Source organism: Metopolophium dirhodum, chromosome 4, assembly GCF_019925205.1.
Source record: "Metopolophium dirhodum isolate CAU chromosome 4, ASM1992520v1, whole genome shotgun sequence".
NCBI lineage: Eukaryota > Metazoa > Arthropoda > Insecta > Hemiptera > Aphididae > Metopolophium > Metopolophium dirhodum.
The window spans coordinates 16,191,542-16,293,500 of NC_083563.1; the positions used below are offsets into that span (position 1 = coordinate 16,191,542).

The window sequence follows — 101,959 nt, forward strand, 5'->3', positions numbered from 1 at the left end:
ACCTAATACTCATCTGCATGATTGTATTGTGATTTGAAATGTTGATATTATAATGGAATAATTTTCTTCTAATAAAAAATAAGAATCGGCTTCAAAATTACAATTTCGTATCAAATAATAAATTAGGTACATGAAAATAATATAAGTAATAATTCTATGAAAGTTTAAAAAAGATCTTAAAATATTGATGCGAATACTATAAATACTATTATAATATATTATATTTTTTTATATAATATATTAATATATAGACGCGTAAAAGTAGGTACGTGCAAAATAAGTACGTACATGTAGGATATAACAGAAATTGAAACATGACAATCATTGCCATTGGTGACATATTTTGTTCTCCTGGGACGGACAGTCAGTCAAACTGGCTGACGGTAACAGTGGAAAGATAACTGCAGGCGAGCGGCAAAGATGGGTGATTATCATAGGCGCAATTTGGGGGGTCTGGGGGGGCTTAGCCCCCTAATTTTATTTAAGCACCCCTAAGTATTTAAATATATTCATTCTTAAACCCACCTAATAAAAAAATTATGCGGGTCTGTATTGATTTTATACATTTAGCCCCACCCAAATCAGTTGTCCAAATTGCGCCTATGGTGATTATTATGATGATTGGACGCGCTACAAAATAGTCTAAGAGGTAATTTATTGTTTTTTTTAAACATACATAGCAAAAACAAATTTTAAATGCGCTTGTGGTACGTGAGCTTACGTTTTCTTCGAGGGGGTAATAATCTTATATCATAGTTATACATCCTAAGACCAATGAAATAGTGGTATTTTTAGAAGAAATAGTCGTTTGTCCCATAGACCATCCCGTTGAAATGTCAACTTCAATCAGGTTAGTTAATTGTATAAAATGATACAAGGCATTATCCCTCACCTTGGCGAATTTTCGAATAATCCCTTAATAGGATGCCACACCCTCATGTATTGTCTCAGTCTTACAATCGTACAACATATTAAATTGTACGTTCACGCAATAATCCATTTTACTCTGTTATTTTTAAAACTAGAGTGAACCGACCTGATATAAAATGTAAAAACTAAAAGTATAATAGATTATTATCTAGAATAATATCTCGAAGGCTTGCATTGATATCTTAATTACCATGCAAGATAATATGAGAATTTAAACTGTACGTTTTTGGCAAATGTTGAATTTTTGGTAATTTATCATAACTTGTTTAAAACATCAATTCTCTAGATAATAATCTTACCTTTAAATTGTATAATAGATTGTTCACTCTAAATAAAAAAAAACTGAGTAAAATTATTTTATTTTTTTATTGATTAACCTATGGCAGCTCAGGCCATTGGGAGGTTTTTCAACAGTGGGGGAGGGTGCTGTAGGTTTAGTAAACACGTATGTTTTTAGTTTTGGCAAAATTTTGAATTGGCCACCCGTAGGTAAGTAAAATTATTGTGAACGTAAAATTTGCCATGTCAGATGCATATAACAGCAAGGTAGGTACTAATGAGTAATGACAAATGTAATAGCCAGTAATAAGATATGTCTATGATTAAAATATAATATTAGTAAGTTAAAGTTATCTATTTGTATATTATGCCACTATTGACATGGAAGTAATTTTCATGAAATTATGTATTTTTGTGCCTGGGGAGTGGAGGAATGTTTTATAATGTTTTTATTAGAAATTTCTAAAAGAAAGTATCCTAACTATAGCGTTTACAGGCTTATAAATGGCTTAAACCTTTAATATATTCGTTGTAATCTTGAAGGTAGGTATATACAATTTTGTTTTCGAAATTTTAAGTTAGTACCAAGGTGCCTAACCTAGCCTTATAAAACCAATAGTATAACATATTTGAATATTTCCATGCAATTTTTTATGCAATGTTTATAATAAAATCCAAGACAAAATATAGGAGGGAAGTGTAGAATACAATACAGCCACAAACTACTTGATTAGGTCCAAAATGAATTAAAAATTATGGAATTATGGACATTTCGTCCATAATTATGGATTTATCAACTGAGTGAAGAATATTTGAGTAACACGAGTATTTTTCAACTCTGATTAACGCATCCATACTGCAGTAGCATGTAAATTATTTGATTAAAACTATGTAAGGTTGTTAGCTGTTAGGCTTAATAAACCTATTATTGGACTTTCTACAAATATATTTTAAAACGAAGAAGGCTTAATATTGCGTATTATAATAACTTTTCCCTTTTACTACATTATAGGTAGGTCTACCTAATGTACATATTATATTTTATTTTAAGTATTTTTTACTGTCCATCCGCAATTAAAAATATTATAAATTATAATATATTATTATTCTATATTATAATTTTATAATTACATTAAATTGAAAACTGAGGAGGTTAAGAGTCACTTTACACGTCTATATACAATCGCATGTATACCTACAACACTCCACTATAAATATTTGTTGAAAATACGCAACTGCAAACAAACACGACTGAGAACAGCCTTTATCCAGTACAAAGCAGCTGTTTCGCGAAAAACCACTTAACGCCTCCATTGAATTATATTCCACAAACATTTAATATGAAAGAAAGCCATGCTATAGCTGAAGAACACAATCTTTAGTATTGTTATTATTATTATTATTTTAATAAGTATCACGTTCTAAAATCAATTTATACACAACGTAGTTTGCGCGATCGTTCCAGACGTACGTGTTATTATTGTGTACAGCCAATATGGAACATGTGCGATAGATATAATAATAATAATAATAATAAAATGATAACTATTACACAACATCATCATCGTTTCCATCGCGTTAAGTCCATTTAATAAAAACGAAGATAATTACACGCTTAATATTATACTACTGCGTTTTACTGTTGTCGTTTGTTTATTTTTTTTATTGTATTATAACAATATATATAATTATTATTATGTTACTATAAATTATCATTATTATTACCAAAAACGATCTCCCAGCATCCGTTCGACCGCGATCACGCTCGTAGTTAGATTATAATATTATGTGTTAGTGTTACGATCAGTTCATCCGCGATGTACGGGTACATACTTCATTATAATAATATTATTATATTGTAATAATAATTATTAATAATCTATAATCCATCCCGCATGTAGATTATGACCGTTTATAAGCAATATGGAATTCCAGATTAGTTTTTACTCGATGTTTTTATGGTGACACCGACCATTATAATATGTACAATCGTATACATCTGGGTCTCCAGCGTTCGTTTTCGGCCGCCGGCGTGATACCCAATATCATTATTATATCGATTACACCGAACCCGTGTAATTCTGTGGACAGACATTTTTATTTAATTTTTTTTTTATCGTACTTCTATAGTTATTGTCATACCATTTATCACAATGTTAATACTTAATACAATATTATTCACGGATACAATTGGGCATTAAATATTATAGTTAAAAAATGCCAAACGTAATCCCGAAATCAGTAACATGACTAGTGTCTATAATAACCATAATGGGCACATATTTCTATAGAGTGAATATCATTGCCTACGAAAAGGGATTTAAACAATGTGATATACGATTTATTCAAAAATGATTAAGGTTAAAGTGTATACCTTTACGCTTTTTTGTGGTTTTCGTGATTTCCTCCAATATATAAGTATATTGTATATAACTGGTAAATTCCAAAATTAATCTCTCTACAGTTATACGCTGTATGGACGACTGGCGTATGACAGGATACTTAACTTGTAAATTGTTTTTCGTGATATTTTTAAAATACCTATTATTTATATCAATAAGTGTTTGAACTTGCAGTCTACCTGCAATACCTTTTGATTTTGCCATTCTACATTTATGATGTGAAGTTATATAGACTTATACTTAATACCAATACTTAATCTACGAAGTAGTAATTACTATAGGTACGTTATATACATATTATAGATATAGATAATATTATTATGATATTTCAAACTGAAATAACAAATAAGTATGCGTATAAGGTTAACACGTTGTATAAGTGTATATTTTATGACATTCAGGAAACTAATCTTATTTTAATAACTGCAGGTCAGCGCATTGGCATTATATCATATAGATTAATTATAGGTAATAAGTAATAACTATAACTTATTTTTTATTAATAATAAGTTACTAATAATTAATAATATAATAAATCTACAAAGGCCGATTTCTAATTGATCACTTGTTTATCACAAAATATTGTGTCAGGATCAATGGCGTACGCCAGTGAAAAAGATGGATACAGATGTACCTTCCCCAAATGTTTTCATACCAAGTGTCAAAAAATACGTTGATAAAAAAATTAGTTCAAATTTCATTTGAGTAAAGTGGCCATTTGGATTTGTTCCATAATTTTACAAATCAATATAATTATATAATTTTGACCTAGTTGTGAGTACTATTACAATAATATTAAACTATTGATTTTATGACGAAAAAATTAATCCAGTAAACTATAAATGTATCATAAAGAGATTCGTTTGTATTGAAAAAAATGAGCAGCAATATTGACTAAACTTACAAGGAATTCAGGATAAAAAGTCACATACCAAAAAGACAACCCAAACGTTCTTTAACTAAAGGACCAATAATGTACGAACTTTAGTACTTATATTTAACTCACCAACCGTCTAACTCGTTCGACATAGGCGTCTCTATTTTATGACTCGACACACACCTATAACAAAAAAACTTAAAACTTTTTTCGCGCAATAGCAATACAATGTACATTCATATTATATATTTATATCTATAACAACGACCGGTTGGGCGTGTATTGCGTGTCCAAACATACCATAATAATAATTAATATCAACACCAAGACAAGTAAACTGCAGTTTTATTGCATGGGCTTGTATTATATTAGGTATTCCAACTTCCAAAAAGTTCATTTACTTACAAAATCAAAGGGTCTAATAGTCTTACATTGACATAATATAATTAATAGGTACTAAAAAAAAATTCTAAGTATAGGTAATCGCTCTGCTGTTACAGTTGCGTGTCGAGTGTACTTTGTCATACAGTAAGTCATCGTTATATGGATGTGTTCAATTTAAATTAACTGATAAATCATTGCATACGAAAAACAATTCTGAGCGAAGACAATCTTCTAAAAAATATGTATGCGAGCCCCTTCAACTTATATCCTAATCAATAAGACATTTGATTATCCTGCAGGAACGCACATTTTTTTTTACACATTTGAATCATCTTACTAATTTTTTCCCAAAGCAAGCACTGTCTATATATTATCAAGTTTATTTTATGATATATTTAGGTATATTATTGCTGTTATATTAATTTATTTTACTACCTATATTGGTAATACAGTTGTTTAAAATATTAATGATGGTTGCCGAAAGCATTGAATTTATTATATTTAATTAGGTATTAAAATAGGTAATCTATATTTTTATAAGGAATTGTTTAATGTTTTTAACGTTTCAGTCAATACGGAGTAGTTGTAGAACAGTAAGAATAAGTTCGTGGTATAAACAGGAAATAGCATAAAATGAATCTAAATGTTTTTAAAATGTATTCGTGTACACGAAATATAATAATATATTATAGGTAGGTATGTAAAAGTCCCCAGGAATAATATTTTTTAATTACAACAAAATTATTAAAAATTAAAATCGTTATATTTTTCGTAATTTATTAACGTATATTTGTAAAAATATTTTGTATTAGATACCGAAAAATTAGAACCAAATAGCGGTAACAACGCACCCATACGAAAATTAGGATGGAACATCGAAGGCCTGAATTGAGTATTGGCCCCATTAGCGCAACTAGGGTTTAGCCCCCCCCCCCAAAAAAAAATATACTTTATTGATTTAGATATAAGCTTTCTATAGGTTATTTTTAATAAATAGTTTTGCTAGCCCCCCCAGAATTTTAACCCTAGTTGCGCCTATGATTGGCCCTAGGGGTATATCCAATAATTAATTATGTAATGGTATCTTACATAAAGGCTTACACTGTAGAAGTCACCAACACAAAATCAGAATATAACTAATTATATTTCTACCTACCTACAGGACAGTATTAAACTTATACCTAGTAATTATAAAACGCTTGGGTTTTCCTTCTCCTATTATCATGATGCATTATTGTTAAATTAATACAATTGCAAGAAGTCATTATGTTGGTAATTTTAATTTGTGGGAGTGGGTGAGGCTACACAACTTTTGTTTTGCCTACTGCCTACGGCCTAGCTATAAGATCCTAAATACGCCAATGGCTGGAATCAGTGACCACTGCCCAGTGGAAAACTATACAATATATGTACCTAATAATTAATAGTGTCATCGTAAACCGATTACGCAGGCGCACGATTAAAGATAATATTATTATACTTGATGGATAACAATATTACTCAGTACTCTATTCAAGTCACTACAAATTACAACTCAGTACTCACTATAGGTAGGTCGAAGCCCGTAGGCAGGTAGGTACCTACTAAAGACTATGTTTATTTAAATATTAAATAAAAATCGTATATAACAGCGCAATCTAGCAACGAAAGCGTGGTAGGTGCGATATTAATAGGTAAAGTTAAAAGTACGATTCACCACACGTGTCACCTCCAGTGTCGGTCTGCACAATAATATTCAACGGGCCCCTTTCAAAAAAAAAAAAGGTGGATAAGTGGATGTCGCTCTGCTGTACAGTAGGTTACAAGTGGGTCACTGTAATGGATGGTGTTAAATTTGAATTCAATGATATAATATCATTGTATAAGAAAAACGATTCTGAGCGAAAACGGTCAGTCAGCCTATGATATTACGAAGTATATTTGATGATATTATTGTGAATAAAGTAATTTATATATAATCTATTTACGTGGAGCCTTGTTTTAAAATTTCAATCCTTAGCCATAAAAATTAAACATTTTATACATTTTTAACTACAAAATAATTAATAAATTATAAATTTGATAAATGTTGTCAAAATTTGAACTGTAAATGCTTATAAAAAAAATTGTGCCTATGTATTTTTAATATTTTTCAACTGCTATTAGAACGATATATCAGGAGCCTTATATTAAATTTTCACGCTTTTTTACCCAACAAATAAAATTTTATTGATTTTTATAGAAAAAAAAACTAAAAAAATTGAAAACTGAAGAGTCAAAAAGAGTCAAAATATTTTCAAAATTTTATGGTGTATAGAAAATGCTAATATAAACATAAAACGCTTAAAATTGGTTCAATTTTAAATGAACAAAAGCATGTAAGCAACTTATATTTTGAAAAATAGTGCATAATATAAATAAAATCGTACAATTGTATGGTTTCGACACTTATCTAATGCTTATCCAATAGGTAGGTAATAATTAATAAAGAACACACAACGACTCGTTGAAATTTTACATAATATTGTTTTTTTATTTTTATAATATTGTTCAATACATTTATCCACTAATAACTGCACAAGCAAATGTTATAGGATCATGATTTTTGTAATGAAATTAACGTGTCGCTGGAATAACTCGCTAATTTTTTTTATTATATTGCTCTTTACTTAATTTTGTTACAAAGTTTATGCCACCACGGGTCTATAGGTACAGTTGACTTATATATAGCAGCTGATGATGGATATATATTGTCATATATTGAACAATATAACATTAGGGAATTCGTGAGAATCGAGAGTAAACTTAAATTTTTCTCTCTCTGATCGCTGGGCAGCTGCGGGGGCCAGACCGACACTAGTTACCTCCATAGACATAATAGAAATTTTAACCTAATTGGCTAACTCTATGGGTTACCTCTTTCATATTACCACTGCCAACGTTTTAGCGGAACCATGAACCTCACCTCTTAAATAATTTACAGTAGATTTAATATAAACACAAATCCCTACCTACCAGTTGTTTCTTGAAGTTTTGTAGGATTGTACAACTAATGATAATTAGGTAGTATAATACCATAAAATAAGTTTACCTATAACATTAACTAGTCAAAAAGTTAAATTAGTTAAATTCAAAAATTTGTTATCGAGGTAATTGAGAGGAGGCGCCCTGTGAGTTTTTAAGGAGTGGTGGGTGGCTAATAAGTAATACTTCATTTAGTATTGACTAATATTTTAGTTAACACTATGAATACTATGAAACGTAATACAACACATGACAGTTAAAGCCTTTATTAGATTTTTAGGTGAGAGAATTAATAGACTAGCTTCTGGCCTCTTGCCATGCCACTGGTAACTAGTATAAAACTATAAGAAATTTAAAAAGATAAAAATATAGCCTGGAGTATTATTTCAACCACACAAAGTGGATGTAATCAATTACCAGTTTCAACTACAAATAATTATCAGGTTGTGGACTTATATTTATTTATTTATTTCAACGGATCAATGATCCAATTACAATAATTTAAAATAATATAGTTCAAAACTGAACGTTAGAATACAATAATAACACAGTAATAATACAATAATAATAAAATGATAAAACAATACAACATATTTGAATACAAAACATTTTGTTTACATAGTTATTAAATAATTCAATGGAATTAAAATTAAATAAATCAATTTTTAAATCATTTGCTATTGACATTATCCTATTCATAGAAGCAGAAACATAATTTGTTTTATGGGTAAAAACATAAAACATAGTGGTTGATCTAGTTCTACATTGAGGGACATAAATATTGAGAAAACCAAAAAGTTCAGGGCAATTGATGTAACCTATGACGAGCTCAAATAAAAATGTCATATCTCATTTCATATTTTTGTTCGGATAAACTACCAATATCAAAATAATGTAATAGTGGTTCATAAGGAGAATGACGCAAACGAGTTAAATTACATTTGAATGCCATAAATCGAAGGAAACAGTTTTGAATATTATCTTAACATTGAATTTGATAATTTAAGTAACAATCTACTAACAATTTATTTAAATCTGTGGCCCAGTGGGTGGTTATAGGGAATAGGTTTATTCGGTTTAATAATAATCATATATAATTGTATAATATTGTATAAAATTCTCTATTATTTTATATATTTAAGCAACAGTGATGTATAATTTAAAAATAGTTTCAACATAAATCTAAATAAGTTGACATATGCAACAAACAAGCAAGTAACTCAACCAAATGATAGATTGAAGTATTGCTTTATGTTTTAGATAATAAAAATTTAATTGAGAATAAGAATATTCTAATTGAAACTGCAATTTGCATCTACCGATAAGTTGTTAGTTATACTACTGGAATATTTGTCGAGTATGTCAAAGTATAAAATTTAGTAATTTACTATAATATGTAATTAGTTATAGACAACCAAAGTTTCATACAAAAAAATTACAATGCATAAATAAAAAAAAATATTAACACATAGGTATAAATCTTCCAACATAAAATATATAGGTACAACATAAATACAAAATTTGAAAAATTGTAATTTGAAAAATAGTAAATACAAAATAAACACAATACAATATTTATAAAGATAGATTGTAGAATTAGGTATAAATTAGGTATAATAAATTTATATTCTTATAACTTGCAAATATAAATATACAGTTTTCTTAAGAGATATTAGTCGTGTTTGAATTTATTAAATCAAGCCAAACAAGACTTAACATAATAATCAAAAATAATAAAATAATGTATGTTCTATTATTATGACTTTGCAAAGAAATTTCCAAAATAAATAAATAAAAAAATATAAAGATCTATCAAACCATTACATTTCATTTATTATTATCAGATGTTTAATTTAACCAAAGAATATGAATATTGAAAAATTGACCATTGTATGTACATTTAAACAACCGATATGTATAGCACAACATATTAAGAGTATAGCAATGGACCTTTTCTAAGGAGTGACACTGATGTTCAAGTATTTGATTTTAACATAAATAATTTTTTTATAAGAATCAGAGAAATATAGTGCATGCTTTTAATGCTAATTTAAGGTAATAGTGTTACATCTCATATTTTTATTCTATAGTTGAATAAACCCTAACTCTGTTTGATTTTTAGGTTGACAGAAGTCAAAAGTTTTAATTTTTCTTACCAATTATTAGGTACATAATCTTGATTTGAATTTTTTTATATTTAATCTTAAGTTAGTTGTATTATTTTTATATATAAATATATTATTTTTTTTTTGTCGAAATAGGACGAGTCAATTTTAAAAAAGCAATTTTACCGTGGAAAATGTATGTTGAACTTATTAGGAAGTTCCCCAAATAGCACAGATAGCTAATTGGAGAACCATATTAAATTAATTACAAGATCCAGTTGTAAAATATCTATATTAATTTCAGACACGAGAGAAACGACATTTAAAATCATATGTAAGACGTAAGTAGAACAAACATCACTGATTTAATTTAATTTTGATATTTCCAAAGGAAAATTTAATCTGTTTTAAGTACACATGTAATATAATTCATAGAAGTTGGATTATGAAATGTTTAAAACACAATGAGTAGAAAAAAGGAAAAAAATAAAACATTTAAGAAATAAATTATATATTTAAAATATAACCATCATCTCAATTATTGCAAAAAGCTCACCAGATCGCATGTAATTGAAACAACTTTAAAAGGTATAAAAACGGCAGAACTGGTCATAAAGACACATTGAAACGGGAGTTGCAATGACTATAAGATCTAGCTTTAAATATCTATTTGACATACAACATCATAATATGTAAGTTGAACAAGTGTCACTGATTACTCCCAAAGGAAAGTCAGGCTGATGCAAGCACGCATGTATGATGAGAAACTTATTTATAGTAGTTGGATCGTGAAATGTTATGTTTGAAATGCAATGAGAAAAAAAATAGAACATTTAATTAGTAATATTATTTAAAATGTACTATATCTTGTAATTTTGATCTTAACTATATTCTGTCTCTATGATGTTAGAAAAATTGAGTTTTAATGTCAGCACACACAATAATCCAAAAGCTATCCGATTTACATGAATTAAGTTGCATTAGTATTTGTACTGCCCGCTGAAAAAAATTACAAACTGGCAATGAACAAATATATAAAAATGGATATTGATAAATTACATCAAATTTTAAAAAGTCAAAATGCATAAATAATTAATATTTATTATTATGTGTATTCCTCCAAAACAGACTGTTAGTTGAAAAGAAAAATTGTAAATTTAATGCATTAGATTTTGTTATTAAAAGAAATGAAAAGTTATAAGCAAAACAAAGATCAGAAAAAATATGGAATTCCACTAAATACAGTTGTTATTATTTACATTTATTTCATACAATAAAGATGAGTTTTTAAGTGAAAAAAACAAAATTTCTTCATAACAAATAGTATTCAAGAAACCATAAAATGTATTGAATAGAGTAATATACCTAACCATACATTAGGTATAGTAAAAACTATTATTCCTTATTAAACGTTTAATAAGTTAAATAAGTTTAAATAACTATTATATGAGTAAACTGAGCTGTAAATTCCTTGTAAAATGCAGTATTTAAAAAAAAAATTAACTTAACTAGGTATAAAATATAAATGATTATGGTTGAAACTATACTCTATTCAGAATAAGCTTGCCCACTTTCAACTGAGGCGCTGGAAGGGTCCGACCTCATCCACCCTCCCTGACGAGAGAGACAGATGCACTGTGATTGATCGTCAGTAGTCGACCGCTGCTGTTACCCGTCGCTGACTTTCACCAGGGGGGGTCAGACCCTTCCAGAAGCTTAGTTGAAAGCTGCGAAAGTGGGTAAGCTTATTCTGAGTAGAGTATATATAGATACATTTTATAGGATCTGTTTACTAGTTTGATTAATAATATATTTTAAATTATGAGTATAAATATATAATATATATGAGTTCAACTAACCTCGTCTAAGTTGGTTGAAATAAGTAAGCATTCGCACTATTAAAGACGGGGACACTGTAACTGTATCTTTTGATTGTTCCATCATTAATTTATTCCTTTCAACTAACTGAAATTAAAATATTAATTTAAGAATTAACAAAATTAATATGTATTTTAAATTTTAATCAACATTACAATTTATACAATTACAATTAGCTGATAGTATAACTTAAGTTTTTGAATTTTGTAAAACACCTGGAATATAAATTTAGTTAAGCTCTAAAATGTATCTTACCCAAACAGCAGCTAATTTATTTTTATAGAAACCAGTTTGTTTTAAACATTGATTATTCACTTACACTTGGTGGAAGCATACTTTCCTCTTTATCACTAATATGATTCTAAAAATATTGTAAATTATTTTCAATAACTAACATTTGAGTATACAAAATAATTGACATTAATAATATTAAAATTTCTATAAATATCTTGAATTATGTTTATTTTTTTGTGATTATGTGATTATTTATTTGGTTTAACAACTATGAAGCTGATAGTTTTTAAGGTGGACTACCATTCTGCTTAGATAATACTATATAATAAATACATTATAATTAATGATCAATCCTTTCGGAAATCATTAAAATCACATATTTATACTACATAATAAGAGCATTGATTATAAATACTATAGATCGCTCACTGGCCAATATTTACGCGGTGCAAAAAATTGACAAAATATGGATGTGGCCGTTATGAAGCGCTGTCTTAAGTTACTAATGGGCGACAACAGGGCTTCATAACGGCCACATCCATATTTTGTCAATTTTTTGCACCGCGTAAATATGGGCCAATGAGCGATCTATAGTATTTATAATCAATGATATAAGGTATATAATTCATTAATTACATAATTTAAATAGTTTTTAATCTCCGCCACAATATTATAAAACAGCAATATTATACTATATATAGCTAGATATATATAATATATATAATAGCTTGATGTAGAGAAGATCTTCTCTACATCTTGTTCAACAGTATATGGAAAAAAATAAAAATGATAAGTTAGGTTAGGGGTTATCATATAAAATAAATAATAAAATACATAATTTTATATATTTTATATCCAGTCCTCTCAATTTCTCAAATTCAACTACAGTGAAACTTTCATAAATCAAAGTCTCACGGGGAACAAAAATTGTATTACAGAGGAATTTGTCAAGTATAATTTACACATGATTAACAATGAGGGTCATGGTTCTCAAAAATAATTTGTTAAACAGAAAATGTTGTTAAATGGATATTCGTTATTTGGAAGTTTTACTGTATTTATAATGAGAGAGAACTCATAACTTGGTAATTATTACCACCATATTATATAAAAACAATATATTGAACAGATTTAAATGTTTCTTTTTTTTTTTTTAGCACCTATCTAATAAATTGAAAAAATAAATAAATGAATAACTTAATAATATTTTAATCTCTCATTAATTTTTTATTATAGTAAAAGTATTTTTGGTTTAATTTTACATATTATTTTTAGGGACTTTTATCCGGAATACCATTGAACATAATATGTAGAAGTTAAAACCAACAAATTGTGGCCATATGTATCACAACTCATAAGTGATAAAATGCCTTCTAGTAATATAATAAAAACCTACTAATTTATTTATTAAGTATAAAATGTTTAAATAATATTTGAGTTTTACCTCTGTTGCAAATGATTGGAAAAACATTTTATCAACACTTATTGGACTCCAAAGTTTAACATTATGATCAACACCAGAAGTTGCAAGTAAAAGCCTACTAGGGTGTGGTTGAATACAATTAACCACATGAGCATCTGCCTTTAGCAACATCACTATTTCACATGTATAACGATCCCATACAAACACATGTCCACAATCACTGCCTGACATAATGAAGTCATTGCCCCAGAATGTTGCCTCTTTGATCAAAGTTCTGGAAAGGTTAACAATACATTTTATTTACTGGTTATTATTAAAATGTTGTGAATAAATTACAAGTGATGTTAAGTGGTAACACTTGACTTTACCTAGCATTTCTATGACCTTTATACTGTGCTTTGATTGGTTGAAGTGCAACAAAATCATCAAATACCGGAGGTTTTTTATTAGTTTTTGATTTATTTTCAACGTTTTGAAAATATCTATTTGAAGTGGATTGTTCAATATTATCATCATTTGAGTTGGTGCTGTAATTATATACAAACATTGTTGTTAAATGTGGTTGTAGATAAAAAAAAGCCTATACTATTGGAATCATTAAAGACTCAATATTATAAAAATTTTAACTAACTTAAAAATTCTCTTTATACTAATTTTCTATTATCAATAATTTCAAATTTAATATTTTCCTTTATTACAAATGTATTAATTATTTCTAAATATTGTTAAACTAACACAACTTTTAATCGGCATCCATAATCGTGTACTAATTATCATTTTTATAAAATTGTAATAGACGAAACAACTATAAAAAAGCTTTGAAATGGGATTAAAAAATAAATATTTTATCTTACTATTCACGAGCTAAACGATCAATATCATTGATAGGAACATCCACTTCGTCTAATTCACCTTGTGGTTCAATTGAACTTGTAGTACGTCTCAAAGATTCTGGAGGAACTGGTGAAGAATAATTCGGACTCCCTAAAATATTATCAACATATTATATCTAATTCTATAAATCAATATAAATTATGGGCGTTTTAAATATATTCACTCACAATTTTGCATAAAGGCATTATTTATTGTTGGTGTATTAAACACATTAATCAACAATGCACTCATTCGAGCCATAATTTGAGACTGTAATCTTGATGTTGTAAGATTATCTATGCGGCATAAATAATAAAACATTTGTTTAAACACATTAAGTGTGAGCGTATGGAACTGAGGCCTAAACTTAAATGTAAGCATGGAGTCAAAGTAAAAAATTTTCATTTTTTTATTCATACACTCTAAATTTATTAAATTAAACTACGAACAGTATAGATGAAAATATATTTACAACTATGGGATTGTGTACCTTATAGTATAAGAGGTTATTAAATTTAGTTTCTTGATAATATTATATTTAATTATATAATTAAATCTTATCACCAAGTAACTAACAATTTTCTTTTGTGCTGTAACAACAACCCTTGAATTAAATTAAACTATTCAATTTTTCTTTCATATTGGTTCACTTCCTACTTATAAAATATATTAATTACTATGTCTAGAGTTTCAAACACTTGGATGTATTATTATGGGCGCCTGAAGACAAGGTTGAGTATCATGTGCTGGCTGGGCCACACTGTTCAGAGGCATAGAGCTGGGGACTATGAATTATGAATACAGTAGACAGTAGTTTTAAAGTTTAATCTTTCCTGTTAATTTAAATCTTAAGTATATCCTAATAACTAACAAATTAATTATAAGAAATATTTTATAACAATTTATAATTATTTACAAATATAACACAAATATTGAGTATAGAATAATTCAATAAATAAGGAGGGCAAGTGAGCACTGCTCTACCGTGCAATAGGCATCATATGGGCCACTGTAATGGATGTGTTAAATTTGAATTCAATGATATACATATAATCACTGTGCACAGAAAATGATTCTGAGCGAAGACTGTCGCTAGCCTTTATTACCAATCATTAATTAATGTTAACTATCAATTTTTTTTTTTTTATTATTGCACTAATAAAAACTTATAACCTTGTATTCAATTTTCAAGTATTTTTACTGAGCAAAATATTAATTATCAACAATAATTTAAAAAAAAAAATCAAAAATTTTTCCTTCACCATATCTAAAAAAAAAGAGTGAAAATTCTATCTTTTATGACAAAATGTATAAAATATTTCTTATAATTAATTTATTAGTATTATTAAGACTTACATTTTAACTACTTATTCTGACTACTCAATAATTTGTATACATGACTCATAGCGCAAGCTCTGTAGCCCTGAACAATGTGGCAGGGCACCCAGTACTTAACTTTTTCACCAGGCGCCCGGTATTTAACCGCAACTGAACTAAATTTAATTCATTAGACTGGGCACAAGGCGCCAATTATAGATATGAGTGCCGGATGTTCTAGACCAAGGGTGGCCAACCTGCAGCACACTTGTTGTTATTCAATGGCACACATATAACTACTACTACTAGCGTCAAATAAAATAACATCAAATTTTTAAATATTTCTAAAATTATGTTTATAAATATTAATATAATATAACACGACAATTATTGTATCAAAATAAAATTAATAATGTTATGTAATGTAACATATTATCTGATTAGAATATATAATAATAATCCGCCGCATTGTTAATTTTTATTTCTATTTGGCACAATATGGTAAAAGGTTGGTCACCTCTGCTCTAGACACAACATATATTACTTCATAGTTTCATACCAGTAGATGGTCGAGATAAAGGGCCAGTATCTGCCCAGTCACCTCTTAATCTTATCCGTCTGTATGGTGGTGGAATTGGCGCATTTTCTAGAAAGTCATTTGCAACTGCTGTCGTACAAGAATCTTTACTGAGGCTAAATAGATATATTTCTTCATAGGAATAACTGGCTAGCATGTCTCTGCCATCAGGTGAGTATGATAGTGATGTTATACGATAAGCACGATGATCAAGATGAGGAACAGTAAAGGAAAATTCAGGAACAATATTTTGAACTAAATCTAAAAAACAGATTGAAAATTAAAATAGTTTTATTCTACCAACAATTTAGAAGGCAAAACATAAATAATATAAGCAATTTTTTCCTACATTACAAATTTACAAGCAAATATTATTAACAAAACCCATGTTTTACTTGTAAATTAATATTTAGAAAACGAGTGAAAAATAATAAATAAAGTAAAAAAAGTATGCATAATAACTTACTAAAACTGATATAATAAAAAAAAAAGTTACCGCTCTTTAAAGATATAACCTTAATGATAAATTTAGTATTGTTATCATATTATTTACCTTTTTTTATAATTTTTCTTCTGTCGACTATTCTAACTATACTATCTATTGTGGCAATTCCAAGTTGATAAGGTTTAACTGGGTTTATCGCAATAGTGGAAACAGGTTTACCACAATCAATGAATTCATGCTATTTGATTTGGACACAAAAAAATTGACAGTAAGTAAAATATGCATAATCAAATAAAAATCATTTGATTTACGTTATCGCAACGTTGTTTAGTACATTTAACACCAGTTCTAAGATCATATTGGCGAACTGTACCATCTTCACTACAGCTTAGAAATATATTAGGCTCGTCGGGTATTGTTTCCAGTTTATAGCATTGGCTAGAGTGGCAAGTAAAGAAATTCCACTCTGTTTCTTCTGGTCTTTCCAAATCTAATAGTATTATACAAATACAAATAGGATTAAACATACCTAAATTAAAAAACAGCAAATATGCATGAATATTTACCAAGATTGAGAACAGAACCATCTGCACCACATGAAATGATACGGTTATCTGAAGTAGGTATAAATTTTGCACAGAAAATATTGGTTTTATGTTTTGTTTTATAATCAACAAGAAGTTTGTATGAAAATGGATCAGTAATCACTATGTGTTTATCATCACCAGCCGTAAGTAATAAAGATCCAGAATCGTTCCAATTCACAGAATTCACACATCCACGATGAGTTTCCAAAATTTTTTCCAAGTCAAGTCGTTGTACAAAATGCTTACTATCTGTAAAAAAAAAATAGCTGTTTAAGAATATGCTATACACCAATGGCATACACAAGTAACCAATAGGTCACAACATTCACAACCCCCTTGGGATATAACATTTACATATTTCTACATAGTTCAACAAAATTCTGCTTTCTAGGAAATCATTAGATGCATAACCACCCCTATCCCGCACAGGGAAAAAAATATTTCATGTGATACTGTTATTAATTGCCATTTTGTCAATAATCTCAATTTTAAATAATATAGTAATTTATTTGTTGTTCAACGGTTTTAAAAACACAGTACCATTGATTATAAATAAATTGTTGATATACATTGAAATAGGTACATTGAGTATTTTATTTAATGAGCAATTATTATTAATCATCCGTAATTATCATACAATTTTTCAGAAAATGTTTCTTCATCAAAATATAGTTGTCAGTATCTACATATACATCATACTACTATGTAAATGTAATAAGCTAATGTCTAATATAAAAAAGGCAGAAAAAGGATAGATTGTCAAAACTCAAAATGAATATTCAATATGGTCAAACAATAAACTCCTGATAGTTTTGTGGTACAGGCGTGCAAAATGAATGGATGCTAAAACAAGGACTGTATTAACTATTAAGCACTTATTATGTTTTATCCATGTTTTTTGTACTATTATGGTATTATATAGTTTTAAATAAGCATTAGTAGACAATTTGTAAAAAAAAACAATTACAAATACTGATAATAAATACATACAATATCCAAATTAAATTAAAAAAGCCCACTGTAATTATAAATCAGAGTTGTTATATTTTAATTACTAGAAGGTAGGAAAAACCTATATGATATAAGGAATATATTAGAAATTCTGTATAAAAAGCATGTTAGAATATTCAAATTTAGTATTTAGTAGTACTGTGTACTATGTAGTGTTCATGCACAGACATCCAAGGAGACATCACTGGAGCAATTTTGAGTTGCATATTATATTTATGGTAGTGACAGACACTCGGTAGACAACATCTATTAATTGTAGAAGTACCTGATACAAGAAACACTCTAGAGGCCATAAAATCTAAACCATAGGGTATTATTACTCTATTAGCCAAACCTTGGACTCTATGCTATACACTGCATACTGCGAATTTACAGTGAACGATTAATATTATAATATTACATCTATGGACGCACACAAGACGTACCGAGTGAGCAATCGAAAAGATGACTATGGGGTGCAAAATTTCATACACAGGCACTTGGCACATCCCCACGGTCCACTGAGTCATGGAGTGCAATGACGTAGCCAAGGATTTCGTATGGGGGAGAGGGGGCTATAGGGTTTTTGTAAAATAATTTTTTTTTTAATAATATATTATAATATGGGCTATAGCCCCCTTCTTAGCCCGTCATGGCTTAAGTCCGTGACAGAGCAGTTGCGAGCTAAGACTTACTCTTGGCGGAGTTAATCACTTTCGCCGAGCCCTGGTCGTTATAGGGCTGGAAGAACACGTTCCTGAACAATCCCTCGGACGGGAACATGGTCACGCGCTCACGTCAAACGGCTGCGCTCAGAACAGTCTGTCGGTGTGAACAATGGTCCGCGTCGTGGTCGTCAACCGTTCTCGTGACGGCCGTTAGCTACGGTGCCCGGCGACAACAGACGAACAGACAGTGGCCCGATGCCAACGTCGAAAGCACATTCTGCATGTGTATACCTAGCGAATATCGCTGACGTCGGCCGCTTTAAATAGCTCTCGTGCAACCAAATAATAGTTTATATTTATATATACGTGATGCGTCAAATAAACGGCGAGGAGGAAAAAATAACGATTAAATTGATATTTTATTTTTGCAGGTTCTCTATCGGCGCGTAAAACGTTGCTTTACCCCAATAATATTGCGCCGCGACCGTAGTCTGTAGAGCGTTTTACCGCCAATACAACATCGTATATTATTTACAGTTGCATTGCCATAGACGTCGGCCGACGGCCCGCATAACGAAACAATTGCACATCGTAATCGTTCATTTGAACGGCCGTCAATCACAACAAAAATATTATTATTATTGGTAAAATACTGAAAAAAAATTAAATTAAATTAAATCCATGATGTATTTAATAATTAAAAATTGTGTTTTATACACTATCAACGTCGTGGGTAAAAATGTAAAATATTAAATAATAAAATTTGTTTATCATGATCACAGAATATTACGTCAAGACAATGCATTGATCGTGGTCGAACCTGGTAACCGGACCATAGGATAGACATGGTAACCAGACGTGGTGGTAACCGTTTACCGCCAGTGCGCGCCCGTGTGTTGCGTTCTCCAAACGATCAGCTGTGGCGGCTGACGCTGCCGTGACTCGCGAGTCACTGCTGCTGTCGTTGTTGCACCGCGGACACTGCGGACGCGGCTCAAGGTCAACCGACAATAGCGAGCGGCCGTCGCTATCATACTCGTCCCATTGCCACCGCCACTACCGACGTTTTTTGCGTTCTACTCACGTCCATCGGTTCGTCGACTCGGCCGACCGCCGTCAGTGTCAGTCGTCGCACCGCACCGTCAGTTTGGTTTTCGTTTCTGTTGAGCGACACACGTCGTCGCCAGCGTCGCGATATCCACACGACCACCGCGCATCGCCGAGAGTATTTCCGCGAATCATCACCCGATTCTGTAAGCGATAGACTCTATCCGAGCTTGTGCGCGCGCGCCCCTGTGCGTTTCACTGCGACCAAGTCCGTTACGTGTGCGTGCCCGATTTTGCCACGATTCGGTGACTGTCAGATATTGTTGTAATACTTTTGCTGTCGGGTTTCGCGTCGCTGTCATCCGCCACCCCCGTCGAGCCGTCGTCGTCCGGGTCAGTGCGTGCCTGCCCCCCTGTTGTGTCGTATTTCGTTGTACGCCGATACTTGCAAACACGGCTCTCCGGACGCGCGCCTCGCGGCTGTTGACGACATGCCATCGTGTTAGGTCCGACGACAGCGGATGTAACATGAACGACATTGAAACGATCGCAGCCTCGGTGTTCTATTCCGCCAGAGACGGACGGCTAAAACGATTGCAGGTGAGCGGTGTGCCGACGTTTAGTTAGCAGTTACTAGTTACCCCCAATACGGGGGTGCGATCGGTGGGAGGGGGGGTTGTGTTAATGATAAACTGTTGTAGGGCGAAATGATGTCGGTGCTTGCGATACGCAATCGTTGTATGACGTGTGTTAGCGGTCGTAAAGTCTTAGGTATAGGTACAATTTTTGAGTAAGGTTCTGTAACCATCGATTGTTAAAGTGCTGCCGTCAGTCTGTCCGCTGACTTGATATTCTTCACCTTGGTCTCTGCACTTTCCGTCTTGCCAGTCAGTAGTTTCAGTTGTTGATGAACACAGTGTGCTACCCCTCACCCCGTATTGTACTTTTTATGACAGCTTCTATCCCTGCATACTTGGGTTTTGGATAGCTTTTCTTTTTCCTGTTGACGTTTCCCTTGATACAATTGCCAGTAAAAATATCTAGACATCTAGGTAAATGCATTCACAATTGATATTTGTCTACACTGGAATAATAGTAAGATAGTTTTTTTCTCACATTTGGTTATTTGATTGTATACCTAATTAGTTTGTTTTATTAATATACAAATACCTACCAGGTTAGAAAGTTTTTTTTTAACTGAATTAGGTAGCAGTTTAACATTTGGCTTAAATTTTTAAACTCATCTTTGGCTTTGACATTTAAATGTCATTCTTTAATTACATAAGACCAATATATTTTATTCTGTATTTTACAGAGGTTATCTAGGTACTAACTACATTCCTTACTTATAAAGTTTTAAAAAGTGTTTGATGTATTTATTTTACAGATTTTATATATGTGTAAGTACCTACCTATCATAAGTTTAAAATCAATTAGGTATATTATGGACTTTACAAGTACCTACCAAACTAAATAGGAATATCAACCTTAATTTCATAGTTATTAAAGTTGTAAATTAAATAGGTAGGCGACCCATTAGGTAATGTGCTCATTTATCAAGGCATTTACCTAATAAGTTTTAAATAATAGTTATTTTCATCATAAAAAAAAATTATTTTATAATTTTTCTAAAGGTAAAATAGGTGCCTACTTATATATATTATCTAATTTAAAAAATGTTATTAATCAATTGGTTAAATAGAATATTATTATATAATACATTGCTGAAAACTTGTACATTGTTTTATAGCATAATATTAAAATGAGGTACATGCCAGGTATTACTTCACCTTGCTACATAATATTATGCCTTCTAATTATATTTAATCAGCATATTTTTCCATCATAATACTTTAGTTTGTACCTACCTATTGATATTTTAAGTTTACCTACTTTAACATAATAAGCACAACTTGTAGGTATATAATATTATTATTTTCATATTTTAAAAGTAAGTTATGATAATACTATTTTTTTTTCAGATTTCTCTTAGTAGATACCTACCTTTTGTTGTACTTAATACTTTCATATATTTGTACTACCTACTTACCTACTGGTTTTATGTTTGTTTACAAATTAGATAAACAAGTGGCTATATAATATTATAAATCTCATTTGAATTTAAATACCAATATTAATGCATAATTATACATTTTACTGACATTTAGGAATCTTAATAATGTGAACTTTGAATAATGTTATGATTTATTATTATGACACCTACTGTCTACTGATATAATATAAAGTGAAAACAGTTGTTATTTTCTCAACGAAGTGCTAACTAACTGTTAGGTATTCAAATTAGTTAACCTAATATTATTATATGTATGTAAATCGGAATTTGGGTTTTCCAGATTATTAATTTATGAGATTAAAATATAAAATTTATTTTTCAACTGACATTGTCAAGGTACTATTTTCTTTTCCCGCCAGTGACATTTTTTACACAACCTAGTACGTTGGGGTGTTTTTAGTAGGGCACTTTGAAATGCGATAAAAGTAATTTAATTGCTTAGTGTATCGTCGAAGACGACATCGCTAATAAAAGAAAAATTTAGAATCGTGTCATAATTCGTTTAGGTAAGTAGTGTGTGGTACCTCCTTGCATGTGTACGGTAAAAGATAATATTATGTTGTATAATATTATCGATCGAATAAAAACAATTCGTCGTAGTCGAACGTTGTCTACGTTTTTTTTCTCGTGCAAGTACCTACACAGCGACGTGTGTAATACTTATGCAGTGTGTATGAAATGATGATAATATAAAAGATAATAATAATATAATAAAACCCTCGAAAATACCAATTTTATAATTATTACGCGTGTTCAAACACCGTCGCCGAAACGCACTCGTACCGGCCAGTGCATCGTACAATGATATTATTAAGTAGGTTGGGTTATTTATACTATTGGTAAAATGTGCACAATCACCTCGTTTGTTAATTAAACAAACGATCGAAATCATCCGGATAGCTTGAAACGACAATAATTTATTATTATACATTTTAACGTTCACGTTTAATTAATAATAATATTATCGTCGAATAACATTAATTGCGCCGTAAAAATAACAAAAATCGCGCCCGTTTTTTTTTTTTTTGTTTTTCTCGTACGCAATAAAAAAAGTATATATATAATATATACTATTTTCGGGCGGTACACCGCGGCGACGCTGATTGTCAACATCGTTTTATAAATATAATAAATTAATAATAATAATAATAATATTATTATCGTAGTACGCACACGCACCCGAATTATATTAATAAAATTACTGTGCGTCGACGTGGGGAAAAAAAAATTACGCACGATGGACGCATTGGTCGTATTTTATAATATTTTAATTGCGCACCGGCAAAATATAAATCGGACGTTTTGTGTTTTTTTTCATGGTCGCCACGTGACTGAGACGACGGCCGTCGATTTTCATATCGCGTTTTTATCGTGTATTATTCGAAACCGAAAGAAAACGACGGCGGTTATCGTCGTCCAGTTTTCAGAACGAAAATAATATTATTATTAAAAATATAAACGAAAACGCCGGCGCGTAATAATGGGCAATAGCTGCGTCTTTTCGGACGGCGGCGAGTGTTTACCGCGCGTGCATTTACGCAATTACAGCGTAAACAAAAACCTCCGTCTCGTCTACGTCGTGTCCCGTGTTCTCCTGGCCCTCCGCCGCTGTTGTTTGGCTCTCGGTTTGCTTACTACAACACAATAATATTGCATTGTTGTTACATTTACAACGATATAATATAATAATACTTAAACGGCGGCCGATAACCCATCAACGATGACCTATTAAATCGAAGAGATTTTTGTTCAGGTCCGTTTTCTCCGCAGGTTTTCGGTACGTAGGTATAATTTTTAACGATTCGTAACACTCCACAACACTTATCGCAGAGATCCATTTTTATTTTTATCACCGTGTCCGGAGCCGATTCCGATATTTAAAAAAAAAAAAATCTGTATGTAGCGTGTAAAATAAAAACGTTTCGAACAATTTCGTATTTACGTGAATGGTAATAATTTATCAGCGTTGTTTAATTGCGTTCGACAGCTGCTGCTGCTGCTTACCGGTTATCGACTTCCACGGTTCCACGCGTCGTTACTTCTCTTATCTGAATAGGTACCTACTTAAAATGAAATAATAATAATCGATCATATTATTATTTAGGTTCATTATCCTATAACGGCTTTAATATTATGTTGTACTTCGCCAATATACATTTTACGTTTTTGGATTAATACATTTATACCTATAAGTAGGTATAGTATTAAGTACGTCAGTGGCTGCTATATTATCTAATCATTAATGTGTAACAAAAATTGATTAAATATTATACACACCCACTCTTTGTCTGATATAATAATATGTCTAACATAATAATATTATCTATTCTTTGTTTTGACTTGTAGAATGTAGTGATAATGCCTCGGTAATAAATTACACAAAAGGTCAACGCATTTTTAAAATTTTAAATGAAATAAATTATTGTAACTATTTATAACTTATGAAAGTAACGAAGTTACTAGTTTTGTAATAATCCATGATATCAATACGTAAGTAACTGAAAAAAATAAGAACTTAAGCACCCCCAGTGTTTTCATTAAAATCACGCACTTTTGTGTATAGTTGGGTACTCCTTGGCCATGGGAAATACATCCCTAAACAAAAAAATACGATATTATGTTACCCATACGTGGCCACCGAGTCAGATGGGAAAACCTATACCTTAGTTATGTAGTGTATGTTAGTGTAATGTATTATTCTTGATTCTTATATTCTATAACTCGGTGTACGTTGGAACTGATAGGACGGCAATTATACAATAATAATTATTATTATCCTAACGTTGTAAACACGGCAACGATGAGCGAACCGTTGTCCGTCGTCCAGTTCTTTACTTCTTTCCGCCTCGAGTTTTGTTGCGGTTGCCAACAGGCGGCGTCATCGTCGTCGTGTCCAGCTGTAAAAACGGGTTTCTTTGTGCGCTCGCGAGTTATTTTCATATCGTGCCGGATACCGTCGTCAACGACGCAATTGGTTTGGCTGGCGACCGTTCGTTTTTCAACGAGATCTCCGTCAGTGTAAGAGATACGGAATAATAATATATAAAAAAAATAATAATAAACGTTGGCCGTCGTATCTCCCGAATATTAAACTCGTCACACACGTGTGTGTGTGTGCGCGCGCGCGCGCCTATATTATGTATATATAGCAATAGCCTACCCTACCCACTTGACGGCCACCGCTGGACGCTTTCTTTCCCAACAAATAATAATAATATTATTATATTCAATATTGTTGTCGCGTTTACAAGGTTTGGGTGATCGGGTTCCCCCGCCCCTTGACCTTTATTTTCTATCAAACGACATTTTTTTAAATAATAGTAATAATATTGTGAATAATAAAATCACACAATAACCGATAGCCTGCTACACAATTGATAATACTGTGGTCTGTGAAATGGTACGATGAAAACGTTTCGATTTCGTACTGACAACTGTTCTGTACAATTTTTTTACAAACGACAAGTTGAGTATGTCATCGAGAGGGTTACTATAATACTAAAACCTGATAATGTGTTAAATGTATAGGTAGGTATGTTTGAAAACTGGTAGATTCAAATTTTAGATACTGTTTTTTCAGCAATAATAAGTGGACAAGTAGTATAATGATATGCTCACACATCATTAAAATAAACAAATTAAAATCTTGCAGAATAATAAATAATGGCCAGACTGTCGTTCATAGAAATCGGCCATCCCCAATGAAACCGTTGTCACCGACGAAAAGGTACGATCACGAATTAAGAAATGGGCACGTACTTACACCCCGTAGAGCGTAGTGCGTGCGGCTTATATGCCGCCAGAGTAAGGGAATGGTCAAATAAGGCCTTTGCCGCCGAAGAGAAATCTAGTTCGGGGAAATATAAAAACCTTTGATGAAACTGCCTACCACACTCTGGTATTATAATAATATATTATACCCGTTGTATTATATTAACTATTAAGTTAAAAGTCAAATTACAGTTTGTGGTAGGCCTATTACCTAGTTAAAAAATAATGGCCCCAATATTTTGTTCCCACTGTTTGATATTATTTATGTATCATACATTACTCTGCTTCCACTAACACGACTAGGTACAACCGGCTATGTCTGATCGTTTCATTATAAATTCTGGATAACGGTTTCCGCGACGACCGTTCCATTTTCTACTCTAATCACTCTTTCCCGCCGAATTTCTGTGTTCCAATACCAAAAACTATAATTCTTCGTGTAGGTACAAAAATACTAAATAAAACATAGTCAGCTGTTTTCTAATCAATTCAATAATATTGATTTTGCAATTACACGACTTGTAAATAAATATCTAAATACTATTATTAATGGATTTAAATTTTAAATTAAAGAGTTTAAAATGTTGAGTTATATTTGTATATTTTTGCATTATAAGTCACTTTTGTCACTTAATTGTATAACTTTTTATTTATACCTTATATACTTAGCCCTGCTAATATAATAAATTGTATACTGGCCATTACTGTACTGTCGACTAAGTTCGAGACCACTTTTTTAATGCAACTTTCGTATTTATTACAAAATATACTTGGAACACGACTTCTTGCGCAACTTTCTGCAAAATTGACCTATTCCTCTACTTTCTTTGTTGTTCTTAGTTTCTTATACTTAGTGTGTTCGGCCAACTAACATAGGTAGCAAAATAAAAAACTTCGTCTTAAAATGAAGACAATTTAAAAAAAGGCGGGTAAGTGGATGTCGCTCTGCTGTACAGTAGGTTACTAGTGGGTCACTGTAATGGATGGTGTTAAATTTGAATTCAATGATATAGTATCATTGTATAAGAAAAACGATTTTCAGCGAAAATGGTCAGTCAGCTTATGATATTATTAAGTATTTTGACACAAAAATAAAACACATCAATGTAAAATCAATACATTCATCGTTTCACTCAGAATCTAAAAATGTTCTACTCATTATGAATTAAAATGAGTTGTTCAACTTTTAGTGGTTAGGTACTTTTTAATATTATAATATTAAAAAGTATACATTATATATTATAATATAATAGGTACATGTTACATTGTTACCTATATATTGGATAAATTCTTTAATTAAATAACGAATTAGCACGAAAATATTATAAATTTTAGTACCTAAGACACTATGACCTATATGATAAATGCCTTTTTTCAATAAATTATACAAATAATATAGGTAGCATATTGACAACGTATAAAAACTAAAAAGGCTTTTTTAATTACAAATTGTGTACATTACCGCACATTTTAGTTCGATGTATGTATTTAATTAATGCTATAGGTACTAGGAAGTATTATTGACTTCCTAGCTTTTGCTAAAATGAGTTTTTAATGGTTACGAGAATGAAAAATATTTGTACGCGTGTCCTTTGTTTGTTTTGGTAAACTGAGACAAAAGTAATGATTATTAATAATATACTATTTATATTGTGTGCATACAGTACCTAATCCAAGTACGCAAATACCAAATAGGTACAAAGAAAAGTTGTTAAGCTAATAACTCAACCGATTTTGGTAATGCTTAGGGTTATTTAGTATACTGTATGGGTAAATTTATTTATTTCCCAAATATACGCATTTTGTGTGTGTAGCCGGGTCTACGACACACGTGTTTTGAATCCGCACGTGTTCCGGGCTTCTTGGCATAAACACTACTATATACATACGTCTGATAATTATTGCGCTTGGTCGTTGGCAAGGTTGTTACACGACAATACCTGTGTAATATTATGTTTTGCTTCCTTGTTTCGTTTTTACTTGTTGAATCATGATTGAAATATTATATTATTTAAACCATCGTTGATATAAAATAAAACGCAAATGACGGGTGAAGGGGGGTAGGAAGAATACACTGTTCGCTTTGTGAAAATAAAAAATTGTGCATAGTCAAAGGAATTAAATTTGTTTTCAATTTGAAGCACATTACAATATTACAGTAATATATTGTGTAGCGTGGACGCGTGGTACCTGCTACTTCATAGGTAGGTTTCACACGATTGATTTTTATTGCGCTAACGTAGCTAACGTCAATTAAATAAATGTGTTTCTGTTTACAATGAGATACTTTTTTAAATAGTGTTAACGTCCGCACTATATTTTATCAAATTGTGAGAAATAATAAAACCAGACATTGTTGTGATATAATTTTTTAATTCCATTTGAACCCATTTACCTAAATCTATGTAACTGTATTATTTTCGTTTTTCCATGTTCCTACTTCCTGTCTTACCATAAATATTTATTCTACTTCCTATTATAATATGTGGAGTTATTACCTACTTAGTTTTATGTATATAATCTGTGGTAAGTATAATATATTCCTCGATTGAGTAAACAAATTAGGTATAATTAATTTTTATTATTTAATCAATTATGGTTGCTTACATTAAATCAACATAATAATTTGATAATATTTCTGTAAAGTTAGGTGTTACGAAAAACATCACCGGAATTAAAGTTCTTGTTTATTTTATTCCTATAATATTATATAAAAATAAAAATATTGATTACATTTTAAAATTATACTAAACAATTAGACTAATTGCTTAGCATAATTTATTCAGTTAATATAGGTACTTTAAATGTTAATAAAAAATAAAATTGAATTACTTATAAATAACTTAGTGTGCCATACAATTTTAATGTAGAATTATCACCAATAGACAAAGCATACTTTTCTCCATTACAGTTAAAAATTGAATATCCCTATAGTCTATACCTATCTTATTATAGTCAATTCTAAATGTTCAACGTTATACACCTACTCATCAACCATCAATGCAAATAGTTAAACAAATAATCGTTAGGTTTACCCATGTTGGAAGATTTTTGATTGGCAAAAATGTAGGCATTGCATAATAATTAAATTAATGTAATCAGCAAAATTAAATTAAAAAATAAAAATGATTATAATATTATCTAATATAATATATATTTTTAAGAGGCTACATCAGAACTAGCGACACGCCTTTTGTTTGTTAAATAATAAATATAAACTTTAAATCATAATCTACATTGTTTCAACTAGACATTTAGTTAGTGATTCAGCTTAAAGAATGATAGATGGCAGTATGTACATAATTTAATGAAATAAAAACTGCAATCATTGAGTTGTGCTTATAAAAATTTGATTGAAGAATAGTTTTAAACAAGGTTTTAAATAATTAAAAAATTTATATAGTGCTCTTGTATGCAAAAATAGCCTTGTAGTTAAGAAATTATAGGTACATACTAAAATATACTTATTATTAGTATTTATGTATGCAGTAAATTATTGACTGAAACTTGTATTCTTAAAAACAATAAATGACAACTAGGTATATAGTTATATTTTTATAAATACATGTATGTATATATTATTATATTTTAACTAAACTAAAATTCCATAGGTATTATAATTGTATACTGTTGTTTAAATTTTCAATTAATATAACACCTAATATCTATGTTTTAAGTAGTTATAATCGTTTTCCGCAAAGCTTGTTAAATTATTATCTTATATACAATATAACTATGTAAGTTACCAATTTACAAAATATCTTTCAGATGACTCACCATTTAAAACCAGGAAACTAAATTTCAATTATCCTTCAATAGGTACATAAAACTAAAATTATAAAATAGATTTTAACGTAATAATCTGTTCTTATGACACCAATATACAAATGGAATTGTTTATTTCATTAATATAATAATATAATATATGAAGTAATCTCAGTTACACCTGTTATTTTCTTTAGCCAATCTCATTTTATGAATTGCGTTGTTGTATATCCATATTTATATAAATTAGTATTAATACAGTGAAATTTCCTTATTACAATATCATTGAAGAAAAAAAATGTTCAGGCATTATATAGAAATTGGTTAAAAATAATAACATGCATTTTGTTTTAGTTCTCAACAATATTTTGTTGGATGGCGGTGGGAGGGGGGTTAGTAGCAGTTAGGTATTTTAACCAATACATACAAATCTTGCTACTGAAGTATGTATACCTAATATACTATAATATACATTAACATTTATTTGATTTATAATTAAATATATGTTATCACTTGGCTACTTGTTAACCTAACCCACATGAATTAAATCTTGTAAGTATTAAGTAATTATAAAGCCTAATAATTAATTTTAAAATCAAATTATAACTCACTTGAGCCCCGAGCCCTCCCTCCTAAATAAATAGGGCTGTTTGGGTGCCTATGATGTACACATAACTATTATATCTTACATGTTAAAATAAACTAAGTAGATAAGAAAGTCCATAATGGATAACAAAATATGGATTACCTATAACAATGTTATAACTATTTTTAGTAAATCAATTAAATCCCCTGTATAATAATCATTACACTTAAGGCCAGTTGTACCATCTTCGATTAAAGTTAACCGAAGTTTAATTGGCCAAATTTACTCAGTTATAAAATCGGTTATCACCTGATAAAGCGTAATCAAAGTGTAACCGTAGACTGGCCCTTACAGTTATCAACAATAATTTATTATAATTATTATAATTCTATAAAATTAAGTTCACAGAATGCATAATAATAATAATAATAAAGCTTTCTATGGCAATGGCTAGGAAGTGAAAGGTAGAATGACATTAGATGTGATTCACAACTTTGTAGGTATACAACACACTTCACAGTGAACATTAAAGTTAGTGGACAGTTCAATACCAAGGTCAATATTTTTTATACCGACACAACAGTCTATACTCTTTAGAGTGTGTTCATGTGTATCTATGTGGAAATAAAACAATGAAAACTAACAAAATTAATATTATTGATAGTTTATTTTTTATTAAATGTTACCTGTTTGTTATAAGTAGATATTCATTATATTACTTATTTATACTATTATAGTGGGTCTCAACCTTTTATATCCACATACCATCTATACAGTTTGTAAAATTTCAAGTACCATTTGACCAAATAATGTTTTTTGCTTATCAAAAATGAATATGTTATTTTACATGTAGGTATGGAAATTTATTTTATTAGGAACTACACAATTTTGGTAATATAAGAATTTAATGCATAAAAAGAAAATGAAATATGTACAATTGTTATTTATATTATTATTAATATCAGATAAACCAAATAATATTTATTGTGAATAATCTACCTTACATCCATTCCTTTTTTTTAAAAAAGGGAGATTTTCTTAGCGTATCACCAACGAGCTTTCCGAGTACCATAAGTTGAGAAACACTGATCTATTACAATAGTTTTGAGTCAAAACTTTTCACTTTGATCAAAATTAAATCAAGTTAGATTTTCACTTTATCGCCTAATCTGAGCAGTAAAATAGAGAATAAAATGTAATATTCATTCTAATAAATGTACAAAAAAACAAAATATAATCATTAATCTGACCATTTTAGAAATTGCATGCATGCATTTAAAAATGTAAATCAATTTAAATTGTTCATAATTATTTATTTAATTTGAATATATTTTGTCTTAAGTTGTCAAACATTTATTACCAATTTGCTAAATATATGTTAAAAATTTATTTTTAATTAATTATTAATTAAAAAAATTCTAGTTAAAATAGTGCTAATGTTTTAGTTATTTTACTGAAGTTAATTTTATTTAAACTAGATATTTGTATTTTATTTGTTACTCAATAACCTATAACATGTTAAGAAATGCTCTTGTATTTTTAATATTTTAATATCAGTTATTTCAAGGTAAAATAATATCCTTGTTAAATGAGTTAAAATAAGGTACTTTATGTATAATCCCACATATTTATAAATCTAATTTATTAACAAAATATTAGTTGATTGAAAATCTTGTGTTTCTTATAATTTTAAATAAAGTCTAAAAACTTGTTCTAAAATAATACTTCTTATAAAACCAAATCACACGTAGTTGGTATTATCGAGTTTAATTTAAATTAATACTTTAATTATATCTAGTTATTAATTTATTAGGTACCTATAGGTTAGGTATGTATCTCATTATTCAAAAACGTTAAACAGGTTTAATATTTACAATTTCTAGCTTATATTGAACAATGATGTACAACTATCTACTGATCTGCATATGTTATGTAATTAAATAGGTATATTATGTGTGTTTCATATAAGGTATGGAAATAAAAATTATCATCTTATTTAATATTTATTATAATTTATCTTCTTAAGTCTGTCATCAATATTATCTACAATATAAGTAGGATAACTGAGTTCAATGTCTGAATTGAGTGCACATGTGACTTATCAATATCCCACTACATTTTACTTAGAAAAAATAAATGTACTGCTTTGTCTCCTTGCTTTCTTGCCTCTCTTCCTTTGTCTTGTCGGAATCATCAAACATGTTCAATTATCCTCATAAACGTGTTATTTTTTTTATCGAATTCATCTCAGTAATTTATTTGGATCAGCCTTGAACTGTATGAAATGACCACAATGTTGTACCATGTATGGAAGTATTTATTTATCGGCAAAGTCTAGTTGCAGGTAGCCCGTTCCCTTGACCCTACCTTATAAGCTACAGTACACTTATGGAACTTAAAAACGTGACTGAACTCTGCTTCCTGGTGGTGACGAATGTTTGCCAATTTTAGGGTTTAAAAGTCTTGAATGTCTAATGTCTCCATTAATTGCTCTTGAATATAACTCAGTTTCACCATAAATGACCTTAATGTGTTTGTTTTCAGTTGCTGTTGGAAGGCAAATCAGCTATGGAAAATGCTAAACTGTTGAAAACCACGACAACTGGCGCTACGCCATTGCTGATGGCCTGCAGACACGGCCACTACGATATAGCCTTGTACTTAATCAAAAGACACAAAGTCAATATCGAACAAACAGGCTCAGGTAATAAATTTATCATTGCTCGATGCATAACCTTTTACAATATTAGGTACGTCCTTTGATAACACTGAAATTCCGATTTTATCTATTTCCTTTATAAATATTACGTTTATCAAATCTATCAAATTATTTACTTCTAAATTCCTAAAAATATATTATGTAAACGTATTAATGTGTCTATTGATAATTCATTTGAATCTATTTTATCTCAAGTATTTTCATATGATAATCTTTAAATAAAAAAAAATAAAAAGTATAATCGAATTTATGATATTATATTTATGAATTTTTCTAGAAACTAAAAATTACCTAGTATACATTTAAAAACAACGTTTTTCTTTGAGTATAAAGTTTAAATTTGACGCAAAATATAAATTTCAAATTAATATAATGGGCCCAGATATTGATAACTATAAATTGCTGTTAGATAAAGTCTATTTATATAGTCCGTATTTTGAGTACCTAACACCTAATAAACATATTTGCATTTTATTTATGATTGAAATAGTTATTATGTCTTTGTTTAATACTTCAACAAATCGATCAATAAATTTTAAGTGCGGGCTTGGTAATAATATTATATTTCTAAACTTTATCTCTGGTTAAACTTATAGCTTAGTTTGTAATTGTATTAAAAAAATTTGTTTAACAGCTGTAGACCGATAACAGTAATAAATAAATAAATGAACATTTATGTTACATTGCAAGAGCATATTATTATCTAATAAATTTATAAATAAATATATTTTAATAACTATGTTTGTCTGTATCTATTTATTGGGAATAAACTAATAAGTAATAACTTACTATACTGGAACCGCCCAAGCTATGAGTATAAAATTTGGTCAGTAGTTTCGTTTTATGACCCACTAAGAAAGAATTTTCCAAAGTTTGAATTATAAAGAGTCCCTCAAACAAGGATTTTGAGATTCACGACGGAAATTGTTATTTGTTTGTATATAAATGGTTATCATTGGTTACTCGGTAAGATAAGGTAAAAGCATGCATCAAATTTTCGCGTTTACATGGCCTCGATTAAAAAAACTATATCTTAAAACCAAATATATTATGTTTCTAGCTTATATACTCAAAAACTACTCAATTTGATTTTGATGAAAATCTCTATTTTTGATCTCGTCAAGGCGTGTTTACCATAATTGTCATATTTTTTAATCTTTTTAATTTTTATTCAATATTGAATGATGTAATATTATAATAAGCAATATTATAATTTATAATTTAAATAATTTCTACGGTTTGCTTATAATTACATAAACGTAGTTTACTTAACTTGCTGCTGTAATTGTTTTGAATAATTATTGTTTTTATTATTATTTAAAGCTATTTAGATACTGTTTTTACTGAATAGAAATTGTTAATTATATAGTTATTATTATTTTAAATTCTCGAAATAAGATAAGTTTATTCTGTGTATTGATCATGTTGAGAATGGAAAATTATAAGATGTATTTTAAAATATTAAACTAGTAAGTAATAAACAATACAAATATTTATTGCCAGCATTTAAAACGTAAATATCGTTAAATCCGTACCTTTAAAGGCATATAATTGTACAAAACATTCACTTCATACATATTTCTCATAATCAAAAAAGGTCATCAATAGCTTTTCCGTTATAAATTTATAATATAATTTATCTGTCATGACAAACCTCACATAGCAATTCACTGTTAAAACAACTGTCAATTTTATATTTCTACTATTAATTCAATTCTTGAAACAAATCGAAGAATCAATGAACATTTTAAAGAATTTTTGGGTTTTTCTTATGCTTGTTCGATTTTTTTTTAATCAATTACATTTCTTGACTCATAGATTTTTTTGTGTCGTAGTCTATTTGTATTTTGTAATATGTATAATTTATATTACATTTGAACTCAAGTACCTATAATATATTATTATAATCAGTAGCTGCTCGTGGCCAATGGGTTTATGAAGAAAAAGTGCACAATTATACATTTAATTACGATAATAACACATAAATATTATTGTAACAATTTCTTCCCTCGTTAAATAATAAATATTATATTTAATTGTTGGTTATAAATGAAAAAGCAATAAATACAATAATATAATATTATGCCAGTTGTGTATCAATTTATTAGTTGTTAAGTTGTTTCGTTTAAAGTTTAACCCGACGAAATAACAACTTGGTAAAAAAATAATATCACTTTAAATAAAAAATATGATCGACAACAAGACGTATACTTTTACCAAAGATTCTTTAGGTACGTGGTATGCAAATATGCCATGCGCATGCACGCGCAGGTCTGCGCCACAGGCGAACGGGCGGCCACCGCGGTCTACAGAGTTCAGACTACAGACATGTCTGTGCAGGTCCGTTCGGTTTGCCTCATGTTTCGACATGGAACGGTTCTCGTGTGGTATTTATACGTTTTAGTCAGCAGCTGCCGTGGCACCATATAATAGGTGTCGAGTGTCATTATTATTCATTACAATTTACAGTTTACACTTTACAACCGTAGTATTGTATTATACCATTGAGGCGCCGATACTGGAGCTGGTGATTTCGTGTCCGAAAATGCTGTTGTGAATATATTTTTACTCAATAAAATATATTTCAAAGTTACCTACGATAATGTTGAACCGACCACTAATATGTTTATCATCGTTAATCGTGTCGATGAGTAGAAAGACCCGTAGCAAATTTTGAGATTTTAATTCCATAATATATTTAATAACTGTGTGTTTTGTAATAAAATATATATAAATACACATTTAACAATAACTATATAATTTATTTTGAATTAATATCAACCTTTTATTTTGCATATATTTATTTTGTTGAAAACATAGGTATGTTTAATATGTTTTAAGGCATATAATTGCATATTTTGATATTTTTAAATGCATATTTTAATGAAATTTTGGTTTTTAACATCCGAGTTCTAGTTATTATTTACTATATTTTAACTGGTGAAAAGGTAAATAATATTTTTATTATTTGGCGTTAGGTGCCAAGTAGTCTACCTATACAGTGCGGGACACCATCAAATTCGTAGCCTTGTGCAAAATTTACCGATCTTGTGTCTTCTGAAGTTATAAATATAGTACCACCATTTTTTTTTTAATTTGTAACGATTGTCTTTTTAATGTTCTGTCGGTATTTGCTGGAGAAGGAGATTTGCCAATCTATACTTTGAATGCTTGATAACAATAAATAATAATAGAATTAGAATGGACTATAAGTTCATAGTTTTTATAAAACTAAATAGTTAATATAAGTATAAATAAAAAATAAAAATGTAAATCTTTAAATTGTGTTTCATAATTAAAATGCTACAAAACATTCCTTGAGTCCATCATATAAAAATTGTTCCTAAACAGATATTATGTGATATATAGAGCATCGATAATCACAAGTTAGTTAGGTAAAATGTTAACGATTATTAAGTGTAAAATATATTTTATCATACATAAAATGTTTTGAACATTTTTGTGAATTTTAAGAAGAAGAGTGCATGATAATTTTATTTCTCAACAATTCGTGATTATAAAAATACCTTGAACTTAGTCGCGCTAAATTTGTGTTACCTACTTATTACAATTAATTTATTGTCATACTGTGTTTAAAAAAAAAATACCAATGTAATATGAAGCTAAACCCAAATAAAAATTATTTTATTTTATTATCAAACCAGGCTTTGATATAATTTTTGTAAAAATGAATGAATCGGTGGCATTCAATAAATGAAGTGTTTAGGGAAAATATTTTACTATATTATAACTTGCAAGTGATTGCAGCTTGAAATAGTGTTAATAATGAAGTTTTTGTTTAAAACCCTGATTTTTGTTCGCAGTTATGTTTGACGGTGAAACAATAGAGGGAGCGCCACCGCTATGGTGTGCGGCCGCTGCTGGACATCTGAACATAGTAAAACTGTTAATCAGAGAAGACGCCGTGGTGAATTCTACGACCAAAACGAATTCGACCCCGTTGCGCGCTGCATGCTTCGACGGACACTACGAAATCGTAAAATATCTTGTCGAACACGGTGCAGGTGTGTTGTTTGCTATTCGTTTGTGTACATCATTACTACTACCTAGCCGTCCTACCTTAAAAATGTCTCATTCTTAATCCCCAGGGAGGGAGGGTTCTGATCGACTGTCACGTGAATACGAGATCGTAAACGCAAATGTGATCGGGTGTCACAAATCACAATGTGTCGATGTATTATTAATTATTATAACATAATAGTACACATATTGATGCAAATAAAAAAATAGTTAATCATTAACAATAAGTTAAGTTTTTAAATTTGTGGGTGGTATAAAGGCCCGCGCACATTGTAATAAATTTGTAGTGGTAGCCGGTCCAACTGCATTTTACCTCCGCCGATGCAGCGTGTGCTGACCTTTGAAGGTTAATTTCGAATATTGTCGATTAATTCACGATTTGCGCATGACTTGTAAAACAACATTAAAAAAAAGAACACTTCATGGACAGAGGAGTGTAATTTGTACTTGCATTTTTTTAACACGAATTTCTCTAGCACTTCAAATAAGCGTTGAATACTCTAGGTGACTAGGTCAATTGCCACCCGTTGGTATTTAGGGATAGAGGACAATTGCCTCCTCTATACGGATAATTCTCACCGATAATGTATTTTGACAAGCATGACTTTACGTTACATTTTTTTTAATTCCACTAACATAACAAATGAAGAATCTTTTAGGTATTACATTTCAAGCTTTTGGTATTAAAAAATTGTTAGTAAAATCTAAATAATGCAAGACGAGGAATCCAAACTTATTTCAAAATCCATATCGCGTAATTAAGATTTATCAGTATTAATTAGGGAACGTAGAAATAAATATGGATCTTTTTTAGCAAGAAAAACAGTTCTTTTCGAACTTACCTTCAAGTGTTTTTTAAATGTCCTATTTTTCTGGCGGCTATTAACAGAATGCCGTTGTGTTATTATACACTAGTGCATTGTGCGTATTACTTTGCGCATTGTGTGTATGCTCTGGGAAATTGGAAAGTCGAAATATGACACAATCCGCACCTTGGTAATTAAATCATTATTAATAATTAATAAATATTGACAGAAATCGTGAGGGGGCTTGAGGGGCCCTAAAGACCCTTGAGGATCAACCCTAATCCCCTAATAAATTCTGTCAAGCCCCTTCTTTTTTAGTTGTGTGGGATCGAAGCCCACCCCCGCTCACATGTTAATAATATTTAGCCCCCCTGACATTTTAATGGATTTCCGCCTATATGTAATTACCACTTCGATTTGCATTCAATTGAATTTCAGTTTAATCGTACTTGGGTGTTAGTTTAAGGTTTAAACTCTACACTTAACCTAATCGTGTTAGTAAAAACTAAAAACAAATTTGAAATTTTTACCTACACTAATGCGCACCACGATGTCTATATTATATATTTATTTTGTCTATTTATATGTATTATAATATTTGCGAAGCGGACAAGTGTAATTTATTATGTAAAAATTAATTATGGAATTTCCCGCGTACGTGCGACACTCGCGTACACACGTCTTTTTAATCGTCACCGTGAAGGTGAAATTTATTAACTGCGGGAATGACAAACTGTTGTTTTTCTTCGTCGTCTAATTACCATTTCTTCGGCGGCGCCCATTCAATAGTAGATAATCACTCGGGAGAAAAGCGTATTCTGTTACCTGGACAAATTATTTCCATGTAATTATTATAGCGGCTAAGTGGCGTCGTAATCACTTTTTATGAGTCGTAAGATGTCGTACGTATAGTTCAATTTACGCCTGTTTCGCTAAAATTATAGTAGATGGTTGAATAATTTTACTCTGACGATGGTATTTTCACCGCTCTCGACTAAAGTCTTATTTTTCTATTCCCACAGACATCGAAGTATCCAACCGTCACGGTCACACGTGCCTGATGATCGCTTGCTATAAAGGCCACTACAAAATCGCCAACTTCCTGCTGGCCTTAAAAGCTGATATCAACAAAAAGAGCGTCAAAGGCAACACTGCGTTGCATGATTGTGCCGAATCGGGTAGCCTGGACATATTCAAAATGCTCATACTCAATGGGGCCAAAATGGAAGTTGACTCTTATGGTTAGTGCTACTCGATTGTATTATTATGTTATTACCACATGTTTTAATATTATTTTAATAGTAAAAATGGTACTGCGCAATTGGGTGGATGATTAGAGTGCCAAAAAAAGCACCGACCACATCGTCCTTGTGTAGGTGATTAATAATAATTCTCATTTGTGTTTTCTGTTTATATTTACAGGCATGACTCCGCTGTTGGCTGCGTGCGTGACCGGTCACGCAGACATTGTCGATTACCTAGTTAAGAGTAACAACTTGGTGTCGCGCAAAGAGAAGATCGAAGCCCTGGAATTGCTTGGTGCCACATACATTGACAAGAGGAGAGACTTAATTGGCGGTTTCGACTTGTGGAAACAGGCCATGGATCTGAGGTTCAGTGAGGACGACGACGAACTGGACATACCGAAACCGGACAACGCACTGCCCATTGAAGCGTATGAATGGGCTCAGGAAGTGAAAAACCACGAGGAACTCAACGAACTGTTGTCTGAACCTGACGAGATGAGGATGCAGGTAAGTTATTTCTACCCATCTCACCAGACACCACCCATGTTGGTCTGGGGCTCTGAACATTTTGTTTAAATTTCATCATTTTTTAATGTTTTCTTTTTCCAGGCTTTGTTAGTTAGAGAACGGATCCTAGGTCCTACGCATCCGGACACCAGTTACTATGTGCGCTATCGAGGTGCTGTTTATGCTGATGCCGGAAAATTTACACGGTGCATATCTCTGTGGAACCATGCCTTAGACATCCAAAGAGGTTCTCTTGAGTCTTGCCACCAGATGACTGTCTCTTCATTCTTCTCCTTTGCCGAACTTTTCTCTTTCATGTCTGATGCATGCGCTACCAACGACAACAACGGGTACAGACAAGTTCCGGCGCTTTTAACTTTCGAGGACATCATTCAAGTCCTGGTCAAAGCTGTCAATGAATTATGTGAACCAAAAGTGCTGCCATCGTCATTCGATTTATCTCCTAGATTATTGCTCATTTCATTGGATCTCTTTAATATGGCTCTCAAGTATGTTTATGTTTTTTTTTTATAGTAAATCAAGTATGCTTGTACACTATAAAATGTATTTTAATTCTCTCATACGGTTTATATTTAGATTGATACGGAACGATGATCATTCTCACCTGACCCACCGCTTGCTGTATCGTTTGAATAAGTGCAAAGTTGTAGGACACCTTGGTCAGACTGCTCTTCATTTGGCAAGTGCGCGTAAAACTGCTCTGGCAACATCCCGGCATCCCCAATCCATCAGCGCTGAAGATGCGTCTATGTTGTTGAGAGCGTTGCTCAAAATTGGCGCTGATCCCAATGCGCGTGATGAAGAGGGTAATACACCGCTCCATTTAGTGTCCTCCAAAGATATGACTACCATCAAACTGCTTTTGGGCGGTGGAGCGCATTATGATTCTGTCAATGCAGCTGGTCGCACATTCTGTGACATGCGCAAAGCCACTCCGCATAACCCGCTGTGCCACACATCTTTGGCGTGCCACGCTGCTCGCGCCATACGCAAAAACCGTATACCATTCATTGGACATATACCAGTCACGTTGTACGAATTTGTGGAAAAACACTAGTAAAATAGACATTAGAAGACGTACATGTATGATGATGGTTTGATGTTTCTGTAATTTATTATTGTATGCACGCAAAATGAAAAAAAAAATTATTATTATTTTATCTAATAAATCGTTTATAATCTTATAGTACAGACTACTACTATAATCATTAATCAATAAGAAAAAAAACTCAACTGGAAACTGTGTGTTTTCATGTACGCAGTTGTGTGTATACCCTTCTTATTTGTTCTCTGTGTTACTTCAATTTACTTTTATTATATAATGTTATAAATAAAGTAAACAAGCATTTAACCGCCCTGTCGGCTGTCACTATACTGTCAAATATCAAAATAACAATATAACATTTTTCTGTACAATATATATTTTCTTCTTTATTTTATATAGAGAGAATAGACGTTTTAATGCTATTTTTATTTAATATGTACATTATAGTATCTATAAACTTTGTTTACATAGATGAAGTTTAATAATTCTATTTTATAATAAATATATATTTAAAAAAAAAAAAAATGTTATTTGAGTGTTGTGTTTAAAAGTATTTCATAAATACAGATCAAAAACTCCTACTCTTCAGGCACAGATGTTATATTAAAATGACCTACTCCTTTCACAACAGATGTTAAATATCTTAAAAAAATTGCTAAACTTTGAGAGTGATATTGCTAGGACAATAATTACAGTTTTATTGGAATACCCATTTGAAAAATTAAATTGACATAAATGTTTTGTTTAAAATGTTTGTTATTACTGATTACTGCTGCTTTCTTAAAGTTGAAAAAGTGGTATTATTAACTACCATTTTTTTATATATATATATACATTCTGTATAAAATGTTTTTACAATAAGCAACAATAGATTGAGGGATAAATAAGTGTTCTTGATTAACTTGATTTAAGAAAGTATTCAGTAATAGGACTTAATGACGTGGTTTAGTCGACAGACTTGCCACAAATACCAGTTATCCTTTAAACGCTGATCAGGGTCACATGGGATTGTTTGGGAAGAGGTTTTGACGATCTAAGTATAGACTAGTTAGATAACGAACATTTTGGGCAGTTGGGGAGAGGTTGTTTGACGAGTGTGATAGTGTGGCAGTTTATATGTCAAAGTATGAACGTGCAGTGGATGGATTTGGATATTTGGATTTATTGACTTTGAATCCCCACTCTTTGTACCATGCCGAGTTGTGTTTGGATCCTATTGGAGGGTTAGGATAACTTTATTATCAGTAAAGTCACCAGTGATACTAAAGTTGGTAGCGAGTTGGCCTGATGTGTACAAGTTGAATAAGAGAAGTACTGCCACAGGTCCTTGTGGGACTCCAGCTCTAATTAATGATATGTCAGAAAGGCTGAGACATATCGTACAGAGAAATGTTTATCTTCTAGATAGGACTATTAGTATATACCATTTTAATTTTATTAGTTAATATTATATATTATAGTTACTATACATTACCATGGCATTACAGATTTTATATATCTTACTAATGCTCCTGGTTTTCAAACTTTTTAGCCAATTTTGCGCTCTTTGGTACTAATATTCAGCCAGTTCTAGTTCTTATTGATAACCAATTAAAAACTCATTCAGCTTGGCAAAAACTCAACCAAATACGATAGTAAACAAAACTGACAATGCAGATTCAAGAAAGTTATATGTACAATAATATTATCTATAAACATTTATGGCTTGTATGGTTAGCAGGAGCCAAAACATGTATGAAGGTGGATCTTATGTTAAAAATAGTTAGACAGGAATTTCGTACATCATATTTATAATTAAACAAATAGTCCGATTATAATTTAAAAGTATTGTTGCTATTATCAATACATTATTAATAAGCATATTATTTTTATAAAATTAAAATTGAAACAACAAAATTAATGACATTAAATTGTTAATATATTTTTATTTTAAAAGGCTAGTAGTGCCCTTGGAATGGGCTCGAGAATTTTGAGAAATGTGTACAATTAATATTTAAAAATAAAATAATTAATTAATTAAATTAATCACTATCATCTGAAGTTAATTCATATGTATTTGCGTTGAAACTTCTCTTGAAAACTTCTGACAAACGTTTCATTGCATCCAGTTTTGTACTCTGAAATCCTTCTATGCTGTCGTCTTCATCATCACTACTTAAGATTATTAAATTTTCTTGTGTAAACAAATCTTCATGAACTTCAACCATGTCCGGTTCTTCGTTGATGGTCGAAGGTCCTTGAGTCTGCTCTTTATCCATTTCCGTGACATCAAGTTCCTTTTCAGTAACATCAACTTCCTGTTCAGAGGCTTCAACTTTCTTTTCATTGATTTTTTTCATAAAAGATTCCTTTTTCCGTAGAACTGGATCAAATTTATTTTTTATTTTTTTCAAATATTTAGAACTGTTTTTGTCATCCGAATGTTTTAAATATTTGATCACATGCAACAATTTTGGGCCAATTGTGTTAACCAATTCATCATTGTTGTCAAAATCAATTTCTAACTTGTACAGGGTATCTACTAACATAGCCGTGAAGGGCTGGTTTTCGTCTAATAAATAATCAAGTATGTAACATGCCAGTTCACCATGAGCGTTAATAGCCTTTTTTTCATTCTTGTACATGAGTCCTCGAGTAAGGTTCATTAAAGTTGAGTTCACTTCATCTATTTTAATACCCAACTTATCCGCTAAATGGTATTCATTGATTTCTTTTAACACTGGAACATAGCACATGGCCAATGCACTACTACTTGAATCAATGTAAAACACATAAGATGTAAAGAATTTCACCAAATGATTGTATATACTGAATGATTCTCGTGATAAACGTTTAAACCATATTAACAAAAGTTTAGATAGTAAACTAATTGACTTGACTTTTTTAAATATCAATAAGTCGCAAAAACCTTTTACAACTACTGACTTAAAACTACTATCATCGACATTATAATCAATACAGTTAACTAGTAATGGTAAAATATTGTCAACACTAAAGTCATCTTCATATTCTTCGTCTGTGTCCAAGTCATCATTCATGTCAAAAGTTTTGAGATCGTAACGCATGAACAATTCAAACATTATTTTGAATAACAAATGCCTATCAGTCATAGGTTTTGCTATTTCAGCACATAAAGTATTCATGTGTACTTTGGCTGCAGGAGCATTATTTACCAACAAGTATGGGGCAAGAGAGCGAATTGCTTCCATTCGTATGTTTACTTTAGTACATTCCAAGTATCCAACAACAATATTCTGAACAATATCTGTTAATAAGGAAAGTTCAATACCAACTTTTGGTAATTGTTGAACTTGAAAAATCAGTTCAAAGACCTTAAGTACATTTTTCACAGCCATATCCACTAATATCTTTTCTTCTGGCAATACATTTATTTCTTTATGCTGTTTTTTTAATTTCTTCAATTTCAATATTAACATTCCTACTTCCTCTGTAGCTGGAGATTCATTTTTCAATAATTCTTCAATTTTATCAGTTTCTAATTTAACTTGATGTTCTAACAATTCTTTTGTACCAACTTTATCAACTAAAGGGTATACATCAATTGTTCTTGTTTGAATTTTATTTAAGATTTGCTTAAGATAATTTAAAAGGTCTTTACCATTTTTGAAAGTCAAACCTAACAATACTGCCACAGATTTTATAGGCTTTACAGACAATTGATCATCCAATATTAAATCTAAGCAAAGTTTGTTTAGACTTTCTGCCCCGACATCGTCAATTGCAAATGCACTAGTCATATCCAACAACTGTATCAATATAAATTCATTACTATTCGTAGAATTAAAATAATAATCGCGTATATAATCAGAAAATTTTACCAAATCTGGTAATAAAACATCGATGTAATAATCCTCAACATGTCCTTGGTTGCGAGCTAATTCAATTTTTTTCTCGGTAGTTAAATATTTGGCTATGCATTTCCAAAGAAAAATTTTTTCTACACTTAACTTATCAAATGCAATCATTCGTGAATCTGAATTTAAATATTCATTTATTAAATCTAAAACCTGACTATCATAATAGGTCTCAAATATTATATTCAGAGCTTTTCCGCATACAATTTCATTATCCACTCCCAAATTGTTCAATAACACTACAAAATCATTATTACAGTCATCTAACCATCTCTCCAAAAACCGTTTTTTTACAAATGATTTGATAGATTCATTTTTATCTTCCAATCCTATTTCCAATATTGTTTGTCTTTGTTTGGATGATAACCTTAAAAATGGATATTCCAAGAAACGATTGTAAGCTTCTCTTCTGACATTATCACTAACATCAAATAATGTGTTTTTCAACATTTCATCAATAACATTGTTAAACATTGCGATTTTTTTAACAATAACTGTCCTAACTTCAACGCTAGAATCACAAGTCATATGGAACATGAATTTTTTAACAACGGGACATTTAGGATTGTCTGGAGTTTGCAACAGATTTAAAGCATGTGCAGCTTGTGCTCGTACTTCTGGTTTCTTGTCTTGCAAGCGGTCCAATAACAACAATGTTGCAACGTCACATAGTTCTACAGATAATACTGTTCCTTCAGTCATGTGATTCAACAAGTGGTTAAGAAATAGACAAAACCTCCATCTGATAGCTTTATCATTGGAATTTCCATACTTACGACACAATTGGAAAAACTCGGATATCAAATACAAACCACTACGACCGTCCTTGGTTGAGTGTTCAGATATTATAGATAAACCATTAGCAGCAAACTTAATCATATTGTTGACTGTTACACAATGGATGGTGGTTTGTGAAACTATAACAGACATAGTTGAATCCATGAACAGTGCAAAAAATTCTGCCCAATTCATTTCAAGAAATTTGTCTTTAAGCATTTTCAGCAAATTTGGCTGAGGACCAACCTCGCCCGCCTTCTCAAACAATTTCACAATAGATTTCTTTAAGGCCATTTTTTGAATTTTAAATGTTAATACTATGCATGTAAGTTAGTATTCAATGTATGAACACTATGTTTCTATTACACTCCTATAGTCTACACAAATGGAAAATTTAAGTATCGTTTCACAAAATACACAGTCAAAAGTATAAATAATTTACTCAGTACTCACTAAGTATTATAGTATTCTGAATATTCACTTATAAAGAAAAAAATTACAATAAAAATCGACAAATCATTGAATCGTTAACAACACTAAATAGTAAACTAGTAAATTCAAAACTACCACACAACTGAATCGTACAATTAATACGATGTAACAACCATCATGTTCATCCGTTCATCGTTCATGTATTCGGGCGGCTGGCAGTTATTCGAAAATTATAATAATGATAAGAGTGGTTTATAGTTTATACCACGGTTTAAGATATCATAGTCCGTGGACAGGACGCCGCGTCCATAATATCAAACCATATTTTTTTTTATCATGGATTGTATAATAATACATTCCATGACGTAATGTTAACATTTTTTACCGTCGGTTTTTGATAGTAAAATAATAAATAACAAATAACAATTAAATATAAAATAATTTTGACTATTCTATTATCATTTAATATTTATCTATATAATCTACTTATTGAGTTCAGCCGCGGCAGCCTCCTTTCTGATTTTGGATCGATAGTTAAATTACTACTATTAATAAGCAATAGCTAATTACTATAATAATTAATAGGTAGTTTTTATTTCTAACTCACCTCTCACGATAATTAGTTATTACTTTCGAAATACAAACGTTCATAAATCATAAGGTGTAAGTTATATTAATTGTATTTATTATATTATTCTGCGCTAATATAGTTTTGTCTTACTTGTGTTTTCAAACTATTCACTTTTTATAGTTGTCATTTTTTTTGTACCTGTTCAATAATTAATTTGTCTTTAAGATAAATTCAATCCCTATACTTGGGGATAGAGTGGCTTAAACATTAATTTTGTTTTGGCTCACTAAAATCGAATACTTTTTGTTATTTATTGGATCCCATTAGTTACAGATTATATCAGTGGTGACCAACTACGGCCCGCAAACATTAATTAACCGGCCCGCTAATGTATTAAATCAAAATGTATTTCACATTTACCTACTAAAATATGTAACGTTGGTATAATTTAATATAAATTAATATTTCCCATTTCTTATTGTCAATTACTTTGTTAATCAGACATGACCATGACATTATGTTGCAGCCGTATTGTAGTACATCATCTAAATATAAATAACATCAATAAAATATAATATTCTACTAACTTAAAAGTAAAAGTTAAAATTCTTGGCCCTCGGTAAAAAAAGATTGGTCGCCACTGTATTATATTACTATTAAATATTGCATGTTTTTAAATTTTTATACACAACGTATTATAACATGTTTCACACAAAGTGATTAAAGGTTAATACATAAAAAGATTTACCTAGAGTACTGCCGCCTGGCTATTGGATAAGAACTTTTGCCTCAATCCTTGTCTGTTTAACAAAGTTGATATTATAGTTAACAATTTTATTGGGAATTACAGTTGCTATAAAGTGCTATGGATCTTAATATACCTATATTGTGCATTAATATGTTTCTTCTTTTTAGATAAATAATGGAATCATTAATTTTGGAAGATTTAAGATGTTTGGGAAAATCCATTTCTGTTAAAGAATTTAGAAAATCGATTAATGGTGGACCAAAATCCATTAAGTATACTCAATTGGTTGAATGGATAACCAAAGAAATTCAGATACTATTGGGACTTGAAGAACATGTAAATTCTATAAGCTCCGAAGCAGATTCTAGTTCATTCTTATTGGAAGTTAGCAGTTTCTTAAAAGAATCTGGTTGTTCTTATAACACTCTTATTGATGGCCACTTTGAAAATCGTTTAAATTCAGATGAAAACAAGTTACTTTTATTAGATTATTTGATTGGTGAATTAAGAGCATCTCGAATAATAAATGCTAGCACTACTAATACCAAATGTAATATGCAAGTGACACTAATTGAGAGCAATACATCTAAATATGTTAAAGAAATTTTGATGACTTTAAAATTTCCTAAGCCACCACAAAATATTAACACTTCTTCTTTATTCAACAAAGTTAATATAAAATTGCAAGATCTTCTAAAAACTGTTCCACCTGCATTAATTGGAAAGTCGTTAGTTTGTAATTCATATAGTAATGAACAATGGAAATACATTAACAAAAGTATAGAACTTCTTAATGAAGAATTTAACATACGAAGCAAAATGTTGTTAACAAGACTCGATGTAACAGTACAATCATTTAAATGGCCTGACAGACTAAAAAATAAAAAACAAAAATTGGAAGAAATTTACCAAACTAAATTAAATCTAATAAACAAATTACCTAATTTTTGTACATCTGATTTTCTGTTGGCTAGAGATGATTTAGCAATTGTTGAAAAAACTTCAAGTATGTTAGCTGTACAAAATACAAATTCATCAGTTAATAAAGTTATGATTGGTCAAGTACCTGATAGAGGTGGAAGACCAAATGAACAACAAGCACCCCCTCCTGAGATGCCTAGTTGGCAGCAAAGAACACAATCACAAGGAGGTAGAGGTAGTCAATCAAATAGAGGAAGTCAGTCTAATAGAGGTGTACAGTTTAACAGTAGAGGAGGTCAAGGTGGAAGCCCACAAAATAGAGACAACCAATCATATAGAAACTCTAACATTGGTGGTTTTCAAGGTGGATCTAATGTTTACCAGATGACTGATGGATTTCAATCAATCAGTGTTGGCAATGAAAGCAGAAATTTTCATCAAAATAATAGACGAGGGCGAGTGCAAGGTGGCTGGAACAATAATCAGTCCAGGGACTTCCATGGTAGCAACCGTGAAGAGCAGAGTAGGGCGTATGATAATTACAGTCAAGGTACCTATCAAAACAAAGGATATGATAATAATAGATTCCAAGGTACATCAAATGAAAGACAGCGGAGCCAAGATCCTCAGAATTATTATGGCAATAGCCAAGATCCTCAGAATTATTATGGAAATAGCCAAGATCAGTATGGTGGCAATAATAGAGAGTATACTAGACATGATTCTGCAGATGTAAATAGACGTGGTTACTCCAAAAGAGGTAGAGGTCATAATGGACAAACATATTACAATCAACAGAGAAATAACTGAACTGATTGATTAGGTAACATATTGTATATAATCATAAAGTTACCTTCTTGTTTATAACTAAACTAAACTATTAATTCAAAGTATATGATTAGGTATATTATATTCAATATTCTTACAAATAAATCATATAACCAAAAAATTAATTTCCTTGGATTTTTTTTTTATAAATATTTACTATTTAGTTCAACTTTATATTATAATTATTGTATTGTATTATAAATAAAACAAATTGAACTTTTAAAGTATCAAGTGTAATATAAAAAAAATGAGTTCATGAATTATCCCATATTATTGTTATGGATATTTTAAAATGCACCTAATAATGTAATAAATAATTTTTGATTAATAAATAAAAATTTTGAACAAACCTTACCATTTTGACGGTTTCCATAATCAAAAACTTTGGTTTTATTATAGGCTACTATTTTAGTATAATATATGACAGAACAAGTGTACTACACTGTAATTAAACATTTAATATCTATGGGTATAGTGACCAAAAAAAAACTCCATACCTTTACACATTCAATGAATATACCACATAATACAGTAATTAGTATTATAGTATTATTCTTTATACTGTGATTATACCTTAGAATCTAAGACTTAGATCATGTACATACATAATATATATCTAAAGATTATACTCTAAAATATTTCAAATGTCCATCATTATTGTTCTATGAACTATCAGAACTATTATTGATATTATTTATTATTCAGTCATTATGTAACACTGTTTTCAATATTGTATTATTGTTAAATAAGTTATTATTATAATTAATAATATAATATAATCATATAATAAAATATTTATGTAGGTAATTGTATACAATATTATTAAAACTTGTATAAATCATCATATAACATAAAAATAAAAAAAAATTAAATAGTAAAATAAACCATTGATCTCGTATTAAATTTTTGACACATCAAGAAATTTTAAATTGATCCTATTAATAGAAAAAAATATCCAAATGTCTATAAAAGGCTTAAAAAGCATCAAAATGTTTTAAAATTGTACAGAAAATGCAAATGTATACATCTGTTGAAAATTTCAAGTATCTACAGCTTTTATTTAAATGAAAATACTCATATACTTATTTCAAACAGAATAATAAGATGAATTATTATAAGATGTTATAAAGTATAAATATATTTATAATAATTAGCTTACCTTAAATAGTTACACACCCATCTACACACAGTTATTTGACTACGAAAACTGCGAAAGTTATTGATATTGACACGTCAATACAAACTTGAAACTAGTTAGTTAATATTTTAATTTACCTAAGTTTGCAAAACTTTTGATAGCAATAATTACAAAAAAAAATTCGTGTTCCCGAAATTGAGAAAGATGGCTAAAAACATGCAACCAAATTGTGAACCCTTAGTTACTCAGTTTCTTACAAAATATCTTATTACGCGTATGATTCACGTCCACGGAACAATAAGGACATAAGGATAAGGTTTATCTTGTACTTTTAACATAATTGAGTTTCTGATAGGTTAGATACAATTTTTTTCTAACCTTTGAGGCCAAATTTCATACATTATTTCATTGTCCATTTCAGATGATTACTTAATAACAGGGGCGCCATTTGAGTTTTATAATAAGGGTGCCAAAATTTAAGCAGGCCAATTTTTTTTTGTCAGACCACTTAAAAAAATTGTAAATACAGATATTGTTTATACTGGATACCCCCCCCCCCCCCCACCAACAACTGCCGGTGCACGATGTGCGTGCAGTGCCGTCAGTTCGTTGTGAACTATACATACAGCCAGTTCCAATTAGCACCACTATAATAGGTATACGTGTTTACGTACAATTTATTTGAAATTGGTGTATACTTGTTAGTTGTTGGACGGTTTTGATCGGTGACCGTCATGCACGATCGAGTGCGGGAGTGGGAGAAATTGGGCTCGGGACGGCCGTCGGCGCATTCTAAATTTTAATCCAGGCCAATAAGACAGAAAATATAGGGGAGCCAAAGTATACCCTGCTCCCCCCCCCAAAATGGCGCCCCTGCTTATTAACAAAACCATATTTATGATTATAGACGAAAAATATCGAGTACCTAGCGAGATGATGCGTGATACTGGGAGGGGTTTTTGGTCTCACATGAACTTAATTGTTTTTGTATTACCAACCTATTATTCATTTTTAGTACGGACCAGAATACTACATTATTTCACATTTAGGTACGACACGTTTATAACATCTTGCCGGTGACAGAGACTGCGGAACTCTTGTGGAAAAATTATAATAGTCCGAAAACAAATTTGTCGAAAGGAAAAACCAGAAAAGCTCACCCGTTTCAAATACGTACCACATTATGCACGTGCAATATGCCAGTACAATTAATTATACAATGGTAAATAGTTGTGGTGGCGATTCAATTATAGTCCATGTGTTGCTTCAGCAACACATACACAATTTTGTGGGTGGTTGGATACTTTGATATTGGGAGATTATTTATTATACTACAACTAATTATTAATGTAACATAATTAAAAATATAACTATACTGCTATAAATACAATTTTTCAGATAAATAATTTTTAGTAGAAAACGAAGCATTTATAATGTTATTTATAATAATAATCCAAATAGTAAACTATAATCAAAATAATACCTACAGTAGGTATGTGTCAATATAGCGTATCTAGAATACAGAATTTCCAGGGGGGGGATTACATTCAGTATACACATATTATATTCATATTAACATGACAATTGTATTGTATACAACATTTGGTATCCGAGGGGGGGGAGGATATGACCACCATAACTACCCACAACCCGTTGATACACCACTGGAATAAGTGGACTATGTTTCTTGCTATTTAACATTCGGAGCAAACGAATACCAATTTTTGACAATTTCGATTTTGTGTTTTTGGCGTAAACGATTGGCCGTCAATCCTTTAAATTTCCCTAGATGTTAATATAGGTATTTTCTATACTTGATAACATTTTAAAAATATTTCGACAGTTTTAAAGCTTTATAGTAATGAAACATTATCGATTTTTTTAAGTTTTTTTTAATAATTGTCAATATATACATTTTCTCGCTCGATCAAAAAATTTGAAATTATGATGACAGATTCCTTATAAGGTGTAATTAAAAAAAATGGAGCTTAAAGCTTTAAGTTCGAAAAAAAAGTAATGCACCAAATTTTTTTATTATATATATATGGATCACCATTTAAATAAATAGTATAGCGCAGTTTGAGGAGTCAAAATAAGTTTCTTCCTGTCAAAAATCGGTGTAAAATAAACGTACTTTTAAAAATGGGTTTCTATTCCTTTCCTAGTTAAAACAAACAATTTCGAAAATGTTTTTTGGAAAAACTGTTACTCTACGGCTCCGTAATCATAATAGCTTAGTTTTGAAGTTCACTCGGAAATTCCTCCACCACAAAATTAAAAAAAAAGTCAAATTTATAATAAATAATCCATCAACAAGTATGTGGTCGACCCCTATATAAGTTAAAAAGTAACATTTAAAAAATATTTATTCCATCAATGTATAGATTGCCATTTAAATAAATAGTATAGCGCAGTTTGAGGAGTCAATAAGTTCCTTCCTGTCCAAAATCGGAGTAACATAAACGTACTTTTGAAAAATGTTTTCAATTCCTTTCCTAGTTAAAAATAAAATTTTCATAAATGTTTTTTGGAAAAACTGTTACTCTACCGTAATCATAATAGCTTAGTTTTGAAGTTCACTCGGAAATCCCTCCACCACAAAATAAAAAAAAAAGTAAAATTTATATTAATTAATCCATCAACAGGTATGTGGCCAACACCTAAGTTCGAAAAAAAGTAACATTTTAAAAATTGTTATGTATGCCGTTCGTTTTATTAGACTGATATTCACATAAACGTTATATTAATTACAATATTTCATTTATTTATCAGCGTCTCAAATCAAAAGCATCTATAGATATACCTAGGTATATAGGTATACCTATACATAGAATAGTACCGCTAATCTTCGGCAGAATAATTCAAACATGTTTGAATGGTTGAAATCCGAACCGACCCTAATTTCGGCTCGGGCTATCGGTTCGGTACAAGTGTATGCACTCACACATAAAATCGGTATTTTGATTTTTTCGGTTCGGTTCGGATCTAGTGTATGCGCGGCTTTAGACTCCTTACATAATTTCCCTGCAAATTATTGAATCTAGTGTTTCACTTTCTACCTAACCTAACCTAATCGGAGAACTACACATGAAATAATATACATCTCATAATATTCTCACGAGATACCGGAAAATTGGATCCAAAGGCGGTATAAATATAATTTATATTATCAAGTTTTATGAATCTGTTATAGTTGATAGCCATTTTGTTTTCTTTAATGTTATATATCTATTTTGTTAAAGTCATACAACACAGGTTACATTTATATAATAAAAGGTGAATTTACAATTTTGTGAGCCGTGAAGGTTAATGATACATTAAAATTTCAATTTTTATGAATAATGAGTTATGTACGTACAAATCTGTACACGAAATATCAGTAGATCCTAGCTGATGATACACACTGATCGAGGGATTGTATTGTGCCAAACTGTTCGATGCATTGATATACTCGTTCACATGAAACGGGTCTATGATATCGAAGTGCCTGCTCAGACGGAAAATGTACAAAATGTTGTAATTAATTACTATCGAATGTAGGTATGTTTTTGTGTACCGATCGGCAAAAAAACGCCGAAGCCCCATTTTCCGTTTAATAGAGTGACGGACAATATTATTTATTAATAATATATTTAATATATTATACAACAAATCACGCACTCGTTCATTGTAATAATAATAATTATATTACGATATACAATAAAGTTAAATAATGTATTGGGCCTATGATACATAATAATATGCTATAGGCACAATCACTTATCCCGGGACCGGGGCCGGATTGAAGGCTGTTCGAGTTGTGCAGTGGCATAGGGCCCCGTCGCGCATTGCAAGACTCCGAGGCCAGTAAATTAATAACCGGGTTCATAATTCATGTATTCATCTAAAATGATTCAGATTCATAGATATAGGCCTAAAATTGGACTGTCTTGAGACCCATAAGTAATAGCATTGACTCATAGTACTAATGAGTACTATTATTGAGTAGGTATTCATAATCAATGGTAATAGCTATCTCTATAGATGCCCCAACTCTCCTCTTCAGTATCAACTTTAGAGTGCCTCAGCGTTCCCTCCGTTTCCATACCCCTCTCACAGTGCCAAATTGTTCCACAAATTACGCTCGTAAATCGTAATAAACCTATCTATACATCATACGATGCGCATGGGCATAATGAACAGCCTACTTTTCTATCGTAACCATTTTGAGTTACTGTTATATATTTTTACAATTTACTATAATGTACTACATTATATCTCTGTATATAATTGGCCTCTGCCTATAATGTTTTAAATAAATAAATAGGCCCCACAAAAAAAATTTCTCAATTTCGCACATAACCCCTATATTCACTAAGCCCGGTCCTGCGCTCATCGATTTGGTAAAGTTCACGTGGGTACGAGGAAACGTATACATACGTACCTACTTTATACAGTTATATACTATGGTTAGTAAATTTTAATTGTATCTATTAATATTTAATTCATATATTGAATAATAATAATATAATACCAACCCACTGACCAACTAATGTTTAAACAGAATAAAATGAAGAACTATAAAAATTTTAATAACATATATTATGTGTATATTGTATAACTATTTATAATAGTTAGCTTACCTCAAAGTTACACATCTACAGTATACACGTCATAGTAGGTTATTTTGCTGAAGTTGGTACTGAGTTAATGCAAACTGTTAAAATATAGTTTAAGTTTGCAAAACTTATCTGACGGACATCAAGAAATAATTATAAAAAAAAATTCACATTGGCCAAAGACAAGAAACGAGATGGATTAAGCTGGTATGTTTAATATACACCTGGTCATCGCAAAATACATTTATTTTAATTACATAGGTACCTATAGTATAGTCTATAAAATATACTTAAACAATGACAGGCAGTTAGTTTATTATGCCACTTGTGATTAAATCACTTATATAGATGTTCCACGGATTGAAATATATTTGTGTTTTTTATTAGTTTCTCCTTGGTTGAATGGTTTTATAACTATACAGTTGTTTCTTCTGCTTCCGTTATACCTAGATAAAGTAGTGCAACTATTAAGTGAATAATATTTTAGCTATTTATAACACTTAACTGAACCACATCAAACAAACAAAAATTAATATACAATAAATTTGATATTTTAGTTATAACATCGGTTTTAAAATATAGCTACATTTTATACGTTTTATATACGTATATTTTAAAGTCAAAGGTTATAATATATGTTATCAATCACAAATATGAAATAATATGAGTACAGGCGCGGACTGGCTGGGATGCTGGGATGCTACAGCATTCCTTGCCCTAAAATATATTTGCCTAATATTATTTATTATATATTTAAAGACTCTAGACACCTAATGAACAGCAGATCGTAACCAACCTACGATTATTAGTACTCTATAATATTGTACAATTTTGATTGAAAGTTGTTTGTAACTTGGTACTTATTTATGTTTTTAACTTATATTCAATATTTTTTTAAAACAAAATAAAATATTTTAATATTTTATAAATAATCTACATGTTTTAAATTCGCCCCAACAATTTTTGATATTTGCCCTTTAAATTGTGTAGCATCCCGTGCCCTTTTTTACCAGTCCACGCCTGTACGAGTATAGTCTGCGACTGATCTAGCTTATAGCTATAATGAAGATTTTAGCAAAGTATAAATATATAATTTAGAATGGTTTTTAAAGGCGTCAGAAGAATGCTGCAGTACCTATGTAAATAATATTCTATATTACTATATATTATTATAATAGAATATAGTATACTATATCATAGTATGTCCTAAAAGTTCTGTATCACTCTTGTATCTCCATGGAAAATAAATATATTTAAATGAGGTTTTATTTAAAGTAATAAGTTTCAAAGGTTTCAAGTTGTTCCAAAAAAATTTGTATGAAATTTTAAGTTCCTCTAAATTTTCAAGATAGCTATTTTTTTTACCATATTTTTAAAATAGTTTTAAAAGAAACTAAAATTGAGTGAAAATTGACCAAGTTGAAGCAAATTAAATTGTTGACTTTGTATATAAATAATAGTAGAAATATAAATTTGGAAAACAAGATAATCAGATGATTTAAATGATTTAATCAATCTTCCGGATTGCTTTTATGACAATTTACTTCATACAGCATACTACTATTTTGTTTTACAACAATTTATACGTCCTCTGTAGCCGGTACATGATTACATCGACATGGTATGTTTGCCCCAAAATAATGAAAGTTGCAAATTTTGCAAAGTTGCAAAGTTGCATATTTTAGTACATAAAAAAATCCACGTTACATTCGAAGTTATGGTTTGCTAACATAACTAGGTATTATTCTTACAAAGTCGACAACTCAATTGTCCTTAACTTGGTTGATTTTCACTCAATTTTAAAATTTTTTTTTAACTGGTTTAAAAAAATATAATCAAGAATTCAAGTCTCAATCTTGGAAATTTAAAAAAATTAACTACATAGAAACTTGAATCTTATGCCAATAAATTAAAATATCCATACAAATTACTGAAAAAAAACTACATTTAAATATATTGATTTGCCATGGAGGTATTAAAGGTGATAAGAGACTTTAGGGCCACACTGGTTATTTATGAGGGAAAATATATTATGAGATGCTTCAAAAGCCTTGTAAAGATAAAGTTATAACAACTTACCAGCTACATAGCTTGATGTTTCAATTTCAACAATATCTGATTCTCTTATGGTATATCCATCCACAACAACTACAATAAATTCATACAATTGTCCTCGTTTTAAACCTTTTACATCAATAAAATTTTTGTCAAGTTCATGTTTAGTTTCTTCGTACAAATAATCGCCTTCTAGCCTATAATATGACTTATTAGTTACATTTTTTATTTACATTTACTTTTTACTTATGTTCACATTATCTTTTTTGTATACCTACAGTAATTTATTACTGATGATAATTTCTAAAAGTATTATATACATATATTAACATTATTTTGGAAAATGTAAGATAGGTATATTATAGAACATAGGTACTATATATAATGTATCCAACTCTAATAATTTAAACAACTATTTTTTGCTATTTCAGACTTATATGTTTATCTACGAATTCATTATTGAACAATAATTTGAATTTTGAAGTATTTTATAAAAACGTTGATGTATATATAAACATTAAATAGGTACTGGAGTAATAGTTGTTTTTATTTTATGGCATTTAAATTCGTTCAATATGACTCCATACCTCCGTGTAACATTTTTGATAAGTATTTTTCTCTGCGTTATGATATAAAAAATAATATATAAATTACTATTTACTTGATTTAATCAATTCGTATAAAGTAAAAAAATAAAATGTTAGAATTGAACATTCTTACATTTTTCAAAATGAATGTATAAAAAAGTGTTAATATTTTTACTTGTATTTCACATAGAAGTGAGATCCAGGGTTTCTATCAAGGCTTGGTTTCCAATAAATACGGACTGTATCAAAAAATTTACTATATGCTTTATGGACATAATTGAACTCGGGCTTATCTATTTCAGTGTCTATTTGTAGGGGAGATTTTGTTTGTTGTTCAATAAAAAATCTATTGAGAGAAAAAAATTATTAAAATATCTCGATTATAATATTATAAAATGCCGACACAAATGTTTACGTACGGTTCACCAACACCAGCATTTGTAGTTGCTTGGATGTAAATTCGATAATTAGTTGAAGGTTTTAATGAAGCTAACTTGGCAGTAGTCTGTTTAGGATTGGTAATAGATGGGAGTTTTGCCCTTTCTCCTACCCCTCTTTGAGTCATTGATTCATAAGAAATCTCGTAACCTGTCAATACTCCATTCGGTTCGTCCGGTGATTGCCAACTTAACAAAATTGCGGAAGAACCCCATTGATCAGTCTCTACTCCATGAACAGGCCCAGGGACTTAAACAAATAAAATGTTGTCCTAATTAGTATAATTAGTAATTTGTATGTATACCAATGTGAATTTATAAATCCGCTTTGATATAGAGGTACCTACCTATATGAATTATTACATATGGTTTGATACAAATCAAAGAATGAGTAAAAAAAAAAAATAACACCAAATAAATATTAAATTATTGACATAATAAAATAAATTATTTAATTCTATAAAATGAATTAAGTACCTCCTTCGGGTGTATCAAAAGATATTAATTGACTACGCGGTCCATTAAAACGACTGTTGTATGCAAAAATAAGCACAAAATTTTTAGCGTTAGGAAAAAATGTCTTAATTTCAACCGTTGTTCTATCTAAACTAACTTTCTCTTCAATCTTATTATTTTCTCCATCTCTATCAGTCCAAAATTGGATCTATATTAAATATTAAATTAATTTAATTTATTTTAATTATTAATTATTAAAATATTATGTACCTACACAATACCATTAATGCCTATAATAAATAAAAATATTTAAATAGGTAGTTATAAAAAGAATATAATATATATAAATTTACTTTGTAGCCTTTAAATGTTCCTTTTACAGATTCAGGTGAAACTGGTTCCCAACTCAAAATAGCACTTTTACTACCAGTAACATTTATAACAGTTAAATTTTGAGGTGCATCAACTGGAACTGTAAAATAACGATAGTTAAGATAAAAATAATAACAATTAACTGATATAAAAAAATTTACCTTTTTCCTCCGAATACCCAATGACTTCTTTTTGAAGTCCGTTAGATTCACCCTTTTCATTAAATGCAACAATTTTTACTTTATAATGTTGGTCCATCGTTTGATTTAGGATACTTAATTCATTTATAGTATAATCTGATATTTCTTTGAAATTCCATACTTCACCAGGTATATTTTGTTTCCAATAAACTCGATATCTTAAGCCGGGAGCGTTATGAAAGATTTTTGGCATTGGCTTAACATTATAAAATTGTATGTTTTAAATTTCATCATGCAATTTCTTTTTAATTAAATGAGTACTTACTGTCCAGCTAATAACAAGTTTAGATGGTTCAAGACTATAAGCTTCAATATTTTCTGGATTTTTATAAGGTACATCTGGCTGTGTGGTACAAACACTTGAATGTAAAGATGGGTTCGACTTACCAACGTTGTTCTTTGCAATCACTCGGAATGTAAAATTTGCCCACGGCGTCATTGGTACAATTAACTCGAGATTGGATGCAGGTACATTATCTGATGCAACTAACCAAGTGCCAGGATCAAAACTAGTATTATACTCAACAGTGTAGCGTATGATGCGTGCACGATTATCTCCCATTGATTTCCATTTTATAACTGCATTTCTATTATTACAAATGATTTCCAATACAGTTGGTGGATTTGGTTTGTCCTAATAAATGTTGTGTAAAATAAAATATGTATGAATATGTAATAATTCACTTCATAAATCATGATGAGCTTATCCATAAGACATAAATAATGATAGGTACTTTACTTGAACAATAAGGGTGGCATTCACTGAGACTTGGTCCAACTCAGTTTTAGCTAAACATGTGTAAATTCCAGAGTCCAATTCAATAGTCTTAGTTATTGTCATAGAATGATCATTATTTTTAACAAAACGAGGTTGTGTGTAATAATTTATAGGTTCATTGTTAGCTAACCAGACAATCTTAAGATTCAAAGAATGATCCGCAATTGCTGTACAATGAAATGTCGCCATTGATCCAGCAACAACCACATTATCTTCAGGTTCAGTGATGATTTTTGTAAGTTCTATAGACAAAATGTTGTTATTTTAATTGTGTAATACTAAAATATACATTCTTTAAATTGTGCACCTTTAACAGTAAGTGTTACTGAGGCATTTGCCGTCCCATAATTATTAGTAGCAATGCAAATATAAATTCCAGCATCAGTAAAACTGACTTTACTAAAAAAAAATAATAAAGATTAAAATCGTGAATTAAAATCCTATATATTTTATAACAACTAACCTTATTTGTAAATCCCCATTATCTAGTGTTGTATATCGTCCACCAGTTATTTCTATATTGTTTCTTGTCCACTTTGTATGTGGTTTAGGTACTCCAGATGGTTTACATATAATTACAGTAGTATTACCTTCATGAGTTATTACATTTTGTGGAAACTCAACGATTTCAGGAGCCAAAGCTATTATTACACAATAGTTGTTAATATCATAATACAAAGGTATTAATAATTCGTTAAAACACACCTAATACATTAATATAAACATCTTTATAAACATATCCAATACTGTTGGTAGCATTACAACCATAATTTCCAGTATCATTCTTAGTCAATGATGTAATTGTAATAGAATTCGAAGTAACAGAGCGTCTTGGATTTGGTGATGCTTCATTTAATGGACGACCATTATGAATCCATTTGATTGAAGGTTGTGGATTGCCACTTGCTTCACATTTAATAACTGCAGTTTCTCCTTCACCTCTTTCCAAAATTTGTGGAATGATAGTGAAAATCGGGACAGCTATTTATTAAATCGTATTTATTTCAATAATTGTTCATATAATATTATAATAGCTGCTATAAATATCATATTATTGCAGTAGGTACCCATGACATCAAGCACAATATTATACGATTCGGGCAATCCCACACCATTGCTAACTTCACATGTGTATTTTCCTCTATCTTCAAAATTTACTTCCCTAATAATGAAACTTTTTCCATAATTTTTTAGGATAATCCGTTCGTTGAATTGTATGGGCCTTCCGTCTTTTAACCAAATAGTTTGGGGTGATGGACTGTGAGTTTTAAATAAAATAAAATAATTTTTATCGACTAAACTATTAAAACTAATACAAGTATAGTATTACATACAATCCACCATAAATACAAAACAATTCAACTTCTTTATTCAACAATGCTACTTCATTCCTTCTATTTACATATTGTCGAATAGGTGGATATTTATTTTGTAATAATGTTCCAGCAGTTTGAATAACATTTATATATACAGGATTACCATATTTAAATTCACTCCTAATAATTACAAATAATTTAAGCTTTTATAATATAATATTTTGATTTGAATAGTAAAATATTCATACATTATCAGTGATTTAGCATAACAATGATACTCAGAGTTAGCGTCATGTTGTGTTACATACGAAAACCAAAGATTACCCTCTGGGTCTACCGTCATTCTACTGCTGTCAACAGTATTCGTACCATTTTCATTCTACATTTATATGAAATATAATCATTAATTATGATTAATAAATATAATTAATAAATAATATTTTTTTGAGCATTTACCTTTTTTAGCCAACTTACAACTGGCTTAGGCCATGCAGTCGGAGGATGACAAGTCAGTTTAAATGGCTCTCCTTCTTGAGCATCAATATAGAGGTTTGGTTCATTGTCAAACAAATTTAGTTCAGCTTTCACAACCATCACAGATTTAGAAGTAGCTATACCCCAAGAATTTTCAGCAAAACATTGATATTGTCCTATAAAAATTGTTTTATTAAGTGGTAGTTAAAAGTAAGCTTTTTATTATTTTAAAAACAAATATAGGTACCAAGATCTTCATCTCTTGGTTTGGTAACAACGAGTGAACCACTGCCAGCCTTTTGAGCTATTCTGTCATCATATGCTTGCCAATCAAAGTTCTTACCATTTTTCATCCATCGATATCTTTCATAAAACCGTTTAATTTTTCAAAAACATATTTCACACAATTTAATCAAATAATTTATAATACTTTGGAACAGGCTGTCCTTCTGCTTCGCAATCGATTATAAATGGTTTATCATTAGAATATTGATCAGTAGCTACTTGAAACAGTAGTTCATCAGCAGATGGTTCTTTAATAATATTAGGTGGTGATTGAACTAGAATGACATTATTTCAAAATATAGTATAAAATATCGATGATATTTATATACATCATAATTTAAGTACCTACTACTACTTAGTATAATATAATATGTCCATTTGACGTTCTGTTCCATTTCGTGAAACGGATGGAAATTTTAGTACCTAATTTAACTATTCGGAACTTAATCTGGTACACACCGGCACACCGCATAATAATTACACAATGATATAAGTACGCATTACATTTATAAAAAAAAGAAACTTATTTAACATTTTAATCAAATTCAATTAATACTATTCGTTAAAACTTAAAAGCAATTATACATTCTAGGCAATTATTATGTAAAGAAATATAAACTATTAATAAAAAAATTGCAGAAAAGCAAAAACACGTGATTTATCAATGCAAATTAGAAAAACTAAGATTAGAAAAATTATTTATTATTTGTTTTACCATGCAATATTATTGTGGAAACCACTACCTATTGTATTTAAGAGCTATATAACTATATAATATGTATAGGTTACCTATAGGTAATAGCCAATAGGTTTAGTCGTTATAGGTGTTCCCCGGCGCCAGCGCCCAGCAGAGTAAGTATACTAATATATTATATATTTTATGTTAGAAGGTATGAAAAAAAATGTTTAATAATATTAAATATAAAATATACAATAATCGTTGCCATAATACTACTGTAGCGTGTTCAAACAAATAATAAAGTGCCCTATACATAATTTTAATTTTGGTGAATTAAAATGTTTATATTATAATGAATTTGTATTTATAAATTTAGTTTTATGATTATGTATACCTAGTAATTACCTACCTGGCTACCTAATACTATTTTATTTGTTTTTACGCAATATTTTTATTTTATTTAATTCATCAATGATTTGTACATATTTATATGTATTTACTTAATAATTTACTAGAATGTATAATTGCCTTTAATAAATAGTTTTTAGTTAAAGTTTAATTGAGATTAATGCCTTAATAGTTGAATAGTTTTTATTATATTGAATTATAATGTTAAATGAGTTTTTTTTATTAATTTAATAGATAGTATCATTGTCTCGGTATGTGGATGTACCCAGTGCTTCAATAGTGGGGGGAGGAGGTGGGCCAGAGTCCTTCTTTTAAGAAAATATTGTACACACATTTTTTTTACAGTTTTGCATCACCCTTCTAATTTTTTCCCAAATCATATACACTGGATATACCGATTAGAAAAAAAAAATACAGATCGCTTCGCTGGCAAGCTAATTTCCAATTAAATTTTTATCTTGATACAATTCCCATCTTACATAACTTTAAATGTGTCTGAGGCAAAAAAAACCTAATTTTGAAGCAAAAAATACGTAGGTATAGGAGTTAAATAATTATGGTACTTATTATTTCAGTGGCGTAATTTTATAATTTTCTTGAGGGTTCAGACAAATTAAGTTGCAATATGAAACATGACTCCTAAAACGTAATTAAAAAATTGAAACATTTTAAATAGATACCTTCTATTATAGAAAGTGGCTTGTCACATACTAGGGTCAAAGTGTTGCTCAGGCAAAATCTCAAATATGGGTGGGTGGGTATTGATAGAAGAAAAATATATAGAACATTTTATTGGTAGGTATAACAATATTATGATAAGTGTAGGTCACCTACAATTATTTGATCAACAACAATTTTTTTTCATGATTATAGACGCCACTGATAGAGGTATTTTCGAAATTATGGAATATGGATACATTTTATGAGTTTTTTGCTTAGAACTTTTACATTATCAGCGTCTATATTATATATTTATATTATATTTGAACTAAAAAACCATAAGTATTCATTATTATCGTATCAATAATTTTCCAGCGCTTACATGCACCACACAATATCATCTTTCCTCAAAATTAGAAAAATTATGGTTATGTTATTTAACCAACAACCAGCCCGACAATTGGACTGCTTTTACAATCAGACAGAGGCAAATTCTCACCTTGCCACGGCCAACCTAAAATGAAGCCACACTGATTACAAGTTCCATACCTAGGTTAGATACTAAATTTCCGTATCCGTTTCGTAAAATGAATGCAATTCCTATCCATTTCAAATGGACCAGATCGTCAACTGAATGCAACATACTTATACAATATACAGAATAGTATAGTCACTAGTTAGTAATAATAATAAATGATATTAATAATATGGTGATCTCGTACCAAACAATAAATAAACCATAACTATTAGATACATATTAGTATATTATCTATACTTTTTCTAATGTGTTATGTGTTATAACAATCCTTGTGGCATAAGTCATACAATAATTTTATTCATTTTTATATTAATTTAAAAAAAATTTTTAAATATTTCTGCTGATGGCACCCTGCAAACAAACCCCGTGGAGGCTAGGATACGCTCAATAAGTCATTACCTACGTCAAGTATGAATCCATAAATCCAGTCCCGATAACAAATAGCATTAACCTAATAATGTTAAGTTAAATGTACTTACTTATAGCTGATGTAGTAGTAACGAGAAATGATAACAGTAAAGTAGTCCACAACCACAGCGAATAATGAGCAGTTCTATTCATTTCGGTATAAGTGCTTAAATTCCAAATATTATATTGAGAAAAGCTAAACATAATATAAAAAATGTTTTGTTTTATATATTTTTAATACTATAATTATATTGTCATTATGTAATACTATACAATGTTTTAAAAATTAGTTACTAGATAATTATAAATAATTAAATAAATGTTAAGCAAAGAGGTAGGTATTTAATGTTTGTGTAATAATTATTGTGTAGAATTTGTTATTTATAAAATAAATTAGTCTTGGCAGGGACTAACCATAAACAAAAAATACCTATAGAAGTCCTATAGAATATAATATTAAAATATGAAGTTATTGATTAAGCACATAATATGCCTTATTATTGTCAATTGGTCAAATATAAATAAAAATGTTTGTTAGATAGGTAAGTTGTAATAAAAAATATAAACATAAAATATACATCCTTCTACCTACATTAGTATATGGTAGCATTGTAGCAGTATAAATGTATTAAAAATATATGCTTAGAAAATAAATTAACTCAGGCTGACGACTGCCTTTGATCAAAATCATTTTTCATGTTATGTAATGATTTATTATTGAATTCAAACTTTCAAACTCAACCCATCCATTTCAATGGCCTCTACTCAATAGTCAATAATTATGTCTCAATGGTGTGGTACACTCAATACCTACTGTGCTCCAGTGTGGTTACACTTACTTTTCCACTTTACAACCGTCTCATTTTTCAATAAATTTATATTTAGGTGCCTGCGCGTAGTTAAAAAAGAATATTTGAAATTTTAGTTGAGTTTTATATAGTATATAGGCATAAAAGTATAAAACATAAAACATTTTACTCATACCATTTTTAGCGCATAAAATGTTTTTTCATAGTGGGGGGATTGAGTTGATTTTTCCAACACAATACCGTTGGAGACTTTACTCAAGCACGGATCCAGAGCAAAACCTGTCGGGCCCTTTCTAACATTTAACTCTTATTGTAATGTAGAAGTCTTTCCTAATTTAAGTAAGTTAAAAAAATATATAGTTACAGGCCCCTAATTAGTTTTGCACTCTGGACCAAAAATAGCCAGGTCCACCCCTGCAGCGTGCACAGTACAAAAATTATTGTAAGTATGTAAAGAGTAGGTAGTAGAGTACATATTTTCATTTGAGCGAGGAGAATCACCAATAATTAAATTTTTGGGCTGTCCATTTTTGATTAAACAGAATTCGTATGACATTCTCATAATTATAAATGATAATACACCTATTTCAGATAAAAATAAATGTTATAACAACAGTCACGGACTAAGATAATGAACGATCTACAGTCCGTGACAACTTATTATAGTGGTCTAATCGGCTGCGAATAGAGTGGTAGACCACGGTTTAAGATAAACGACCTACCCAAAAAAATGATTACAACATTAATCACGTAATCAGTCTACTGTCTAGTTAAGTGTTCGAACATTGGTATTTAAATATATAGTGTATAATACTTTCAATTTTCAAAATACTTTTTCTTCGTATTTTATTCCACAATATATTATACTAAATGCTTTTTTTTTACCGTCGTATTTAAACGAACAATATTTTTGTTTCGTGTATTAATTATACAATATTATAAAGGCAAGAATGTGGATGTCGCTTTTATGTACAGCAGGTTACTAGGGTTTTAAAATGTTATGAAATTTATTTTCTTGAAATATTTCATTTTGATGAAAAATAAAAATAAAATGCTTATTATACCTAAAAATTTATAGTCGTCAACTTCTAATATTTTTAAAAGTTGGTTTATTGTATGAAACAAAAAAAAAATATGTAAGGAACATATTTACATATAATTTATAAGTTGTTTAACAAATCTATAATAGTTATAACAAACTATATGATCTAAGTATTAAATAATAAGCCCAGAGCACCTTCACATCACTCAGCCACATATACACACATATTATACGACTTTTGTACACTTTATAATTACTGAAAATACACTATTATTTCATTCATTGTTTGAATTGATTTCAACTTTACTTCAAACCATTATCTTTTGGATCGCTGATATACAACAATATTTTAAAACTCATGTAAAAAAATGTTTTTACTCTCAAAATAATGCCAAGACTATTTTTCAGCACTATAAAATATAGAATATACAAATATGAAATAATAAATAAACAAATATAATATGTTTTTCTTTAATTCTAAGTGTGTAATCAATTTATTGTTTCTAATCATTTATAACCGAACACGTTTAAAAGAAGAAAAAATATTTTTCATAATTTCATTGAAATATTTCAAGAACAGTGAAATTTTCAATTATGAAATATTTCAATTGGAAAATTTCAAGTGAAATATTTCAAATTTAGAACCCTATAGGTTACAATAGTGGGTCACTAGCTGTAATGGGTGGTATTAAAATTGAATTCAATGATATCATATCATTGTATAGTACTATAGTGTATACGAAAAATGATTCTGAGCGAAGACGGCCAGTGTCAGCCTAAGATATATTACTAATTTTAAAATGTTAAATGTTTACATATTTTTTCAAAATTCACACTTTAAATACTTTTAAAAAAAATTGTGACAGTATTTTTAATATTTTCAACTGTTATTGTAACAATATATCAAAAGCCTTGTATTAAATTTTCAAGCTTTTTGAACCAACAAATAAAATTGAATTGACATTTATAGAATAAAGAACAAAAAAAATTTGGAAACTAGAAATGTCCGTAAACCACCCAAAACAAGTCAAAATATTTTTAAAATTTTATCGTGTATAGAAAATGCTAATATAAATATTCAGTGAAAATTTCATGTTTTTACGGTTCTTCGTTTTAGAATTTTAAATTTTGATTTTGTGTAAAAATTACCGTTTTTCCTTAATTTTTGTTTTGTTTTTCCCTGCTCTTTTGAAAACTAATGAGAATTTCAAATGACCTCCCGAATGCACTTACTATATTCGCTTTCCCATCGAACAAGATACTGTTGAAGAAAATCGAAATAGTGTTACTGCCCCTGCAGGCGGTGATAACAGACACAAAAAATAAACACACATTGTAAAATCAATACATTTATCGCTTCGCTCAGAATATAAAATTGGTATTAATAATATTTTATATTGCTTCTAAGAATTTTTATGAATACACGGATGACAAAATACTTAAAATTCATATGTACCTTGCTGGACATTATATATGTGACATTTGAAATTATTGAACCAATATTATTAAAGAATGTGTTTATTAATTATTTATTAAAAATTGTATGTACACATTAGTAATGGACGTACAAACATTTTAGTATCTATACTACAAAAAAGTATTTTGAGTGACAGTATTTGAATACGTATTTCAAATACAAATGACACCAAGTATTTAAATACTTATTCTGAATAAATTTGAAAATTATTCTAACAAGACATCCTATAAGTATAATAAATATAATATACATAATATCATTATTCATTATTAATTAATAATTACTTTCTCTTTTTAGACACTTTTTAGGCGCGGTGGTCGCAGCTTAAAATATGTTGAAGTAAATGCTTAAGTGCTGTAGCCGACACGATTTATTAGTATTTAGTATTAACAGACTTATATACTCTCACCATGACGGTACCACCAAGACAATAGAATATTACCGTCACTACTGCACCTTTTGTATTTCTTAATTATCTGCAGAAATGCATGCAACTATAATATCGTGTTTTTAGGTATATTATAAACTACGGCAAGTGGCAACCATGCATAAAGCATAATGATATTTTGATTAAAAAATATACATTTATTTTTGAAAATCACGTAAAAATACAACATTTTACTATGTTGGCTATAAATGGAGGAGAGGGGCCCGGACTCCATGGACCCCCCTCACAAATACACCACTGATGCTGTGATGTGAGGTAAAAATAAATATAATAAAAAGTTTTTTTTTCTTACCAAACAATAAATTACTATTATGTACGTTCCACAAAGGCCCAGCAGATAATTGAGCTTATGTTATACTTTCAAAAATTCTACATGTATAACTATTAGTCGATTATAGATTGGCTGATCGGTATATGTACAAATTCAACCATATTATAATGTATAAGAGTGCGGTTTTATTATTACGCGAGATAACGGAGCGAAAGGAACTCGTGCGCACACATGTCAACCGAACGACAACAAATAAGATATTTCTGAAAAAATGTTGAATTTTTTAGACTGTCATATTATAGTATAATTGATAATAAAATATAGTCAGTATATGTTTTGGTTATTTTCATAATCAGCATTGTTTTATAATTATGTGAATTGTGAATTCTTTAGTGCAGCGTGACAGTGTTTTGCTTACCTACTGTAGTCTACATAATATTATATATTATGCATTAAAGCATTCATTTTTTATATTTTGTTGAATTATTTGAATTTTGAATGTAAATTGTAATTAGCAATTTGATACACTGTTTACATTTTTAATAATAACTATTATAAGTAGGTAATAAGTGGCGTAATTTGAGGAGGGGGAATTATCTACAATATAATTCAGATTAATTGTTGAAATGACGACACTTTATTTAATTACTATTTTTAAACAAATGATTGCACTTTAAATGTATGTTAACTGTTCAGACGATAGACGTTAAGTACGTAAATTATTCTTTTTAAGCGCATAAGTACACTCAAATTCTTATAACCTATAAGTATCGCAATAGAAACCCGGTCACTATTATACGTTATTAATGGTATATTTATTAAATAAAAATTAATTGCTGTCCGTTAGTATCGTTAAAACTCAAAAACGGCTCGAACGATTTGAATAACTTTTATTTGTTCTGTTCGTAATATTGTCAAGGCAATGTTTGTATGAAATAACATTTTTGAAAAGTTTCCGGAATACTGAATAAGTCAAAATATTGTAAAAAATTGTTAAGTTATCTGAGATTTAAACTCGCTACTGTTGCACCACGGTTTAAACCGTGTGTTACACTAAATACTAATATTATAAACATTGTCATTATATTATACTTTATGAGTAGACGTAGTCTTTACATAATAATGTTGTTATTTTGTTATTATTTTATGCTCGACCGATTTGACTAATTTTTTTTTTGTTGTATTCGTAATTATCAGGACAATATTTGTCTTTGTATGAAATAACATTTTATAAAAGTCCACAGAAAAAGTAGGAAACTGGATGGAAAAAATACAACAGTGACGCCAGCTGTCTGGCAAAAAAAATAAACTAAATAATAATATATTTTTGTTTATTGTAAGGTTGCAATTGGTTATGATTGCATTTTTAGACCTGTATACCTATATTATGTTTGGTCAAAACTATAATATACCTTAGTGAAAATGGTATTCTCTAGGCTAATTTCTTGACTGTTGTCCCGGGAACCTATTATACATGCTCATCATAATCAAAATAATAAAATAAAATAATCGCACCTCACGGGATCTGCAATCTGTAGGAATACACATTACAAAGTACAAACTAAAATGCCCAGAATCTTAATAGAAAAAACTATTCAAAATATTTAGTTCATTAAAGATAAGGATTATTCATAGGGCACCAAGTTATCAATTTTCAAGTCAATACAAAATATTCAACTACGGTTACATTACTTAAAAAAAAAATTGAAGGAGGGTGTTGGCGCCCGCAGGCAAATAAATTTTAGGAAACCAAAAAAAATTTTGAAAAATTTAACTGTAGGAATACACATTACAAAGTACAAACTAAAATGCCCAGAATCTTAATAGAAAAAACTATTCAAAATATTTAGTTCATTAAAGAATGATTATTCATAGGGCACCAAGTTATCAATTTTCAAGTCAATACAAAATATTCAACTAGGGTACATTACTTAAAAAAAAAATTGAAGGAGGGTGTTGGCGCCCGCAGGCAAATCCATATTAGGAAACGAAAAAAAAATCTTGAAAAAATTTAACTGTAGGAATACATATTACAAAGTACTAACTAAAATGCCCAGAATCTTAAACAAAAAAAACCATTTAAAATATTTAGTTCATTCAAGATAAGGATTATTCAAGGGTACCCGATTGTAAATGATTAAAAAATTTGGCTAGAGGTTAAATCATAAAAAAAAAATTGAAGGAGGCTGTTGGCGCCCGCAGTCAAATGCATTTTAGGAAACCAAAAAAAAATTTTGAAAAAAATTAATTGTAGGAATAGACATTACAAAGTACAATCTTAAATGCCCAGATTCTTAAACAAAAAGTGAGGTGTTGGCGCCCGCAGGCAAATCGATTTTAGAAAACAAAAAAAAAATTTGAAAAAAAATTTAGAAAAAACTATTCAAAATATTTAGTTCATTGAAGAATGATTATTCATGGGGCACCAAGTTTTCAATTTTCAAGTCAATACAAAATATTCAACTAGAGTTACAGTACTAAAAAAAAAAAAACTGAAGGGAGGGGTTGGAGCCCGCAGACGAATAGATTTTACTGTATGAATACTCATTACAAAGTACAAACTAAAATGCCCAGAATCTTAAACAGAAAAAACTATTCAAAATATTTAGTCCATTAAAGAATTGCTCAAAGGGTACCAGATTTTAAATGTTTAAAAAATTTGGCTAGAGTTAAAATCATAAAAAAAAAATTGAAGGGAGGTGTTAGCGCCCGCAGGCAAATCGATTTTGGAAAACAAAAAAAAAATTTGAAAAAAAATTTAGAAAAAACTATTCAAAATATTTAGTTCATTGAAGAATGATTATTCATGGGGCACCAAGTTATCAATTTTCAAGTCAATACAAAATATTCAACTAGAGTTACAGTACTAAAAATAAAAAAATTGAAGGGAGGGGTAGGCGCCCGCAGGCAAATCGATTTTAAAAAACAAAAAAAAAATTTGAAAAAAAATTTAGAAAAAACTATTCAAAATATTTAGTTCATTGAAGAATGATTATTCATGGGGCACCAAGTTATCAATTTTCAAGTCAATACAAAATATTCAACTAGAGTTACAGTACTAAAAACAAAAAAATTGAAGGGAGGGGTTGGAGCCCGCAGGCAAATAGATTTTACTGTATGAATACTCATTACAAAGTACAAACTAAAATGCCCAGAATCTTAAACAGAAAAAACTATTCAAAATATTTAGTTCATTAAAGAATTGCTCAAAGGGTACCAGATTTTCAATGTTTAAAAAATTTGGCTAGAGTTAAAATCATAAAAAAAAATTGAAGGGAGGTGTTGGCACCCGCAGGCAAATCGATTTTGGAAAACAAAAAAAAAGTTTGGAAAAAAATTTACATTAGAAACACACATTACGAAGTTCAAACTAAAATGTCCTAACCAAATCTTAAACAGAAAAAACTATTCAAAATATTTAGTTCATTGAAGAATGATTATTCATGGGGCACCAAGTTATCAATTTTCAAGTCAATACAAAAAATTTAACGTATGAATACACATTACATAGTCCAAACTAAAATGCCCAGAATCTTAAACAGAAAAAACTATTCAAAATATTTAGTTCATTAAAGAATTATTCAAAGGGTAACAGATTGTCAATGTTTAAAAAATTTGGCTAGAGTTAAAATCATAAAAAAAAAAATGAAGGGAGGTGTTGGCGCCCGCAGGCAAATCGATTTTAGAAAACAAAAAAAAAATTTGAAAAAAAATTTAGAAAAAACTATTCAAAATATTTAGTTTATTAAAGAATGATTATTCATGGGGTACCAAGTTATCAATTTTCAAGTCAATACAAAATATTCAACTAGAGTTACAGTACTAAAAAAAAAAAACTGAAGGGAGGGGTTGGAGCCCGCAGACGAATAGATTTTACTGTATGAATACTCATTACAAAGTACAAACTAAAATGCCCAGAATCTTAAACAGAAAAAACTATTCAAAATATTTAGTTCATTAAAGAATTATTCAAAGGGTAACAGATTGTCAATGATTAAAAAATTTGTTTAGAGATAAAATCATAAAAAAAAAATTGAAGGAGGGTGTTGGCGCCCGCAGGCAAATGCATTTTAGGAAAAAATTTAACTGTAGGAATACACATTTGTTTTATATACAGGGTTGTGGTTCAGTACCACGAATAGGTTAGGATGTCACAATGACAAGTATAAAATTTATTAATATGTCTTAATGACAAAGTTGATAATTTATTTTTATATGTCTTAATGACAATTATATTGATATAACATATTAGGTTTAATAATAAACATGATTTTTAAATTACAATAAAATAAAAAATAAAATACGGACTAACGCACTATGCCTGAGTAAAAGGCCGCGACGACGAACGCACTGACGGGGAATCACGGGGGGTCAAGTCGGACTGGTAAACAGTCGGAACAATGCCGGAATAGCTCCAACTATTGCCCCAATGACTGTGGGCGGCCGATCCAATGCCGGAATTTCTCCAACTATTCGATCACTGGCCGCACCACAACCGTCCGACGAGGTTCCGTCAAAGCTGGGGGAGTCCGTTTACCAGCAAAGCGTAAGTCTGCCCGGGTGGGTCTTACTACAATGCTGGTAAGGGAATGGTTGTTCGTTCGTCGTTCGCACAGCCTTTTATATGTGCGTTGTCGGCGATAACACTGCTCCGGTCCCGTGTTCTGTGACAGACTTGAACAGGTAGGTGCCGTGTTCTGTGACAGAATTGAACCGGAATAGTGTAATCGCCGAAAGTTGCGAATAATAATAATGGTTAAATATGGATATACGATAAGATACGATATTAACAATATTAATAACAATCGTAATAATTAAAATAATAATAATAATAGTATCAATTAAAAATAATAATAGTAATAATAATAATATAGATAAGGTGAGTACAATTTGGCGTAAACATCCTGCCCACCTTAAATGCGTTCAGCGTTTAACAGGTTGGAAGTGGACAGAGTTTCACGATTGGTCTCTTGATGATTCCGGTGCTGGTTTGGACGGTAGCAACTCGAACAATCCCATCTTGGCCGGGGTGCACCTGGAGAATCCGACCAAGTTTCCATAGAAGTGGAGGTGTTGGTTCTCGTATTAGGACCAAGGTATTGGTTTTCAAGTTGTCACTATGGTTTGTCCATTTGCTGCGTCTTTGGAGAGTTTGCAAATACTCGTTTTGCCATCGTTTCCAGAAGTGGACTTGGAGGTCCTTAATTAGTCTCCAACGTTGAAAATGAGATAGAGGGATTTTCTCTAAATTAGGTTCGACAGTGGCTGTACTGGACATAAGAGTGAGAAAGTGACTTGGAGTAAGGGCCTTAAATTCGGATGGATCAGAACTTAGGGCACCCAGTGGACGTGAGTTTAAAGTAGCTTCAATGCGACTCAGCAATGTGCTCAATTCTTCGTATGTTAGTCGTTGCAACCCAAGGATTCTGTATAACAGTGTTTTGACTGATTTGACCCCAGCCTCCCATAATCCTCCAAAATGTGGTGCGGAAGGGGGGTTAAAATGCCAACTGATATTCCGAGCCGTTAGATATGCCTGACACTGATTCTGATACTCCTTGGAATGGGTGAATTGATCGACGGGCTGTAATAGGTTAGCCGCCCCCTTGAAATTTGTTCCGCAGTCACTGTGTATTTGTTCAATCGGTCCGCGTCTGGAGATGAAACGACAAAACGCCATCAGAAAGGTTTCGGATGACAAATCTGAGGCCACTTCCAAATGTAATGCCTTGGTTGTCATACACACAAATAAACAGATGTATGCTTGACTGGGCACCGTTCGACGTGTTGTAGAGGACTTTAAAATGATTGGGCCGGCATAGTCTACGCCTGTTGTCATAAATGGTTTTATCTGTTGCAGACGATATTTGGGCATGTCACCCATAAAAGGCTGTGGATTGCGTGGGCGCGTCTTGTAGCAAGCAATACAGAGTCTTAATCGGGATCTAATGACTTGGCGACCAGATATTATCCAATACTGTTGTGCAATTATTGTTTGCAGAGTAGTGGCACCGGGATGTTTGTGTTCTTTATGAAAATCATCAATGAGTAGGTTCGTTAGTCGGTGGGAACGTGGCAGAAGTATTGGATGCTTCTGTGCATATGGAATCGGTGCATGATTTAGACGACCACCAACACGTATTATTCCGTGATCATCTCGAAACGGACTGAGTTTTCGTAATTTGCTAGTGTTTGCATAGGAGTAATTACCTGTTTTGTCAAACTCATCCGAAAATGATTGCCCTTGTACTGTTCGAATGATCCGTTGCAAGGCATCTACTTGTTCATGAGGAGACAACTTTATGGTTATTGGTTTAGATTTGGTAAAGATTCTTGAACAGTATGCGACAACATGTATGATTGTAGCGAGTGATGAATATTTATTTAATAGATCTTCGATGACAGTCTGATGTAGTGTGACTACTAGAGTAGTTTTACGTTCTTCCGAATTTGTCGTATCAGGATCGTTGTTGATAACTGTTGGTGGCCATGTATTATGGTCTTGATAGAGAAATCTGGGACCAGACCACCAGAGTGGATGATGAAGAACCTCAGATGGATAGAGCCCCCTTGAGGCACAGTCAGCAGGATTGTCATTTGTGGGAACATAACGCCATATAGATGGTGGTGTAAGTTCCTGTAGTTGACTTGTACGATTGGCGACGAATGTTGCCCAACGATGAGGCGATGATTTTATCCAAGACAGAGCGGTGGTTGAGTCAGTCCACGCGTGCATTGTAGTGATGGATATAATTGAAGCGAAAATGTGATGGACTGAATGCAACAATTTTGCAGCAAGTAGCGTTCCGCAAAGTTCCAACCGTGGAATGGTGACGTGTTTAAGTGGAGCTACCTTTGATTTTGCTGTGATGAGGTGACACTGAATCGTGGAACCACTAATACAACGCAGATACACGACTGCAGCATAACCCTTTTCTGAGCTATCGGAAAATGTATGTAACTCATATGTTGGATGCCCATCTATCGTGATTCGACGAGGAATAGTTAATGTTTGTATGCTTTTAAGCTCCTGTTGATATCGCTTCCAAATCGTTAGTATTTGTTCCGGGACGAGATCGTCCCAACCAATTCCAGACGTCCATAGTAATTGCATTACATATTTGGCCAGGAAGGTGACGGGTGCTAAGAAACCCAATGGGTCGAAGATACGTGCCATATCTGATAAGACCGAACGTTTTGTTGTTGTGAGGCTTGGACTATGATAGTGGTACGAAAAGTAGTCCTGTGTAGGGTTCCAATGCATGCCGAGGATCTTGAGTATTGCTTGCCCTTCGTCATCAAATAGTACAGCGGGATCCATAGAGCATTCAGTAGCGGGTACTGCTTGTAAGATGCTGGGTAGATTACTAGCCCACTTCCTTAGTTGGAACTTCCCCTGAGCACACAGAGCTATCACCTGTTGTTGGCAGAACAGGGTATCCTCTTCTGACTGAGCTCCTGTAAGAATGTCGTCAACAAACATGTCATTCTTCAGCACTTTAGCAGCAATTGGAAACCTTGACTCTTCTATTGTCGCCAGATATTGCATCGTGCGTAGTGCTTGGTGTGGAGCACAAGAGGTGCCATATGTAACCGTACATAGGCGATATTCTTGAATTGGTGAGTCTGGTTCAAAACGCCAAAGTATGCGTAAATAGTCTCGATCGGTTGCATGAATTTGGATTTGTCGGTACATTTGTTTGATATCCGCAGTGAATAAAAACTTGTGTACTCGAGCTCGAATCAGAATGTTGGTAATTTCTTGCTGTAACTTCTGTCCAGTGTACACGCTGGAATTTAATGACTGTCCAGAAGTAGTTCGAGATGAGGCGTCAAAAACTACCCGAAGCTTTGTAGTTTGACTTTCCGGACGCAGGATACAATGATGTGGTATATAATAGCAATAAGGAGTGATTTTATTGCTCTCGGGAACTACTTCCATGTGTTTACTTTCCAAGTAGTCTTGCATGAAATCTGAGTATTTTTTGCCCAAGGTTGGATCTTGAGCCATACGCCTTTCGAGAGCATGAAATCTTCTGAGCGCTCCACCTTTGGAGTCACCTAGTATTGGACGTAAATGTTTAAATGGCAAGGCAACACTAAACCGTCCCGAGGGTAGACGTTTGATTGAAGATGTAAAGATGGTCTCCGCCTGAATTTCATCAGGACTTAGATGTTTTACCTTTGGGAGTTCCTCCATCTCCCAAAACTTTGTTAGCGTTTTTTCTAATGTCGTATTCGTGGTTACTAACAATGAGGTCATTTGGTTGCTGGATGTTGGTGATATTGGACCCATCAAGATCCATCCAAATATCGTTCCGAAAGCGGTCGGTTGTAATGGTTGTCCTGCAATGCGAGTACCAGTCAGTATGGTTGGTGCGACATCTGCCCCGAGTAAGATGTCAACTGGGCCGGGAGTGTGAAATGTTGGGTCAGCTAAATCCAAGTTGTTTACGTGTGACCATGAAGTAGATGAATAACTAGACTGCGGTGTTGCATCAGTAATTTTACTGACAATGAAGACGTCGAGTGGGATGCAAGGCTCAGTTTTCCCTACTGGTGCCAGCTTGATCGATGATATGCCAGACACTGCATTAATTGATGCCCCTGAGAAAGTGTTCACTCTGGCAGAACAGCGGCGTTGAACTAATGACAGTCGATCGGCACATTTTTTGGTAATGAAGCTCACTTGGGATCCTGTATCCAACAGTGCTCGAAAAGTGTAGGTTTCCTTATGGATTGACGAGATATTGACGAGTAAGGTTGATAATAGAATGGATTGTGGTCGTGGATGTACCGCTACCATTGAAATTGGTGAAACAACATCATTTGTTGATGTCTTTTGTTCTGGAAAATGAAGCAATGAATGATGACGTTTACGGCAGGATTTACACGAGCTTTTCGAAGGACATGCTGCAGATGAATGACCGGAGCCCAAACAATTTATGCAAAGATCTAACGTCTTTGTTATTTTGAATCGTTCAGTGGGAGGTTCCTTGAGGAAAACTGAACATTGACGTATTGAATGGACCGTTTTGCATAGCGCACATTTAGTAATGGGCGTCTGTGGAGCTGTTGTAGTTAGAACTTTGGCAACGGGACGATGGCGAGCTTTAGTATTAGAGTTTTTAAATGAAGTTGGTGGTGCCTCATTCGTTGACGTCGAGCTAGACGGGTGGACTTCTGCCGATCGGATGTGAGTGTGTAAAAAATCCACAAATTCGCTGACCTGGGGCGAATAGTTTTCTCCTACCCGTAACTCCCAGCGAGAACGTAACTCATAATCGAGGTGTTGTTCGAATATGTGCACCAGAATTGGCCCCCACTGACGAGTGATAAAATTCAGGTTGTCCAACGCAGCTATATGTTCTTGAATGATGTTAATCACGTGTTTAATTGATGCGGCGTTGGCAAATGTAACCTTTTGAGGTGCTAAAAGTGCATCCAAATGGATACGTGCCAAATCACGTTTGTTCCCGTACCGACTTCGTAGGATTTTCCACGCACTTTGGTAATTGGCTGAGGTCAACGATAGATGCGATACCAGAGAGAGTGCTTCTCCTTCTAAAGATGTCTTTAAATATTCAAATTTTTCAACGTCCTGGAGTTCTGGAGTATGCGACAAAATTGAATTAAACAGATCTTCAAAGCCTTGGTACTCTTTTAGACTTCCGGAGAAGGTGGGGAATTTCCGTTTCGGTAGTTGATAGATCGACGAGTTTCCAAATTGAGTTGTCTGGTTTTGTGAAATTTCATGTTCTTTAGTTAATGGAATCGTATGTAAGTGAGCCATAGCAATAAGATCGTAATATAGTTGGTCAAATGAATCGCTCAGGGAAGTGCTGCATGTATTGTCAGTGACGTCGATAGGCGATGTCTTTGATCCTACTGCTGTCTCCATAACTTGGATATCTTGATCAACATTGGCACGTAGATCATTTACTTCTAAGAGCATGGTTTCGACCTTTGCCCGTTTGCTTGTACTGGTTTGGTCTGCGAGATATTCATTGGTTGCCTGTGTGAACCTCGTAATGCGGCCGAGTGCTCGAACCACTCGAGCTTTGGCGTCGAGGTATTTTATAGACTCTGGCATGACCATCTTGATGTGAGTTTATGGTAGACTTATGATAAGGTCTAGGTTTGTTTTGTTTAATCCGGTTCGAAGGACCAATGTTTTATATACAGGGTTGTGGTTCAGTACCACGAATAGGTTAGGATGTCACAATGACAAGTATAAAATTTATTAATATGTCTTAATGACAAAGTTGATAATTTATTTTTATATGTCTTAATGACAATTATATTGATATAACATATTAGGTTTAATAATAAACATGATTTTTAAATTACAATAAAATAAAAAATAAAATACGGACTAACGCACTATGCCTGAGTAAAAGGCCGCGACGACGAACGCACTGACGGGGAATCACGGGGGGTCAAGTCGGACTGGTAAACAGTCGGAACAATGCCGGAATAGCTCCAACTATTGCCCCAATGACTGTGGGCGGCCGATCCAATGCCGGAATTTCTCCAACTATTCGATCACTGGCCGCACCACAACCGTCCGACGAGGTTCCGTCAAAGCTGGGGGAGTCCGTTTACCAGCAAAGCGTAAGTCTGCCCGGGTGGGTCTTACTACAATGCTGGTAAGGGAATGGTTGTTCGTTCGTCGTTCGCACAGCCTTTTATATGTGCGTTGTCGGCGATAACACTGCTCCGGTCCCGTGTTCTGTGACAGACTTGAACAGGTAGGTGCCGTGTTCTGTGACAGAATTGAACCGGAATAGTGTAATCGCCGAAAGTTGCGAATAATAATAATGGTTAAATATGGATATACGATAAGATACGATATTAACAATATTAATAACAATCGTAATAATTAAAATAATAATAATAATAGTATCAATTAAAAATAATAATAGTAATAATAATAATATAGATAAGGTGAGTACAATTTGGCGTAAACACATTACAAAGTACAATCTTAAATGCCCAGAATCTTAAACAGAAAAATCTATTTAAAATATTTATTTCATTAAACAAGGATTATTCAAGAGGTACTAGATTGTCAATGTTTAAAATATTTGGCTAGAGGTTAAATCCTAAAAAAAAAATTGAAGGAGGCTGTTGGCGCCCGCAGTCAAATGCATTTTAGGAAACCAAAAAAAAATTTTGAAAAAAATTAATTGTAGGAATAGACATTACAAAGTACAATCTTAAATGCCCAGATTCTTAAACAAAAAGTGAGGTGTTGGCGCCCGCAGGCAAATCGATTTTAGAAAAAAAAAAAAAAAATTTGAAAAAAAATTTAGAAAAAACTATTCAAAATATTTAGTTCATTAAAGAATGATTATTCATGGGGTACCAAGTTATCAATTTTCAAGTCAATACAAAAAATTTAACGTATGAATACACATTACATAGTACAAACTAAAATGCCCAGAATCTTAAACAGAAAAAACTATTCAAAATATTTAGTCCATTAAAGAATTGCTCAAAGGGTACCAGATTTTCAATGTTTAAAAAATTTGGCTAGAGTTAAAATCGTAAAAAAAAAATTGAAGGGAGGTGTTGGCGCCCGCAGGCAAATTGATTTTGGAAAACAAAAAAAAGTTTGGAAAAAAATTTACATTAGAAACACACATTACGAAGTTCAAACTAAAATGTCCTAACCAAATCTTAAACAGAAAAAACTATTCAAAATATTTAGTTCATTGAAGAATGATTATTCATGGGGCACCAAGTTATCAATTTTCAAGCCAATACAAAAAATTTAACGTATGAATACACATTACATAGTACAAACTAAAATGCCCAGAATCTTAAACAGAAAAAAATTTTCAAAATATTTATTTCATTAAAGAATTATTCAAAGGGTAACAGATTGTCAATGTTTAAAAAATTTGGCTAGAGTTAAAATCATAAAAAAAAAAATGAAGGGAGGTGTTGGCGCCCGCAGGCAAATCGATTTTAGAAAACAAAAAAAAAATTTGAAAAAAAATTTAGAAAAAACTATTCAAAATATTTAGTTCATTAAAGAATGATTATTCATGGGGTACCAAGTTATCAATTTTCAAGTCAATACAAAATATTCAACTAGAGTTACAGTACTAAAAAAAAAAAAACTGAAGGGAGGGGTTGGAGCCCGCAGGCAAATAGATTTTACTGTATGAATACTCATTACAAAGTACAAACTAAAATGCCCAGAATCTTAAACAGAAAAAACTATTCAAAATATTTAGTTCATTAAAGAATTGCTCAAAGGGTACCAGATTTTCAATGTTTAAAAAATTTGGCTAGAGTTAAAATCGTAAAAAAAAAATTGAAGGGAGGTGTTGGCGCCCGCAGGCAAATAGATTTTACTGTATGAATACTCATTACAAAGTACAAACTAAAATGCCCAGAATCTTAAACAGAAAAAACTATTCAAAATATTTAGTTCATTAAAGAATTGCTCAAAGGGTACCAGATTTTCAATGTTTAAAAAATTTGGCTAGAGTTAAAATCATAAAAAAAAATTGAAGTGAGGTGTTGGCGCCCGCAGGCAAATCGATTTTGGAAAACAAAAAAAAAGTTTGAAAAAAAATTTAGAAAAAACTATAGTAGTCAATACAAAATATTCAACTAGAGTTACAGTACTAAAAATAAAAAAATTGAAGGGAGGGGTAGGCGCCCGCAGGCAAATCGATTTTAAAAAACAAAAAAAAAATTTGAAAAAAAATTTAGAAAAAACTATTCAAAATATTTAGTTTATTAAACAGAAAAAACTATTCAAAATATTTAGTTCATTAAAGAATTATTCAAAGGGTAACAGATTGTCAATGTTTAAAAAATTTGGCTATAGTTAAAATCATAAAAAAAAAAATGAAGGGAGGTGTTGGCGCCCGCAGGCAAATAGATTTTACTGTATGAATACTCATTACAAAGTACAAACTAAAATGCCCAGAATCTTAAACAGAAAAAACTATTCAAAATATTTAGTTCATTAAAGAATTGCTCAAAGGGTACCAGATTTTCAATGTTTAAAAAATTTGGCTAGAGTTAAAATCATAAAAAAAAATTGAAGTGAGGTGTTGGCGCCCGCAGGCAAATCGATTTTGGAAAACAAAAAAAAAGTTTGGAAAAAAATTTACATTAGAAACACACATTACGAAGTTCAAACTAAAATGTCCTAACCAAATCTTAAACAGAAAAAACTATTCAAAATATTTAGTTCATTGAAGAATGATTATTCATGGGGCAACAAGTTATCAATTTTCAAGTCAATACAAAAAATTTAACGTATGAATACACATTACTTAGTTCAAACTAAAATGCCCAGAATCTTAAACAGAAAAAAACTATTCAAAATATTTAGTTCATTAAAGAATTATTCAAAGGGTAACAGATTGTCAATGTTTAAAAAATTTGGCTATAGTTAAAATCATAAAAAAAAAAATGAAGGGAGGTGTTGGCGCCCGCAGGCAAATCGATTTTAGAAAACAAAAAAAAAATTTGAAAAAAAATTTAGAAAAAACTATTCAAAATATTTAGTTCATTAAAGAATGATTATTCATGGGGTACCAAGTTATCAATTTTCAAGTCAATACAAAATATTCAACTAGAGTTACAGTACTAAAAAAAAAAAAACTGAAGGGAGGGGTTGGAGCCCGCAGGCAAATAGATTTTACTGTATGAATACTCATTACAAAGTACAAACTAAAATGCCCAGAATCTTAAACAGAAAAAACTATTCAAAATATTTAGTTCATTAAAGAATTGCTCAAAGGGTACCAGATTTTCAATGTTTAAAAAATTTGGCTAGAGTTAAAATCGTAAAAAAAAAAATTGAAGGGAGGTGTTGGCGCCCGCAGGCAAATAGATTTTACTGTATGAATACTCATTACAAAGTACAAACTAAAATGCCCAGAATCTTAAACAGAAAAAACTATTCAAAATATTTAGTTCATTAAAGAATTGCTCAAAGGGTACCAGATTTTCAATGTTTAAAAAATTTGGCTAGAGTTAAAATCATAAAAAAAAATTGAAGTGAGGTGTTGGCGCCCGCAGGCAAATCGATTTTGGAAAACAAAAAAAAAGTTTGAAAAAAAATTTAGAAAAAACTATAGTAGTCAATACAAAATATTCAACTAGAGTTACAGTACTAAAAATAAAAAAATTGAAGGGAGGGGTAGGCGCCCGCAGGCAAATCGATTTTAAAAAACAAAAAAAAAATTTGAAAAAAAATTTAGAAAAAACTATTCAAAATATTTAGTTTATTAAACAGAAAAAACTATTCAAAATATTTAGTTCATTAAAGAATTATTCAAAGGGTAACAGATTGTCAATGTTTAAAAAATTTGGCTATAGTTAAAATCATAAAAAAAAAAATGAAGGGAGGTGTTGGCGCCCGCAGGCAAATAGATTTTACTGTATGAATACTCATTACAAAGTACAAACTAAAATGCCCAGAATCTTAAACAGAAAAAACTATTCAAAATATTTAGTTCATTAAAGAATTGCTCAAAGGGTACCAGATTTTCAATGTTTAAAAAATTTGGCTAGAGTTAAAATCATAAAAAAAAATTGAAGTGAGGTGTTGGCGCCCGCAGGCAAATCGATTTTGGAAAACAAAAAAAAAGTTTGGAAAAAAATTTACATTAGAAACACACATTACGAAGTTCAAACTAAAATGTCCTAACCAAATCTTAAACAGAAAAAACTATTCAAAATATTTAGTTCATTGAAGAATGATTATTCATGGGGCAACAAGTTATCAATTTTCAAGTCAATACAAAAAATTTAACGTATGAATACACATTACTTAGTTCAAACTAAAATGCCCAGAATCTTAAACAGAAAAAACTATTCAAAATATTTAGTTCATTAAAGAATTATTCAAAGGGTAACAGATTGTCAATGTTTAAAAAATTTGGCTATAGTTAAAATCATAAAAAAAAAAATGAAGGGAGGTGTTGGCGCCCGGAGGCAAATCGATTTTAGAAAACAAAAAAAAAATTTTCAAAAAAATTTAGAAAAAACTATTCAAAATATTTAGTTCATTAAAGAATGATTATTCATGAGGCACCAAGTTATCAATTTTCAAGTCAATACAAAATATTCAACTAGAGTTACAGTACTAAAAATAAAAAAATTGAAGGGAGGGGTAGGCGCCCGCAGGCAAATCGATTTTAAAAAACAAAAAAAAAATTTGAAAAAAAATTTAGAAAAAACTATTCAAAATATTTAGTTTATTAAAGAATGATTATTCATGGGGTACCAAGTTATCAATTTTCAAGTCAATACAAAATATTCAACTAGAGTTACAGTACTAAAAAAAAAAAACTGAAGGGAGGGGTTGGAGCCTGCAGACGAATAGATTTTACTGTATGAATACTCATTACAAAGTACAAACTAAAATGCCCAGAATCTTAAACAGAAAAAACTATTCAAAATATTTAGTCCATTAAAGAATTGCTCAAAGGGTACCAGATTTTCAATGTTTAAAAAATTTGGCTAGAGTTAAAATCGTAAAAAAAAAATTGAAGGGAGGTGTTGGCGCCCGCAGGCAAATCGATTTTGGAAAACAAAAAAAAGTTTGGAAAAAAATTTACATTAGAAAACACACATTACGAAGTTCAAACTAAAATGTCCTAACCAAATCTTAAACAGAAAAAACTATTCAAAATATTTAGTTCATTGAAGAATGATTATTCATGGGGCAACAAGTTATCAATTTTCAAGTCAATACAAAAAATTTAACGTATGAATACACATTACTTAGTTCAAACTAAAATGCCCAGAATCTTAAACAGAAAAAACTATTCAAAATATTTAGTTCATTAAAGAATTATTCAAAGGGTAACAGATTGTCAATGTTTAAAAAATTTGGCTATAGTTAAAATCATAAAAAAAAAAATGAAGGGAGGTGTTGGTGCCCGGAGGCAAATCGATTTTAGAAAACAAAAAAAAAATTTTCAAACAAATTTAGAAAAAACTATTCAAAATATTTAGTTCATTAAAGAATGATTATTCATGAGGCACCAAGTTATCAATTTTCAAGTCAATACAAAATATTCAACTAGAGTTACAGTACTAAAAATAAAAAAATTGAAGGGAGGGGTAGGCGCCCGCAGGCAAATCGATTTTAAAAAACAAAAAAAAAAATTTGAAAAAAAATTTAGAAAAAACTATTCAAAATATTTAGTTTAGTAAAGAATGATTATTCATGGGGTACCAAGTTATCAATTTTCAAGTCAATACAAAATATTCAACTAGAGTTACAGTACTAAAAAAAAAAAACTGAAGGGAGGGGTTGGAGCCTGCAGACGAATAGATTTTACTGTATGAATACTCATTACAAAGTACAAACTAAAATGCCCAGAATCTTAAACAGAAAAAACTATTCAAAATATTTAGTCCATTAAAGAATTGCTCAAAGGGTACCAGATTTTCAATGTTTAAAAAATTTGGCTAGAGTTAAAATCGTAAAAAAAAAATTGAAGGGAGGTGTTGGCGCCCGCAGGCAAATAGATTTTACTGTATGAATACTCATTACAAAGTACAAACTAAAATGCCCAGAATCTTAAACAGAAAAAACTATTCAAAATATTTAGTTCATTAAAGAATTGCTCAAAGGGTACCAGATTTTCAATGTTTAAAAAATTTGGCTAGAGTTAAAATCGTAAAAAAAAAATTGAAGGGAGGTGTTGGCGCCCGCAGGCAAATAGATTTTACTGTATGAATACTCATTACAAAGTACAAACTAAAATGCCCAGAATCTTAAACAGAAAAAACTATTCAAAATATTTAGTTCATTAAAGAATTGCTCAAAGGGTACCAGATTTTCAATGTTTAAAAAATTTGGCTAGAGTTAAAATCATAAAAAAAAATTGAAGTGAGGTGTTGGCGCCCGCAGGCAAATCGATTTTGGAAAACAAAAAAAAAGTTTGAAAAAAAATTTAGAAAAAACTATAGTAGTCAATACAAAATATTCAACTAGAGTTACAGTACTAAAAATAAAAAAATTGAAGGGAGGGGTAGGCGCCCGCAGGCAAATCGATTTTAAAAAACAAAAAAAAAATTTGAAAAAAAATTTAGAAAAAACTATTCAAAATATTTAGTTTATTAAACAGAAAAAACTATTCAAAATATTTAGTTCATTAAAGAATTATTCAAAGGGTAACAGATTGTCAATGTTTAAAAAATTTGGCTATAGTTAAAATCATAAAAAAAAAAATGAAGGGAGGTGTTGGCGCCCGCAGGCAAATAGATTTTACTGTATGAATACTCATTACAAAGTACAAACTAAAATGCCCAGAATCTTAAACAGAAAAAACTATTCAAAATATTTAGTTCATTAAAGAATTGCTCAAAGGGTACCAGATTTTCAATGTTTAAAAAATTTGGCTAGAGTTAAAATCATAAAAAAAAATTGAAGTGAGGTGTTGGCGCCCGCAGGCAAATCGATTTTGGAAAACAAAAAAAAAGTTTGGAAAAAAATTTACATTAGAAACACACATTACGAAGTTCAAACTAAAATGTCCTAACCAAATCTTAAACAGAAAAAACTATTCAAAATATTTAGTTCATTGAAGAATGATTATTCATGGGGCAACAAGTTATCAATTTTCAAGTCAATACAAAAAATTTAACGTATGAATACACATTACTTAGTTCAAACTAAAATGCCCAGAATCTTAAACAGAAAAAACTATTCAAAATATTTAGTTCATTAAAGAATTATTCAAAGGGTAACAGATTGTCAATGTTTAAAAAATTTGGCTATAGTTAAAATCATAAAAAAAAAAATGAAGGGAGGTGTTGGCGCCCGCAGGCAAATCGATTTTAGAAAACAAAAAAAAAATTTGAAAAAAAATTTAGAAAAAACTATTCAAAATATTTAGTTCATTAAAGAATGATTATTCATGGGGTACCAAGTTATCAATTTTCAAGTCAATACAAAATATTCAACTAGAGTTACAGTACTAAAAAAAAAAAAACTGAAGGGAGGGGTTGGAGCCCGCAGGCAAATAGATTTTACTGTATGAATACTCATTACAAAGTACAAACTAAAATGCCCAGAATCTTAAACAGAAAAAACTATTCAAAATATTTAGTTCATTAAAGAATTGCTCAAAGGGTACCAGATTTTCAATGTTTAAAAAATTTGGCTAGAGTTAAAATCGTAAAAAAAAAATTGAAGGGAGGTGTTGGCGCCCGCAGGCAAATAGATTTTACTGTATGAATACTCATTACAAAGTACAAACTAAAATGCCCAGAATCTTAAACAGAAAAAACTATTCAAAATATTTAGTTCATTAAAGAATTGCTCAAAGGGTACCAGATTTTCAATGTTTAAAAAATTTGGCTAGAGTTAAAATCATAAAAAAAAATTGAAGTGAGGTGTTGGCGCCCGCAGGCAAATCGATTTTGGAAAACAAAAAAAAAGTTTGAAAAAAAATTTAGAAAAAACTATAGTAGTCAATACAAAATATTCAACTAGAGTTACAGTACTAAAAATAAAAAAATTGAAGGGAGGGGTAGGCGCCCGCAGGCAAATCGATTTTAAAAAACAAAAAAAAAATTTGAAAAAAAATTTAGAAAAAACTATTCAAAATATTTAGTTTATTAAACAGAAAAAACTATTCAAAATATTTAGTTCATTAAAGAATTATTCAAAGGGTAACAGATTGTCAATGTTTAAAAAATTTGGCTATAGTTAAAATCATAAAAAAAAAAATGAAGGGAGGTGTTGGCGCCCGCAGGCAAATAGATTTTACTGTATGAATACTCATTACAAAGTACAAACTAAAATGCCCAGAATCTTAAACAGAAAAAACTATTCAAAATATTTAGTTCATTAAAGAATTGCTCAAAGGGTACCAGATTTTCAATGTTTAAAAAATTTGGCTAGAGTTAAAATCATAAAAAAAAATTGAAGTGAGGTGTTGGCGCCCGCAGGCAAATCGATTTTGGAAAACAAAAAAAAAGTTTGGAAAAAAATTTACATTAGAAACACACATTACGAAGTTCAAACTAAAATGTCCTAACCAAATCTTAAACAGAAAAAACTATTCAAAATATTTAGTTCATTGAAGAATGATTATTCATGGGGCAACAAGTTATCAATTTTCAAGTCAATACAAAAAATTTAACGTATGAATACACATTACTTAGTTCAAACTAAAATGCCCAGAATCTTAAACAGAAAAAACTATTCAAAATATTTAGTTCATTAAAGAATTATTCAAAGGGTAACAGATTGTCAATGTTTAAAAAATTTGGCTATAGTTAAAATCATAAAAAAAAAAATGAAGGGAGGTGTTGGCGCCCGGAGGCAAATCGATTTTAGAAAACAAAAAAAAAATTTTCAAAAAAATTTAGAAAAAACTATTCAAAATATTTAGTTCATTAAAGAATGATTATTCATGAGGCACCAAGTTATCAATTTTCAAGTCAATACAAAATATTCAACTAGAGTTACAGTACTAAAAATAAAAAAATTGAAGGGAGGGGTAGGCGCCCGCAGGCAAATCGATTTTAAAAAACAAAAAAAAAATTTGAAAAAAAATTTAGAAAAAACTATTCAAAATATTTAGTTTATTAAAGAATGATTATTCATGGGGTACCAAGTTATCAATTTTCAAGTCAATACAAAATATTCAACTAGAGTTACAGTACTAAAAAAAAAAAAACTGAAGGGAGGGGTTGGAGCCTGCAGACGAATAGATTTTACTGTATGAATACTCATTACAAAGTACAAACTAAAATGCCCAGAATCTTAAACAGAAAAAACTATTCAAAATATTTAGTCCATTAAAGAATTGCTCAAAGGGTACCAGATTTTCAATGTTTAAAAAATTTGGCTAGAGTTAAAATCGTAAAAAAAAAATTGAAGGGAGGTGTTGGCGCCCGCAGGCAAATCGATTTTGGAAAACAAAAAAAAGTTTGGAAAAAAATTTACATTAGAAACACACATTACGAAGTTCAAACTAAAATGTCCTAACCAAATCTTAAACAGAAAAAACTATTCAAAATATTTAGTTCATTGAAGAATGATTATTCATGGGGCAACAAGTTATCAATTTTCAAGTCAATACAAAAAATTTAACGTATGAATACACATTACTTAGTTCAAACTAAAATGCCCAGAATCTTAAACAGAAAAAACTATTCAAAATATTTAGTTCATTAAAGAATTATTCAAAGGGTAACAGATTGTCAATGTTTAAAAAATTTGGCTATAGTTAAAATCATAAAAAAAAAAATGAAGGGAGGTGTTGGTGCCCGGAGGCAAATCGATTTTAGAAAACAAAAAAAAAATTTTCAAACAAATTTAGAAAAAACTATTCAAAATATTTAGTTCATTAAAGAATGATTATTCATGAGGCACCAAGTTATCAATTTTCAAGTCAATACAAAATATTCAACTAGAGTTACAGTACTAAAAATAAAAAAATTGAAGGGAGGGGTAGGCGCCCGCAGGCAAATCGATTTTAAAAAACAAAAAAAAAATTTGAAAAAAAATTTAGAAAAAACTATTCAAAATATTTAGTTTAGTAAAGAATGATTATTCATGGGGTACCAAGTTATCAATTTTCAAGTCAATACAAAATATTCAACTAGAGTTACAGTACTAAAAAAAAAAAACTGAAGGGAGGGGTTGGAGCCTGCAGACGAATAGATTTTACTGTATGAATACTCATTACAAAGTACAAACTAAAATGCCCAGAATCTTAAACAGAAAAAACTATTCAAAATATTTAGTCCATTAAAGAATTGCTCAAAGGGTACCAGATTTTCAATGTTTAAAAAATTTGGCTAGAGTTAAAATCGTAAAAAAAAAATTGAAGGGAGGTGTTGGCGCCCGCAGGCAAATAGATTTTACTGTATGAATACTCATTACAAAGTACAAACTAAAATGCCCAGAATCTTAAACAGAAAAAACTATTCAAAATATTTAGTTCATTAAAGAATTATTCAAAGGGTAACAGATTGTCAATGTTTAAAAAATTTGGCTAGAGTTAAAATCATAAAAAAAAAAATGAAGGGAGGTGTTGGCGCCCGCAGGCAAATCGATTTTAGAAAACAAAAAAAAAATTTGAAAAAAAATTTAGAAAAAACTATTCAAAATATTTAGTTCATTAAAGAATGATTATTCATGGGGTACCAAGTTATCAATTTTCAAGTCAATACAAAATATTCAACTAGAGTTACAGTACTAAAAAAAAAAATTGAAGGGAGATGTTGGCGCCCGCAGGCAAATTGATTTTAGAAAACAAAAAAGAAATTTGGAAAAAAGTTTACAGTAGCAACACATAACGAAGTTCAAACTAAAATGTCCCGAAACATAAACAGAAAAAACTATTTAAAATATTTAGTTCATTAAAGAATGATTATTCATGGGGCACCAGATTGACAATGTTTAAAAAAATTGGCTAGAGTTAAAATCATAAAAAAAAAAATTGAAGGGAGGTGTTGGCGCCCGCAGGAAAATAGATTTTAGAAAACAAAAAAAAAATTTGGAAAAAAATTTAGAAAAAACTATTCAAAATATTAAGTTCATAAAAGAATGATTATTCATGGGGCACCAAGATATGAATTTTCAAGTGAATACAAAATATTCAACTAGAGTTACAGTACTAAAAAAAAAAATTGAAGGGAGGTGTTGGCGCCCGCCGGCAAATAGATTTTAAAAAACAAAAAAAAAAATTTGGAAAAAAATTTAGAAAAAACTATTCAAAATATTTAATTCATTAAAGAAGAATTGTATGGTTATCAATGTTTAAAATATTCAGCTAAAGTTAAATTATAAAAAAAAATTGAAGGAAGGTGTTGGTGCCCACCGGCAAATGCAATTAAGAATACAAAAAAAGGGAGGGGTTGGCGCCTGCAGGCAAAAAGATTTTAGAAAACAAAAAAAAAATTTTCAAAAAAATTTAGAAAAAACTATTCAAAATATTTAGTTCATTAAAGAATGATTATTCATGGGGCACCAATATATGAATTTTCAAGTCAATACAAAATATTCAACTATAGTTACAGTACTAAAAAAAAAAAATTGAAGGGAAGTGTTGGCGCCCGCAGGCAAATAGATTTTAGAAAACAAAAAAAAATTTGGAAAAAATTTGACAGTATGAATACACATTACAAAGTTCAAACTAAAATGTCCCGAAACTTAAACAGAAGAAACTATCAAAATATTTAGTTCATTAAAGAATGATTATTCATGGGGCTCCAAGTTATCAATTTTCAAGTCAATAAAAAATATTCAACTAGTTACAGTACTAAAAAAAAAAAATTGGAGGGAGGTGTTGGCGCCCGCAGGCAAATAGATTTTAGAAAACAAAAAACAAATTTGGAAAAAAATTTAGAATAAAACTATTCAAAATATTTAATTCGTTAAAGAATGATTATTTATGGGGCACCAAGTTATCAATTTTCAAGTCAATACAAAATATTCAACTAGAGTTACAGTACTAAAAAAAAAATTGAAGGGAGGTATTGGCGCCCGCAGGCAAATATATTTTAGAAAACAAAAAAGAAATTTGGAAAAAAGTTTACAGTAGCAACACACATAACGAAGTTCAAACTAAAATGTTCCGAAACATAAACAGAAAAAACTATTCAAAATATTTAGTTCATTAAAGAATGATTATACATGGGGCACCAGATTGACAATGTTTAAAAAAATTGGCTAGAGTTAAAATCATAAAAAAAAAAATTGAAGGGAGGTGGTGGCGCCCGCAGGCAAATAGATTTTAAAAAACAAAAAATAAATTTGGAAAAAAGTTTACAGTAGCAACACATAACGAAGTTCAAACTAAAATGTCCCGAAACATAAACAGAAAAAACTATTTAAATTATTTAGTTCATTAAAGAATGATTATTCATGGGGCACCAGATTGACAATGTTTAAAAAAATTGGCTAGAGTTAAAATCATAAAAAAAAAAATTGAAGGGAGGTGTTGGCGCCCGCAGGCAAATAGATTTTAGAAAACAAAAAAAAAATTTGGAAAAAAATTTAGAAAAAACTATTCAAAATATTAAGTTCATAAAAGAATGATTATTCATGGGGCACCAAGTTATCAATTTTCAAGTCAATACAAAATATTCAACTAGAGTTACAGTACTAAAAAAAAAAATTGAAGGGAGGGGTTGGCGCCCGCAGGCAAATAGATTTTAAAAAACAAAAAAAAAAATTTAGAAAAAACTATACAAAATATTAAGTTCATAAAAGAATGATTATTCATGGGGCACCAAGGTATGAATTTTCAAGTGAATACAAAATATTCAACTAGAGTTACAGTACTAAAAAAAAAAATTGAAGGGAGGTGTTGGCGCCCGCAGGCAAATTGATTTTAGAAAACAAAAAAGAAATTTGGAAAAAAGTTTACAGTAGCAACACACATAACGAAGTTCAAACTAAAATGTCCCGAAACATAAACAGAAAAAACTATTCAAAATATTTAGTTCATAAAAGAAGCATAGTATGGTACCAGGTTATCAATGTTTAAAATATTCGGCTAAAGTTAAATTATAAAAATAAATTGAAGGGAGGTATTGGCGCCCGCCGGCAAATGCATTTTAGAATACAAAAAAAAATTATATAAATTATATTGTGGGAATACACATTACAAACAAAAAACTAAAATCTCCAAAATCATAAACAGAAAAAATTATTAAAAATATTTAGTTTATTAAAGAAGGATTATTCATGGGGCACCAAGTTATCAATTTTCAAGTCAATAAAAAATATTCAACTAGTGTTACAGTACTAAAAAAAAAAAATTGAAGGGAGGTGTTGGCGCCCGCAGGCAAATAGATCTTAGAAAACAAAAAAAAAATTTGGAAAAAATTTGACTGTATGATACACATTACAAAGTTCAAACAAAAATGTCCCGAAACTGAAACAGAAATAACTATTTTAAATATTTAGTTCATTAAAGAATGATTATTCATGGGCACCAGATTGTCAATGTTTAAAAAATTTGGCTAGAGTTAAAAACATAAAAAAAAAAATTGAAGGGAAGTGTTGGCACCCGCAGGCAAATAGATTTTAGAAAAAAAAAAAAAAATTTGGAAAAAATTTAGAAAAAACTATTCAAAATATTTAGTTCATTAAAGAATGATTATTCAGGGGGCACCAAGTTATCAATTTTCAAGTCAATACAAAATATTCAACTAGTTACAGTACTAAAAAAAAAAAATTGAAGGGAAGTGTTGGCGCCCGCAGGCAAATAGATTTTAAAAAACAAAAAAAAAAAATTTGGAAAAAAATTTAGAAAAAACTATTCAAAATATTTAATTCATTAAAGAAGAATTGTATGGTTATCAATGTTTAAAATATTCAGCTAAAGTTAAATTATAAAAAAAAATTGAAGGAAGGTGTTGGTGCCCACCGGCAAATGCAATTAAGAATACAAAAAAAGGGAGGGGTTGGCGCCTGCAGGCAAAAAGATTTTAGAAAACAAAAAAAAAATTTTCAAAAAAATTTAGAAAAAACTATTCAAAATATTTAGTTCATTAAAGAATGATTATTCATGGGGCACCAATATATGAATTTTCATGTCAATACAAAATATTCAACTATAGTTACAGTACTAAAAAAAAAAAATTGAAGGGAAGTGTTGGCGCCCGCAGGCAAATAGATTTTAGAAAACAAAAAAAAATTTGGAAAAAATTTGACAGTATGAATACACATTACAAAGTTCAAACTAAAATGTCCCGAAACTTAAACAGAAGAAACTATCAAAATATTTAGTTCATTAAAGAATGATTATTCATGGGGCTCCAAGTTATCAATTTTCAAGTCAATAAAAAATATTCAACTAGTTACAGTACTAAAAAAAAAAAATTGGAGGGAGGTGTTGGCGCCCGCAGGCAAATAGATTTTAGAAAACAAAAAACAAATTTGGAAAAAAATTTAGAATAAAACTATTCAAAATATTTAATTCGTTAAAGAATGATTATTTATGGGGCACCAAGTTATCAATTTTCAAGTCAATACAAAATATTCAACTAGAGTTACAGTACTAAAAAAAAAATTGAAGGGAGGTATTGGCGCCCGCAGGCAAATATATTTTAGAAAACAAAAAAGAAATTTGGAAAAAAGTTTACAGTAGCAACACACATAACGAAGTTCAAACTAAAATGTTCCGAAACATAAACAGAAAAAACTATTCAAAATATTTAGTTCATTAAAGAATTCATGGGGCACCAAGTTATCAATTTTCAAGTCAATACAAAATATTCAACTAGAGTTACAGTACTAAAAAAAAAAATTGAAGGGAGGTGTTGGCGCCCGCAGGCAAATTGATTTTAGAAAACAAAAAAGAAATTTGGAAAAAAGTTTACAGTAGCAACACACATAACGAAGTTCAAACTAAAATGTCCCGAAACATAAACAGAAAAAACTATTTAAAATATTTAGTTCATTAAAGAATGATTATTCATGGGGCACCAGATTGACAATGTTTAAAAAAATTGGCTAGAGTTAAAATCATAAAAAAAAAAATTGAAGGGAGGTGTTGGCGCCCGCAGGCAAATAGATTTTAGAAAACAAAAAAAAAATTTGGAAAAAAATTTAGAAAAAACTATTCAAAATATTAAGTTCATAAAAGAATGATTATTCATGGGGCACCAAGTTTTCAATTTTCAAGTCAATACAAAATATTCAACTAGAGTTACAGTACTAAAAAAAAAAATTGAAGGGAGGTGTTGGCGCCCGCAGGCAAATAGATTTTAGAAAACAAAAAAAAAATTTGGAAAAAAATTTAGAAAAAACTATTCAAAATATTAAGTTCATAAAAGAATGATTATTCATGGGGCACCAAGTTTTCAATTTTCAAGTCAATACAAAATATTCAACTAGAGTTACAGTACTAAAAAAAAAAATTGAAGGGAGGGGTTGGCGCCCGCAGGCAAATAGATTTTAAAAAACAAAAAAAAAATTTAGAAAAAACTATTCAAAATATTAAGTTCATAAAAGAATGATTATTCATGGGGCACCAAGGTATGAATTTTCAAGTGAATACAAAATATTCAACTAGAGTTAAAAACATAAAAAAAAAAATTGAAGGGAAGTGTTGGCACCCGCAGGCAAATAGATTTTAGAAAAAAAAAAAAAAATTTGGAAAAAATTTAGAAAAAACTATTCAAAATATTTAGTTCATTAAAGAATGATTATTCAGGGGGCACCAAGTTATCAATTTTCAAGTCAATACAAAATATTCAACTAGTTACAGTACTAAAAAAAAAAAATTGAAGGGAAGTGTTGGCGCCCGCAGGCAAATAGATTTTAAAAAACAAAAAAAAAAATTTGGAAAAAAATTTAGAAAAAACTATTCAAAATATTTAATTCATTAAAGAAGAATTGTATGGTTATCAATGTTTAAAATATTCAGCTAAAGTTAAATTATAAAAAAAAATTGAAGGAAGGTGTTGGTGCCCACCGGCAAAATGCAATTAAGAATACAAAAAAAGTGAGGGGTTGGCGCCTGCAGGCAAAAAGATTTTAGAAAACAAAAAAAAAATTTTCAAAAAAATTTAGAAAAAACTATTCAAAATATTTAGTTCATTAAAGAATGATTATTCATGGGGCACCAATATATGAATTTTCAAGTCAATACAAAATATTCAACTATAGTTACAGTACTAAAAAAAAAAAATTGAAGGGAAGTGTTGGCGCCCGCAGGCAAATAGATTTTAGAAAACAAAAAAAAATTTGGAAAAAATTTGACAGTATGAATACACATTACAAAGTTCAAACTAAAATGTCCCGAAACTTAAACAGAAGAAACTATCAAAATATTTAGTTCATTAAAGAATGATTATTCATGGGGCTCCAAGTTATCAATTTTCAAGTCAATAAAAAATATTCAACTAGTTACAGTACTAAAAAAAAAAAATTGGAGGGAGGTGTTGGCGCCCGCAGGCAAATAGATTTTAGAAAACAAAAAACAAATTTGGAAAAAAATTTAGAATAAAACTATTCAAAATATTTAATTCGTTAAAGAATGATTATTTATGGGGCACCAAGTTATCAATTTTCAAGTCAATACAAAATATTCAACTAGAGTTACAGTACTAAAAAAAAAAATTGAAGGGAGGTGTTGGCGCCCGCAGGCAAATTGATTTTAGAAAACAAAAAAGAAATTTGGAAAAAAGTTTACAGTAGCAACACACATAACGAAGTTCAAACTAAAATGTCCCGAAACATAAACAGAAAAAACTATTTAAAATATTTAGTTCATTAAAGAATGATTATTCATGGGGCACCAGATTGACAATGTTTAAAAAAATTGGCTAGAGTTAAAATCATAAAAAAAAAAATTGAAGGGAGGTGTTGGCGCCCGCAGGCAAATAGATTTTAGAAAACAAAAAAAAAATTTGGAAGAAAATTTAGAAAAAACTATTCAAAATATTAAGTTCATAAAAGAATGATTATTCATGGGGCACCAAGTTTTCAATTTTCAAGTCAATACAAAATATTCAACTAGAGTTACAGTACTAAAAAAAAAAATTGAAGGGAGGTGTTGGCGCCCGCAGGCAAATAGATTTTAGAAAACAAAAAAAAAATTTGGAAAAAAATTTAGAAAAAACTATTCAAAATATTAAGTTCATAAAAGAATGATTATTCATGGGGCACCAAGTTTTCAATTTTCAAGTCAATACAAAATATTCAACTAGAGTTACAGTACTAAAAAAAAAAATTGAAGGGAGGTGTTGGCGCCCGCAGGCAAATTGATTTTAGAAAACAAAAAAGAAATTTGGAAAAAAGTTTACAGTAGCAACACACATAACGAAATTCAAACTAAAATGTCCCGAAACATAAACAGAAAAAACTATTTAAAATATTTAGTTCATTAAAGAATGATTATTCATGGGGCACCAGATTGACAATGTTTAAAAAAATTAACTAGAGTTAAAATCATAAAAAAAAAAATGAAGGGAGGTGTTGGCGCCCGCAGGCAAATCGATTTTAGAAAACAAAAAAAAAATTTGAAAAAAAATTTAGAAAAAACTATTCAAAATATTTAGTTCATTAAAGAATGATTATTCATGGGGTACCAAGTTATCAATTTTCAAGTCAATACAAAATATTCAACTAGAGTTACAGTACTAAAAAAAAAAAAACTGAAGGGAGGGGTTGGAGCCCGCAGGCAAATAGATTTTACTGTATGAATACTCATTACAAAGTACAAACTAAAATGCCCAGAATCTTAAACAGAAAAAACTATTCAAAATATTTAGTTCATTAAAGAATTGCTCAAAGGGTACCAGATTTTCAATGTTTAAAAAATTTGGCTAGAGTTAAAATCGTAAAAAAAAAATTGAAGGGAGGTGTTGGCGCCCGCAGGCAAATAGATTTTACTGTATGAATACTCATTACAAAGTACAAACTAAAATGCCCAGAATCTTAAACAGAAAAAACTATTCAAAATATTTAGTTCATTAAAGAATTGCTCAAAGGGTACCAGATTTTCAATGTTTAAAAAATTTGGCTAGAGTTAAAATCATAAAAAAAAATTGAAGTGAGGTGTTGGCGCCCGCAGGCAAATCGATTTTGGAAAACAAAAAAAAAGTTTGAAAAAAAATTTAGAAAAAACTATAGTAGTCAATACAAAATATTCAACTAGAGTTACAGTACTAAAAATAAAAAAATTGAAGGGAGGGGTAGGCGCCCGCAGGCAAATCGATTTTAAAAAACAAAAAAAAAATTTGAAAAAAAATTTAGAAAAAACTATTCAAAATATTTAGTTTATTAAACAGAAAAAACTATTCAAAATATTTAGTTCATTAAAGAATTATTCAAAGGGTAACAGATTGTCAATGTTTAAAAAATTTGGCTATAGTTAAAATCATAAAAAAAAAAATGAAGGGAGGTGTTGGCGCCCGCAGGCAAATAGATTTTACTGTATGAATACTCATTACAAAGTACAAACTAAAATGCCCAGAATCTTAAACAGAAAAAACTATTCAAAATATTTAGTTCATTAAAGAATTGCTCAAAGGGTACCAGATTTTCAATGTTTAAAAAATTTGGCTAGAGTTAAAATCATAAAAAAAAATTGAAGTGAGGTGTTGGCGCCCGCAGGCAAATCGATTTTGGAAAACAAAAAAAAAGTTTGGAAAAAAATTTACATTAGAAACACACATTACGAAGTTCAAACTAAAATGTCCTAACCAAATCTTAAACAGAAAAAACTATTCAAAATATTTAGTTCATTGAAGAATGATTATTCATGGGGCAACAAGTTATCAATTTTCAAGTCAATACAAAAAATTTAACGTATGAATACACATTACTTAGTTCAAACTAAAATGCCCAGAATCTTAAACAGAAAAAACTATTCAAAATATTTAGTTCATTAAAGAATTATTCAAAGGGTAACAGATTGTCAATGTTTAAAAAATTTGGCTATAGTTAAAATCATAAAAAAAAAAATGAAGGGAGGTGTTGGCGCCCGGAGGCAAATCGATTTTAGAAAACAAAAAAAAAATTTTCAAAAAAATTTAGAAAAAACTATTCAAAATATTTAGTTCATTAAAGAATGATTATTCATGAGGCACCAAGTTATCAATTTTCAAGTCAATACAAAATATTCAACTAGAGTTACAGTACTAAAAATAAAAAAATTGAAGGGAGGGGTAGGCGCCCGCAGGCAAATCGATTTTAAAAAACAAAAAAAAAATTTGAAAAAAAATTTAGAAAAAACTATTCAAAATATTTAGTTTATTAAAGAATGATTATTCATGGGGTACCAAGTTATCAATTTTCAAGTCAATACAAAATATTCAACTAGAGTTACAGTACTAAAAAAAAAAAACTGAAGGGAGGGGTTGGAGCCTGCAGACGAATAGATTTTACTGTATGAATACTCATTACAAAGTACAAACTAAAATGCCCAGAATCTTAAACAGAAAAAACTATTCAAAATATTTAGTCCATTAAAGAATTGCTCAAAGGGTACCAGATTTTCAATGTTTAAAAAATTTGGCTAGAGTTAAAATCGTAAAAAAAAAATTGAAGGGAGGTGTTGGCGCCCGCAGGCAAATCGATTTTGGAAAACAAAAAAAAGTTTGGAAAAAAATTTACATTAGAAACACACATTACGAAGTTCAAACTAAAATGTCCTAACCAAATCTTAAACAGAAAAAACTATTCAAAATATTTAGTTCATTGAAGAATGATTATTCATGGGGCAACAAGTTATCAATTTTCAAGTCAATACAAAAAATTTAACGTATGAATACACATTACTTAGTTCAAACTAAAATGCCCAGAATCTTAAACAGAAAAAACTATTCAAAATATTTAGTTCATTAAAGAATTATTCAAAGGGTAACAGATTGTCAATGTTTAAAAAATTTGGCTATAGTTAAAATCATAAAAAAAAAAATGAAGGGAGGTGTTGGTGCCCGGAGGCAAATCGATTTTAGAAAACAAAAAAAAAATTTTCAAACAAATTTAGAAAAAACTATTCAAAATATTTAGTTCATTAAAGAATGATTATTCATGAGGCACCAAGTTATCAATTTTCAAGTCAATACAAAATATTCAACTAGAGTTACAGTACTAAAAATAAAAAAATTGAAGGGAGGGGTAGGCGCCCGCAGGCAAATCGATTTTAAAAAACAAAAAAAAAATTTGAAAAAAAATTTAGAAAAAACTATTCAAAATATTTAGTTTAGTAAAGAATGATTATTCATGGGGTACCAAGTTATCAATTTTCAAGTCAATACAAAATATTCAACTAGAGTTACAGTACTAAAAAAAAAAAACTGAAGGGAGGGGTTGGAGCCTGCAGACGAATAGATTTTACTGTATGAATACTCATTACAAAGTACAAACTAAAATGCCCAGAATCTTAAACAGAAAAAACTATTCAAAATATTTAGTCCATTAAAGAATTGCTCAAAGGGTACCAGATTTTCAATGTTTAAAAAATTTGGCTAGAGTTAAAATCGTAAAAAAAAAATTGAAGGGAGGTGTTGGCGCCCGCAGGCAAATAGATTTTACTGTATGAATACTCATTACAAAGTACAAACTAAAATGCCCAGAATCTTAAACAGAAAAAACTATTCAAAATATTTAGTTCATTAAAGAATTATTCAAAGGGTAACAGATTGTCAATGTTTAAAAAATTTGGCTAGAGTTAAAATCATAAAAAAAAAAATGAAGGGAGGTGTTGGCGCCCGCAGGCAAATCGATTTTAGAAAACAAAAAAAAAATTTGAAAAAAAATTTAGAAAAAACTATTCAAAATATTTAGTTCATTAAAGAATGATTATTCATGGGGTACCAAGTTATCAATTTTCAAGTCAATACAAAATATTCAACTAGAGTTACAGTACTAAAAAAAAAAATTGAAGGGAGATGTTGGCGCCCGCAGGCAAATTGATTTTAGAAAACAAAAAAGAAATTTGGAAAAAAGTTTACAGTAGCAACACATAACGAAGTTCAAACTAAAATGTCCCGAAACATAAACAGAAAAAACTATTTAAAATATTTAGTTCATTAAAGAATGATTATTCATGGGGCACCAGATTGACAATGTTTAAAAAAATTGGCTAGAGTTAAAATCATAAAAAAAAAAATTGAAGGGAGGTGTTGGCGCCCGCAGGAAAATAGATTTTAGAAAACAAAAAAAAAATTTGGAAAAAAATTTAGAAAAAACTATTCAAAATATTAAGTTCATAAAAGAATGATTATTCATGGGGCACCAAGATATGAATTTTCAAGTGAATACAAAATATTCAACTAGAGTTACAGTACTAAAAAAAAAAATTGAAGGGAGGTGTTGGCGCCCGCAGGCAAATAGATTTTAAAAAACAAAAAAAAAAATTTGGAAAAAAATTTAGAAAAAACTATTCAAAATATTTAATTCATTAAAGAAGAATTGTATGGTTATCAATGTTTAAAATATTCAGCTAAAGTTAAATTATAAAAAAAAATTGAAGGAAGGTGTTGGTGCCCACCGGCAAATGCAATTAAGAATACAAAAAAAGGGAGGGGTTGGCGCCTGCAGGCAAAAAGATTTTAGAAAACAAAAAAAAAATTTTCAAAAAAATTTAGAAAAAACTATTCAAAATATTTAGTTCATTAAAGAATGATTATTCATGGGGCACCAATATATGAATTTTCAAGTCAATACAAAATATTCAACTATAGTTACAGTACTAAAAAAAAAAAAATTGAAGGGAAGTGTTGGCGCCCGCAGGCAAATAGATTTTAGAAAACAAAAAAAAATTTGGAAAAAATTTGACAGTATGAATACACATTACAAAGTTCAAACTAAAATGCCCAGAATCTTAAACAGAAAAAACTATTCAAAATATTTAGTCCATTAAAGAATTGCTCAAAGGGTACCAGATTTTCAATGTTTAAAAAATTTGGCTAGAGTTAAAATCGTAAAAAAAAAATTGAAGGGAGGTGTTGGCGCCCGCAGGCAAATCGATTTTGGAAAACAAAAAAAAGTTTGGAAAAAAATTTACATTAGAAACACACATTACGAAGTTCAAACTAAAATGTCCTAACCAAATCTTAAACAGAAAAAACTATTCAAAATATTTAGTTCATTGAAGAATGATTATTCATGGGGCAACAAGTTATCAATTTTCAAGTCAATACAAAAAATTTAACGTATGAATACACATTACTTAGTTCAAACTAAAATGCCCAGAATCTTAAACAGAAAAAACTATTCAAAATATTTAGTTCATTAAAGAATTATTCAAAGGGTAACAGATTGTCAATGTTTAAAAAATTTGGCTATAGTTAAAATCATAAAAAAAAAAATGAAGGGAGGTGTTGGTGCCCGGAGGCAAATCGATTTTAGAAAACAAAAAAAAAATTTTCAAACAAATTTAGAAAAAACTATTCAAAATATTTAGTTCATTAAAGAATGATTATTCATGAGGCACCAAGTTATCAATTTTCAAGTCAATACAAAATATTCAACTAGAGTTACAGTACTAAAAATAAAAAAATTGAAGGGAGGGGTAGGCGCCCGCAGGCAAATCGATTTTAAAAAACAAAAAAAAAATTTGAAAAAAAATTTAGAAAAAACTATTCAAAATATTTAGTTTAGTAAAGAATGATTATTCATGGGGTACCAAGTTATCAATTTTCAAGTCAATACAAAATATTCAACTAGAGTTACAGTACTAAAAAAAAAAAACTGAAGGGAGGGGTTGGAGCCTGCAGACGAATAGATTTTACTGTATGAATACTCATTACAAAGTACAAACTAAAATGCCCAGAATCTTAAACAGAAAAAACTATTCAAAATATTTAGTCCATTAAAGAATTGCTCAAAGGGTACCAGATTTTCAATGTTTAAAAAATTTGGCTAGAGTTAAAATCGTAAAAAAAAAATTGAAGGGAGGTGTTGGCGCCCGCAGGCAAATAGATTTTACTGTATGAATACTCATTACAAAGTACAAACTAAAATGCCCAGAATCTTAAACAGAAAAAACTATTCAAAATATTTAGTTCATTAAAGAATTGCTCAAAGGGTACCAGATTTTCAATGTTTAAAAAATTTGGCTAGAGTTAAAATCATAAAAAAAAATTGAAGTGAGGTGTTGGCGCCCGCAGGCAAATCGATTTTAGAAAACAAAAAAAAAATTTGAAAAAAAATTTAGAAAAAACTATTCAAAATATTTAGTTCATTAAAGAATGATTATTCATGGGGTACCAAGTTATCAATTTTCAAGTCAATACAAAATATTCAACTAGAGTTACAGTACTAAAAAAAAAAATTGAAGGGAGATGTTGGC

General features: G+C 30.2%; 6 protein-coding genes across 8 annotated transcripts; 2 read left to right on the forward strand and 4 right to left on the reverse strand.

Annotated features, from left to right (window-relative positions):
* Window positions 1-8,311: 8,311 nt before the first annotated feature.
* LOC132943100 (DDB1- and CUL4-associated factor 6-like) lies at window positions 8,312-19,927 on the reverse strand. Of its 2 annotated transcripts, none has more exons than XM_061011906.1 (11): window positions 19,000-19,927; window positions 17,294-17,563; window positions 17,039-17,217; window positions 16,836-16,965; window positions 16,265-16,543; window positions 14,577-14,684; window positions 14,370-14,499; window positions 13,884-14,042; window positions 13,537-13,789; window positions 11,840-11,945; window positions 8,312-10,979 (listed from the first exon to the last, which is right to left on the reverse strand). In XM_061011906.1, exons 1-11 carry the CDS (start codon window positions 19,085-19,087, stop codon window positions 10,951-10,953), a joined length of 1,731 nt encoding a protein of 576 aa, XP_060867889.1. In that variant the 5' UTR covers window positions 19,088-19,927; the 3' UTR covers window positions 8,312-10,950. The 2 variants fall into 2 exon arrangements, 1 of the variants encoding a protein (XP_060867889.1); XR_009664328.1 differs by lacking the exon at window positions 8,312-10,979 and adding an exon at window positions 12,114-12,219 and having other exon boundaries at window positions 11,860-11,945.
* Window positions 19,928-20,070: 143 nt separating this feature from the next.
* LOC132943099 (protein fem-1 homolog CG6966) lies at window positions 20,071-40,742 on the forward strand. Its single transcript, XM_061011905.1, has 7 exons — window positions 20,071-20,619; window positions 32,760-32,919; window positions 36,759-36,959; window positions 38,804-39,022; window positions 39,204-39,535; window positions 39,638-40,044; window positions 40,133-40,742. The coding sequence occupies exons 1-7, from the start codon at window positions 20,548-20,550 to the stop codon at window positions 40,611-40,613; spliced, it is 1,872 nt and encodes a 623-aa protein (XP_060867888.1). The 5' UTR covers window positions 20,071-20,547; the 3' UTR covers window positions 40,614-40,742.
* Window positions 40,743-42,374: 1,632 nt separating this feature from the next.
* On the reverse strand, window positions 42,375-45,865 carry LOC132943098 (uncharacterized). Its single transcript, XM_061011904.1, has one exon. The coding sequence runs from the start codon at window positions 45,545-45,547 to the stop codon at window positions 42,623-42,625; it is 2,925 nt and encodes a 974-aa protein (XP_060867887.1). The 5' UTR covers window positions 45,548-45,865; the 3' UTR covers window positions 42,375-42,622.
* Window positions 45,866-46,095: 230 nt separating this feature from the next.
* On the forward strand, window positions 46,096-49,107 carry LOC132943723 (protein FAM98A). Its single transcript, XM_061012786.1, has 2 exons — window positions 46,096-46,348; window positions 47,172-49,107. The coding sequence occupies exon 2, from the start codon at window positions 47,179-47,181 to the stop codon at window positions 48,733-48,735; it is 1,557 nt and encodes a 518-aa protein (XP_060868769.1). The 5' UTR covers window positions 46,096-46,348; window positions 47,172-47,178; the 3' UTR covers window positions 48,736-49,107.
* A 5,444-nt stretch (window positions 49,108-54,551) lies between these two features.
* Window positions 54,552-68,450, reverse strand: LOC132943785 (neuroglian-like). Of its 2 annotated transcripts, none has more exons than XM_061012887.1 (20): window positions 68,211-68,450; window positions 64,214-64,338; window positions 61,595-61,724; window positions 61,412-61,527; window positions 61,147-61,340; window positions 60,939-61,069; window positions 60,709-60,870; window positions 60,442-60,632; window positions 60,080-60,355; window positions 59,838-60,015; window positions 59,682-59,773; window positions 59,336-59,616; window positions 58,862-59,230; window positions 58,558-58,792; window positions 58,378-58,496; window positions 58,046-58,232; window positions 57,551-57,818; window positions 57,307-57,477; window positions 56,569-56,741; window positions 54,552-54,935 (listed from the first exon to the last, which is right to left on the reverse strand). In XM_061012887.1, the coding sequence occupies exons 2-20, from the start codon at window positions 64,293-64,295 to the stop codon at window positions 54,904-54,906; spliced, it is 3,387 nt and encodes a 1,128-aa protein (XP_060868870.1). In that variant the 5' UTR covers window positions 64,296-64,338; window positions 68,211-68,450; the 3' UTR covers window positions 54,552-54,903. The 2 variants fall into 2 exon arrangements, with proteins under 2 accessions (XP_060868870.1, XP_060868871.1); XM_061012888.1 differs by lacking the exon at window positions 68,211-68,450 and adding an exon at window positions 67,755-67,975.
* Window positions 68,451-73,119: 4,669 nt separating this feature from the next.
* On the reverse strand, window positions 73,120-78,288 carry LOC132943558 (uncharacterized). Its single transcript, XM_061012595.1, has one exon. It carries the CDS (start codon window positions 78,286-78,288, stop codon window positions 73,120-73,122), a length of 5,169 nt encoding a protein of 1,722 aa, XP_060868578.1.
* Between the last annotated feature and the right edge of the window lie 23,671 nt (window positions 78,289-101,959).

Bases quoted from the DNA above. Each gene is read 5' to 3' on its own strand.
- LOC132943100 (XM_061011906.1), bottom strand. From the start codon at position 19,087: ATGTTCCCGTCCGAGGGATTGTTCAGGAACGTGTTCTTCCAGCCCTAT. The intron at 14,500-14,576 runs GTGAGTGAATAT...ATAATATTTTAG, and splicing joins TAATGCCTTTATGCAAAATT to GGAGTCCGAATTATTCTTCA. The intron at 11,946-13,536 runs GTAAAACTCAAA...TTTTAATTTCAG, and splicing joins TCCAATCATTTGCAACAGAG to TTAGTTGAAAGGAATAAATT.
- LOC132943099 (XM_061011905.1), top strand. From the start codon at position 20,548: ATGAACGACATTGAAACGATCGCAGCCTCGGTGTTCTATTCCGCCAGA. The intron at 39,023-39,203 runs GTTAGTGCTACT...TTATATTTACAG, and splicing joins AATGGAAGTTGACTCTTATG to GCATGACTCCGCTGTTGGCT. The intron at 40,045-40,132 runs GTATGTTTATGT...GTTTATATTTAG, and splicing joins CTCTTTAATATGGCTCTCAA to ATTGATACGGAACGATGATC.
- LOC132943098 (XM_061011904.1), bottom strand. From the start codon at position 45,547: ATGGCCTTAAAGAAATCTATTGTGAAATTGTTTGAGAAGGCGGGCGAG.
- LOC132943723 (XM_061012786.1), top strand. From the start codon at position 47,179: ATGGAATCATTAATTTTGGAAGATTTAAGATGTTTGGGAAAATCCATT.
- LOC132943785 (XM_061012887.1), bottom strand. From the start codon at position 64,295: ATGAATAGAACTGCTCATTATTCGCTGTGGTTGTGGACTACTTTACTG. The intron at 61,528-61,594 runs GTATTATAAATT...GTTTTATGAAAG, and splicing joins GAAGGACAGCCTGTTCCAAA to ATATCGATGGATGAAAAATG. The intron at 60,871-60,938 runs GTATGAATATTT...TGTAATTATTAG, and splicing joins TATGCTAAATCACTGATAAT to GAGTGAATTTAAATATGGTA.
- LOC132943558 (XM_061012595.1), bottom strand. From the start codon at position 78,288: ATGGTCATGCCAGAGTCTATAAAATACCTCGACGCCAAAGCTCGAGTG.